Source organism: Rhinolophus ferrumequinum, chromosome 4, assembly GCF_004115265.2.
Source record: "Rhinolophus ferrumequinum isolate MPI-CBG mRhiFer1 chromosome 4, mRhiFer1_v1.p, whole genome shotgun sequence".
Classification (NCBI taxonomy): Eukaryota; Metazoa; Chordata; class Mammalia; order Chiroptera; family Rhinolophidae; genus Rhinolophus; species Rhinolophus ferrumequinum.
Window position 1 is genome coordinate 62,774,802 of NC_046287.1, and position 144,179 is coordinate 62,918,980.

A 144,179-nucleotide genomic window follows, 5' to 3' on the forward strand; every position below is an offset into this window, starting at 1 on the left:
AGCTGATTGATTACCATCTTTGCTGGGTCTACTTAGGGTTTTTGTTTTTTAATTGCAGAATGCCAACCCAGGCTCTGAGCTGGCACATATACAGAGGCCACTTCTAGAAATTGTAACCACGATTTATGTCCTACAATCATGCAAAGGAGACTGGCTGCTTTAGCACCAGGCCCAAACATCCCAAGCACCATCCCTGAAGGCTTGAAGCATTCAGATTCCGCTTCTACATGGAGAGCAATCAGATACCACCAGGGCTTAGCCTAGTTACCATGGAAGTCCAAAGGAAGGAAATTATAATCTGAGTTTCTCAACTGGACTTTTCTCCTTTATTGGTATTTTGTTTGTTTTTGTTTTGTTTTGTTGGCCACCCAGCACCTCCTAACAGTTCCTGGGGTGTTAAATCCTGGTGCTTGCTCTCCCATTACAGAAGCAAAGACAGTTCTTGAAGTCTTCTTGTCCCAACACTCCCTCTCCGTTCTCCTTCAGCCAAGATGTGGCTGATCAGACATTCATTTGGGACTCTTATTTCTCAGAGAAAGGATGGAAGTCTCAGAGCTTGTTTAGGCTACTGGGGAAATTGTGGAGCTCTTCCTGCTACTAGTATTACCTGGAGCTGCCTCGTTCCATTTCTTTCAAGCTTGACTCCGGCAACCCCTTTCAACCTCATGTATTCCCGCTGCCTTTCCTATGGATTCCCTCTTTTTAAAAAAGTTAGCCAGAGCCTGTTTCTCTTGCCTGAGTAATGTACCTTCCCAACTTTCGTTGCCTTCAAGAGGCTGTGTATTACAAAGTTGTATTTGGTGAAATCCAGTTGAGGCTGAACTCTTGACTATAGCTAGGCTGGCCCATGGCATGCCCTGCCGTGGTTATTTGCAATAGAACACACATATCCTCAGTCAGCGACAGCCTGTTCCCTACACAAAATTCTATAGAAAGGGGCACACTTACTGGAAAAATGTTTTGTCTTAAGTTGTATCTATATCTGGCTTACTTCTGAGCTCAGGGACAAACTATTTCCTCCACTCATATGATAAGCCAAGTGTGCAGTGAGACCATTTCAGAAACCAGTGATTCACTGTCAATTTTGGCTTGAAGGTAGCTGATCAGAAACCAGCTCCTTTCTGAGGTTTAGTTTATATTCCTGTGTGTGTGTGTGTGTGTGTGTGTGTGTGTGTGTGTGTGTGAGAGAGAGAGAGAGAGAGAGAGAGAGAGAGAGAGAGAGAGAGAGAGAGAAACCCTAAAAGGAAGCAGAGCTAAGTTGAACAAACCAGCAGTGCTTGTTCAGTTCATTACATCCTTATCCCAAGAGAGTGCTGCTTTGTTTTACTTTCATTTGCTTCTAAACTGGTTTTAAAAGCTTCTGTCTTTCTTATCTAGTCATTCTTTTGCAGTAAGGATCAAATGGCAATCCGAATGGCACTAAGGTTGAAATTTCCCCAGAGCCTTGTATCTTGAGATTTCCCATGTGAAGGGCAATGGCCTTTGTGACCAGGGCAATTCTATTTGTGTCCGCTGGCCCTTATCCACTGCATACCTTCCTCCTGGATTTTTTGTCAGGTAAAATCCTGTTGATGTGGATTGCAGAGGCTGTTTTAGAGAGAAAGAGAAATCATGAAAGGTTAACAGTGCGGAGAGGGTTCTTATTTGCCCTTTGTCATGACCGTGACAGTGATAAAGGATAGATGTGGACAAGTGATTACTCAATAATATTTATAAGAAGCATTACAATATATGCTATATTCATGTGCAGACATATGCAAGCTAAACATATAGTTCCTACTTTATTTCTCACAGCATCCTTATGAAATGGATGCTATTTCAATAATATGAAATATTATTAACCCCAATTTAGAAATAAATAAACCTGATGTCCCCAACGTTTAAGTGACTTGCTTCAGTCACAAGTTAGTAAATCAGAGAGGTAGGTCTCTAGAACCTTGCTAACTAAAGGATGTCAGTGAATCATCATCAGCATCACCTGGGAACATATTAAAACTATAGACTCTCGGGCCCCACCCCAGAGCTGCTGAATCAGAGACTGTATTTTAACAAGACTCCAGGTGATTCTTTTGCACAATGAAGTTTAAAGAGCATTTTTCTAGATCAAGTCTCTGTTATATGTCCCAGAGTCTTTAGTGATTTTTGTCACTGGCTACTTCCTTATTCCTCAAAGCTTCTTACCAGGATCATTTTCTAGGAGTCTGGCCATTAGAGTGTGCAATACAAAGTCTGCGGCTTCAGTTTATCCTTGACTTTCCTTTAGTCTGAGAAATCATTCCTCATCTTTTCCAAAGGTATCACTATTGGAAAACAAAAGTAAGCATAGCTACAAAAGGGCAGGCAGAAAACAAGAAAGAAAAAGAAAGTAGGCTCAGTAGATTACTTCCTGTTCTTTCTAATGTAAAGAGCAGCTCCAAAAAGCACAGACCATTAGGACTAAATTTTGAGTAGAAAGAGAACTGCAAATGGAGTCATTTTGCTGTCTGTTGTTAATGTAATCTACCAAGTAGGCAGACGTGATTTTGCTTCATTTGTCTCGAGGCTCTAGCACACTCTGTCCATTGTGAAATTTTCACAATGAAAAACAGTATGGTTTAAGAACGTGCAAAATTCTCTCTCTCACTGTGAGATCTAGGCTAGCATACTGTATACTTATGTCAGGCCTCGACAAACATGTGAAGTCGCAAAGACTGGCCCAGGAACCTGGAGGAGGCGGAATTCTGCCCTCCCTAGCCCTTACCCAGCCTGCTGCCGACTCCCACAGGGATTCAGAAGTTTTACCTATTACCCCCAAACCAAAACACACAAACAAAAGTAAGGTGAAATAATGTGTCAGTTGCTCTTGTTCTAATCACACTGAGGGTATGGAATTAATTGATGTCTAGTCTATAATCTGATTGCTGAAGCTCAGAGTGCTGCAATGGTTTTAAAGTTTGACAATCTACCCACTCCCACCCAAACCGAGCAATACCTACATACCGAGTCTTTCTGATTTCCCGATTTTATTCCATTTCCAGATATTTCATTCTTCTGATAGCTTTTCCTTGTCTGGTACATATTTTTATTTTAAATCAAAAGATTTGTGATGTTTTCTTTGTTTTCAGTTTGTTCCCCAAAGCTAAAAGGCACAGTGCTGAAATAGGATATGAAGGAGCTGCGTGGCTGAAAATTGGGTCAAACTCATATGGTTCTTCTGGAGATATCTCAAAACCTTCTTCCCAAAGGGAAATAAGATCTAGTTAACAAATGCAGATGTTTTCAAAATTCTTCTTTTTGGTTTTTCTATGAGCTTATGTTCACTGTATTGAACATATGAACATGATGTTGAGGAAGACACATATGATTTTGAGAATTATCTCTTGTGAAAATATGGATCTGATAGACTAGAAGCCAGAAGAGAAAGACTTCATCTCTGGAGGGGAGATTTAAATCAAACACCTTCAAATTTGGGGAAGATCACACGGGCTTTCCCATGTCCACTTATAGAGTGTCACATTGTTTATTAGTGGGTACTCTTTCATCCACCCAGTATTTATGGAGTACCTTTAATGTGCTAAAGACTCCACTTGCCACTAGGTAAAGGGAAAGCAAAGCAGGCAAGGTTCCTGCTCTCTTGGCTCTTACATCCTAATTTTCTTGGTTATTATAATGGCAGAAGGGAGCAGTGACCTGGGAGAGCAATAAGAATGATGCTTTCATATGGAAGGGAATACAAGTTATACTAATTTCTGGGAATATATTTATGGGGGCTGGTTAAGCAGTCAGTTTCTCTGATTTCAAGTGCCAGCATGAATCATGATGTTATAAAGCTTTAAGAGGTGCTGTAAGTCAAAGAGTTTCTGTCTTCACTTTTCCCTTAGTGATCAAATAGGATACTACGATATTGAAGGAGTTCTAGTCCCCAAAACAGATTTCATTTAATTATTAAGGTCATTAAATTACTTAGGTTATCAAAAATAAAACATAAGGGAGCACTGAATGACCAGCCTCTAGAGCTCATGTTTTGCCCACCAAATTGATTCTCCCCAGGTATCTACTTTAAGTGGAATGAATTCGCACATTTACTCTGTCTTCCATGGAATAAGCTGCACTAGCAGGCAACCACAATGGCTGTCATCTGTCAGCAGCTATTACCTGCCATTAAAGCTAAAGGGGAGTGTTAATGACAAATATTGCAGCATGCTTTGTAAAATTCACAAGCTGTTTTAATATTACCCCCTGCCAAACTAAATATAGAGGTTTGCCTCATCACAAAATTTTACCTCTCCCATCTTCTTCCCTACCCTCCTTTTCATATACCCAGCATCCATATAACCTGCAGTAAGAAAGGCTACATTCAATTACTTAAAGCAGAATTTAGTCACATTTTACCAGACATTATTCTCTAAGAGTCTTTTGTGTTTTATCTTTCCATATTCTGAAAAGAGTGTGCATTGAAGGTTGCAGACCATTCTTCCTGAGTTGATAGCTTTACGTGGACTCAGAAACCTCGTTGCAGTGTCTGACGCAGCTGTAGGGATGCTGAAACAATGCTCTTCAATAAATAGGCTTTGTCTGCCTGTGCTGGCAGCAACTGCTTTAGAAGAGTACACAGGCAATATGCTACTGTGTATTCCCCACAGGCACTTAACACTCCTGCACTCAGCTTCCAAATCTGTCATCTTTCTATTCTGCTTTTGCCAAATTCCTATCCTCCCTGGCCAGGGACAAAAGACATAAGCTTTTTTTTCCAGTCTCTGGGGTCCATGATCATTGTAGTCTTGTGAATGTTCACTTTCCAGCGGGGGGATATTATGGGACTAATTCCCCGTGGTTTAAGAAGTAAATTGCACCTCAGTGCCCACAAAGTCATATGCTAGTCAGTGGTTCTAAATACAAAAAAATTAAGGATCTTGGCTGTTGCACAGTAGTCATGGGGATCATGACTACTGTGCAACAGCCAAGATCCTTAATTTTTGCCCCACATCCCATAGGGCATAGCATAAGGAATATAGTCAGTGATATTGTAATAACTATGTATGATGTCAGATGGGTGCTGGATTTATCAGGGTGATAGAAGGGAGGGGGATAAGGGCAGGGTGAAAAAGATGAAGGGATTAAGAAGTACAAATTGGTAGTTACAAAATAGTCAGGGGCGTGAAAAGCACAGAGAATGTAGCCAATAATATGGTAATAACTATGGATAGTGCCAGGTGGGTACTAGACTAGTCAGGGGGATCACTTCTTTAGATATGTGAATGTTGAATAACTATGGTGTATACCTGAAACTAACATAATATTGTTTGTTAACTGTATTTTAATAAAAATCTTAAAAATAAATAAATAAATTGCAGACCAATGTCCTTCTGAGCTCTTGGTCATCTTAATGTCGCCCCACAGTGCCTGTCCTCAGAATCATCTGAAGAAGCACAATACTGAGGAGAGAGACAGAGACCCAATGAAGTTAGGTGGCCTTCCTCGGTACACACAGTTAGTGTCCAAACTGGGATTAGAACACATGCTTCCTGCTCTCCCTTTGACCAACTTCATTTGAGATAAGAAAATACTTCAGAGAGGAGAACTTTGAGCTAGGTCTTGAGAGTAAATATCTATGTGTTAGGAAAAGGAAACTCTGAAAAACTAAAACCATATACGCAAAGGCAGATATGTGCTAAAAGATGGCTTTCTGAGATCTCAGCAAGTAGCCCAGTAAAGTAAAACACCGAGTGCATGAAAGAATAGCCATGAGAGACTGCAGAAATCCTTGGGGCTAGAGATGGAGAGACATTCAAACACCACCAAGGAGTTTCTATTTATCTCATGGGTAATAGGGAGTTGCTAACTGACATGATTAGATTTCAGTTTAGATAAAGCATTACACAGTTTTATTCATATAAAAACAATTGTCTTTGATATGCGAAGTTAAAATATCAAATGTAGGGAGCAGGTCTAGCTATACACCAAAGTGTTAAGAGAAGAATTTGCTAAGAAGTTTAGAACAGAGTTAATAGGGTAGCTAGAACGATAAAGAGACATAAGAGCAGCTCTTTAGAAATATGAATTCAGGGGCCTGCCCGGTGGCTCAGGTGGTTGGAGCGCCATGCTCCCAACCCATGAGTGGCCAGCAGCCATCGTGAGTGGCCAGCTGTGCATGGGCCAGGGAGCTGTGTACTACACAACTAGACTGAGAAACAACGGATTGAACCAGAATGGAGGGGTGAGGCAGAAGAAGGGACAAAAATAAGAAATGTGAGTTCAGAATGTGCCACGATTCAGCATTTATAACAAGCATTGAGATAACATCTAGGCAAGTACAAGTTTAGAGTGGTTAAATAGAGTTTTCGAAAGAAGTGGAATTATGTTTGGGTTTTGATGGATGTGAGAAGGTAGCAATGGAGGGGGAAAGTAAATATTAGAAAAAAGTAAATTATATGTGGGATCCATAGGGCCAAATTATTTGGTTTAATTATTTGGTTAAAAATGATAAGCTATGAAGATGTTAGTGAGAAATGACTATGGGGAAAATTCTAGGGGTGAAAGCAGTTGACTGGGACACTGGATGCCAGGCCAATGGCCTCATAGCTTTAGGAAGTTTATTAACCCCAGGAAGGTTCAAGGAGTCCATCTAGTTTTATCAGATGGCTTGAGCAAAGATTTTTGTCACAGCCAGACTTATTTGTCAAAAACTCCTAAAATTGATACTGGCTAATATAAGCAGAAAAGGGATATTTTGAAAGGATATCAGGTAGCTCACAGATTTGCTGGTAATTCTGAAAAAATAGGCACTGAAAATGAGCAGAAATAAAGTGAGAATATCTGGCTAGACTGTAGCCAAGATAACAGTACAGAAATCGTCCCCTGGGAAGGGGTTCTCAGTGGCTGAACACTAGGCCATGACTCACACCCCCATGGTTGCTGTCACTAGGGCCTGATGACATCACTGCCAGTGCTGCCAGGAAGCATATCTCCTGTCCTGAATCTTGGTTCAAAACCCAGAGCAGATGTGACCAGTACGCTGAGGCTAGGTTATAACCTCAAACACTGAATGGGATTCAAATATAAGGTAATACAAAATAAGTTATATCCACTACAGTTTTTTGTTATTTTTATTGCTGTTGGGGTATACATTCTTGCATTGTTGTTGATTTTATGGGAATTACTGATATGGTCTCTATGTTCGTTAAGTTATCTTCTAAATAATTTAACCGTAGTCCTTATAACAACATCAAAAACAACACCACCTGTAACTTCAAGATTCTTATTTTAACTTGACCAGAACACTTAACTTACAGGAGGCCAGGTTTCTTGTTTTTCCTTTTTTTTAAAAATTTTTATTAATTGGGATAAAATTCACATAACGTAAAATTCACCATTTTAAAGTATACAACTCAGTGGATTTTTAGTATTTCCACAGTGTGGTAAAACTGTCACCACTATCTAATTCCAGAATATTCTGATCACTCCAACAAGAAACTATATACCCATTATCCAGTGACTCCTTAATCTCCCTTCCTCCAAGCTAATCTTGCTAATCTTGCATTAGACAACATGACAAGCAAAGCATGGTAACAAGAAAAAAATACATGGGACTTCACCAAAATTAAAATCTTTTGTGTATCAAAGGACACTATCAAGCAACCACTAATCTACTTTCTGTGTCAACAAGTTTCTTATTCTGGACATTTCCTCTCAATGGTATTATGTAATATGTGACTTTTTGGTGTGTGGCTTCTCTCATTTAGCATAATGTTTTTAAGGTTTATCCATGTTGTAGCACATGCCAGTTATTCATTCCTTTTTAGAGCTGAATAATATTCCTTTGTATGTATATAACACATTTGATTAATTCATTCATCTGTTGATGAACAGTGGGGTTGTTTCTACTTTTTGACTACTGTGAATAATGGTGCTATGAACATTGGAATAAAAATATCTGTGTCTCTATTTTCAGGTCTTTTGGGTATATACCTGAAAGTGAAATTGTTGGGTCATATGATAATTCTATGTTTAACACTTTGAGGAATCATCAAACCAGTTTCCACAGCTGTGCCATTTCACATTCTTATTAGCAATGTACAAGAGTTCCAATTTTTCCACATCTCTGCCAATACTTTTTATTTTCATTATTATTATTATTATTAGTTTTATTGCTGTAGCTATCTTAGTGGGTGTGAAGTGGTATTTAATTATGATTTGCATTTCTCTAATAGTTAGTGATGGTGAACTTATTTTCAGGTGATTATTGGCCATTTGTACATTTTCTTTGGAGAAATGTCTATTCAAGTCCTTTGTTTTTTAATTGTTTGTCTTTTTATTGTAAAAAAATGCAAGATTTTTTTTTTAATATTCTGGTTACGAGGCCCTTATTAGATATACGATTTGCAAATATTTTACCCCATTTTACGGGTTGTCTTTTTACTCTCTTGATAGTGTCCTTTGATACACAAAAGTTTTTAATTTTGGTGAAGTCCAATGTATTTTTTTCTTGTTACCATGCTTTGGTTGTCATATTGTCTAATGCAAGTTCGTGAAGATTTACTCCTATATTTCTAAGAGTTTTATACTTTTAGCTCTTACATTTAGATCTTTGACTCATTTTTAGTTCATTTTTGTATATGGTGTGAGGTATAGTTCCAACTTCATATTTTGCATAGCCAGTGAGTATCTAGTACTTCCAGAATCATTTGTTGAAAAGACCATTCTTACCCTATCAGATGTCCATGACACCCTTGGCAAAAAAGTTTATTGACCTTTTGGTTTATTTCTGGATTTTCAATTCTATTCTGTTGATCTAAATGTCTTGCCTTATGCCAGTATGATACTGTTTCGATAGCTTTTAGTAAATTTAAAATCAACAAATGTGAGTCCTTCAACTTTCTTGTTCTTTTTCAAGATTGTTGCGGCTATTTGTGATCCCTTGCAATTCCAAAACAATTTTAGTATCAGCTTGTCCATTTTTGAAAAAAAAAGAAAAAAAGAAAAGTCTATTGGAATTTTAATAAGGATTATATTTAATCTGTAAATTAATTTGGGCAGTATTGCCATTTTAACAGTATTGCCATTTTAAGTCTTCCCATACATGAATCCAGAATGTTTTTTCATTTGTTTATGTCTCTTTTATTTCAATATTATTTGTTTGTTTGTTTGTTTAATTTGTAGAACACAAGTCTTGCACTTTCTTGGGTGAATTTATTGCTAAGTATGTATTCATTTTATGCAATTATGAATGAAATTGGTTTCTTAGTTTCATTCAGATTGGTCATTGATATTGCATAGAAGTATAAATATTTTTGTATACTGGTTTTGTAGCCTAAAACTTTGCTGAATTAATTTATCTCTCATAGTTGTGTAGGGGGTGGGTAGGAGGGTTCTTTAGGATTTTCTATACATGAGATTATATCATCTGCATTTAAAAATAGTTGCACATCTTTCTTTCCCATCTGTATGCATTTGTTTACGATTCTTGTCTAATTGCCCTGGCTAGAACTTCTACTATGTTGAATGGAGGTGGCAAGAGCAGACATCCTTGTCTTATTCCTGATCTTAGCGGGGAAGCTTTCAGTCTTTCATCATTAATTATGGTGTTAGCTCTGGGGTTTTCAGAGACCTATTTTTAGGTTGAGGAAGTTCCTGTCTGTGTCAGGGATTGCCAAGATTACTGTCAGACTTGATGATTCCCTAGGAGGACAAACAAGACTCAGAAGCTGTTATACTCAGAGTTGTGGTTTATTGATCAGAAGGATACAGATTAAAAACTAACCAAGGGAATAAGTGCGTAGGCAACAGCCAGAAAAAAAGAAAAAAGGTGCAAGCTTCCATTTGTCCTTGCCCTGTAGTATTTCATGGACATGCTTAATTCTCCAACGATGATGCAAAGTGTTGCCAACCAGGGAAGCTCAACCAAGCCTTGGTATCTAAGATTTTTATTGGGGAGCCATTCACAAAGGCATGTAGTACCTACATGACTGACTACAGCTACTCAGGCTCCAGCCCCTCAGAGAAGAATGGGAATTCACCATAAATTCCATTCATTAGCATAAATTATCTCACCAAACTGGTGCCACATGGCCCAAGGCCTCAGCCATGTAGAAGCAAATATTCACTGTAAATCACTTTTGTTAGCCAAGGGCCAGTCCTGAAGATAGTTCTGTTGCTATGAACAATTGTTTTTATAACTGACCCATGATTCAGTTATTTCTGAGTTCTAAGTCAGTTGGGGACAAAACTGACTGGGAATAGACAGGGTTTGATCCATGCTAGCTAAGTGAACCCTTTCCTACACAATCCACACCCTTGGCATTTGGCATAGACTCTTTTATAGCAAAATGGTCATATTTGATATAGTATTTGTATATCTGATACAGCAGTGGTATCTGCATAAATATGCTTAACATTTAGAGGAGAGAGTGTGGAGATAGATTTAAGGAAACAAATAACCAATTCTGTAAAGCCATTATACACATTTTTATGTTTCTGTACTAATTTGATTACCTAACTCTCCATTGATTTACTGTTATTTGTATCTTGCAATAAATTTGTGCTAATTGATGGTTAGCTAAATCCCATTTTTCAGACGATTTATTTTCCAGTAGCATTATATCCTGAGGATGCTTTATCTCAATCTCTCATCAGTGTCAATATTATTAGGTAGCTTATGTACACAAGTTGAATCTTACCAAAATGCAAGTGTTACACCACATCACAATATGGTTATGGTACAATTCAGTTTTAATAAAGAATAAATCAGTAGGAATTACTGAGGTATTTGCCATCCCTTCCCAACAGAATCAGCCTTTGCCCTTATGTCAGATGTTGCTATGAACAATTGTTTTTACAACTGACCCATGATTCAGTTATTTCTGAGTTCTAAATCAGTTGGGGACAAAGCCAGTGGCCCTGTCTCAGTTCACTGGCTTGTAATTAGACTGGTATCAATTGTTTGCTCTTATATACCAGGACTCACTTCCCTCCCAGCAGTAGGACATAAGTGTTATTCAGAATTGTTTCTATCTCTGCTAGTTGTACCTTTGGATATATCTTATTCTGGTATATTCTTGGAGCGAGTGCAGTCATAGTGCATCGATGTAAATTACAAGTACCCTTAGAGATTTTCCCAAAGCATGAAGGTCCATAAGATTTTGACAGGTGTGCCCTTTGGGCTTCAGCAGCCAAACAGGAGAGGCATTACCACACAGCTACTTTGTCCTCCATCTTTATTAACATAATCAAAAGGTCCTATTGGGTCAGGATACAATCCTTTATCCAACACTGCACCTAACATTATACATTAGTTCTTGAATCTGTCTGATCCACTTCACGGAAGCTTCATCATCTTTCCAGGTTTATTCCCATCCTGTCCTCCTTTTTTTTTTTTTTTCATCTTTTAGGGAATTTTATTAAAATTTTAAAAATAAAAACCTCTGTACATAAATATTATGCATATGTTAAAATATTTTCTTAGGATAAGTTGCTTGAAGCAGAACTAACAATACAATGGAGTATTACGCAACCTTTCCTTCCTCTTAAAGGAGAATTCCCTCTAATCAGCTTATTCTAGTTAATAATTATTTTCTTCTGAACGCCACTCCTCACTAAAAGTGAATTCAGCTTGTCCCATAATGCCTAGACTGCACCTACCTCTCCTAAACTTTTTTCTGTCTTGTGGGCCAAAGTTATTTAATTTATCATAAATGTTGTTGCCGTTATATCCTAATGGTCTGAGTACAGTTAGGATCCATGTTCTGTACCTAAAAATATTGAGTCCGTCACACTAGATGAGTGGTAGTCATGCCTAGATATACTGTAGTTGGATATGCCATCAGGCCTCCCATAGCCTTTCTCATCCCAGAGTGGAGAAGTTCCCTTCGGGAATTCATACTCAATATGGTAAACCTACTGCTTTATCCGCGTTGGGAACCCATCATTCCTTTCGTTTATGTTTAATAGCTTTTCATCTACGAGGGTGCTATGTTTTTGTTAACAGCAGTTATGCACGCTGCTGCTATAGTTTTTCTATTATAACCAGGGACCTTTCGAAGCATTTGATCATCAAGGTTTATACTTACAGCTGTCAGTCTGCCGGGAGTTGTATGCTACACAGTCTGATGGTCGATGGGGAGTACTTTCTGGAAATCCCTTCCCAGATGACATCCTTTGTGGTAAATATAACCTGGAAAATAAGAATCAGAAGATACTAGCACATTGCTAGAGCTCCACTCAGTCAAACAACTGGTCCAATTCATGATCGTGTCATATGACAAACGTGTTTCCCAAAGCAATGCTGCTCATGTTTGCAGGCTTCCCTTTGACCATGTCAGGTTCCAAATGCAGGAATGTCTTGGAAGACATATGGCTTTTCTTATTTGAGCATCTTATATAACCGTGCTGAGAGACAATAGCATTCTTTTACTCTGAGCCTCTCTTTAGGTACCAATAATACTGTATTTCCCTCGTTATGTAGCCCATTTATTCATTCCTTTACCCTCAGCTACAATTTCTTCTTCTCTCTCTCCATTTATTACTCACTGAAATCCAAACTCTCCCACCTTTGAAAGGAACATGTGTTCAGTCACTGTGCTCGTCCATATTGCTGGCAGCCATACCTCGCCAGCAAGTGTCTCCTTCTCACCCACTCCTATTCATATAAGGTTGGGTTACACACCTACAGAACTCGTGGACTATCCCAACCACGAGGCAATACAATTGCATTCACTTTAAGTCCCAGTTTTTTCCAGATGGCACAATTCATACCACTAGGTCTTTGGGAATTTTGGCATAAAGGTTTAAAAGTATAGTTAAATTTTCTTATGTAAGAATTACCCCTGTATCTGGTACATGTAGCTATAACCTTGGTCCTAGGACCACTATATCAGGTAAGTAAAAATGAATTTGAAGAGATGTAGGGAAGAATTGTACAGTCACACCAGCATCCTCCCCCAATCACTCTTCCCCAGATCAACCAGAAAAGTGGAGGGATTTGTCAAGTAGGGATCTTTCCTTGGCATCCTTATGTTGAGCACGAGCCCACACTCATTAGCTATGAAAACCAGGCCTTCATACCTTTATCTCTTCCCATTTTAGACAACAAATATTTTAGTTACCCATTCCAATTCTCTATTAAACCACTACTCTGAGGATGATATGCAACATAATATGTAAATTTGATGTGCTCTCTCTCTTTGCCTATTGTTAGACACTCTGAGCTGTAAAGTGTGTTTCTTCACAACACAGTTTAAAGAACTTGGCAGTCCAATCCATACAGTACCTTCAGTTCCAGCCTGTTTATATAATAGCATTTTGAGCATTTGTGTTATGCATTGAATTATACCCCCCCATTCATATGTTGAAGCCCTGATCCCCAACATGACTGTACTTGGATAAAGGATATTTAAGGAGATTATTAATGTTAAAATTAGGTAAGAAGGGCACAGTCCTAATCCAATAGGACTGCTGTCCTTATAAGGAGAGGAAGAGATGCCAGAGATCTTTCTCTCTCTCTTGCATGCCTACAGTAGAAAGTTCATGTGAAGACATAGCAAAACGGCAGCTGTTTGCAAGCCAAAAAAATAAGTCTCACGAGAGACCATCTCTGCTGGCACCTTGATCTTGTACTTCCAGCCTCCAGAACAGTGAGAAGATAAATATATGTTGTTAAAGCCACCCGGTCTGTGGTATTTTGTTGTGGCAGCTTGGGCTAACTAGTAAAATTTTTATCTATCACAGAGTATGCAAATTTCAGTCCAGAACAAATGTCTATTTACTGTGAGGACCCAATTATCGTTTCTCAGGGTTGCTGGTAGTGATCCAATGCCATCTATGTGCCAGCTATGCATAGGGCCTACTCCCTGGGGAATCTGCCTCATAGGCATCTGCAGTTCCCGTCTCTCTTGCCCGTGTTTTGGCCTTAGAAGGTGCAAGAGGCATATATTGAATCAGCCCATCTTGACACTGCTGAAGTTCCTTCATATACACTCATTTCATGGACCCAGGAGGCCACCTGAAGTAAATGCAAGACGATATCCATTTACTGCTTCCAAGCCCCTTTCTGTCCTCGAAGGGGATTCATCTGCTGGCCATCCATATGCTCTACTTTAATGTGTCTCTTAAATTCCCGTCGTGATTTAAATCAGGACTGTTCCCCGACAGGCGTGCCTTTAATAATCCAGTTTTCCATTGCTAATATGCCGGACCCTATGGCCTGATCTTTGGCTACCACCCATAAGTCTGTACACGCCAAAACATTAGGACTTTTATTGTTTTTCAAGTCTTCCATCACTGCAAGGAAAGCAAGATGCAATTTAGTTCACTGAGATGGTTTGTTCTTACCTTCTTCAATCAGAATTTTTCCATCAGTCAGTTGTAGTATGGCAGCCTTCTGAACACAATGCTTTCCATTTACCTTGGAACTGCCATCCATAAACCAAGTAGTTGGTCAATCAAGAGTTGTTAATAGGGCACTGCCCATGTGATAATAGGATCCGAAGTCTCCAAAGTCAGCCTTAGAGGAAAAGAAGCGACCTATTCATGAATGCTATGAATACCACCCTGCATTCTTCCGGCGCCATGCTCCTGTGTAAACCATTTACATTTCATTATGGAACTCTACTTGGCACTGCCTGCATTATTAGAGTGTGTTTGTGACAGTACCCAAGACATTATGGGTATTTTAGGTTTTAAGATTATTTTTGGCCTTTAGTCATATGAGCAGTTTTAATTAAAGCCTGGTGACAAGCCATTGGCTCTCAAATGGTGTGCACCATCATGACACATGTGAAAATGTTCTGGTCCAAAATCTCATTGGTCACTGATGAGCAGCACTCACACACTTTTGCTTTAATCTCTAATTAGCATAATGCAAGTTGCAAATTCTTTCAAAATAATTTGAGTGTGGATCTTAAGGGCCCAAAGGAATTAACTGAACCACCACTTTTGCAATTCTGACATAAGCTTCTGTTATTTAGGTTTTCATTAAAATGTTTCTTTCAAGTAGTTTAATGGATAAAAGGTAACAATATTCTCAGATGTATAACATGGATCCTCCAAAATCTAAACAACCTGACCAAGTGCTGTGCTTTTTCCTTAGTTCCAGGGCAAATAATAATAATAGGTTATTTTTAGCTGCCTCTGTCCTGGATGACTCCTGGTCAGGTTATTCTAAGAATTTCACCATTTGGGCAGGCCCCTGTATCTTTATTAAATTTATCAACCAGCCTCTGTTAGTCATGTGTGTCATCACTTCATTTAAGTCAGTTCTCACTTGTTCTTCAGCTTCTGATATTATGATACCATCAAAATGTTGTGTGTTATCACACTGGGGATCTGCATTAAGTTCAAATCCCTTCTAACCAAATGATAATAGAAGTTGGTGAATTTAAATAACCCTATGGTGACACAGTAAATGCAAATTGGGATCCTTCCCACATGAAGGCAAAGTGCAGTGGCTTTTTACCAAGATTAGAATTGAGAAAATAGCACTTACAAGAAGAATCACTGAGTACCAGTCCCTTTCAGATTTCTGTAGTTTTTGTACTTTTGAAATCATATCCTAGACTCCTGATGCTCTAGGCAGTATGACTTTATTCAAGCCTTGAAAATCGACTGTTAGTCTCCATGAGCCCCCTGCCTTTGTCATGGGCCACATAGGGAAATTGTACAGAAAATGTGTTGGTGCCAGTACTCCAACTTCTAACATCTCCTTTATTAAAGTGGTAATCTCTTTTTGCCCACAAGTTATCCAATACTGTTTCAAATTAACAACCTGTGTGGACTCAGGCAATTCTAAAGCTTCCCATTTAGCATGTCCAATTAATATTGGCCAATGTATTACAGTAATAAGTAGGGGAAGTGTTCACCAGTCAAACATAATATTCATCTCAATAATACGTTCAGATAAATGAGACACATTCACTTCACATAAATTCTGTTCAAAGATTCCAATTTTCATCCCAATTTTTACCTAAATCTCACCAACCACTGCATCCCTATATCCTCCCAATCTAATTGCAGCCCATGAGAAGATTTCACCAACAGTTTTAGAATCACAGTACGTTGTATTTCTGTGTCAAAGAGCGCCAGAAAGTTTCCTACTGCACTCTTGGCCACTTTACCCACACTTGTGCATATGATTTTGTGTCTCCAGCTAGGATTTGTGCCCATCGACCTTGGTCCCTTCATCAGTCTCCATTCTGATTAATTTTGCAGAAAATTGACACTGGCAATTCGAGGTTAGGTTTGGCATTGTTCTTTTCTTGTCCAGATTCGTACATTCCTCCAAACTAAGAAAAAATGGAGTGGATTTATTTAGGGCTCTTCAATGTTGGGAGACTGTCAGAGGCTCCCATCAGTCCACCCAACCTGTGATAGGGTTACATTAAGATCTTTGTATTGACTCCATCGATATTCACATTTTTAGTATCATTCTTTAATAACAGTTGAAGCTCTTTCACTTCACTGGGTCAAGTCTCCTGATATCCACTTTGTGTTACCGCTTCTCTTGTGAATTACTTTAACTTTCTTAGCAGCTGTTATACCAATAAGGGAAAGCTGAGACAATGAAACTGATATGGCTTCTTGGATCATTGTTGATTTTTCAGCAGTAAGATAAGGTGAGATATCTCCATGCAAAGGATTGCCTTAACCAAAGAATTTACCATGACCTTAGGAAGAGGAATATTGGTGGATGAGCGCACTGATTATCCTAGACCCAATCCAGCATGTCTTGCATATGCAACATATTAGCCAGTTCATCCGGGAAGTTCCACTTGGCATTAGAGGAACAGAAAGACAATCGCCCTTCTCAGGGTAAACAACTTACATTAGCTTTTATCTATTCCATCAAGCTAGCTGGCACTTAAGGAAAACCAGCTGTGTGTTTGGATCATAAACAATCATCTGTGATGGCCAATAGTAAATTGTATTACCTGTGTCAATTAACCCAAATATGCTTCTCCATTCTGTTGCATTCAAAACCATGAATACCATTCCTAAGTTAGTCACTCTCACAATCCATTTTGGTAAAGATTATTCAGGAGCTGATATCAAAATAAGACAACCCTATCACACTGTAACTCCTGGTTTTAGTAGTTCCTTGGTTTTGTGTCCCCATGACTTAGACCATGTTTTTTGGTGATCAGAGATTATAGAGGTGTTGTCTACTGATCTGGCATAGTATTTCCTTTGGTAGTGGCCCTGAGGCTAGTGGTCATAGCTTAGACTAGCTGAAATCGGACCTTGGCAGGTGCCAGGATCTGCCCCAACACACTTCTTCACTCTTTTTCACTTTAATTTCAACTGTTACAGATAAAAATAAATAAGACATTGTATATTAAACATGATTTTCATTATTTTGCATTCCCTTATTTATCTAGTGAACAATTTCTTGGGAATTGAGGCTATCATTTCTAACGTCCATTAGTAACTTTTACTCCAGTAACTGATTGCGGTGAGTCTGCTCTCATACTATGGGGGACTCAGTAGCCATCAGGTGTAAGAGGTGGGTAATACTCTACCCCCTCATCTTTCATTTTCCCAACTATGCTTCCCACAACAAATGTTTTAGTGAGTCAGAGTAATGTGAACCCACTTCTGATCTCGATTGTGCCAATATCCCCAAGACCACTCTTATGCAAGGTAATTTGTTAATAAGACTCAGAAGTGTGATATTCACAGCTATAGTTTATTACAGTATTCACTACAGATTCAAATAACCTAAGGAAAAAGTTACATGGGGAAAAATCTAGGAGAGACCTGGCAGAAGCTTCTAAGAGTTCTTTTGTAGTGGTCACAAAGACACAATTAATTTCCCCAACAATGATGTGAAGTATTGTCAACCAGTAAAGTTCAATCGAGATTTTATGTCTAGAGTTTTTATTGGGGGTTAGCTATGTTTGCATACTGACCTCCGCTACTTAAATTCCAGACCCCAGAGCAAAAATAGGCATTCACCATAAATTACATTTGTTAGACAAACTGTCTCATTAAACTGGCACAGCATGACCCAAAGCCTCAGACACATTCTTATCAGACAGAATATTCCAAGGGCTAAAGCTCACCTTCTAGGAGGTGATTAAGAACTAGTCCTAAAGACAGATCTTTCTTGGGAATGTGCAGGGTTTCATCAATCTAAGCTTATATTGATAAACTTTTAATGCATATCTTCAATTCCTAGTTTTTTTGACTAATTTTTATAACAAAATATTGGATGCTGTCAAATGCTTTTTCTGCACTATCTAGGATGCTAATGTGCTTTGTTTCCCTCTATTATATTGACATGGTGGACTATATTGATTGATTTTTATATGTCAAGACACCCTTACATTCCACAGATGAATCCCACTTGGTCATTGTGTATAATTATTTTTAAATGATGTTGGATTTGCTTTTCTATTATTTTGTTGAAGTTTTTGGATGTATGTTCATCTGATAGATAGGTCTATAGATTTCTCTTCTTGTGATGTTTTTGTATAGCTTTAGTATCAGGTTAATACTGGTCTCATGGAAAGACTTAGAAAGTATTCCCACTTTTACTTTTTGGAAGATTTTGAGAAGTATGAGTGTTGAATCTTTTTAAATATTTGGTAAAATTTACCGATAAGCCATCTGGTCCTGGGCTTTTCTTTGACATTTTTTGATTATTGATTCATTTTTTTTCTTGTTAAATGTTTATTTGTATTTTCTATTTCTTCTTCAGTCAATTTTGACAGTTTGTGCTTTTCTAGGAGTTCATCTTTTTTTTTTTTTTAACTTGGATACAATTGTTCAACTATTATCTTGAATTATTATGTTTTTAATTTACATAAGGTCATTAGTAACATCCTTACTTTCATTCCTGGTTTTAGTGATTCAAATTTCTAGTCTTCTCTCTTTTTTCCTTTGGTCATTCTAGCTAAAAGTTTGTCAATTTTGTTGATATTCTCAAATAACCAATTTTCGGTTTTGTTGATTTTTCCTAGTCTCTATTTTAGTTATTTTCTCTCCCAATCTTTATTATTCCCTTTCTTCTCTTTGCTTTGATTGTAGTTGTTCTTTTTCTAGTTTCACAAGGTGAAAGGTTAGATTATTCATCTGTGGTCTTTCTTCTTTTTCAATGTAGGTGTTTATAGTTATAATTTTTTTTGAGCACTAATTTTTCTGCATCCTTATGTTTTGTTATGTTACATTTTTGTTTTTATTTATCTCAAAGTAGTTTCTAAATTATCTTGTGATTTATTCTTTCACCCATTGGTTATTTATATTGAATTGCTTAATTTCCACATTTTTGTGAATTTTCCATATTTCCTTCTGCTACTGATGTCTAATTTCATTCCATAAAGATCAGAGAAGATATTTTGTATGATTTCATCTTTCTAAATTTATCAAGAATTGTTTTGTGGCACAATATATAGTTTTTCCTGGGGAATGCTCCATATGCACTTGAAAAGAATGTGTATTTTTCTGTTATTGAATGAAGCTTTATATGTCTGTTAAGTCTAACTGGTTTATAGTATTATTCTAGTTTTCTATTTCTTTGCTTATTTTCTGTCTAGTTGTTCATATTGAAAGAGGAAAATTCATGCCTCTACCTGTTATTGTTGAGCTGCGTATTTCTCCCCTCAATTCTGTCATTATTTGATTCATATATTTTGGGGCTCTGTTGTCAGGTACATGCATATGTTTATGATCGTTAGATCTTCTAAGTTGATTGACCATTTATGACTATATATTATGCTCTTCTTTTTCTCTTTAACAATTTCTGTCTTTAAGTCTACTTTGTCTGCTATTAGTACAGCCAAACCAGCTCTTTTTTGGTTACTACTTGCTTGAAATATCTCTTTCCATTCTTTCACTTTTAACCTGTTTGTGTCTTAACATATGAAGTGATTCTCTTGTAGACAGTATATAGTTGGACAGTATTTTTAAAATTTATTCTGCCAATCTGTGCCTTTTAATTGTAGAGTTAATTCCATTTACACTTAATGCAATTATCTACAAGGAAGTTCTTCTGCAATTTTTGCTATTTGTTTTTTACGTTTCATAGGTCTTTCCTCCCCCCTCAATTTCTCCATTACTGCCTTCTTTGTGTTAAATAAATATTTTCCTGTGAACTATTTTTGTTTGTTTTTCTTTCACTAAGTATTTCAGTTACTTTCTTAGTGCTTACCCTGCTGATTACAATTTAAATTTTAATCTAGTTCAGATTAATATAAATGTAATTTCAATAGTATACAAAATTTTTGCTCATGTTAGTTCTGCTCCCCATTTATGCTGTTATTGTCACAAATTACAGTTTTATACATTGTACAGCCATCAATGTAAATTTATACTTATTGTTTTATGTAGTTGTCTTTTAAATCACATTTAAAAAGGAGTTACATCCCAAATATATTAATTTTGACTTCTGTTTTTACTTATATTGTTACCTTCTTGTTGCTCCTTATTTTATCATGTGGATTAAAATTACTGTATAGTGTTCTTTAATTTCAATCTGAAGGGTTCTGTTTAGTATTGCTTGTAGAACAGGTCCACTAGGAACAAACTGTCAATTTTTGTTTATCTGGGAATTTCTTAATATTTCTTATTTTTGAAGGATAGTTTTACTTGATATAAAATTCAGGGGGGATGGGATCAGGGTAAATTAAAATGACACAAAGCTCTCTTACTTAAATTTGGCTGTTTTTTTTTCTTAAAGATTTCTCTGCTTGTTTCAAACTTTTGGCTAGGTTCCAGAGTTCAAAAACAAAGTTGATTCTGACAATTTTGCCAATTTATTTTCTGCTTTTGTTGAGGGAGAGACTTCTGGAATTTCCTACTCCACCATTTTTGCTGATGTCACCTTTTATTTTTTCCTTTCTGCTGTGAGACACATTTGTCCAAAGGCTGAGTGATTCCTTCAGTTTCATTTGAAAGCTCATTTTCCACCTGTGTCACCATAGAAGATGATCAGGACTGAACTAAGTGGAGGCTGGCCAACACAGGGTTTGTAGGGCACAGAAGTGTGCTGAAACATAGTTTGCAGTGGGAAAACCTGATCTGTTGACAGAGCCCAAGTCAGGTACAGGCAGTCGATTTAGCAGCTCACAGAGTACAGTGTCAGAGATCATACTGAATATGAATATGGTTCATTCAAATATGGGTTCCAGTAATTGCAATATGGAAGTCCTGCCAAGACAGCAAACAATTCCAGATGGTGGATAATTAGATTTATCTGGGTTACTTAGAAGTAAGTTATATACAGGCAATGAAATAAAGATGTCAGAAGATGGAAGGATATGAAGGAAAAATAGGTCAACTTAAGAAGTTTGAGACTAGATCATAAAATAAATAAGAGTGATAATGGTTTATTCATTTACTTTCAATCATTCATTCATCACTCATCAGTTAATTGAATAAGAACTATTTACCAAACCTATGCTAGATCCTGCCTTAGGCACTGTGGATAGTGTAATAAAAAAATAGTCATATTTTACTAAATCTTTCAGTCTGGTAAGGAAAGCATATTTTAAATAAATAAATATATAAAACTATAAATTATAATAAAATAAGTATAAAAGAACAAGATGCTATGAGAAAGAACCATAGGTGGGTCAAATTTGGACTAAGAGGTACAGAATACTTAGAAAAGAGAAAGCTGATACTTAAGAAAGTTTGGCTAGGTAAAGAGTTGAAGAACATTTCAATCAGAAAGAGTAGTATGAACTATTCTTACATACTTTCAAACTGCTTGATGTGACAGTATGTTTAATGGCTTATAAGAACAGGAAGAAATCATAGCTGAGTTCAAGTAAGTCTGTCTTAGACAGACTTAGCTAAGTAAATCATGTCACAAAGTAAAATAAGAGCCAGATCTGGGTACTAATTAATATTGGGTATTAGGAAAGATATTCCCAAAGGTCTTAGGGCTACTTAGGCATCATTTTTAGTACCTGCAATATGAAATCTCCTCATTCACAAAGCCAATGCCAGTCTTAGTGTCCTTAATATCATTTAACTATCCTTGGGTCATTCTTGTCAATTCCCTCTCCCGTTCTTAGGTCCCATTCTAATTTATTATCACACTTTTCATTGTCCCTATTACCTCTCATATCACTCATAGTTTTTAACAAATTTCCCCTTTATTTTCATCATGCATGAACTCTCTCAAACACACACTTACAAAATTCTTTTACAAACTATTATATCCCATTTCCCAACATTTTCCTCTTTCTTCAAGACTCAAAGAGTAATTAGGTCTCTTTCTATTCAAGACCAACTCTTCCTTTTTATTACATCCCCTACCTTTGTCCTAGGGACTGTGATAAATCAGTTACCCCCTCATCTTACATATGTCATGCTCTCCTTTTCTTCTGAATCTTTCCTCAGCCTAAGAAGTTATCATCAAACCCTTTCTATTTAAGGAAAGTCCACAATTAGTCCTCCCATCCTACCAATTGTCTCTCTCCTTCCCTTCCTAGCCAAATTTCATAGAGTTATTCTGAGTATAGAAGTGATATATATATATATACACATATATGTATATATATATATATATATATATATATATATATATATATATATACACACACATATACACACACATAGACTGAGCATTATAGAATCTATGTAGAATCAAGGTGAAATATTTTTCTGGTTATCTAATATTCTTTCTTTTCTTTCTTGTCTTTCTGGGTCTTGAAATTGATTTTTATGGCTTCAGTTAAACTTAGTGCCCATTCTAAAAGAGCCTAGTATTATTCAAGGGAAGACGATAATTTTGAGATCTAGTTAGTGGTACAGGCAGCAATAAAATCTAACTCACTACCCATGAAAGACTTTGACCTAAATTGTAACGTTTACAAAGGTTGTCCTTTGATCACTTTCCTTTACCTGTTGATACATCTCCCTCCTTGCAGGTCCAATCCTACCCCAGAATTTCGACTTTGATGCAATGTGAACTCTATCTGCTTCAGCTCAGAGAACCATATTTGCTAATGGTGGTGTAGACCTTTCCTTACCTCCTCAGCCCAGTTAATATGTACGAGTATATGTCCCATGATCCGGTACCTTAGCACTCTTTAAGTAAAAGTTATAAACATTTATCAGAAATAAAGAGTAAATATAGTGAATATTTCTTACTGTATTTAATTTGATGCCTTCATCAGATGCCATAATAATCTAATTTAACAATTTGTTCGTGTCTTCCAAAGCTCCCTACGCACATTCACATACATACATACAATCACACACTCACACACACACACACACATTCTGATGACAGAAAATTTTATCTGGAAATTTCTTATCAATGACATTCTTACAGGATGGGTTGCTGTCATATACCTTGAGACAACTAGTTAATAATTAAAAAGAAATGGAGCATTTTATTTGCTCTTGAATATATCACTCTATTACCAAGAGCAGCATTTCATGTGGACGGAGAATGTTTGGGCTAGCTCCGACAAGGGTTTCCAAGTGGGTAGAGTCAATCCCTGATTCGTCACATCAACTGAATGCAGTTCCAATTGCCATATCTACTAAACTCTTGCTGTCTACTTTCTTAGACAGGGTGTCAGTGGGTGTCTATAAGTAGGTACTTCAGGAAAGCCCATACTTATAAAACTTTTCATCCTACCTCTTTTCCAGGAGCCAGTGGATAAACCATTTATAATCTGTCTTTGGGCTAGGTATAGCAAGGCCCCCGGGACTTCCAGCAGAATGGGAAGTGAGTGGGTAAGGCAACTTCTTGAACTAGATCCTGGCACTGTACATGGGGCAGAAACGGGTAAATGCCCCTGGTGAGTGACTCTGATTTGAAAAATATGCATTTAAGTTATGTTCAGACAACCAGGGAGGAGTGTTTTTCAGATGAATGATGATCCAGAGATAGGAAAAAAAAAAAAAAGCAATCCAGGGCAAGTGACTCTGAGAATTAGGATCATTGTCAGCAAATTCTGTGCGTAGGCAGCAGGAACTCAGTCACCAGGTTGGGGTCTGGACCAGGCTTTAGTCGTATGTGGGTGACTGGTAAGAATATGGCAGGTCCTCAGTCTGAAGGCAGGTGACGCAATAGGAAAACCAGAAGTGTGTGCCATGAAGAAGAAAAGCTACCCAACATCTAAAATGCTCCATACAATAAAACCCAATTAAATTAGCACATATACTGAGCCTACTGAGTAGGAGAAATAGATAAGAGTGAGGTTAAAAGAAGGATCACATGGAGTCATTATCTGTTAGATGGTATTAGTCAATTTTGAAAGGCAAGACATAAATAGTAAAAGTGTTGAATAATAATGTGAAAATCTCATTTATAAAGGCAAAGTACTAAGATATGTTAGAAGCTAGGACATAGTTAAAAGATTTGGTTTTGAATCAGATGGAATTTTCAGGCTGAACCATTAATTTGTTTGTTAAAAGTATTATTAATATTAACTAGGAGAAATTATAAATTGATTATGAAAGTGATTTCAGTTTATATTACTGGGTAACTTGACATGTATTTTGTAACATTTTTAAAATCAGATATCTTGGGATGACTTAACAACCCTTCCTAATTCCGCCTTCCTCTTGCACTTATTTTATCCAGAGTTTTTGTGAACTAGAGCACAGTGAGAACTTCTTACCTGTTTGACCATTCCTCAGGGCTGGCTACAGACAGGTGGCATCCAGGGTTTGGCAGCCTGGCTTATTGAGAGATGTTTCCTGCCAGGTGTACTCCAAGTCTCACTTTGGTTGTGTCTCCATGACAACACCCCAGTCTGGTGGATACTCTATCAATTATCTAGTTGCTATATCTCCATAGTGCCCGGTGACTTATGTGAACGACTCCCCTACTTGTTTGATTACAATGATCTCTTTTTTGCTTAAACATAGTCCTTATTTCTGAGTTAAATGAGTTTGTGTCATATCATGACACCGAACTAGTTTTGTTCACCAGTGAATTAGCTGCACTGGCCTTGACTATACCAGTTTTATGAAAATGAAATGGCTATTGTTCTAAAAGACAGCTTAACATGTATGGTTTATTTTCTCTCTATTTTCATTCTTCTCTCATTTTCTTCAAATCTCTGAAGAGAAACTGAGCTAGTAGCCGTGTAACTAGTTATTAACATGTCATGTTCTCAGACACAACTAAACCGTAATAAACACATGTGGGCAACGGATGTGGACGAAGTATTTAATTTCCATCCTGTTTTTCTCCCCATCTATAGTCATGATAAAACATCCCATTTTTGAATAGTGCATTTTAATGAATTTTAATGTGCAGAACCTTTTTGAGAGGTTTTTAAAATCATTATTTTAATTACTGAGATCAACTTGAAGCAAAGGACTTGAAAGCTTTGCCAAACAGAAAAAAAATAGTATTCTAGAAAAATCCAAAGTAAAGTGTTTTGACTTTATTTTTCTTCTGTCACCCTACTGGCAGTATTATGCTGGCAATTATGATCTTTCAAGTAAAAGCTTTAAGAATCACTAAATATCAGCTAATCATGACGACACTGTGCAATTTACTAAGAACCATCTAAATCCCAAGTGAAGGAGAAAAAATTTCAAGGTTTTGATAAACTCCCAAAGATCAACCCTTATCAAAAAAATTTGATGCAGTTAGAGTAGAATGAAATAGCATAACAAACCAGAGCCATTTCTTTACTTGAATCATTTTTCCAGTATTGAACTTAAATAAAACTAATATGGTTTGAAGAGGTCACTGTTTGATTTCTCCAGTAGGATATTTTACCGCTCTACATGAGATTATCTTTCTTAGAATCAAAATTAGGAGCATCTGAACCCCAAATACTAAATGCAGGGTCAGAAACACGTTTTTAAACAAAATTTATTATCTAGTTGAAATGGTCAGGCAATGGGGCTTTCAGTTCATCATAGTACATTTTTTAATTGACATTCATTCCTTTATCTAAGAACAGGTTCACACTGGGACCAGTTAACTCACTGGAAAAATTTTCGTCAATCACTCCTAATAGAAAACATTTCCCTGAAGATGTATTTGCTATTCATTTTCTCCTTGAAGCAAGAAAACAAATGAGAATTCAGAGATGCATAATTGATTGTTTTATTATTAAGTTTAAGGAAAAATACTTCGAGTCACACTCTCATAATGTTTATGTAATTTTCTGACTTCATGACAGGTTCCCTGAAAGGCAAATGCTCAGGATAATAGATCATCAACCCTCTCTTGTTTTGTGTCATTGTGACTAGCGTCTCCTCCACCGCCCTAAGTTGTGACCTTAGAAGTTATTTTGAGTACTGCTTGAATCAAAGTAATCAGTATATGCTGGATTTTAAGTGATTTTCATAATTTATTAATTATTTCCATTTTGGGTGGGGGCTGGGGGTATTAAGTTAACAATTAGCATTAAGAGACTTAGTCGAACTCTGCACATACTAGCCAAGCCGTGTGACCTTAGAAAAGTCATTTAAACCTCCTTGGAGCTCACCATCTTCACCTACAAGATTAGATGGGTGACCATGACAATAATGCAGGAGATATGTGCCTCAAAGTGGTGACTCCCAAAAGGAAATTTGAAACTACAAACGGTGGTACTGTAGGGCAAAATTGTGGGAAAATTTAAGATTGGGGGAAAATAATAAATACCTGGGTAAGCTTAGAAATCAAAAGCCTTTTGGAACTGACAGAAGAGTGAGGACTTTGACTACTAATGCCATTGCATGTAATTTAAAACCCTATGTGTTTTAAGTATGGAGATCCAAGTGCATAGCAGCTCTCTGAACAAAATCCTACCGGAGGTCAGATGCAAGCAGTTGTGGAAAGTCCAGGAAGCCAGGGACTAAGACGTGATTCAAACAGCAAGAATTTTGCTGCCTTTGATGTCACTCTCTGGCTTTTGCCTACAGGCTGGAAAAGAGGGAAAATTTGGAAGAATGGTGAAGCATGGTAGCAACCTGTAGGCCAAGCTGAGGTATAGAATTCGGTTCTATGACTCATAGCACACAGAGCGCCACAGGGAGGGCATGGTGGCTGAAGGCAGCAGTGTGTGCATTGTGCAGCCCAAAGAAGCACACAGGCTTTGAGTCCTTGGGAGCCATGGTTATTGTCTGAGTGGGTGACAGGGCTAAACAAAAAATGGGATTTAGGTGTCAATCCTGCCCATCCTGGATGTTTACAATAAGTGCCCAGTCAGCTGCCCAATGTCTACCTCTCTGTAACCAGTGGAGACCATCCTCGCAGGGTACCCAGGGCTCTCACTTCTAAAATTACTCGTGAAAGTAGTTTCTTTCTTTGTTTTTGATACTCTATTCTGGGAAGCTGAAATTTAAGGTAAATATCAGATATCTTGATATTTCTATGGTAATATTCTATCACAATTTCTTCCTTCTTTTGGCCCAAGGCTCCACCTGGAAAGCCAATCTGTCCTTCTATCCTCCTTCAGTTGTTTCCTGTGGTTTATTCCCATTATATGTGGTGTCTGGTCCCTGAGGAGTCCTTGAACCTGCTCTCTGAGTGGAACATGCAAAATCTGTGTCCCAGCTAATCTCTTGCACCTGGTCAACCTTGTCTTTATTGAATTAACCTGCCAATTTAATCACCCCACATATTTCACTGAGCAAATGCTTTACTACTTTTCTAGAAGCCATCACTAACCCTGGAGTTGGAATTTAGGCGTTAAATGGGAGAAATGCCCAGAACTGCACCATATACTTTATATTGTTTTTCTTGGTTAGTAATTTCCAACTACAAGCCAAAAAATTCCCAATAAAACAAACATTTCTTCTTTCCTCAATCCCTTTTCAGAAACTCCCATTTCTTCTACCCTCTGCATTGCTTTTACTCCTAGAGTCAGCAGTTTTGTTGATGTCCATTAAGAAACCCTGATATAGACAGCACTGGGGTTGGTCGTGGTGGATGGAATCAGAACTTGGGAGATCAGGAAGTAGGAACAAGGCTCTCATGTGAGATGTAATAAATGGGATAAGTCTAGACACAGAGTTACTGGGCAAGGGTGTAGTCATTCAGATGAGGATGGCCTAGGAAGTGGGACACTTAAATGCAACCATCAAAATCTGAATGTCTAATACAACCAAGTAGTCATCTCAGTTTTGCAAACATGTGTTGAGTGAGGATCTATTTGATGCCAGGCACTATGAACAAAGAGATGGCGACAGGGACAGTATTTTTAGGATCAAAATCCAGTCCATTTGAGCATTAACCAAATGTACAGAGCAGAATTAGGAGTCACAATGACTGGTTATGTTGCCCTCTCTATCTGATCCTTAGCCCAAAATGTGGGATAATACACCGTCTTGTCCTAGACTCTGAGCAAACAGGAGAAAAGTATAAATATTGTGTTCTTATAATCACCAAAGCTTGCATGCCTATAACTTAACTAGTTTATAACTTAATTGTACCATGAGAGGAAATTTCTTATTGCTTCCCTGGAATCCATTTCCCATCCCCCTCCCCCCTTTTTTTTTTTTTTTTTGGTACATGTGGTCTCAGAGAATCCGGCTCTGTAGTCCAATCCATGTATAAAACATGTAATCTAGGTTAAGTCATTCAAAACTCTACCCACCTGGTCACAATGATTGGTTCAGAAAAGGGCTTGTAATCTAAGCTAATCTAGTTAGTATGAACCTTAAGGATTTTACTGAGAATAGTGAGAAGAAGCAACTCTCTTTTCTTCCTGAATGTAAACAAGGAGGTATGTAACTCCAGAGTTGCTGGCACCCATTTTTAGAGCCAGAATTAGAATGGAACTGACTCCAGAGGACAAAAATTGAAAACTGGAAAGAGGAAAACCAAGCAGTGCCCTGATCATCCTTGAAATGGTCACTTATATGAGCCAGCGCAGTCTCCCCTACTCCCACAAACTTTTTTTTTCCCTGTTCTTAAACCAGTGTAGATGGAGCTTTCTCTTGTTTACAACCAAGTATGATGTTAATGATGAAATAGCTGTTTTTTCTAACCTGAGCTCCAGGCTCCCTGGTCTGCTATTAACTTGCTGTGATACCTAAGATTTCTCTGTGGAACACCATTTCCTTATATCTAAAACATGGAGATTGAACTAGGATACACTTACAAGCATTTCCATACCTAAAAATCAATGATATCCATGAACATGGTCTCAAACTCACTTCAAAGTCTAACTAATTCTAGATCCTACCTTGAAAGTGAGATGTGCTGAAAGAAAGAACTGATACCTGAAAGCCAAGGGAGAATGAAATGGAACAAAAGCTATCCAGGATACATTTCTCTGGCTTTATTTAGCATTTCAGCTAATTTGTGACCCCTACTTAGGAAATATTTCAATAACAAATGAAAAATATGTTCACAGTAATGTGGAATTGTTGATTATTTAAAGGTATAAGCACAACAATCACTGAGACAATCTGACTGAGATATAAAACAGAGTGGACATCTCTGGTAGAGGAGTTAAAGCAAATATGAAAACAATGAGTATCAAAATAAAGTCAGTCCTCTTCAAAACAGAAGTGGTTTCTTCAACTTATCTATGGTGTCTGATGGAACTAGCACAGCATTCGTGTCAATGCATCTGCACATCAATTCCAGTGAATTATTTTCAGAGAGTATTGCCATTACTTTCTTGTTTCCTTTCCTTGACCATCCCGTCCAGCAGCATTCATGGAAATAGCTAAATCCAGGTCTGATGATCTAATTGTAGTATTATCTCAGTGTAAGTTTGTGTCATGACAAAGTAACATAATTAAAATCATATTTGCATTTTACATGATGCCAAAATGTGTCATCTGAAATCAAATCTTTGGATGGCATCTCTCCCACGTGAATAAGTTTTCATACCTTTTCTGGGGTCCTCAACCCCCGTATCCGCATGAAGACTAGTAACTGTAGGCCTTTCCAGAACCACAGGTGAGTGCCATCTATGCCACCATCTTCTGTGTTCCCTCAGTTTCCTTTGCTTCCATATTTCCCTCATAGCCCTCTATTGAGGACACAGGGGAAACTATAATTGCTTCTCTTTTTGGAGTGTCACCTCTCCTTTCTTCTGCCCATAGTCATCACAGTTTACTCTTTGCGCAGCATTTCCTGGACTGGCCAGAGAATTATTACAAATTCCCATTAGATATCTTTTTCTCAGTGGTCCTCTAATCCCTGTTAGACCTAGAACATCCCCCTATATTTAATCATACCCCTTATATGGTAAAATAAGACATTGTTATTCTTTGATGTCAATTCAAGGTGTTTTAAGAAGACACTTGTGTGTTATATAACCAAGATAATTTTACCCCAAGAACTGACAATCTCAATGTGTCTGTTGGATGCTAAATTGGTTTAATGTATTAATATGCTACAATGGTAACTAAAATCACAGTCATAAGTTGCTTTCTATCTAATTTTTACAAACCAGATAAATTTGATTTAAACTCATTATGAACTTTGTCCCTTAATCTATTTTTGGAATACAAATAACTTGATAATGTGGCAAGTGTTTAGAAAATACAGCTTAATGCACTATGGTGCAAGGTTAGTAGATGACCGATTCCATTATGATGATGATTAAACTTTAAATATCAAATCACAATCATTATTCAATTCAACGGGGCACACTTTAATTGAGCAACTGCTGTGTGCTAAGCACAGGGCTGAGTACTGTAAGAGGAACAGTGATATGTAATCTCTGGTCTTCATCTTCCAGAAGTTTACAGAACAAATCTCACAGTCTTCCAGCAGCTTACAAATACGGAAGAAACTAACATGATTCCAGCTCAACAGAGTAAGACTATGACAGAGATATAAGCAATGTGCTTTGGGTATGTGGAGAAAGGGGTGATGAATTCTTTGAGGGGAAATGGGTACAGGCTTCCCAGGAGCCTAAGAGAATAATGAGTAAGGAAGAAAGGACAGAGCAGGCCAAGGAGCTAAATGAACAAAAGCTATCCACTAGAAATCCGTATTTCCCATTGTTGTGTTTGCCTATACTAATGATGAGAACAATCTATCAGAACACTAAGCTATAAGTGCGCACAAGTTTATTTCATCTTAGGACCTACCCCATCATTGAGATGACACAGATCATGGCAGGAGAATGAAACTGCACATAAAAATTAATAGCATCTCATCAGTTTTTAAGTTTCAACATATCAAGGAAATTGTTTTTAATGCATATGAATGGGAATTTCTTGGAGCTATGAACTGTATTATATCCCCCACCACCACAGCCCTCAAGTCAGGCTAATAAAGTACCTTAATAGCCCTTAAGGTGGTACACAGCCTGTCTGTCTCAGGAATCTCACCGGCAGCCACTTCCCTGTGCAAAGGCTGTTTCCCAAGCCTCCCTGCTCTTCACCTTCATGCTGTAGTTTTTCTTGACCCTGTCTTTGTCTCCGTTGTTCCCTCTTAGCGGAACATGCGCTTCTTTTCCTCCACCCACCTCTAGCTAACAGCTATTTATGATAGCTCCAGATCATCTCTTTCGGAAACTTTCAGTGATACCCTGTTCTGGAATAAGCATGCTAAGAGACATCTGCCCTGATTATTAGGGTACTAAAGAGTAGAGAAGCTCTTGTGACACTTAATTTATTAGTATTTATCTTCCACTAGGCCATGTGATTCTTGAAGATTGGACCTGTGTGTTACTTTTGTTTATTTTTATTTGCTTATTGGTGCTTGTCAGAAATAATAAGTGCATGGCATATTGGCCTTTATTCTCTTTCCTCACTCACTACAGGCAGCGATAATCTGTCACCACATAATATCTTACTGAGCCCTTTCTCAAAATCATTCTCATTCCAATTCTCCAGACAGATACTGCCAGTCATTCAGAGTTGGCACCCCCAAATCCGTGAGGCTCTCTTGCCTTTCGTAGGCTCTAAATCCTCATATAAATAATTAATATGTCAAAGATGGCCTCCTGTTTTCCTATTATCACACCTGGAACTGGTGGAATAAGTATCTACTTTGTTCAAGCCATCTTGCTAGATTATATATATATTACCTGATGTGACACTCACAGGAATATGTTTATGCTAATAATTAATTTCTTTATTTCCCACATATAAAAATATAGACACAGAAGAGTTCAGAGTCTAAGGCTGTGCTAGTAAGGCTGGATTATAAACCACAGATACAAAGTTTCAGTTATGCAAGATGAATTAATTCTAAAGATCTACTGTACAACACAGTGGCTATAGTTGATAATACTATATTGTATACTTAAAATTTGCTGTGAGATTAGATCTTATGTTGTGTTCTTATCACATATATACAAATAATAATAAGAAGAAGAATAAATAAAGAGGGTGGGAGAAAACTTTTGAAGGTGACGAATATATTTATAGCATAGATTGTGATGATGTTTTCATGGATGTATACTTACCTCCAAACTCATCAAGTAGTATATATCAAAAAATATACAGCTTAAGACTATACTTTCGGGGATCATTTCTGTAGTTTGCTACTAGAGAAGTTTCTCTGAACATGTAGAGCCCTCAAAACCATGAGGAGAAGGTGTAGTGTTCTCTCCTGAGTGTGAAGCTGGCTCTTGGTGTTGGTTTGTAACTGCCATTAGCCATTGATGACCGTTTTTCTCTTCCTTTGGGAGAGTAAGAGGGAGAGGACACAGTCTGAGTGGCTTTCGTAAAAAAGAAAAAAAAATTACACACACACACACACACACACAGATTTTTGTATCTCTCAAAATGGCTTAAAAATAAATAAGTAAACCAAAGCTATTTGACTTTCAAGTTTAGGCTTTTTCCATTATCTGAATGAAACTTAGATTTGTTTTGCTGTTTGTTATAATCTGTAGCTTCTAGACACTTACACTCAAAGAATTCCTTGTCAGACATTGGCAGTGGCTGCCTCCTACCTCTTTCCTGGCTTATTCTCTGCCTCCCATGCAACAGTACAGAGACAGGTAGATCTGCTCAGTGTCAATGAGGAGGATAGCAGAGCTGGTCACATACAGAAAGTAGGTTCAAATCAGCTGCATACATGTTCCAGGGTCTTCATAACTCCATGTGGAATTGGCGTTTTCCTCACCTTTTTACAATCATGTTTTCTGCACTGTTCCTTATAATTGCCCTGTGGAGGTCTGAAATGCTAGCTGCTTTTCTTACCACATACACTCTCCTCTTCTGTCTCATACACAAACTGATTTGTTATTTCTGGGTTGTTCTTGAGTACTTGGCTATTGTTGATCATTGATTTTTTTTTTTTTTTCCTATCTCGGAAAAAGGAGCTGCAAGGCATTGACTTTAAAAGAAAAAAAAGAGCTAGGGAGAGAGAAAAACCACACACATCTGAAGGATTCCAAGGACTTTGTAAATAGATTTGTTTCCAAAAGTTCTTATTTTAATCCAATGAAAACATTTGAGCAACCTGAATGGTGACTCTGCCTTTAAAAGAACTCAACTGCAACTTTACAACAGAAACATATTATTCTGAAGCTTAAGTTGATGTGAACGTGCCTTTAGATTTAGTCACGAGGAGTGGGAAAGTATCATGGATAGTGGCAAAATGTGTCTCTAGTCGCTCTTTCCCCTTTTATTCTCAGTGCATGATCTTCTCCCCATGACGGCTTTGAACAGACGTCAGTTCTAAATCAGCTTGGTCACATCTTTCATCTTTCAAATCTCAGATTATATTAATATCCCCAGCTCTACTGGTTTAAATCTCTTCTCCCCAAAAAAAACCTCTGGAGAAGTCACTGTGAAGTAAGGGACTAGGGCTCATAGCACAGATATGTGAAACTCTGTCCCCTCCACCACTGTCCCCATTGCAGCAGCCACTCGTCATCTGAAAAGTCTAGCTAGGTGGTGTGAAAAGAATTTTCTGTTTTTGCTAAGGTGAGAGAATATACGCAGGTGCAAAATAATTATCCCTTACTTTGCTTTATGCATTACTGCGAAGTAAAAACTTAAACATACATTGATTGTTGTATTTATCTTTATAGTTCTCGAGGTGAAGCATCAGACGTTGTTACTCTATTTCAGAGATGATAACAATATGGCTGGGGATTTAAGGGTATTGCCTGTGGTCTGTGGCATTATTGGCTAAATTCCTCACCCCTCCCTGTATCAGTCCCCTTTGCCATGCGATTTTCAGTTCCTCCCACAAAAAGAATGGAGAATATTTGACATGCTTTTGCCTTTATCACTTGCATTGGCCAGTACAACAGGAGGGAAGCCATGGTAAGCCGATTCTGTTTCAGCCCCAAGAGGTCTTGTGGGTTTACATTTACGCTCTGACTCGCCACCAACAATATGAGAACATGCCCAAGATAGCCTATGGGTCCCAGGAGAAAAGCGAGAAGAACGTGGAGCAGAGCCGCTCTGCCTAGCCCAAGCTAGATCAGCTGACCCATGAGAAAAAATAAATAATTGGAGTTTTAAGCCACTTAGTTTTGGCTGAGTTTTGTAGTAATAGCTAACTGATACATTGCCCCAAGCTACAGCTCGTTAGGAGCAGAGTCAGAGATGAGTCATATCTTTCATGCCACAATCATTGATATTCCATTATACCAGACTGTGTACTGAACATATCATTAGAGGCTAGACACCTTTTCAGTTAGGAGTCTAAGAAACTTTCTTTTGGTTAGCTGTATCTTACCTAGTCCAAGTGATGTCTCGTCATCCCCTGATATACATCTGCTACAGGTAGGCTGGTGTTCTTTCCAGCCTGTACATGTACCTTCCTCCATACACAGTCCTAGTGGCTGCTTCTCCCTCTCTGCTCAGCCAAATCTTCTACTTATTTAACACCCCCACTTTTAATACATCCATTTGTGAGTTCTCTCTTTTTTTACCTATTTTCTGCTTACCTGGCATTTAGCATTTATATGCAGTCACAATCCATATAATTATACCATTAATCCCTGCTCTTGATGGCTGTATATCCTGGCTCTGCGCTTCCCACAGGGACCAAGACCTCTGCTTCCCGGGTGCACCTAGAAATAAACAGATGAGTGAATAAATAAATAAAAATTAAACAATACATATAAGCTGTACTATAAAGAGGCTAAATTAGTGCAGCATCTTTTTTACTGCTTGTGTAATTGCTTCTCATCTCTAGAATGCTAAAAAGCAAGTGCAAGGATTCTGTGGCATTACCTTGATCATCTGAAATATTGTTGGAAAAGCAATGAGGATACCTTACCCCGAGAGAAAAATGCTTTCATTCTCCACCAGGTGTCTCCTCAGGTCCAGCCATTTGCAGCCGTATCCCTGTGCAAGATGAGGCTTCGGCTAGGTGTCACGACTCAGCACCGTGCAGAGGAAGCCCACCTACTTTAAAGGCCTGCAGGGCTCATTACACCAGAGCAAAGCAGGCAGAGATACAACTTCAAAATGTTGCTTTCCTGTGTGTATGAGTGATGTGGGTACAACAAGTATTTCAAAGAACACGACTTTTGAAAACAGAGCTCATGGACCATTACTTATAAAAGATGACCAGTTTTTTTTTTTTTTTAAATGTCATTTCCACCTCAGGAAAAAACCTAATTTCTATGCCTATCACACTCATTACTTTTGGTACATAGGTGGCTCATTGGCAGATTTTGTATTCTTAAAGATTGCTCTATCGGAACTTTGGCATTTAAAAGAAAACCAAATCAGCAATAATAACTCGGCATTTGCTCTGCTGTTCTTCTTTCTAATCACTGCACTCCCAGTTGTAGGCATGTAAGAGCTTTGCCCCAAACTGTCAACCTGAAAAGGGTGTCATAACCCCAAGTACTGACCTTGTGGGTCCCACAAACTGAAGAGGTTTCCAAGATGCTCCCAGGGCCCCTCATTAGAACTGTGTAGTTAGTCTGTGGAAAAGGAGGAGGTGAATGTGTGAACTTGTGTGCAAAAGGACATGGGCTTCAGGTATAGAACTTATGTAACTAGGCCCTCCTGGCATGGAGCTTTCCTTTTGTATATAGCATATGTTGTGTGTCACTATTTCTTGCTAGTTCTTTTCAGGGTTGCCCTGGATATTTATTTTAACATAGATTCCCCAGGTGTGTGTGTGTGTGTGTGTGTGTGTGTGTGTGTGTGTAAGGGGCTGTGCATTCCACATGTACAAGACATCAAATACTGCTTTGTCTTAAGCACTATATCTTTTAGGGATGATTTTACCTGGTGAGAGGAAAGGAGAAAGCATTGTTTGCCCCCTTATCTGCCAATCCCTGTTCCCAGAGAAGCCCATGGAATCGAATGATTTCATCTTAATATTCTGCCTCTGACCTAACCTCAGGTAGGTCAGATCAGAATGAGAATGGAGACTGAGCATGGTGGATGCATGGTGTTATGCGTTGAATTTTGTCCCCCTCAAAAAAGATACCTTGACGTCCTAAGCCCAATATCTCACAATGTGACCTTACTTAGAAATAGTTTTTATAGAGGTAATGGAATTAAAACAAGGTCATTCAGATGGTCCTAACCCAATATAAGTGGTGTCCTGATGAAAAGGGAAATGCAGACGCAGACACAGAAGCAGCCACGGGGAGAAGGCCATGTGACCATAACACAGAGATCAGGGTGATGAATCTACAAGCCAAGGGACTTTAAAGATTGCCAGCAAACCACCAGAAGCTAGAGGAAAGGCATGGAATAGATCTCTTTCGCAGCCCCTCCAAAGAGCCAGCCCTGCTGACACCTTGATCTCAGACTGCTGGCCCCCAACTGGGAGAAAATAAATTTCTGTTGTTGAAGCCTCTCAGTGTGTGGTGGTGTGTTACAGCCACTCTAGGAAACTAGTGCAGGTGGGGAGGTAGCAGATATTCAGCACTTTTGGCCTGCTTGATAAAAATAGTGTAAATATTGTTAAGAAATTTTATTTAACTTGGGATGAGTGGAATGGGGGTCAAAGAAGGTGAGGCAGGAAAGGCATTCCTGGTTGACAGCTGTACAGCTCTAATAATACGTGTTAATCAGGTACTCTGACTCCACCAAAACCAGAGTAACCTTCATCTTGTAGTAGAGTTTGTATAGTAGAGTTTTTAGTAACTTACTAGTTATGTGTTGAATTGGCTTCCTATGAGACATAGAATTCTGAACATAAATACTTGACATTTCCTTATTTTATTGGATAATATTTAATCCATTATGATCCTGGCATACAATGTGTCTTCAGGATTGGTCACTAGTTGGTCTACCTGTCCTCAGTTACCCCCCTTTTAGTCATCAAATCCCAAGGAAATGCTGTGGTTAGGATTATCATTATGTTAAGCAAAATTTCCACAAAAACCGAAGGTAAAATGATAACCTCTAGTGTCACTCTTTGTCCTGTATTTTGCCTTGTGCAATGAAGGCTAGTAGCTGTGGAGAATTAGAATCAAATAGACATTATTGAAAGTTCTAGTTCACTCATCATATTTCCCTTAACTCTGTCTCACGCAGGCCTGGTATGTGATCTTGGGGTTATAACAAGGGCCTGGATTGTAGCATTCCTATCCTTTATTACTGATTTCTAGCTCTGATTCCAAGATTTATCATGGATGCATCCCCATTTATATTCTGGCAAGATATGGAGTGAAATATTGGTATGGATATACAGTAATGATATTGGCTACTCAAAGATCTGGTCTTACAACTATGTCATCTGGCCAGAGAAGTTCAAGCGTTAAAGGAGGTATGAGTGAACAGCTCAATATATTTAAGAACATCTAGAAAGAAATGCTTACTTATCAATTAACCAGCTCTACTTACTAGGCGGGGGTATTTCACAGGGCACACAGCACTGCTCAGGTTTTCATTCAGCCCAATTCAATATCTATTATATACCCACCACGCATGGAACATTACATTGGGGGGTATGCGGTGTTTCTCATATTTTCTTTTCTTGCTTTCAAGAAAAAGAGTACTGCCAGATTTTCTCCCCCTTCAGATTTACTTCTTGTTTTTTAAAAAAAATGGTTTTTAAAGTAATAGAGGAAGCTAAATTTCCTTTTGATGAATGTATTGGTAAGTGTCTCTTTCTCCCAAGACCTGAGACCCAGGAATTTGAAGCTGGTTACCACTATTAATGTATGAGAGTTTTAAGTTCCAGGGAGCTTCACCAAGGGTCAAGTGATAGATACCTCTGATTATGATACTCTCCAAAAAAGATAGTTTTGGATGATTACACAAGAAGGCACACAGCTGGAAACTGAGCTGCGATCAAAATAGTGTGTGGACTCTCTGAGGGAGACTCCCCAGAGGCGAGGAGAGCATCTCAGCTACCTTTAATTCCAAGTAACAGACGTATGCGTAATGCCTGGCCCCAAATGCAGTCTCATTGACGAAACTGAGTAACAGTGGTGGGTGCTTGTGACTGGACTTTTAATCATTGGGCTGCATACTCACTTCTGGATTTTGAGATTTTCTACCCTCAAAATATATTGCCTGTGTTACTCTTTCTCACTCAGAGTCAGAGTGAAATTGTTAAATCAACAAATCTCAAATCCTGTATTGCTTCAGACTCAATTCTGTTGGTTTGTTATGTGCTGGCATGGAGGAGCATGGCTGGTGGTATAACACTATACTGTCTATAGTGTTACTATGGACAGTTGGGGAACCTTTCGGAAAAAATCCTACACTGACTGTCAGTTCCCTGTTTCTCCACCCTTGTCCACACATCTCTCCCAACACTGAAATAAAAGGGTTTTCACACCATAGCAATCCAGCTCAGAGCAAGATGAAATAGAGTGAGTCGGGCCAAACCCTGAGAACTATAGCAAATTATGGGTAGAAAGAAGTCATTCTCAGGATAGCAGACTGTGCACAGAAGAAAAGAAATTCAAATTTCAGCTTTCAGCATTGCTTGGATCTGTGTAACAGCCATTAGAAATAGCAGCAGCTGTAGATACAGAAATAGTTGATGTTGTGTGAATTATGAGCAATTGCAGAGACAGATTTCCCTGAAAATGGTCCATAACCTTCAATACGAGGAAACAATTACTTCAGGGCAGGCAAGTTTAGGGCACAGACAAGAATCAGCAGAGAGGCCACGACCAGGATTCTTAAAACATAGGAAGCTCCAAAAAGGCCCAGAGCATAAATACCATTTCTTTATTCATAGGGAGGCAGGATTTGATACTAACACTGGAACCACAAGCATACCGTTTGCAATTGTAAATATATGTTTATTCTTCAGCTTAATTTATAGTTAGCTTAATAGACCTGGTCATTCTTAAGCTACCTTTGAGTGCTTACTATAATATCCCAAATAAAAGATCCTCCCAGTTTTTATAAATTTTTCTCTCTTAGTGGTCTTCAATTGACAATTGCAGCAAAGATTTTAGTTTCTAGGTGAGCAAAACAGGTAAAAAACACTTCTTGGAGAATGCTGGCTTACTGAAGGTGTGCTTTTCACCATATTGCCTCACAAATTCTGAATCCATCTGTGCCGTAATTGCTATTTGGATGGCTAACAATGCAAAATGCCGAGAAAAACATCTGCTTCAGAAAACAAATTCTGGTTTTGAAGCTCTAGGTAGCAGAATTAGCCACAGTAGTCAGTGGTGAAAGCAAGTTATTTTCTTTTAAGTTATGACAAATAATAAATGTATACTTTTAAGTCATTCTTCCCTTCGGAAAATGACTGCCGCAGGCTCTCTGCTGACTAATTCATTTTCCTCTTTAACAATAAAAAATATTTTCCATAAATGGGAGTGAATTTGCTACATTATAACTCAATCAACAACGAGAAGAATTTTTCTTCTGCATCACTTGAAAAACATTTAAACTTTTCTTTATTCTTCACAATATAAGAATCTGTGTACTTTTATATTCCCATTTTTAACCCTAAAAAAAGTGGATCCTTTCATTCTTGAAACCCAGTATGTTCTAGACACTTAAATTAATCAAAGCTCCCCTTATCTTTATAAAGTTGGCATGAGTTACATGCATCTGGGAAGGCACTAACTCTGAAGTTATTAAATTTGTCTAAGTGAATAAATCAGAGATAGAATTGGGAACCAACTGGAAATCAAACTGACATCCAAGCTTTCTGAGAATTCTTCTTTTAATTAATTTATTTTTTCTTATTTGTAAGTATTCATAATCTAGATTGGATACAGTTGGGCTGAGGATGTATCAGAAAATAATGTCCTTTGTTTATAAATAGCTAGGGTACAAGTGGGGCAATATTTTTAAAATGTGTTGTTTTTGTAATGATCATTTAATTTAGGAGACAAAAATCTGTTGTTATGTAATTAAATGTTAGTTGATTGTTGAAAGATTATTTTGGGAGCTATGTGTGGCTAAATCTAGCTGTTGTACTACTATTTCCAAATTACACACATATCAATGTATAATTAGGGTAGAAAATTGAAGGTCTTTGTGCTGCAAAGATATAAAATGGTGATCTGTGACTCTAGTGCCAAAGAAAGCCCCATGCAAAAGAATGAACCATACAACAAAACATCTGTTGTGCTCCGACACAAGAGTGATGTCTATGCAGTCAAGTTGAACTCAAGTGGCATAGAGCAGTCCTCAAGATGTCCAGGCTCATCTTCACTGACATTCATGTCCCCAGAAATAACTCTGTGAAAGGTTTAAAAAGTAGTCTCCAAACTTCGCTACACACTAGAATCCACAGAGCAGATGGATCCACCCCATCTTAATTAAATCAGAATGTCTGGGGGTGGGAACCAGATTCAGTATTTTTAAAGACACCCCCCAGGGAGGGTATTTACTGTGCAGTAAAGTTTGAAAATCACTGAGCTATAGAGGGGAAAAAGGGTTAAAAACCATCCAAATGAAACTAAATGTTTAGGCAAATAGTCATATTTTGACAGGATGGACATAAGTACAGAATCTCAATTTCTTATCTGAAATCCTTGGGATGAATGTGTTTTACCATTCAGGATTTTCCTGATTTTAGAAGTTATATAATACATATATTTACTAGTATAATATGTAACTCTCTGACCGGACTATGGGGTAGAGCACCCTATAACCACAGAACTAATACTTTTGTGGGAAATCATTCACACTAATTAAGAAAATGGAGACTAGATAAAATCACATCTACTAAAGTTAGGTTTTGCCACCAAATAAATTTGTCCACGCTTAGAAAACCATTTTTGGTTTTCAAATCTTTCTTTTATTTCATATTTATTGATAAGGACAGGCGGACCTATACTGAATCCAACTTTCAGAAAAACAAATCAGGACCTAAAGCAACAGAGTCCCCTCCTAATGATCAATAGCAGTGACCCCTGTGAGGCTGGGAGTGATGATAGTGATTAGACCACCCTCTCATTTAGCCTAAATCTGGTTCCCTCACCTCGAAGAACAATTCTCATGCATGAGCTAATAAATTTTCTAAAAACTGAATTCTTTGTTATATGTGTTTATGCACATACTTGTACATACATCATACACACAGGTGTGTGTGTAATTGAAATGCCAACCCATTGGGACCTATACCATAAAGAATCAACTAGGTACATTCCATAAGAATAATCATAGATTCCCTGGTGTGTACCTACCTCGCATGGCTGTCAAACACAAACTTCGCAGTCATTGGCACTACCCTATCATTTAGTATCTGTAAAGCACAGCTGTGGTTCGACAGCTCATGGAGCTCTAGCAGCCAATCTAATCACATCCAAAATAGAGCATGCTGAGTCAGTTATTAGAAGTAGCTTATGGGCTTTGTGTCCTGGGGTGAAGGTGCTCAAATGAAGGGGAGACTCATAGATTTTTACTGGGGAAAGATGTGTATGGTCAATGAGAACAGAACCAACCCAAAGATAGAAGCTTTTAGTCTGGAGGCACCTAGAGAAAATATAGGCTCATGGGGTTGGGCAGAATGTCCAAGCTGATTGTACAGCTTTGATAATATGTAAGTGGAGGACACCCCATAATTAGACTCTACAGGGATCTGATAGTATAATCAAATGACAAGAACTGCGTTATGCTAGAGGAATCATCATTGTGGACTAAGTTCTCAAGACTTCGTTCAGGGACTCATTGAGAAATAGCTTTACCAGATGCTCTGGGTATTCCCCCAATTCCTGGGGATACTAAACCCAAGAATCAAGGAATGAAGAAGGCCTCTCTTTCTAGAATTGTTCCAAACAGCCAAGTACAGGTTTTATCACACTAAGAGAACTACCGAGGATAAGAGCTATCAACTCCATTTGAAAACCACAGTTTGGTCTTCAGAAACCCTCAAATAATCTTTTACTTGTTGCTAGCTACCTGCCTCTAATTTACCATAACATTCAGTACAAGTATCATAACTCTTCTGAAGTTCTCTATCCAACCTCTCTCTCAGGAAATGAACCTACTTGACTGAACAAGTCTGTGATATTTGAAATCCCTCAGCTTCCTCTCCAACACTTACAAATTTATCTGTATTCACACCTACTTTTCTGTTTCCTTCCTTCTCTTTCCAAGATTTTCCCACTGTTTATCCAAGCAGCTCAGGGGCCTTTCTCCTACATCTTGTATGTTCCCATCCCAAATAGATCACTCCTTTATCTATAAGCATCCTAAAATTTTTCCCACCTCAAAAACAGCAAAAAGGGGATAAGACCTTAAGTTTGCCATCGCTTTACTTTCCTTGCTTTTATAGCTTAGCTTCTTGAAAGGGGTGAATTGAAGGTGAGGAAATAAAAACACTTAACTTGGCTCATCCTCCCACTAGGACACTGAATTTGTCAATAAAGGGTCAATTATCCTAGTGGTTAAATTCAATGGACATCTTTCAGTCGTCTCATACCTCACCTCTCTCTAACATTTTTTTATTCTTTCTGAACTAGAATTGGCCTTTTGTGACTCCACTATCTCTGAGTATTTTTTTCAGGCCTCTAGATAGATGCTTTTTCTCAGTTTTCTTTGTGAGTTTTTCTCGTTCCATCCACCGATTAAATGATTGTGATCCTATGGTTCTGTCAATAATTTCAACTATACTCTTAATATCTCCCAAACCCATCCTCTCCTCTTCAGCACCGTTGACAATAACTTATTAGAACTCATTATTTCTACTTTGGATTTTAGCAACAGATCCCTAATTGCTTTTTCCATTGTTCTCTTTGTCTTGCTTCTCTTGCCAGTTCTTTGATGGCAAATATATGGCACATCATCTGCATTTCTCCACCACTGTGCACCTTGACAGCCACAGTTATTTCTGACAATGGAGAAAAATCTTATTTTTCTTGGAAGCTGAATGTTCTCCTGACTTATATTTTTATTAAATCTTTAATATGCCCCACATTTCCTAGATATTGAGGGTGAAGTCGGATATATTTTTTTGGAAGTGATGCAGTGACAGGAGAACTGTCATTTGGAAGTTGTCCCTGGAATAACAGCTGTACCTGAGTATATAATGATGGCCTTTTTCCAGCTTTACCTAAATATAGAGTCAGAATCCTTCTCAACACAGTGGCAATTAGTGGGGGTTCATTGCTAGTTGAAAACTTTTTGTCATTCTTGCTTTGAATATTCTCCACTGTGCTGCAGTGTGGTCTTCTAAAACAAACAAACAAAAATGTGATGCTGTCACCACCCTGTCAAAAAGTTTAAATTGTTCTTCTTTGCCCATAAGATACAGTGTATGATTTTATTCTGACACAGAAGTTCCTCCAGGACCTAGTTTTACCTGTCTTATCAATCTTCCCTCTAGCACTCACAGTCTTTCCTAGTCTAAACTGTGTCTTTCACAAACTACTTACCACAATTGAAAGTTCCATGCACTCTTTTGTTTCTGTAAGATGTTTAAGAATTGCATCTGGTGACCACAGTTAACAATAACTGTTTTGTATATGGGAAAGTTGCTAAAAGAGTGGATCTCAAATGTTCTTACTACCACAACAATCAAAAAGTGGGAATTGTGTGAGGACATAGATGTGTTAACTAATATTATTGTGGTAATCATTTTGCAATATACAAGTGTATCAAATCATCACATTGTACACCTTAAACTTATACAATATATGTTATATGTAAATTATATTTCAATTAAACTTGGGGAAGAGTTCATCTATAAGGGTAGTATAAAGTAACAAAGAAATGAGCATTTAAATAGACAAAAGGACTCAGAAAAAAACTCTGGCAGAAACCTATATTAAAGGGATTGAAGAAAGGAGGAATGCCAGACAAAGAATGAGAAAGAAAAAGAGAATTGTCAGAAACACAAGTAAAGAGTCACAGAAATCAATGGGAGAGCAACAGAAAAAAAAAAATGTGTATGTTTTGTGTCAGCACTGAAAATGCTTGGGGAGGGCTGATGAGTAAGGGACTAAGTAGGTCAGAGGCCAGGAAGGTGATCAGGATTGCAAATACCACAGATAAAGTAAATGAGAATCAAGTGGAAGTTACTCAATGTGGTCCCTATATTCACATAACTTGAAACAGGTGTTTCAGCTGAATAGTGGGGACAAAACTCAGATTGCAGAGGGTTATGGACTGAGTACGTGGTGAGGAACTGAAGTGAAGGAAAGATGGTCTCCTTTCCCATGGGTTAGTCAGCTTCTTGGAGGCAGAAACTAGCATTCTGTATGAAACTTATGCATGGAGTTCTTGGATAAATATAATTTATAAAATATCCAGTTCTGTAAAGCCTGCAAGCCAAGACCTGATTATTGTCATGAAGCAGAAAACACAAGAATGCCTTTGATTGACCTCTATCAGAGCTTGTTGTGGTGAACAGGTAGACATCCTTTGCTCCAGTGGATCAGTGGATGGTCAGTTTTCATATTAAAACAATCAGATACTTCAGAGTCAATGGCCTTTCACTTGAAACCAGTTTAATACATTTGAGCGATCCAAGAAGAGACCATATACCCTCTATTGGGGGAATATTTGAATGACAGAGCATTTAAAGTAATTTTCCTCTCCATTTTTCTGGTTTCTTTTCTTTGTGCTGCTCTATAAACGATATGGAGCTTGTTTTGTTTCTGCCTTCGTCCCCCTAAAACTTGGTCTATGATGTCCTCACAGTTTCAATTATACCATGTCTTAATTTGTTTCTTCCTTTTCGTTTCCGCTGTGCTATTTTATTCAGAACCTCTTTACTTTTCACCTAGATTGATTTACTAGACTTTTTGAAGCTAGCAATTTCATGATTTTTTTGATCCCCATATAATTTTCTTGCTAAAAAGTAATCAGAAGATCATGTGGTAATTCTATTCTTAATTTTTTGAGATACCTCCATACTGTTTTCTATAGCAGCTGTACCAATTTACATCCCCACCAACAGTGTATAAGGGTTCCTTTTTCTCCACAGCCTCTCCAACATTGGTTATTATTTGTCTTGTTGATGATAGCCATTTTAACGGATGTGAAGTGATATCTCATTGTGGTTTTGATTTGCATTTCCCTAATAGCGAGTGAAGTTGAGCATTCTTTCATATACTGTGTTTCCCTGAAGATAAGACCTAGCTGGACCATCAGCTCTAATGTGTCTTTTGGAGCAAAAATTAATATAAGACCCAGTCTTATTTTAATATAACATAAAACCAGGTCTTTAATATAATATAATATAATATAATATAATATAATATAATATAATATAATTAATATATAATATAATATAATATAGGTCTTATATTAATTTTTGCTCCAAAAGACGCATTAGAGGGGCCGGCCTAGTGACTCAGGCGGTTGGAGCTCCATGCTTCTAATGCCGAAGGCTGCCGGTTCAATTCCCACGTGGGCCAGTGGGCCTCAACTACAAGGTTGCTGGTTTGACTCCTCGACTCCCGCAAGGGATGGTGGGCTCCATCCCCTACAACTAAGATTGAACGCAGCACCTTGAGCTGAGCTGCCTCTGAGCTCCTGGATGGCTCACTTGGTTGGAGCACGTCCTCTCAACCACAAGGTTGCCAGTTAGATTCCCACAAGGGATAGTGGGCTGTGCCCCCTGCAACTAGCAATGGCAAGTGGACCTGGAGCTGAGCTGCGCCCTCCACAACTAAGATTGAAAGAACAACAACTTGACTTGGAAAAAGTCCTGGAAGTATACACTCTTCCCCAATAAAGTCCTGTTCCCCTTCCCCAATAAAATCATAAAAAAAAAAAAAAATCCTTTAGAACTGATGGTCCAGCTAGGTCTTATTTTCGGGGAAACACAGTATCTGTTGGCCATTTGGTATGTCTTCTTGGGAGAAGTGTCTGTTCAGGTCCTCTGCCCGCTTTTTATTTGGCTTGTTTGGTTTTTTGTTGTTGAATTGTACAAGTTCTTTTTTTTTTTTTTTTGAGAATAACACTTGAGCTTTAATTGAACTTCCTTCCATGTGGCTTCAGGCTACCAGGACACAGGGCCCTCCAACACCCTTAATCTTCTCCACAGGTCTTCTGCTGAATAATTTGGCCTTCAGGATGACAGGCTGCTTTGGGAGCTTTCCCTTCCCCAGAACTTTGCAGTAGTCCGATTGCACCCGTCAATGATAGGAGCAGCTCAAGTGTTGTTTTTGGCATCATTTACCCATGTCTGCTCACTGAGCAAGATCCACAGTTTAACAAGTTTGATAGTTGGGCAGAAGTTCTGATTCCTCTTTAAGTGGTAATGCCTCTTACCAGCTTTCCCAAAAGAATCTGGGTGATATTTGTCAAAGTTGATCTTGTGGTAGTGCATGCCACAGCATTAGCTCGACATCCTGGGTGTTTCCGGTGCTTGCCGATGCAGCCGTGGCCATGGCTCACATAGCCCCTAAGTTTCTGGGTCTTCCTCAGTCTGGATGGCAAGTTGACAGTCAAGATTAAAGAGCTGTATGAGGTTTTTTTTTTTGTTTGTTTGTTTTTGTATTTTGGATGTTAGCCCCTTATTGGAGGTGTTGTTTGCAAATATCTTCTCCCATTCAGTTGGTTGACTCTGTTTTGTTGATGGTTTCTTTTGCTGTGTAGAAGCTTTTTAGTTTGATGTAGTCACATTCATTTATTTTTGCTTTTATTTCCCTTGCCTTTGAGGTCAAATTTATAGAATCCTCTTTGAACACAATGGAATAATACTCAGCCATAAGAAAAAAATCAAATACTGCCATTTGTGACAACATGGATGGATCTTGAGATTATTATGCTAAGTAAAATAAGTCAGAGAGAGAAAGTCAAGGACCAAATATGTGGGATATAAAACTGAAAGCAACAAAGGAACAAGACAAACAAACAAAGAAACAAAAACTCAATAGAAATAGACAATAGTTCAGTGGTTACTAAAGGGTGAGGGGGCAAGAGGGATGGTAGATGAGGGTAAAGGGGATCAAATATATGGTGATGGAAGAAGAACTGACTCTGGGAGGTAAGCACACAATGTGATACATAGATAATGTATTATAGAAATGTACACTTGAAACCTATATAATTTTACTAACCAATGTCACCCCAATAAATTTAATAAATAAAAAATAAGCAAAAAAATAATTTTTAAAAATTCTTTTGAATTTTGTTCTATTACCATCCAAAGAAAGTTAACCTGATTTTCAAGACTCATTACTCTAAGTGCTCAATTTAAATTTTATCTCCAATTACTTCTCTATATATTGTTCTTCATTCAAACCATTAAGGCCAATTCCTACCTGGGTCTTTTGCTCTGACTTATTCACATAGTTTTGTCTCCTTTTCCTACCTTTTGGATATGTCCACATTCTTTTTCTTTATATGATGGGCAAAGTAATCCACCCCATGGAATTATTCTTAGTCTTCCCCATCTAGAATTTCCTTTTTTTGCATTTTATGAATATTCACAGTCCTCTATGCTTTTCTGGTGAGATGTGTTGTTACCGGGAATGACATTGTACCTCAGCTCTCAAAAAGAGCTGAGAATTGAAGAGAATTCTTTCAAATTACCTTGAAAGAATTTGGTCAAGAGATAGAGTTTGTGCAATAAATAATAGCAAAAAGTTTATTAGTAAAAGCAAGTACACTCCCAGCTATGGAGTGGACTGACCCAAGAAAGAGAAGCATCCCCACCTTATATTGTGTGAGAAGATTTTTTCACTTCTGTGGGTAGAATTGTCTCCCCCCTACCCCCCACAATACCTTTTATTTTCCCCACTCATACTCCCTTCTTGCCCCCAAGGTTACAATGGCCCTCAGAAGAAGGGTGTACATTCTGATAAGCAGGATGGTTTCTCTCTCTCTAGCTTCTACATCCCTTTGATTTAGGGCATGTGTAAGCCTGGAATCCTGCTGGGCTAGTAAGACATTTGTGCCCTATGTGAAGGCAGCTGCAAGAGGTCTTGACCTAAGCTGGAGCTGCAGCAAGGGGCTTTCTAACTGGGCTAGGTCTCTTCTTCTGCTACTCATTTATATCTATCTAGCTACCCTATCGGTACCGTGTTCTGTCTATGCTATGGTTGTTTGCATATGTCTCAATTCTCCCACTAGATTTTCACATAGTTCTTAGCATAGAACTACTTTGCAATTACTCAGTACATATTGGATGCATGCATGAATGAATGAATAAAAATGATATGCAAGAGTAACTGGAATTTAAAACCAATCTTTGGAGATTTGCTAGGCAGTTAATTTCTTTAAAATATGTGGACTTCTAAATTGGCTAAATTTTGCTAACAAAATAACAGAGTATGTCTTAAATTTTGCATTTAGTATTAGGTTCATCTAGATAGCCAAAGTCTCTTCATTTTTGACTGAATTGATACGGTAAGCAACTGAACCAACTAACAAGGATAAAGGATTGTAAAGTTGTTTGAAGTCAAGCTAATCTTTACTAAACAGATTTATGTTTAAAATGTTTATTTCTACACGCAGACCAAAGATTTAGCAACCTTAAGTTAGCGGTGTTTCAACAAACAGTTTTAATGCAAATCTTTTAAAAGCACTTCAACAAATAGCTGTGTTTCTTTTTAAAATATTTTTCCATAAAAGGCCTCAATATGTTTATCCACCAAGCCTTTAAAACATATGTTAGAAGTACTACTGGAAGTAGAATGCCAAAATGAGCCAGGCTAGATTAGGACCAGGCGAATCAATTAGTTGGAACATGATGTTAATAAAGTTGGGGTTACATATTCATTCCCCGTATAGATCAGTTAGCTGGCCTCCATTCAAGTTCCAAAGTGTAAACTTCAGTCCCCAATCAAATGAGAGAATAAAGCTGGATCAGCACACAATGTATCTTCATTTTTAGGAAATAAAGCAAAATACTTTGTTTATGTATTAAGGGGTCAGAATAGCCATAAAGTTATAAAAGATACAGCTCATTAAATTGGGGGCATGTTTGAAGATAGAGGAATGGGGATATCTTGGAAAGCAAAAACAAATTAAAAAATGTTGTTTTCTACACGTGAACAGGGCGCAAGATAGCTATTGTATCCAAAAGAAGTTTGGAAATTGAAAAATTGGAGTAGGATGGTTCAAAATACCTTACTTTAAATAGAAAAAAAAAAATCGAGGGAGATCTATGGAAGACTGAATGCCATGAAAAGCTAGAGGAAAATTTTGTAAATTCTTCTCTGGCACCTTTCTCAATTTTATGTATCATTGCATGCTTGTCATATGAGCTTATTGCATTTTTGAGGGGGTAATTGGAATGAGAACATTATCAAAGGGTTTACCCTCCAGATAGTTATGCTGCTGAAAAACAATTGAGTGCAAACCTCCATTACTTGTAGGATGCAATGAAGCACTCATTTCCTTTTTTCCTCCCCTTTTATTTTAAATTTACTAGGGATTTTGTCCCCGCAGCATATGGTGTGGGTTGCAGTTAAAAGTAAACAATTAGAGGTTGGGAGCTGGACAAGCAGTCAGAAAATGTTACTAGAATTTGAACTTTTCCCACACAAGTAAGCATGATTGTCTATAAAACTGCTTCAAGTGAGAAAAAGAAAGGACATTGATTGAAGCAAAGAAATCCACTGTGAAATGTTCATGTCTCCTTGGTGTGCAGCACATTTCAAAGTAACTAATGTTTCCAAATTACTTCATCCTGGGTGTGTATCCACTTCCTGTCTCTCCCTGCACCATATGTGTTTATAATGACATATTGATTTCAAGTCCAGCTTGAAATGGAATGAAAACCACCCCTCCACCGGAGAGGGGGGCATTTCTCCTGAGTCAGCTTACCCACTGCACATTCTCAATGTACCGTCTGTCTACTGGGTGATTGGTCCTTGGACCAGGTGGAGAAATGAGGTTGAGGAAGTGGGAATGGGGGAGGGACAAGAAAGGAAATGGAACCTTTCTCATTTCAGAGGTGAATTGAGTTCTAGGCCTGGGTTAGTAGTTGTCTATCAAATTCTGTCCAAATCCTTCCCAAAGTCAAACGCTTTAAATCTAACAGCCTTGACAATTTAGGATATACATTTTAAACTGCAGAGCTCACTCAGCATTCTATCTCTGCATTGACAGAATTGCTAGAATTATTATCCTGTCAAAATTTATGTACAGACTCATGAATAAGATACTGACCAAGCAAACAGAAGACCTCAGAGAGTTTCCATTCTAATTTCAGTTAAATGAACCTCTTAATTCTGAATGATTGGTAGCTGATAAAGTACACAGAAAAATATTGCAGCAACAAATCATAGGATATTATACAGAAAATATTAGTCATATAGAGGCCAAAATAAAACGCTTACAAAAAGCCAAAATTACGGATGTTTAAAAAGCAAATACAGTTTTATTACTTTCAGCTGCATACAGTAGCTATTATAGAAGAGTATTTACAGTTAGGGGGATGACTATATCTGCTATAATGAACAGAGAAGATGAATTTGTTCCAATAACCCTCAGTTTTCATAGAAATACAATGGCATTTCTTTTAAAATGCGTTTTGAACTGAAGCAAGGTAAGGAGCAACTACTCATGAAGCTTTACTAAATGGCGAGATCTGTGTTAGATAATTTGCATGTCACCTCCTTTAACTTCACTTTTCAATTTAATTTAATTTAATTCTAAAGAATATTTAATATCTCCTTTTTACAGCTGAGAAAACTGAGGTTTCGGAAGGTTAAATAAGATGCCCAAGTATGTACAACTAGTAAGTGATAGAGCCCAAATTTGAATTCAGTTTGAGCTATTGAGTCCCACAGACCAGATTAAATGTGCCAAAGAATATATTTGTTTCTATTATTAAAATACACCATAGGAGATGTCACCAAAAAAGAAAGACTGGTTTAGCAGATAAGTCATACTATTTGTTTTATTTTACATGTATAGATAGTTATTTAAGTGTTTTACAGAAGTAAATTTGGAAGGTTTTAAACTTCTTCAGCTAATGCCAACAATCATTAAGAATCTTATGTTTTTAGAATTCTTCTTTGGAGCTAGTATGAAACCACATTTATGTTATATTTATTGAGCACCCTCTAAGTCACAGTCACTAAGGTAGGGAGAAATAAAAAATATATAAAAAGTACAATAATGCAATTCCTACTCTCTAGTAATTTGAAATCTAGTTTGATGAATGGGATATTTATAAATATACCCCAACACAAGGCAGGCTAGCAGTACATACACCCTGCGAGTGTCAGTTTTCGACGTTTCATGTGAGAATTGACAGCTACTCTGTAATTAAATTTGAACTACGAAGAATTTCGGCTTTAATTTAGTTTAAATTTTTCCTTGAAAACTATTCTAATAATTAACAGAATGAATCATATATATCAGGAAAAATAGACACCAACGTACAAAGGGAAAAAGTCAGGGAAAGCTTTTTTTTTTTTTCCCTCTAGTCCAACAATGAATAGATTGTGTGTGTGTGTGTGTGTGTGTGTGTGTGTGTGTGTGTGTGTGTGTTGGAAGAGTATAAAAATAAATTCTACGTTAACTGATCATGAACTTCATGATGATGGTATTTTAACAGGTTTAATCAATCATTCTGTTTTATCTACTATAGTAATGGGTCTCGTTACTCTTGGTAAATTTCCAAAACTGGATTGAACTCCCTCCTTAGTTATCAAATTTAAATTTCATCTTTTGATGATGTTTCCTTTTTTTAGAAATTAGCAAAATTGTTTGAGCCATAATGATTGAGAATTTTAAAAATACTCTGTCATAATCTCTGATGACAATTTTTAGAGTCAAAATTGTACATGACTCCTGGGAAAGGGACAACATGCCTTTGTCAGTGTATCAGACCTCAGATGTAGTAAAACCCTTACTCCGAAATGTCAAAATCTTTCAGTTGTTAAAGGCTAAACTAATGAGATTTTATTGTTGCCATTAAGTAAAATGATTTTTGTCAGGGCTTTCCTCACTTTCTGATGAGCATAGGCAGGAAAACTTTTCTTGAGTTCAGAGACCTTCCAAATTGGCCTTTGTATTACCCACAGTGTCTTTTAAGCAACTGTATTGCTAAATATTTCCTCTTATAGTAGTTAATCCAATTCAATAAGTTTATGTATGCTTATGGACAAAAAATTAGTGACATTTAATGATTATCTGCTTGCTGGTTGATGCAGAAATCCATTGCAAATAATTCCATAATTCAGTTGTGTAAGAGGAATTTTGGCCTGAGCAGTTCAACTGAGCTATATATAATAAGCCATGTATAACCACAAGATTTTCTCTTTGTTTAGTGTTGTAAATCAGTGGCAAAATCAAAAGAGTTCTTAGGTGTAGTGTAGATAAAAAGGACACAGAAAGCAATTTTGCTTCTGCATTTTCCTTCTCAAAGCTTTAAAATTTCTGATTATTAATATGCTGTGGGAAGTTTCTATTTGTGCTTCTTTCCAGTTATCTTGAGAGCAGGTATTCTAAGAGACTTGCTCTTTCTAAATCTAACTTTTCAATGGATAAATAAATATTCTAGAGGCTGGGAAATCAACAAAACCAAAAACATGTTTTTCTCCACTAGTCACCAGAAAACAAATATCAATAGCATATTATAGGATGGAAATGGTTCAGGCAACGCTCTTTATGTAGTTGAAACACCCACACACACTATGTCCAGAGCAAGGAGAAAAAGTAACATTTTATTGCTGATTTTCATGGTGCATTGTTGTAAAGATTTGCACAAGATATGCTTAAGAAAGCCAAGTTCATTGTTGGGTCCAGAGCTGAAGAAAAGTAACCTGGGGGATGAGGAGAAATAGTTGGAAACATAATATTGTAAATATTTCAATCTCTCTGCCATTGATTCAGGCAAGAACTAAATCAAATATGAATTCAATCTCTATTCTGTGTCTTTCCCTACCTTCTATACCTATCCTTTCTTTATCAAGCTTCTAGCAGCATGCTTCCTCCCTCTTCTCTTCTTTACCAAAATTGTTCACCCTCACAACCTCCTTGTAGATTTAGAAGCTACAGGTATGAACACTAAGCAGACTTTTGAGGCCCTCACTTTTGCTCTCTTTGTACAGACAGCCTGTTGGCAGAGGGAAGTGATGCTGTTCTCATAGGTCTAATTGGTCAGGAAGAGGGGCCTTCCCATAGTAGAAGAGACACAATGGAAGATATGTGCTTTACTATTCTCCAAACTAAGACACATTCTTATTTTTCGTATAGCCATGGACTTGCAGTAATTTTACCATTTTCACAATATCACTATAATTATTAAAAAAAAATTAATCATGATTTAAAATTGATTAATTACCACTTGTGAACTGAATTCATTTTTTCTCTGTCTCTCTGCCTCTCTCTCTCTCTTTCTCTTTCTCTCTCTCTCTCTCTCTCTCTCTCTCACACACACACACACACACACACACACTCGTGCCAAAATAAGACAAAGAACTGGTCTCTTGATACTTGTTAATGAATCTGAATATTGTTCAAAGGGCACCTGCTGTTCAGGTGAATCAAAAAAGTAGGCTGTTTTCCTAAGGGTAAGATCTTCTTGAAATTTTGGCTTTGGGGGCTGTGTGATGTTCTAATTATCTTCTAGTATCTACAGTGTCATATAACCAAAGGATAATCTTGAACAACCACCTAGTCAATGCATCTTTTTTTATAATCCAACTTCTGGTTGAAGTATCCAAAGGGTTTGAAGTGTACTGCCTTCCATTGCATCTTGAATAGCTCCAAACATTAGAATCTTCTTTCTTTTACTGACATGAAATATCTCTCCTATAAGTACCATACTTTGATCCTGTATTACTCTTTGTCACCATGTAGTTTAATTCCTCCACAGGGGAAAATTATGATAAATGTCACAAATGAAAAAAGTTACCTCTTACTTCTAGAGTTTAGAAGGAAAAGATATGGAAAAGCTACCCACTTGCTGCTTTATGTGTATTTTTATACTATTCTGTTCTAAGTAATTGTCTGTTAAGAACATGTAGTAAGGCCACACACATGGGTGGAAGTTAGGGTTTCCCCAAAAGTGGGAAGACGTTTAGACTGTTGACTTCCCTAAAATGAATCAGAGCGTGGAAAACGGATTTATGACACTGAAGATAAGGAGAAAACTGTATTTTCTCTAGCCCTGAATCCATTGAGGTTAGTCTGCTAGATATATAGAAAAGCTTACGCATACTTCTAGATGGTGGGGAAATCTACAATAAAGCATCCCTCTAGTTGGGCATGGAGGTTACTCTGTAGTTACCTAGAGAGGTCTCCTGTTAGAGAATCAAGGGGATGGGCTTCTGGGTCCTGAGAATAGACACCTCTAGTAGTCAGTTGCAATATTTTTCTGGCTTAAAATATGCTTTAACCTTCAAGTGTCCTTTACTATCTTGATAAGTACGAAGTCAGACAATTAAGTTTGTGAACTCATCCTAGAAAAAGTGCTGCATACCTCATTGTAGAATATCACTATGGTCACCTTCGAAGTACTCCCTTTGGGAAGCTATGCACCAATGCCAGCACCTATTCCACCCTTCAAAGCAATTTTGGAACTCTTTTTCTGGAATGGCCATCAGAGCTGTCGACGTATTTCCCATGATGTCCTGAATATCATCAAAATGTTTTCCTTTCAATATTTTCTCTATCTTCGGGTTAAGTAAGAAGTCATTGGGGGCCAGAGCAGGTGAGTAGGGAGAGTGTTCCAATACAGTTATTTGTTTACTGGCCAAAAACTCCTCACAGATGGTGACATGTGAGCTAGTGCATTGTCGTGAAGAGCCATGAATTGTTGGCGAAAAGTTCAGGTCATCTAACTTTTCACGCAGCCTTTTCAGAGCTTCCAAATAGTAAACTTGGTTAACTGTTTGTCCAGTTGATACAAATTCATAATGAATAATTGAATGAATTCTGATATCAAAAAAGATTCACAACGTTGGTACAACAAGTTCGCAAAATTAATTGTCAGATTTTGTATACAAATTGGTTGAACTAGGCTGAGAGTTGGACTCCCAAGCCCATGTATTAAAGGTAGCAACCTCTAAAGCAGTGGTTCTCAGCCAGGGCAGACCATTCTTGCCTCTCCAACGGATATTTGGCAACATATGAAGACATTTTTATTGTCACATTCGGAGTGCTACTGGCATCTAGTGGGTAAAGCCCAGTGATGATACTAAATATCCTGTAATGCAGAGGAAACCCTCAAAATAAAGAACCTATTGCCCCAACAGCCATCAGTGCTGAGGCTGAGAAACACTGCTGTAAGGATATGCATGCTGCCTCAGACCTATACGAGGTATACACTGTGGCCCATGTGTGAAGGCGAGACTGGGCACTGGAGCGGAGTACAGAGATTGGCAAAGGTGGGGGTTGGGACTGTATCAGAAGCACATGTGTGCTACCCACTGTGAACACAAAGGAGTCTCCTGGAGTGAAAGGGAGATTGCATTTCTTTTATCATTCTGGTAACTCTGAGCCACGGTAAGGTTCTACCAGTTAGCCTCCCAGTCAGCAAAACTCTGCCAAGATTCTTTGAGTCCTAAACCACTCTGAAGCAGGCAGGCATGACTTGGACTTGGAACCAACTGCCTTAGGACTTGATCTGCTGCAACTTTTAAAACAGAAGTCTACCTCATTTACCAGAGCCTCGCTGTTCTCATTGCCCTGTGCATGTGAAATGCATAGCCTTTCTCAATGCTGTAGTGTATGGCTTCACGGTCTGGAACAGGAGAATATTTCAGTCTTCCTTTCCTTGGCCTTATCTAGCTATTCGCTTAGCATTTGTGAGGATTTTTCATCTCTTTCAGCTGAAATATCTGATTTTTAGGCTGATTTTTAACTTGCATTTTGCTGAGTCTTTGAATCCAACTCAGTATATAGATCTACATGTTTTCTGTTCTCTTGGCACAATAAATATTTGCCTGAAAGGAATCACAATGACAGTATCTTTCTTTAGTGTTCTAAGATTGATTCTGAAGTGTGACTGCACCGTTTGGCCAGTTGCATCCTTTCTATATCCTGCATTGTAGTTACTGATCTATTTGTTAACAGGACTATGCCCATTGCAAATTAAAACGCAATAAATATGTTTAGTGTTTAGGATGTATTTTTGCAACAGCACTGAAGTGTCACAAATCATTTGCTTTGTTTCTGAAATAGATGACTTTTCTATAGCAATGTAATTATTTAATATATATTCTTCGTAATTTTTCAGTTTTCTTGAATAACTATCCTACTTGATCTAAACGTTTTGCCTATGTTTTTATATCAATGATCATGCCATAATCATTGTCATTTATTTTTTGAAATCTCCTAGAATACTAGAACTTTATTCATCATTAATCAGAACGGATTAACTGTCCACTATGTCCCTGAGATCTAGAGGAGGGACGTAGTGGACAGTTAATCAGTTGTTACAAACGGTGTGTAAAAATCCACTGTTATTTGAATTTAGGGGAATTATAATTTAGGTTGAAACCAAACCCAGATTCCACATTTCCTGATATCAGTTGTTGCTGTGTAATGATTTTTCTGCAACGTTTTAAGACGAGATCTACCCTTGATTCAGGTTTTCATATTATGACCTCCAAAAGGTCTCCATGAAAACACAGGGAGAATGATGATGCTGAGTCTATGTATCCTTCTCAAGCTTTACAAAGTTATCTTGAGGACTCTGTAAGGTTTGGTAATCCATCCCCCTCCTTTCAGTCTGGTGTGTTGATTTGGTAAACTCAGGGCTCTATGATGCAATTGGAAACAGAAGAAACAAAGAGAATACGGAAGAGTGGTTTATTAGGAATGTATTATATTCCATGCTAATGTCAATATAAATGCAAAATAAAAAGCCTTGGAAAGATTTTGTTATTCTTCAGAATTTCATTAAGCCAGTCACAAATAACGGAGGGCTGGTCTGTCTCCCCACCCCACCTCCATTCCCCCACCTTCAGTCATTGTTCATTTTAAATAGTTTTAATGGCTCTGGAAGTATTCATGAATTCCAGTTGCTTCACTCTCCTAATCATGTTGTCGGCTTAAAATTCACATTTAATTAACCTCTTCACCCAAGGCATAAATCAATAATAAAACTCCAAATGCTTACCATACCAATAGTGATTTTCACTTGGAGGAAAACTGTTGAAAATTAGACATTAGAACGCCTGAAGAAAAGCAGAGAATTAGTGGTGTGGAGCAAAAAGGAGCTAATACATAAACTGTGCTAATGAAAGCCCTGGATCTGAGAGAGAATATCCAATTATTCAGATTTCAGGGACAAGTGTGTTTAAGATGGCTTCGGAAAATGTTTTATCTGGAAAAATTCGAGGAAATCTAACATATAGGAATAATATAGTTCTGAAATTCTTAGGAGAGAAAATGACCAAAGAAGAAGTGTTGTTTAGGGAAAGGAACAAAGCCTTGACAAACTTGGTTCAAATTCTGGCACCAACGTTTTAGGTATATGACCTTTCTGATATATTTTAACATTTCTATGTGTTGATTTCCCCATCTGTGAGATGCAAATATTGACATCTACCTCATAGAATTACCCAAAGAATTAAGATTAAATAGATTAAATAGATGGAGGAGAGATTTTGTGTGTGTGTTTGTGTAATTAAGGGCACATACACAAAACACAAACACATACACACAATATAAAAGAGAGAGCCTGACCTTCTAATCACTATTGATTTTTGATTGACAAAAAGGAACTTTGGAACCCAAAGCAAGACAATTAGTGTTCTCTCTTGGAATTTTTAACCAAGAAGACAATTAGTTACAGCCCCTGTCTACTAAGGATGCTATTAAATATAAGCCAAGGAGCTATGTTTTCTGACATGAAGAGAAAGTGGTATGTAGGAAGTAGAGATCAAACACACACATACATGCACACACACACTCACACTCAAGTCAAGATGAGAGGTATAGAGAGTAATTCATAGTATTCAAGTCAAGGTTTACTGTGGTTCCAAAAATACTAGCTACTATATTCATGTCTCGCTTGTGTTCGATCGACCGGCCTTAACTTTTCATTCTCGTGTTTTAACAGTTTTACTGAGGGATAACTTATATATCATAAAATATGCCCACTTTAGTATACAATTTAATGATTTTTAGTAAATTTTTAGAGCTATACAACTACCAACATATTTCAATTTAGATGATTTCTACCACTCCAAAAAGTTTTCTTGTGCTGGTTTATAGTCAATTCCCATCCCTCCAGTTTCAGGCAACAGCTGATCTACTTTCTGTCTTTTATAGATTTGCTTTTCTATACAAATTTTATACAAATGGTATCATACAGTATCTGGTTTTCTGAGCGTGACTTCTTCGTTCAGTATAATGTTTTTCAGTTTCATTCATACTGAGGCATGTATCAATAGTATGTTCTTTTTAATTGATGAATAATATTCCATTATATGAATATACCACATTTTGTTTATCCTTCCACCAGCTGATAAGCATTTGGATCATTTTCATTTTTTGGCTATTCTGCATAATGTTGCTAAAATTGTTTGCATACAAATCTTTGTGTGGACAGGTTTTCACTTATTTTTCTTGGGTAGGCCTAAGAGTATAATTGTTAGGTTGTATGGTAAGTTTATGTTAAATTTTTAAGAAACAAACTGTTTTTGAAAGTGATTCTATCATTTTACATCCCCATCAACAATGTTTTGCCATATCCTGCACAATGTTTGATATTGTGAAACCTTTAAATTATAGCCATTCTGCTGGGCACATGTGTAGTGGTATTTTATTGTGGTTTAATTGGCATTTTCCTAGTGACTAATGATGCTGAGCTTTGTTTCTTGTGCTTATTAGCCATTCATGTATGTCTTTGGTGTATTGACTACTCAAATATTTTGTCCATATTTTAGTTGGGTTGTTTGCCTTCTTACTGTAAGATTATGTTACATATGCTGGACACAAGTCCTTTACTAAATATATAACTTGCAAACATTTTCTTAGATACTGTGGTTTGTTTTTCCACTATAATAATAATGTTTTTTGAAAAGCAAAATTATTTTGATGAAGTCCAATTTATCAATGTTTTCTTTTATGGTTTTTGTTTGTGGTGCCATATCCGAGAAATCCTTGTTTAATTCAAGGTTACAAAGATTTTTTTTCCCTTTTGTTTTCTTCTAAAATTCTTACAGTTTAGCTTGTGCATTTAGGTCTATGACCCATTTTAATTTTTGTGTATTGTGTGATGTAAGAATCTAAGTTTATTTCTTATGTCTGTGTATGTGTACATCTACATGAGTGCATATGTACATATAGGGAAAATTCTACAAAAAGAAGCTTGCTGGGATTTTGGTAAAGAGTGCACTGAACCTACAGATCAGTTTGGAGAGAATTACCCTCTTAAGAATACTGAGCCATCCAACAGAGAATCACAATCCCCATTTTATCTATGTTTGAATTGGGTTTCTGTTACTTAAAGGTATAAGATTCCTGAGTTATACATGATTGTCTCTCTTTCTCTTTCTAAATTCTTTGGATCAGTGATTTGTAGACAAAATTATCCCATGATCAAATAAGTCATCAAAATTTTCAAACATCTCCAGAAGTGAAGAAAAATCAGAATGGGGAGAGCATAAAACAGAACCCTAATTACTACTGCAGAGGAGGAAATAGAGTATAGACCACATGAGGTAGTAAAACTTTGCTTTCTGTACCATTCTCTGGTGATTGGAAAAATACTACATTAACCTATTATTGTCGACCATGATTTTCTTCTTCCACGAACATTTTGTTTATCAATGCCCCATTTAATGGTGATAGAGCATATTTATAAAAGTGGGTTCTAAGCAGGACAATATAGAATTACATAGTGATAATCATAACACTTTTGATCTGGACACATTTTGATAAAGGCCTTTCCTTTTTTTTTTTCCCAGACTGCATTTGAAAAAATAATCTTCTTGATAAGTCACCCTGCACAGAACTTTTCTAAACTTATCAAAAGCCCTGAGATATTTTCACATAAATGTCTATTAAACCTGAGTTCCCATACCTCACTTCCCTTTCCATTTATTTAATTGATTTAATTTAGCCTAAATGCTGGAATTGATATTAACCCATATGCTTTCTACTTCCTACTTTCATTGTGACAGGATATCCTTGAATACTGATTCTATCGTTCAACATCTTAGCTAGTACTCTTAAATTTTGTAATTTGCACATTAAATGACCACGATTTTCTTGTGTGTCTTCACTTCATTAAAAAAAAAGTTCTCAAGAATAGGCATAATTTTAGACATGAGAAAATAATAGGGACCAAATTCATTCTCACATTTTAAATAACTACAAAAGTGGAAGAGAAAAAAGTGAAACAATGGTTGTCAGACATTGGACAACAAACAGTTTGAAACTGTGGTTCCTGAAAGAAGAGAAACAAATGAGATAAGCTCCAAAATTACCCCAATTTATTGTCTAGACTAAGTTTTCAGGCTGCAGCATAGGGAGGGGATACCTGGTTGAAACACGATGGTTCTCTTGAGTTGAAGAGATTGAGATCAGAGTTTAAAAACAACAACAACAACAACAAACAAACAAGCAAAAACACCCTAGACTTTATGAGCAGTTTACCAGAGAGGAGGAACCTTTCAGAGAGAACTCCAGAGAGCTGCATAGGTGGGGAGGACGCTCCAATCTTTGGCATATGTGAGAAGTAACTATTGGAGGTCATGGAAAGAACCATGGAAAGCAGTAAGATAATTCTCAGGTTTGTATAGATTGGGAATCTTTTACAATCCAACCGGAGTGAAATGATCTCTTAACAAACATGGCTTCAGAGAATATCCTGAGAGAATATCACTTTAGGAATAGGATTAAATTAGCCTAAGACTAAAGACTGAACTGGACCCACTCTAACAAACCTTAAAGCAAGCCTTGAAATGATCAGACTGACTGACACCAATAACTTAGCTGATTGCCTGGAGAAAGTACAATACCATTTCAAGGAGTAAAACAAAACTCAGAACCCCAAAATATACAGTTCACAATGGCTAACTCTTTAGGTTCTGCACCCAGTGTGTGTGTGTGTGTGTGTGTGTGTGTGTGTGTGTGTGTGTGTGTGTGTGTGTGTGTTGGGGGAAGGAAGAGAGGGTGGTCCCAAACCAAGAAGCAAGTTTCCAAACACCAGCTGGGTGTCCTGGAATTTAACTCAATGCTGATACTACCCACCTGGAGATGGCATCTGATTCCGCAGATTAAGGGCTCAGTTCCACAAGACCATCCTCCACTTCAAATGCCAATTGCAAACCCATGTTGTTACTTCTACTTCTGACCTACTGGCTATAAATCCCATGACTCCCTCCTTGGGTTTAATTAATTAGTTAGAGTGGCTCATAGAACTCAGGAGACCCATTTACTCACTAGACTATACTGGTTTATTACAAAGGTTATTAAAAGATACAAATCAACAGCCAGAGGAAGAGTTGCAAAGGGCCAGGTCCCCAACAAAGAAGATTCTGTCCTCATGTAATTTGGGCCTGACATGATGGCACATCGAAGTGTTGTGTTTTCCCAACCTGAAAGCTCTCTGAACCCCAGCTTTTGGGTTTTTATGAAGAGTTCATTACATAGGCATAATTGATTAAATCGTTAACCATTGATGGTTGATTCAACTTCCAGCCCAACTCCCCTGCCCAGAAATAGGGAGTGGGACTGAAAGTTCTACCCCTTTATTTCTGGTTGGTTCCCCTGACAACCAGGCCCCATCCTTAGGTGCTTTCCAAGAATTACCTCATTGACATCAACCCAGTTGTGTGGAAAGGGGCTTGTTATGAAAAACAAGACACCCATTTTACTTTTAAGGCTCGGAAGCATTTTCAGGAACTGAGAAAAAAAGACCAAGTATTATAAGAAAAGATGTTCCTATTGCTCTTATCACTCAGGATATTACAACTGTTTTAGGAGCTGTGATCCAGGAACCATGGATGAAGACCAAATATATATGAGAAATGACCAAATATATATTTCTTATAAATCACACTGACATCCAACAGAGAATTACCAGGTATTTCAACAAGTAGGAAAATATGATATGGTGGAAAAATCAATCAATATAAACTAACTCAGAAATGAGAAAGATGATAAATTTAGGAGACACAGATATTAAAACAGCTATCATATATATATATGATATGCTAAATATTTTCAAGAATGGAACGTGAATATGATTAAGAGAGAAATAAATGATACCCAAAAGACCCAAATTAAACTTCAGAACATGAGAAATACAATAGTTGAAATAGAAAATGCACTGGATAGAATTGACATCAGATCATATACTTAGCATGTTTAACAACAGATCAGATAAAACAAACGATTGGTAATCCTGAAGACACAGCAATGGAAATTGTACAAAATGGAGCACAGAGGAAAAAGAAAAGCATGCTAAATGATGAGAAAGCATCAATGACTTATGGAATAAAACCAAAACGTCTAACATATGTGTGATGTGATTTCCAGGAAGGGAGGGGTAAAGATATTTGCAGATATGACTATTGGAAATATTCCAAATTTAATTAAAAAAACAACAACTATACACTGATAAATCCAAGAAGCTCTTACAAATTCAATGAAAAATAGACATAAGAAAACAACACCAAGGCATATCAATAAAATTGTCAAAAATTAGTGTTAGAGAGATAAATATTAAAAAGTCAGAACAGAAAAAATATTATGTATATATTTTAAAAAGTAAGAATGATGACATACTGCTTAAGAAACTATGCAAGCCAGACAATAGAGAAATTTTTTTAAAAACATTTAAAGAAAAAGAGAAACTGTTAACCAAGAATTCTATAGTCAGTAAAAGTATTTTTTGAAAATGAATGTGAAATACTTTTAAACAAATAAAATTTGAGAACACCTATTGCCAGCAGACTTACTCTACATGAAATTTTAAAGGAAGTTTTTTCTGGCAGAATCATATACACAAAGCAATGAAGAATGCTAGTAACAGAAATGAGCTGAGTAAATATATATACCAGGGGTGCCAAAAATATGTATACACATTTTAAGAGATGTTACCTATGCTCAAGCAGTAGCCCTCTGTAATCAGAAGTGTCTGGATGCTGAAGGTAACCCTTTTGAGTAACTTTTATAATTGCAGAAGTCAAAGGTGACTTGTATTCATCTTTTGTTATTGATATATATCGAGTATTACAATTAATACAGTTTTTTCCTTTCTTACAATGTATATGCATTTTTTGGCACCCACTGTATGTATATGAGATATATATGTATATCTATATAGACATATATATATATCTATATCTATATATATATTAGGTTGGTGCTAAAGTAATTCCCGTTTTGCAATTATTTTTAACCTTTTAAACTGTAATTACTTTTCCACCAACCTAATTTATATATATATATATATATATATATATAAATCTCTTTAAAAAATTGTCTGCTTAGGGTAAGCATAATAAAAAATGTACTTGGTTTATACCACATAGAAGTAAAATGTCTGACAATAGCATAAAGTATAGAAGAGGGGAACGATATACAAGTACTGTTCAAGTACTTTACTATTTGTGTAGTGCTATATCATTTGAAGGTAAGCTGTGTTGGGAGGAAAAACTTCCCCTTTACCAATTTAGGTCTAGTAGTTGGGGGCCTATAAATGAACTGAAAATAGACAGATTAATGGTAGAGAAGACAAGGTTTGTTTACTCATACATGTGAGAGCATTGGGATGAAGAGAGTCACTGAACAGGTAGAAATAGGTAGAGGTTTAATAGACCAACCTCATAGGGAAAAAGGAAGGGGGAGAAAGAGATTCGATAGGAAAACAAGTGGACTTTTAGGAAAGACAAATGGAAGGTAAGACAGAATGTGATAATGTTTATTTATGCAATTTCTCATCCCACGCAAGTGGTCAATCTCCTACCTGGCTCTGAAGCTCCCTCTGAGAGAGGATTTATGGCAACTTCACTCTGAAAGCTCTGCCTTTAGTAAAAGAAGGAAATCTCTGAAAGGACTGCTTTTTGAATTTCTATATCTCAAATGTAGTTCCTTCAACTATAATAAGTTAAAAATGTAAATTGTGAATCATAAAGCAACAATAACAACAAAAATAGTATAGACAATAAAGCAATAGTGGAAATAAAGTGAAATAACACAAAATAATTCTTGTTTCAGCAGAAGACAGAACAGAGGGAAAAGGAAACAAAGGACAACCGGACAAATAGAAAACAAATAACAATATGGTAGCTATGAAAAAAATTATAAATTAGACTTTATCAAAATAAAAAAAATCTTTTCAAAATTGTTAAAAGAATCAAAAGGCAAACCATAGACTAGAGGAAAACATTTATAAAACATATATCTGATAAAGAACATGTATCCAGAACACATAAATAACTTTTACGACTCAGTAATAAGACCGACAACTTAAATTTTAAAATATGCTAAAGATTTGGATAGAGCTATCACCAATGAAGATACACAAATGACATAAAGCACAAAATATGTTCATCATCACTCCTCATTAGGGAACTGAAAGTTAACTCAAAATGTAAAATGATCAAAGTAAAACCAAAATGAGGTCCTACTACACACTGTTTAAAATGGCTAAATACTAATGAGGTATAAGGAGCATCTTGCTGATGGAAATACAAGACAGCAGAGTCATTTTGAAATAGTTCGGTAGTTTCTTACAAATTTAAGGCATATCCATACCATTCAACAGAATAATCACACTCCTAAGAAATTAACCCAGATGAATAAAAGCACATGTCCACATAGACTTATTTGTTCATAGTAGCTTTTTAAAGAAACTGTAAATAATTGAAACACTCATGAGCTGGAAGTGGGGGGAGTCATTGACTGCAAAGGATATTGGGGTATATTTAGAGTTATAGACCTGTTATATATCATGATGGTGGTGATGGTTACACATCTGGAACTCATATAGTACTCACAAAATTGGTAATTTTTACGGTATATAAATTTTATGCACATAAAGCTAATTTTTTAAAAATTATCAAGCCTTTCTTATGATCCAGGCTTTGTAATAAATAAGACACAATCCTTTTTTTGTGGTCTAGTTAGCAAGCTAGATAACAAATTTAGTAATTGCAATATTGTATGATATGTGATATAATAGGAGTATACACAGGGGTCTAAAGGAACAGAATATTAGAGACTCAGGAAAAATTACCAGAGAGGGGCTAAGTGGCAAAACACATATTGCTATTTCAGGAACCTATTCAATTCACATCTCCCACTAATACATATCATATAAAAGCAAAGAAATTGATATATCGGAGTTTTGAAAATTTGGTAAACAAGATGATGTATTTAAATGTAAATTCTTAAGAGAATATTCTATTTTTTGTACATCCCTTTTACTATTATTCTCTTATTTTCCTTCATTTTTGTGAATTATAACATAGATATAATAAGCCACAGAAATCTTAATTATACCACACAGTAAATTTTTACATATATATATATATATATATATATATATATATATATATACATATATATTCTCATAACCACCACCATGATCAAGATTTAGAACATTCTTAAACTCTTGTCTTTTTTGAAGGCCTCTGATTGTCAGTTGATTATTTTTTGGCATTTTGGAATTTACGATAGAGGTCAATGCTATCACTCTATGGAAAAACTGTAGGGGAAGATCAAAATTGTCATTGCTACTTATAGGAATGGTTCAGGATGATCAATTTTAACTCTCTCGGCTTCATTATGAGGTTGACTAATTTAGGTAACATTTGTTAGTAGCCCCAGGGTGAAGCATGTCTTTCTAAGTGAGGTAAATATGGATATTCTGCCCTTGGGAAAGCTATTGGAATTTTTCATTTCACTGCAGGTAGAAAGTTATAATTTTCAATGGGAGCATGTAACACCCTGAGTAAGGGGTGCCTAATAGAGAATCTCCTCTGTTCTTTCGTGCAAGAACAAATACCTTTGTGATTTGACCTTAAAATGCACTTCAATCTATGGCAGTAATCTATGGCTATCCACTTGAAATAATAATTAATGCTAATGAAATTGATAATTAGGAGCCATTCTCAAATTTAATTAGACATACAAGTATTCTAATTAACCAGTTTTGGACTTTGTCTTGAAGTTGAAGGTCTTCTATTCCTTGACAGAGGATGAGGACCTCTCAGGAAAAAGAACAACCGGCACCACAACTTCTCTTATCAGTTCCAAATGTTCCACCTTCAGACTTTTTTTCCAGAACTTTCTGCTACTAGATCTTACCTGCAACTATTTCCGTCTTCAATCCTAAACTCAACAGTGAATGAGAACTGTGTATGTGCTAAGGTCTTAGGGAGTGATGAAATACAACACTGGAATGGTAGATATGGCAAATGAATCATAAATGTCACTAGCTTCAGGTTGTTCTTTTTCCTAATTATCATGAACCAAAAGTGAGTTGAGAGTCTTTCTTAATCTTGCTCTGCTAATGCGCCATTGATGGTTTGCTGATACATTGTTTCAATTAAAGAAACATTTTAAAAGATGCTTTCTAGAATCTATCCTAAACAAAAGGAGTGAGTAATGAGAATTGCAAGCCCTTTTCAGCTTTAGCTGGGCAGTGTTTCTGGACCACCAGGCCTTTTGCTTTCCCTCAGATCACCCTGTGTGGGCAATCACCCATTCTACCCCCATAGAGTGCAGGACTTGCTCTGGAGGCCAGAATGTCTCAGCATTTGGATGGCAAGTAGATGATATTGAGGAGGTCATGTCTCCCAGCTTGTTCAAGCAGTCTCCTCCTGAAAATATCTTTGGACGCCATACCCTGTTTTCTTTGGTGGCTGGGGAAACTGACACAGTATAGGGTAGTGTCTTTCCCTAGAATCTTAATGGCTTTCTCTGAGTTCACTCGCACTCTATCAGGACATGAAGGCTGCCTTGCTGCTTAGGATTCAAGCAGGTTAATTTCTACAGTGCCATCATTCCAGTATCTCTGCCTCATTGACTGGAAGATTATGGTCTTAGTAGCCAGTTCCAAAGGCACAAGCCTGCAGTCACAACCGTCTCAGGCTCTGTGCATCCCCACTGCATTGGCACTCTTGTAAAGCACAGCATTAGAATGAAATAGGTTTGTTTCACTTTCAAACGAAATAAAAGGGCATGGCTTGCTGCCCAGTCCACTCATTCAAGAATCTAACAAATCCCTAAGCATCATCTTGGCAAGACAAGATTTCAAAGTACCCTGGAGCATCAGCACTGAAGGAGATTGTGTAACCACCTCTGGACATTTTTACTATTTTCAATGGAGTATTTATTTGGAATAATTTGAATTTTTTTTTTTTTTTTTAATTTGTGGTGATTTTAGATTTGTAGAAAACTTACAAAGATAGTACATGAAGTTCCTCCTGTAGACCCTTCATCCAGTTTCAGTGTCCACTGGTGTCATCTTACATTACTGCAGTGAATTCGACAAAACAAAGGAAGGAACACTTGATTGATATATTAACCAAACTGCAGACTTTATTTTAATTTTACCAGTTTTTCCATTAATGTCACTTTGTCTCTATTCCAGAATCCAATTCTGGCAGCTTTTTAATCAGTCCTCTTCCCATCTAATGTGAAGTCCTTTCTAGAATTTATCTTCAGATATGAATATTTTTCTATCTAGTAATTTTTTTGGTCTGCCTTCAATCTTAATGGAAACAGTAATTAAGCCCTATACTCCTTATTGCTTGTTGTTTTGTTCTTTTCAACAGCTAACACACCTCCTAACACACACTGCTCTAGATTCACCCAAAAGACTGTTAGAGGGTCATGGATTTCTAAAATGTCCTTCATTCGGTTTTACCAAGGACACAATGGACATAAGCTAGCTTCCTTTCATTCTTTCTTCCTTTCTTTATTTCTTCTGAGTGAAAACATTTTGGTCAAATTTATCTGAACTAAAAAAGCAACTGAATTTTCCCTGGAATCAATAGAATGCTTCCACAGCATCCACATTGAAACAGACAAAAGCACCCTTGATGATCAACATACTGGCATGCCAAGGATTCTCTCCTTTTGGCATCCGAAGGGTCACTCTTATGCTGCAGCCTTTAAAACAGAGTCCTTGAGACCTCAAAGAATGTTTCCTTAGGTCTGGGAAGCAATAATGCATCATAATAGATTCAGTTTGCAAAACCATTCTTGCTAAGACAAGCTCACCAAGTATGCACCTTGGGTGTTATGTCTTTAAAGCTTATATAAGCAGGGACATTTAGATGGTCTTTTTTTAAAAAACCTCTGAACCTGCAGTTTTCCTTCTCTCTGACCAATGTCATTTCACAGTAACTCAGTTTATTGATGCGTGAAAAAAAAAAAAAAAAAAGGAAAGCAATTATTTCTGAGAGTAGCCAAACCTGTGTTCATGGGGTGGGGAGGAAATTGTAATGAGGATTTTAGTACATTTAATTCACTTATTCATCAAGTGAAGGAAAGGGCAAGAGGCAGGAGGAAATTAAATTATAGAGGTTTTTTTGTTTTTTGTTTTGTTTTTCTTTTTTATGTCCTCTGCCTAGAGAATTACAGGTCTATGCTGTTACACTTACATGAACAACACATAGTTAAAATTATCACTTAGAATTTGATAATAAACTATATGGTTTGGTTTGAGTTTGGGTTTTATATTGCTTCACAGTAAATCTTCATGATTTCAGATCCCACTAACAGAAATCCAAAAATTTAAGTATGGGTTGGGTTAAAGCTTCATTGACACCACTGTAAAGGTACAGTGTTTTTTCTTAGTAAGTTAACACTGTGAACAAAGACTTGTGTGCGAAGGTTTAACCCTGTCAATAAGAACAGCTGCTTTCAAATAGTGACAGGTTTCAACTCATTGGGCTAAAACATGAAAATGTTTTGTTTTTCCTCTAACTGCTCTGCTGAACTCCCGTCCCCCTTTCTGAGAGAATAGGTTTTCTTAATTAAAATAAAGTCTGATTTTATAATCTTCAATTACGTTTGATTATTAAAACAGTAATTCTATTAATTTAAACACCATAATTGTCATAACTGATTCAGAAATGTACCACCCTTCTAGCAGGAGAATGAATTGGTGGCACCAATGACTTTCATGGACATATTCTGCACTCCCGTATGCTGTCCCCTCTCTCTCTCTCTCTCTCTCTCTCTCTCTCTCTCTCTCTCTCTCTCTGTCATTCTCCCTCTTTCTCTCTCAGTACATGCACCACACATGCCCGCCACAGCCCCCATCTCATGCTCCCTCTTCCCTATGCTCCATGGCTATCCCATGCCCAATGTAAGATAGTAACAAGCTAGCCAGTGGATGGGCAGATGTCAAAGCATAAACAAAATGTGACTCCCCTTTTGGCAAAACCTCAGGCTACAAAGAGGTTCTCGTCTGGTTTCCCATCTTTGGCTGCTATCTGTAGTAAGTGTATTAGTTAAAAAATACTTATATGTATACTTAGCTGTCAATTCACATGTTAGTTAGAACTTTGAAAAATGACAAATACTTCACAAATGCTTAAATAAAACAAAGAAAAAAAAACACATCACATCATTAATTTCAAAATTTCAGTTGTTATTTTTTTACCTTTTTTTTTTTTTTTGGCTATATCTCATTAATCGTAAAGTGCATACGTTGTTTTTGAGGAGAAAAGTAGATATGTATTCTTCAAATTATTTGTAAAATAAACCAAGAGTCAGTGTTAATGTTCAAATGAGCTATTAGCCTAAATTTTTTAGCTTTGTTTCTTTTCGTTATCTTATCTATAGCAGTTACATAGCAAGGTTGAAATGAATGCACTTTAAACTCAAATGATATTAAGATGATGATGATGACGAGGACGATGATGATATGATGATAAAGCTTTTTGTATTTTATATGATTGATTTAGTCCTATGCTGAATCTCACATTCCCGAGGAGAGAGAAGTAAAATCATCCACTGGGACTTACTCAGGACAATCTAGATGTTTCCCTTCCCCTCATTCCAAAGGGATTTTTATTTCAAGGGGAAAACCAAGAACTCAAATCTGACACCTTGTGACTTGCACTGTTTTTCCCCATTTCTCCGCTCCAATAGATGTTCTCTTCTTCCTTTTCCTGTGCAACCAGACCTCCAGATCTAGTACTGTATTATGTCATCTTCCCTACTTATACACTTTTTAAAATTTATTGTTAGCCGTTTTCCTGGGTTCATAACATAATCCTCATGATCTAGCTTTAATGGTCAAGATACTACAAAGGAAAGAAAAAGACAGATTGCTAACCAATAAAATATTTCCAAAATATTATTCTCACTGCAGAAATATTTGAGAATAAGATCATGGTCAGAGTAATATTCCTGACTTAATTCTCTCTTTAAATCTGTGCTATGATCAATTACTATGCTTTCATTAAATTGGAGCATGTGGATGATATTTTGCACTCCAGGTCTTTTCCAGTGTGGCTGATAAGCTCAATTTTCATGCAAATTCATGATTGTATTTTGGTTCTGATTTATCTGGGAGCCATCCTGCTATGTAAATCAATATTTTCTAGTCTTTATTTCACTTAAAAGGTCATAAAAGAAACCCACTCAGTACACACATAGGACCACAGGGTATATTCTCAGAGCCACTGTAAAACATGGTATGGCTAAACAATTGGGAAAGTAGTTGGTAGCCTGGGCATAAACTTGCATAATATTTGAGTAGAATTTACTTGACCATATTGCAATAATCCTGTGCAATGCTGCCTATTGGGGAAACAATAAATAAAAAAAGGTTGGTGGGTAGTTTAAAGTGTGCTATTACAAAATTAGAGAGTGTATATTTCTAATAGAATTATTTCCATTGCTTCTCAAAGTTTATGCATTTACCACACATAAATGAGAGTTGAGTATATTAATGTAGATCTCAAAAGTTCTCAGCTGTAATTTGTTTCCTATGAACTTCAATAAATGGCATTTAGCTGCTGATGTGGAAGCTTTAAAAAGGAATTGAAACTGCATTTATATTCCTAACTACATATAGTTCTCCTCCATAAGAAAAAAATCCATTATCCTTGACCAAGAGCTCAGCTTTGGTAGGAAAGCACATGGAAAATCAGTGGAAGAAGATAGTGGCTCTTTGGGTGAACTGAGCTGTGCGTTACCTGGGGACATAGCCATAATAGAATACCCCTGAATCCATAGCTTCTTTAGTTTTAAAATCCATATTTTAATGATCAATTTATTCTAAATGAGGGCAATTTAAAGATATCCCTTAAAAACAGGCTTCTTTAGGCACCAACATGCCTTATAATCCAACCTCAGAAATAAAAAGTTCTTCTTAAAATGAGAGATACTTTCCAGACAACAAGAGAGATGTATAAAAGTGACAATTCTCTGGACCTTAGTTTCCTCAGAAGTTAAAATGAAGGAAAGAGAGAAGTGAGGTCTCAATCTTTAGCTTGTCTCATAAAGTAAAAGAGATTTTGATCTTATTATTTTCTGACTGATTTCCTTCAACAAACAAAATGAGGGTAGAGCTCAGTTGAAAACAACAATCTGATATGCATTTGCTTTGATGATTTCTCTCTGGTTTCTGTTCCTGCCTTGAGGATGAAAGAGTTTTGCCAAAGTAGGAGTAGACCCTGAGAGCAACTCCATAGAGGAACCCTCGGGCAGAAAAACCAGGATGACTTTTGCTTGTGTTCAGTCTGGGTGAGAGGTAAACTTAAACTTAAATTAATTTGAGCTTCTTAGTATTAAACAGCAGAACACCTCACTCAATTACAAGACCCCAGAGAGAGGCATTTTCTGAGAGCAACTTTCCCTTGACTGGGACTTTATGAACAGTGACACCATATAATGGGCCTGAGTGGCAAGGAAGAGCCTGCGGAATGGCCTGAGCAGAGTTCGTGAGAAGCATCAACAGCATATGGGGCATGTTTTGGGGAAACCTTGGGTTCAGATGCACCTGCCTAGTGCCCATGGGCTTGGACAAGTCATTTGTGGGTTTTCTTGAGCCCTAGTTTTATCATCAATAAAATGTAGAGGCAAGTGACTATTAAGAACCTTCCCTTCCAGCCTCTGTTATTACAAGTCAATAGACTCGTTGTTACTTTAACCCTTTTGTTGACTAACAAACAATCCATGGATTGTTAAGTGATTACATCATGCATAGTGGGTTCTCAATCAGGAAAAGGATGAGAATCCCATTCATAAAAACAGTTGCTGTTGAAGTAAATCTTCTTTGGCTACCACCACCCAACCATCACAACACAAAACCCTAGGAATGAAAAGGGGCAAAACATAACCATGTGAGTACAGTACCCTAGCATTTAAAATACACACACACACACACACACACACACACACACACACACACACACAAATACAAATATTTTGGGACAAGGTGAATTTGAAGTATTAAAAAGGCTGACTTTTAGGTTATTTTCAAATTGATACAATTTTATTATGCATTAGACTTCTAACAATTTGGATTACAGAGGCAAAATGAAAATCTTTAAAATTTAAACAATTCAAAATAAACTGAAATTGAGACTATTCATAGGAGTTTCAAAAACATTTGATACTTCTTAATACTTTATCCTCTCAAGCAGTTTGGACTATTCATAGGAGTTTCAAAAACATTTGATACTTGTTAATACTTTATCCTCTCAAGCAGTTTGGACCTTTTGGTATCACTTAATAAAGATATAGATTTTTAAAAATCAAATAAAAACGTAGAATTACTATCAAGGTAAATTAGAGCTAGTCTTATTCTATTTGTCACCAACTCTGAATCACTGTAGTGTGATTTAACAAAGTTTACCAAATAAAAGTATTAACTTTAAACAAAACAAAAATTCGATACTAGGAGAACTCATGAAGGAAAGAGTAAGCAAATAATCAAATATGTGCCTTAAATATCCTTTCTATCTTTCCAACTTAATATACTATTACTTTCAAAATCAGTTGGGAAATGCTTTACCTTTTCATACTTTTTCCTTGCTCTCATCTTTTAGTTAAAGCAAGTGTCCTTCTTCATCATATTTCAATCTCTCCTACATGATTGGCAAATATGGCTGCTGCTCTGAGATTTTACCTTTTGTCAACCAGGTGGTGACAATTTCAATAATAACCCCACATTTAAATAAATCGTATCTCACAAGGCCTCTGACAGTTTCTCACTTACTCATCTTTCCAACACTTCAGAGAAGACAGGGTTTGGCTAATCATGCCTTGAAGTAGAGAAATTAGAGATCCATGTGGATAAACAGATGACAGGGAAAGAGCACAATAGAACGTCACAAAGCAAAGACACCATAAGAAATAAAAAAATGCTGAAATATTTCCAAGGTCAAAATTATGCTTCTAAATATATTGCCTCTAAAATCCTATTTCTATTCTTCATCACTTATAGAAAGGGAGATTCACAGTATACCGTTTCTTGTTTGATAGATTGGTTTGCTTAGAGGTATCTTAGAAGCCCTTCACCCTTCTTGAGTTTTTGCCTCGAAGAAAGCAGGGAGATCCCTTTCTGTTTCCACATACCTAGACTGGTTTAATGCTTGAAGTAAATGTTTGTAGAAAGTTTACACCTTACCAACTACTGGTCCTTGGTCTGAGTTACTCAAGTGCCAAAGTATGAGCAGGACTATGAATGAATTTGCTTACTTTCTGACACTACAAGTTACTAATGGTTGTTATGTATAGAGTATTGATAAGCACCTATTGCAATGCAAAGATTTTCATAGACTGATAATGTAGGTGCATGCACTTATTCATTCAAAATTTTGTACTTGCCTTTGGGTATATTGCGGATTAAAAACTGTACTTATGGAAAACAAACAAACAAACAAAAAAACCCAAGAAAAACCCACAACACTGGTTTTCATTCCTGAGTGAGGATTTATTTCTACTTATTTATCAGGTGGAAAGATAATCATGATTTTTTTTTTCCATGTAATCAACATTTATTGCGAATTCTGTGTTTGGTACTAAGAAAACTGATGAAGGCAGTACAGGACACGATATAGTTCAGTGTCCTCTATAATGAAGTATGCTATAAGAAACAGATTTATTCTGGCCCAAACTCACAAAGGAATAATACTACAACACTCAGGTATTAAAGTCATAGAACAATAAAAAGCTAATACGTAAGAACAATAAAAAGCTAATACGTACTAGTTTAACAATGTCATTTTTAAATATTTAAACTTTTTATTTTAGATAGTGTTAAATTTACAGAAAAGATGCACTGATTGTACAGAATGTTCCCGCATACCCCACACCTAATTTCCCCTATTGCTAATATCTTACATTATTATGGTCTATTTGTCACAAATAATGAGCTAATACTGATACATTATTATTCACTAAATTTCATTCTTTATTTAGATTTCATTAATGTTTCCCTAACCTCCTTTTTCTGTTCCAGGATCCCATCTAACATATCATATTAAATTTAGTGGTTATGTCTCCTTCGGCTCCTCTTGGCTATGATGATGTCTTACTTTCCTTGTTTTTCATGACTGTGACTGTTTTAAGAAATACTGGTTAGGTATGTTGTAATATGTCTGTCAATTTGGGTTTTTCTGATGTTTTTCTCATGATCAGACTGAGGTTATGAGTTTGGGGGAGGAAGACTACAAAGGTAAAGTGCCTTCTTATCACATCATATCAAGGGTACATGCTACGAACATGGCTCATCATTAATTATCTTAACTTTGACCTTAACTGTAGTGTTTGCCAGATTTCTCCACTGTAAAGTTATTTTTTTTATTTCACTGTCTGTACTATACCCTCTGGGAGCAAGTCACAACGTGTAGCCCTCATATAAGGGCTGAAGAGTAATGCTCCACCCTTGATGGGGGCAATCTATAAAAATTATTTAGAGTTCTTCTACATGGGAGATTTGTCTCTTACTATTTACTTATTTATTTATATCACTATGAATTCACGGATAGGTATTTTATACTTTGGCTTATACTTTGAGTTTTAATCCAATACAATGTTATGTATTTTTTTTTTTTGCTTAAATTGCTCTAGCTTTAGCCATTGGGGGCTTTTGTAGTTGGCTCCTGTGTCCTATCACATTGTTTTTTGAGTTCTTTCTTACTTTCCGCCACTATAAGATGTTCCTGGCTCATCTGGTGTATTCGCTGTCTCAGTCCTCCTATCAGACATTTTTTCTAAGTAGTCCTGGTTTCTTTTATTGGAGAATGGTATTAGAAACAAAGATCTGAGCACTGGTAACCATATCCTTTTATAGATTACATAACTGAAGCTCAGAGAAGTGAAGGGATTTGCTCAAGGTTCAAGGTGACTAGCTGCCAAGCTAATACTGCGACACAAGTATCTTGATGCCTGGGTCACTAATCTCGCCATTACACCACTCTGCCTTTCTGCTCACATCCCAGGGTATGCAGCCTTCATGGGCGTATAAATGAGAAGGTACATCCTTTGTCCCTGTCGTCTAGATATTCTGAGAGTTCTGCAGTTACATGCATTTTTATTTATGCAGGACTTTGAATGCTTGCCATGAAAGAGAAAATGAAAGCAAGAAAAATACAGTTACCTTAATAATGACAAAGAAAGAGATGAAGGATTGTTTCCCCAAACAGGGTGAGGTTTAGGGTACACAGAGAATATCAGCTGTGTCTTTTTATGGTCAGAAAATCTGCTGTGTCACATATTTATGTACATGCCTTATCACTTTCAATCTCTTCATCGGTTTGTCACATTCCTTTTATACGTGTGTCTTTAAAGTCATGCAGACCCAGAGTATATATACTTGCATATACATCTACAAAGGGCAGAAATGATGCTTATAGCTGGACATATGAAATATGTTGTAGTATAATAAACAGCAATGCTTATCGTTCCTTTTTAAGGGAGATGTAACACATTTCCCTATGGTCTTTGAGATGTGTGGGATTTAGTGACCAATTAGTACATAAAACATTATCAAAAACTGTGACAATGTTCTGTAGTGCCAGAGGGCACTAAATAAAGCATTGTACACATCTCGTATCACCTTATTATATACATTATATAGCCCAATTTTATATTTTAAAGGTCAGTAGATCATCTTAATATTAGCACTTTAGACTTATTTCTTTTTTTTCTATACATGATGTGTTTCCAGTAGATTCTGTGCATTTAATAAATAATAATGCTTATTACTACTGCTAGTTATTACTAAGGCTGTTACAGCCATTCTGGAACAGGGTGATGTAAAAATGAATAAGTCTCAGATCCTATTGATAAAACAGTACCTTGACATATATTTTACTGTTGACCTTCATAGCTTCCTGTACAATATAGGACACACAGGAAGCAGTAAGGAAGCAATCATCGTTTAACAAATGAATAGTCAAACTATAAAGGTTGGTGCACAAGTAATTGCAGTGTTTGCAATTTTTAACCTTTTACATCACAATTACTTTTGTACCAACCTAATAATATTGGGCTTTTGCTGTATTCACTGGTAATTATCTCAAAGTATTTACACTGCAGTTGGTCAACAGTGCAAATTCTGCATGAGAAAAGCTTTTAATAATTATTGTCATATGTCTGCCAATATCTTTGCGTTCTTGATAATAAAGCCTGTAAATTTGCAACAGAGCTCTGGTGATGTGAATGCTTCTTTTCCTATTTATCTCGTAAGTGAAGAAGTAGTGAGATACTTTTGAGGTACCATTTTCTTGAATGCTTACACCTGTTAGTTATCCCAGTTGTCCCCAGCAATGAAAGACATAACCATTTAAGTTTTTCTTATTTTTTGCCTAAAATGGAGACTATATTTTAAATACACATCCTTAAAAGCAATTCCTGTCAATCATTCTAATTTTAGTAGCTGAAAGAATTTGATATACTTTTGAAATTTATGCTCATTGTTCAATTCCAAAATGTGAGGGGTTTTTTTAACCTTTTTATTATTTTTAATTTTATCTTAAATTTATATTTTTATATGTGATTGGGTTAATGCAAATGTATGACATTAACCTATTACTGGTCCTGTAGTAATCAACCAGTTACTAACACTAAATGTTTAATGCAGGCAAAGCCTCTCACTCAGTAGTAAGAATAATCATAATTTTACTTACATTTATCTCAGTTCATCAATATCTGTTTTTTATGTAATTTATTGAAACACTATCTGAAGGAATACAGTCAGAGGTATAGTTAAGACATTTTAATAATGAATCATTTTATATGGGTTTGTACTAAATAAAGCTAATTAGTGTTAAAGGCAGTATTTTTTAAAGAGCTTCTTACGGGATATTTAGACCCCCAAATACATATATTTCTTGTTTAATCCTGATTTGTAGAAATTGAACATATCTATAACCTATTTAAAGCAATTTATCTCCAAACCCAAATGGACAAGGATTGTTGTTACTTCTATAACCCATTTTAGTCTGTCCACAACCTTCATAATGAGTGGCTGAGTTTGGAAAGTAGCAGATGTACATTATGATATTGAAGGTACTTTTCCAGCTAGTCTGTATAAACCTTCAATCATAAATCTGAACTATCTGGTCAGAGTCAATGTACATATTGGCTGGAGGTATTCATGTAAAGGACACAGCATCTTACTATAGGGCCCTTGTGTTCCCTGCTTTCTCCCTTAGAAGAAGAGAGTTTCTCAGGACTAATTTCTCAGTGAAGAAATTAACACGCCTACGAAAAAGTGAGCTATATACTTAACTTTAGTCTTGAATCTTAGCAAATTTCAACACTTTTCTTGCCTCATAATTTTTAAAATCCAAGTAAACTTCTTTGGTGTTAGTTTAATTTCTTTATGAAAGTTAAAGTTGGTCCTGGTTTCTCACTCCTTTTAAAACAACAACAACAACAACAACATTTCTTTAGTAGAACAAACCCAGAACAAAATAAGAGCCCCTAAAATTATCAGACTGAAATTAACATATGAGAAATGGTAAAGACAGTTGGGAAATGAAATTTAAAATCAGTTTCCCCACATTCTAAATCCTGGTGAGTACTCAACACACTGAAAGCTAAGCTCTGGTCTTTGGTTTGGTGCATTATTCTCTGAACTGGCATTTGGACTAACTTCACTGATCTGTAATGATTTCATTTTCCTCTTTAAGGATTAGGTGAAATTTTTCCCAACAAAGGAGCAGGATATTAATACACCTCACAATTGCTTATTTTCCTTTTGGTAAATGATGTGATTTGAAAACAATAACAATCCATAGTTAATGTTGAGATTGCAGCCATATGCTGAATATCTCAATGCTCAGCTCTAGAGAATTTTGAGCATCACCCATATTTTCATGGTGCTAAGAGAAAGATATGAACCGAAATTTTATCTCTTCAGAACATATAAAATAAAATTGGATTTGTACAACGTGATCTTAAAGGAAGGTTGTTTGGCCTCAGTAGATAGAAGCTTTAGAAAAGCAAGTGGGGTTAATAGGTCATTTAGAGAGAATTTGGGGCATAGTAACAGGCCCAATGCCTAGAAAAGAATGCTGTTTGATATAGGATTCCTTCTTCTCCCTTCTGACTCTACAATTCCATCTTAAGCCTCTATTTCATGGCCTATTTATTCAGGGACAAGCTTTTAGTGGAATGTCAATAAAAGAAGGAGATGACAAAATATGGCCCATTAGCCAAATCTGGTCCACCGCCTGTTTTTGTAAATAAAGTTTTATTGGAAAACATCCACTCTTATTCATTTGTACATTACCTATGACTACTTTGGGATTACAACAGCAGAGTTTAGTAGTTCTAACAGAGATTGCATGGCCCGCAATTCCTAAAATATTTCTTATATGGTCCTCTACTGAAAAAATTTGCTAACTCTGAACTTAAGGATCAACTAGTAACTGGATTTGCAAACGTTACAGTATTTGCTAGCTCGAAAAGCCAGCACTGATCATACACATCACATATCTCTTCATTAAGCAATATAACATTTCAAATCTTAGATCATTTTCTCATTTTCACTCTGCAAAGAGAACTATATGCAGCATGTTGGAGAACAAAATAAATAGCCTAGCAGGAATGAAACTTGGAATACTTCATCTGACTTCATTACTTTTCTCCACCTCAGTGACTTGAAAACTCAAAGAATATTGTGGACAACAGCATTTCATGTTTCTTTAGAACTCATCGTTACTGGTGTTGCAAGAATGTAGTCTCCTGGAGACTTCATGGCAGGATTGAGTTCTTTTGTATGCGCGCGCGCGCGCGCGTGCACACACACACACACACACACACACACACACACACACACACATAGTACATACACACATAGCTGGCCTGAATCGCCCCCCAGCTCCTTTCCTCATTTTTTTACGTCCACTCAGGTGCTGACCACCAGCTGGCATAAATGACAGATGATGCTAACTTTCAACAGATGTCTTTCTGACCCCAAAGATAATGGAAATAACAAATAATAACTTTGTAATTACCTTAACTTCAACCAAAGCATAAGCTGAAAAATAACCAGATGAGAACTACAGGGAGCATGTGGGACTGACTTCCCATTTAAGCATGTTTAAGTGTTCCCCGTGCTGTGCAGCTCAGGAACTGTGCCAAGAGAGTGGAGAAAGCAGCTAAACATGCGCTCAACCATAAATCTTTTTGGCCCCATGATAAACAAACAAGATTTCAGCATCTGCATGCACAGCTGACAAGAAATAGAAAAAAAAAATGAAGATTAAATGGGAACTAGGGCAGTCAGAGCGAAAATTTTACAGTGCTTTGGATCAGATAAAAGTCCTCTAATTAAAAATAGATTGTAAATGCTCACATTCTCTTTTCTGTTTGCTGGGTCTGGTCCTTGAGAAGAAATTATAAAAGACAAAACTGGCAACTAGAATTTTGAATTGATGACAAGAGAGTTTGTCTTTTGCCAATATTCTTGGTTTGGGAAATAGGTTAGACCACAATGGTGAAACACAGTGCAACATTTCTACCCTTGACCAATAAATAGCATGGCTGTCTGGGCTTCATGCTTGGAGAAGAACAGAGAGAACTCTGAGCATACTGAGACTTTATTTTGAAGAATCTGGAGCTTGTTTGAGCTAAGTCTTTGAATAAACACCCAGAAGTGAATTTGTTTAGTAGGACTAGAATCTTGACTATGCTCTCTATTCTAGTATGGAGATCAACCAATCCATGGGTAGACACCTTTCTTACTTTTGATGGTTAATTTTATGTGTCAACTTGCCTGAGCCATGGCATGCCCAGATATGCGGTCTACCATTATTCTGGGTATTTCTGTTAGGGTTATTTTGTATGAGATAAACATTTAAATTGGTAGACTGACTGAAGTAGATTGCCTCCCCTAATGTACATGGGCCACATCCAATCAGTTGAAGTCCTGAATAGAACAAAAAGGCTGATCTTTCCCTAAGCAAGAGAGAATTATTTCTGCTTGATGGCTTTCCTGCTTTTAGATTAAAACTGATATATTGGCTCCTCCTGAGTTTTGAACCTGCTGGCCTTCAGTCTAATGCTACACCATTGGCTCTCCTGGGTCTCCAGTTTACTGGCTTACCCTGCAGATTTTGAGACTTGCCAGACTCCATAATTTCAAGATCCAATTCCTTATAATAAATTTCTTTTTATGTATACACACACACACACACACACACACACACACACTCACACACACTTACACTTATGCTATTGATATTGTTTCTCTGAAGAACCTTAACTAGTACATCACTGAATCTGAGTCTGAGTATGTTAAGACATTTATGAAATGGCAACAATCTTATTATTGAAATTCTCTCTGTAGCTTCCTCCCACTGATAGTAATTATTCCCCTTGTAGCTCTAATAGAACTGACTACCATGTTTCCCTGAAAATAAGACCTAGCCGGACCATCAGCTCTGATGCGTCTTTTGGAGCAAAAATTAATATAAGACCCAGTATTATATTATATTATATTATATTATATTATATTATATTATATTATATTATATTATATTATTAAAGACCTGGTCTTACATTATATTAATTTTTGCTCTAGAAGACGCATTAGAGCTGATGGTCTGGCTAGGTCATATTTTCCGGGAGACACGGTATATGAAGACAATTGCCATGATCACCTTCTGCAGGCTAGACATCTCCATTTGATCTAACCATACCTCATTAGACGTAGTTTAAGTCCTTCCACTCACAGTCGCTCTTCTCTAAGTGTCCTACAGTCTGTTTATGTCCCACTTAAGTGTGGTATAAAGCCTTCTTTAGGGACAGAGCAGCATTATCACCACCTCGATTCTAGAGCTATACATAGACTGATGAAGTCGATATTGGAAACTGTGTATGTGTGGTGCATCGTATTTGTTTTGATCCACAGTAGCCTAAATGCTTCTGCTACATTAAATGTTTCTGCTTAAACTATATCTTTTTATTTGTGTACTAAACTGTTTTTAAGTACAGAAACTTAATAAGCCATAGTTTAAACTGTTACCTATAAGCTGTTCTCCGTTGGATCAACATTTCTAGGTCAAATCTCTCATCTAAGCTACAGCACCAATTCAGTCACATCCTGGGATGTCCATAGATGCCCTACTAGAGGTAAGCTCTGTGAAGGCAAGAATTTCTGTTTGTTTTATAAACAGGTGTATGTCCAGTGCCTAGAGTAGTCTCTGGCATCTAACAGGTAGGTTCTCTGCAAATATTTTTAAACAAATATGTAAATGAATCTAAAATCATATTCTAGTACAGTCTTATCACCTTATCCCACTTCTTACATAGCCTCTCAGGAGAATGATAACACCATATATACATGTACCAAAGCCCAAAATTTGAGATTCATCCTGTATTCCACTCTCAATTTCAACTCAGAAATCTAATTAGATCTCAAGGAATAATGACTTCTCTCTGAATGTCTCTCAACTAGATCCTCTTTTCTCTTTTTCACCATCCCTGCCTTAGTTAGGTCTTCACCTTCTCCCTATTGATATTTTCCAATAATCCCCTAAATAAATTATAACTTCATTTTTGCCTTTACTCTTTGTTTTTTATCAAAATGTTTTATATTAGTTTCAGGAGTACAAAACAATGTAATAATTAGACATTTACACCCCTCAAAAAGTGATAACACCCTCCCCCAAGCTACTGCCCCTCGGACATCATACATAGCTGTTACAATTCCATTGACTCTATTCCCTATGCTGTACTCCACATCCTGTGACCATATATATATATACACATAAATATATGTATACATATATTTATGTATATATAAATATATATACATAAATATATGTGTATATATATCTGTATATATATATAAATATATATATATATATATATATATATATATATATATATATATATATAAAATTATAGTTGACATTCAGTATTATTCAGCTTCAGCTTCAGGTGTACAGCACAGTGGTCAGACATCTACACCATCCATGAAGTGGTCTCCCTAATGAGATAAGTGCCCATATGATGCCCTACAGAATCTTTACAACATTATTGATTATATTTCCCAAACTGTCTTTCGTATCCCCGTGGCAATCTTGTGGCTGCTAATGTGTGCTTTCTAATCTCCTTCCCTCCTCCCTCATCCCCACCCACCTCCCATCTAGCAACCCTCAGTTTTTTCTCTATATCTCTGAGACTATTTCTGTTCAGTTTGCTCATTTATTCAGCTCTTTAGATTCCACATGTAAGTGAGATCATATAGTATTTGTCTTTCTTTGTCTGACTTATTTCACTTAGCATAATGATCTCTAGGTCCATCCGTATCATTGCAAATGGTAAGATTTCATTTTATTTTATAGCCGAGTAATACTCCGTTGTATAAAATTTACCATAGTTTCTTAATCCAGTCGTCTACCAATGGGCATTTCTGTTGTTTCCATATTTTGGCTATTGTGAATAGTGCTGCAATAAACATAGGGGTGCATACATTTTTTTGAATTAGCATTTTGGATTTCTGTGAATAGCTACCTAACAGTGGAATTTCTGGGTCATGAGGTAGTTCCATTTCCAGTTTTTTGAGATACCTCCATACTGATTTCCATAGTGGCTGCACCAATCTGCAATCCCACCAATAGTACACAGGGTTCCCTTTTCTCCACATCCTCACGAGCACTTGTTGTTTGTTGATTTATTAATGATAGCCATTCTGACCAGAGTGAATGCCTCCACTCTTTTAATCCACCCATACTTCTGCCAAAGTTATCTTTCTAAAATGCAAATCTAATCAAATTATTGTACTGCTCAAAATCCTTTAGCAGTTTCCCGTGATGATCACAGTAAAATCCAAATTCCTTAGTACGACGTTCATCATTCTAAGCACCTTTATTATCTGACCATTCCTACCTTTCCAGCTTTATTTTTATTCACTTACCCATCAAGTGTCCCCTTGTCCCATTCTTCAGCCATAATGAGTATGTCACATTCTCAACTCTGACCTGTGCGTGTGTTATTGGCTTTGTTTCTTCTCTTTATGTATAGAGTTAACTACAACTCACTAAATCATTCAGAAGGTAGTTGCCGAATATTCCCAGGCTGGGCAAGATACTTTGTGTACACTCACAGAACACCTGTGTCTGCTTCTATTGTAAGCAATCATAATAAAGTGCGATAAGGGCACTCTCTCACACTGGATTCTAAAATTGTGTGAATTTGTATTCTCAGTGCTCATCCCGGTGTTCAGGACATATTAAGTGCTCAGTTGAATGAATTGTGCTCTATTAAGCATATTTCAAAAGGTGGCAGAGGAAAAGTACCATGTGCCTGGGAGACATCCCAGAACAAGTGATGCATGTGAGCAAAGGCACAGGAGCAAGAGAAATCTGCTTGTGCCTCGGAAAGCCAGACACATGGAGTTCAGGAAGGGAAGTGGGGAGCAGAGGGCTGGAAAAAAATGTTCTTTACAAAGAGAATTTCTAAGGTCAGTGAGTTGCCATCTGGCTGTCCTGCTGACCTAGTGTTCCGTTCTAGTCTCCCAGCAAGCAATAAATTATGTACATCACACAGACTTTCTTCTGAGTGTCCCATATCTCACATTTGCACTGCCTACCCTTCATCAGCAATAACAAACAAAGCTGCTGAGTTCAGCACATATTATCTTGTTAGCAAGGTTTTCCCTTCAGTGCTGCCTCTTTGCAACTCAGTCTCTCTAATGCTGACTGCTAAAATGGCTTGATGTCCAGATGTAGATGAAACATCTGAGTCAGGAGCTCTAAAATCTGTGCCAGCATTGTGGAAATGTGCTGGCAGATGTGATAATGATTGATCTCTAGCACATATATTGGAATATTCCAAAGCCCTGAATAAAAATAGCTCACATTTATGGAGTATTTGCCTTGTACTAGGTATCGTTCTAAGTATTCTACATGCATTACCTCACAATATTTCTATAAGAAATATATCATTGTTATTCCCATTTTAAAGATGAGGTCACTGAGTCGCAGACAAGTTAAGAAAACTCTACAAAGTGACACAACTGACAAGGTTTGGAGTTAGAATTTCTTAAACATAGCTTCAAATTCCATAAATTTCATCAATATCCTATGGTACCTCTTTAAAATAGGCAAGAAATATAAAACAAGAAAGAGAACATGGCTTCTAATATGACTTTACTATAAACTATGTGATTTTGGATAAGTTAGAATCTTATGAAAATTTATTTCTCTGTACAATGACAGAATTTATGTAGCAGAGCAGACTTCTAACATTTTTACTTCCACAGCCCCTAACAGAATATAAAAAAAAATGTATTATATCCCCTTGTACAGTTTTTAAAGGACATTTAGATTTTTAATAATATGCTTAAATATTTGCAAAAAAATGGTACTTTCTAGCATTATATAAATATAGATTTTTAAATAAAACTTCCCATTACCTTTTTAATACAGGCATTTTAACACTCTTAAAGAGTTACTGTGTGCATTGTATATCTTTTTCCATCCTTTAACTTTCAACCTGTTTATGTCTTTGAATGTAAATTATGTCTAGTGTCCAGAGCATATAATTAAATCCTACTTTTCTTATCTAGATAATGATTTGTGCCTTTTGATTGGAATCTTTACTGCATCCATATTTAATGTAATTATTGCCATAGTTGAATTTTTGCTTGTCATTTTATTTGTTTTCTACATGTCTGATATATTTTTTGTTGTTAATGTTCCACTGTTTCTCCTCCATTTTCTTTTTTTTTGTATTAAACCAATTTTATTTTATTTTTATTTTTTAGTAAACCATTTTCATTATTCTTAGATTTTGGCTCTGATTTTTTTTGAGTTAACTTTCAAAGTGCTTTACACTATGGATTACAACATGCATCTTTTTTTAAAAAAATAAAATTTGTATATATTTAAAGTGTTCAGCATGTTTTGATGTACATATACATAGTGCGATGATTACTACAGTCAGGCTCATTAACATATTCATGTCCTCACATAGTTATCAATTTTGTATGCGGTGAGAGCACCTGAGATCTACTTTCAGCACATTTCCAGCATTCAATACAATATTATACCGATGAACATTACTGTACATGAGATCTCAAGACTTATTCATCCCACATGATTACAATTTTGTATCCTTTGACCACCTCCCCAGTTTTCCCACCGCTGCACCTTAACTTACCACAATTTACTTCATATTCATACTGAACTAATTCTAGTAAGCCAAAGCTTCATTTGCTCCTCCTTTGTGCTATTATTGTCATACATAGTATATCTATATATGCTGTGAACATGTTAACAGTGTTATAATCATTGCTTTAAACAATCATTTTTATTAGGAGAAAATATATATAGTGGGAGTATTTACATTTACCCTCATATTTATCATTTTCTGCTCTTCAATTTTTCTTGTGTATTTGACTTTACACCTGGTGTCATTTCCTTTCAGCCTAAAGAAAATGTTTGTAGGACAAATGCGCTAGCAAAAAATTTCTCTCAGTTCTTATTTATTGAGGCATACCTTTGTTTTGCCTCATTTTTGAAGGTCAATTTTGCTGGATAAAATATTTTTGACCGTTCGTGAATATTTACAACCCACTAAGTTTACAATCCACTATGTTGAAACATTAGAACTTGGATCAACATTCCCCAAATAACTATATCCTTTGGAATTCAGCTCCTATGGAATAACCTGTGTCTATTATAATTGGAAAACACTGGTTTCTTTGCAATAGGAATTCTTGGAGTATTTCAAGTGCTAATACAAGGTCTGACAATTAAGTTTGAGAACTTGTTGCAACGATATTGCTAACTATTTTTTATATCAGAGGAATTATTCATTATGAATTTATACCAGTTGGACAAACAGTTAACCAACTTTACCATTTGGAAGTGCTGAAAGGCTACATGAAAAAGTTAGAAGACCTGACCTTTTTGCCAACAATTCATAGCTATTGCATCACAACAATGTACCAGCTCACACGGCACTGTCTGTGAAGGAGTTTTTAGCCAGTAAACAAATAACTGTATTGGAACACCCTCCCTACTCGCATGATATGGCCCCAATGACTTCTTTCTTTACCTGAAGATAAAGAAAGTATTGAAAGGAAGACATTTTGATGATATTCAGGACATCAAGGGTAATATAACAACAGCTCTGATGGCCATTTCAGAAAAAGAGTTCCAAAACTGCTTTGAAGGATGGACTAGGTGCTGGCATCAGTGCATAGCTTCCCAAGGGGAGTACTTAGAAGGTGGCCATAGTGATATTCAGCAAAGAGGTATGTAACACTTTTTCTAGGATAAGTTCCTGAACGTAATTGTCTGACCTCGTATATTACACTTAAAACATCCCTCTTTTATAATTACTGATTTTGATTACTGAGGCATTATCAGGGCATCGTGCAAAGCTCAACTAATGAAAACCTAGTTCTTCTTTAATACCAAGCCCAGGGAGAGTTTAACTTGAAAACACTAAGATTTATTTTTGAGCCTGTAGATTATTTTCAATGCTTAGTTGCTAGATTTATGCACTGTATACAGGGAGAAAACAAATAATCAGAAATTTCTATTGTTTCTACTCTTTTGAAGGGGGCAGGGAAAGGCATAATGCTCATAGCAGTCAGCTATGTAGTCTGGAATATGATGTCAGGAAATCTAGAAGATGATTGCAGAGCAAATATTTGTATCATTACATAAAGCATCTAACTACTCAGGTAAGATATATGAGAATAGGACTATGTGTTTTATAGAATTATAATTATTAGTATGGTTAACATTTATTGAGCTCTTGCTATATATAATTTCATCCACGTAACAATCCAGTGAGGTAGCTACTATTATTTTTTTTATAAAGATCAGGAAATGAAGCTACAGAGCTTAAGTAACATGTTCAATATTTACCTTTATGTCTTGTCTGTGACTTTGCATCTATGCTTTGAATCACATTGTGGATAACCATATAGCAGTGGTTCTCAGTGTCATCCCTTGAATGCATCAGCATGGCCTGGGAATTTAATAAAAAGGCAAATACTTGGGTCTACCCCAGACCTACTGAATCAGAAACTTTGGGGATAGGGCTCAGCAATCTGTGTTGTAACCAGCTCTCCCAGTGATTCTGAGACTCTAATTTGAGGGCCACTGCCATTTAGCATGATGTTAGGTAAATGTGTTTTTGGTTGAGGTATATTTTAAGAGCCAATGCAAGGGATTATTTTACTACACATTAGAAATTCATTTCTCAAATTTTCAGTATCAAACTACAGAGCACATTATAGCATATACACTTTAAGTTTTATTTATAAAAAATACAGTGCAAGATTTTTCTTTGCTTTCCTTTGTGTTTTCCCATTATCAGCAAGTCCTCCCAGAGTGACTTCATTATATGGGCCTATGATTCTGTTGCCTTTAAAGAAGCCAGTCCTAACCTGCATTCATCTTCTGAGCTTTAATTTGTTCATGTATCTACTTCATCAGTCTACTAGAATTCATCAGTATCCAGCACAGTCTCTGGCACATAGCAAAATATTAATGATCATTAATTAAATAATTTTTTGAACTGCTATAAGCTCTGGTGCAAATTTTAAATGATTATTCTAGATACTCTTGAACGGTGATTCTTAATTCTTGTTGACTATTTGATTGATTTGGATATAACAAGAGTTTACCAAAGCCAGGCATCATCATATATCAATAAGGTATACATGACAAATGTGGTCATTAGTCTTCAAAGATGGATTCCCCACTAAACTATGCTTCCCAGGAATCATGTCCTGTGTAGTCACATTGTGTTAATTTTAAGACTAGGTCATAAAAAAACATGCATTTTCTGCACTGGTCTCTTAAAATATATATTCAAGGGAAAATCAGTCACCACGTAAGTAGCGTATGCTGAGACCTCCGTGTTATAAGGAAGCTCAAACTATCGAGCCAAGTGGAAAATCTCTATGGATAGAGAGAAATGCCCAGTCGTCTCCAACTGTTCTGGACTTCCCAGGTGAGGCACAAGACTTGTGAGTTAAGAAACTATCAGCTGGGCCTTTCAGTTGATCACCATCTGCCATCTGACTGCAGTTATGTGAATGACCTCAGGCAAGAATAACTCGTGAACTCACTCATTCACAAAACAGTGAGCAAGCAGCAATAAAAAATTGTTGTTTTAAGCCACTATATTTTGGGAGAAGTTTTTATAGTAATAGACAACTAGAAAAATAGATCAGTGTTTAAAAGTATTTCGAATGTTGAAGTATGTCGTGGTGCCTAAATATAATACAATGAGCTAAGGGAGAAGAGTTGGTTTATTCAAAATTCATTTTCTTCTGCTGGCTTTAGGAACACATTAGTGTAGCTTAAATGTAGACTGTAACTGCTCATATAGTAAGTATAAAAACTACATTTACATGGCAGGCATTGTTGCATGTTGCATATTTCAGTTGAGTTAGAAATTTCATTAACAGTTTGGGGAATATTTTTATGAGTGTCCATGAAAAAATGGATAAAATTTGTATCCTGTTTAAAATTTTATAACTTGAGTTACACCGTACATTAAGTAGATCAGTTTCCAATATAACCTAAGAAAAGTGACTGAAGTTGACTGGTACTGCTTCTACAAAGCTATGAAGTCTTGTTTTACATGAAGTAGCACCCAGTTCTCATGTGACCGACTGTTCAGGGAGTCAGGTAGATAGACAAATGTTACACCTTCAACTTTGGGGCTGTCCCTGTGACACCTCATAAGCCCATCCAGTTCTCATAATACAGCCTAATATTTGTCAAATTCTTGACCCTGCAGAAATTTTTATATTAAAATTCTTTCTTCCCTACCTCCCTCCTTCTCTGATATATAATGGACTAAATACATACCTTCCTATACCAACTTATCATTTATTACATAGCATATATGCTAGCTTTATCCTATATACAACTAAATAATGATGTATTTACAGGTAAAGATCATTTATTTTTATTTTCAAGTTTTATTGAGATATAATTGACATATAACATTGTGCAAGTTTAAGATGTACAATGTGCTGCTTTTATACACTCATCTATTGCAAAATGATTACCACCATGGCGTTAGCTGATGCCTCTGTCATGTCACATAATTACCATTTCTTTTTTGTGGTGAGAACATTTAAGATCTACTCTCTCAGCAACTTTTAAGTATGTGATTAAAGTAATAATTACTATAATCACCGTGCTGTACATTAGGTCTCCAGAACTTATTCATTTTATAACTCAAAGTTTATACCGTTTGACCAGCATCTCCCCATTTCCCCCAATTCCCAGGCCCCAGTAACCACCATCTACTCTGTTTCCATGCCTTGGGCTTTTTTAGGTTCCACATATAAGTGAGAACATACAGTATATATCTTTCTCTGTCTTTCATATTTCACTTAGCATAATACCCTTAAGCTTCATCCATGTTGTTGCAAATGGCAGGATTTTCTTCTTTCTCATGGCTGAATAATATTCTTGTATGTGTGTATCATCTTTTTTATCCATTCATCCATTGACAATCACTTAGTTTGTTTCCATATCTTGGCTATTGTGAATAAAACTGCATTGAACATGGGGGCGCAGACATCTCATCAAGATCCTGATTTCAATTGCCTGGGATATATACTCACGTGGATTTTTGGATCATATAGGAGTACTATTTTTAAATTTTTGAGGTGTGTCCATAATGTCTTCCATAGTTTCTGTGCCAATATACACTAAGTGCAAAGTTTCCCTTTTCTCCACATCTTTGCTGACACTTGTTATCTATTGTCTTGTTGATAATAGACATTATAACATGTGTAAGGTGGTATTTCATTGTTGTTTTGATTTGCATTTCCCTGATGATTAGTGATGTCCAGCACCTCTTCGTGTACCTATTGGCCATTTGTATGTCTTCTTTGGAGAAATGTTTATTCAGTTCCTCTGCCTCATCTCTCTCATAGCTCTTCCTATGAGGGTACTAATCCATTTATGAAGGCTCCACCCTCATGACTCAATTACCTCCCAAAGACCCCACTTCCAAATACCTTCAGATTGTGGGTTAGGGCTTTAGTATATAAATGCAAGGGGGTGGTGAGGGAGTGGGGAGACACAAACACTCAGTCCATAGCAGTGGGTTTAGAGGGGTAGACACCAAGGAAATCTGTGAAATGGGGCAGTAAAGTAGAGGGGTATATTTTGCTGTGAGATCTGGGATCCCAGTTTAAAAAAAAAAAAGTGAAATTTTGTATTCATTCTACTCAAATTATTTCCTCTCTCCACTCCATCATCCTCCTCAGAACTGAGTTTTTAAAATTTATATGTGTAAAATTCTCACAATACATATTGATAGCTCTGCCTAAGACTATAAAAGTTATGTTATAATGGTAACAATGCCACTGAAAAAAAATTAAGTCAGCACTTTCTCATTTCCATACAAGTCCCAGGAAAGCAGCACATCTGTGCAGCTGCTTGAAACATCTTTCTGTGCTTTTCAAACCATGAATCTTTAAATCTTTCCCTGAAAATCACTGGTGAAGCTGTTGGAGATGTAAAGTAGCAAAGAAATGCCAACCTTTAGCATCCTTACATTTCAAATTTTTTAGCTGTGAAAGTTACTTCCATTTTTTTAAATAAATGCATGCAGCTCAGACATCCAGATCCAATAGACACTGAAGTTCCAGTGATGATGAGCAGCTGATACAGAGATCTGTGTCCTTCCCACAGTTCAATCACCCATCTTGTTTCATCTCAGTGTACCAAAAAGCCTTCCCCTCCCATCTCAGATGCCAGTGGTTCACGAGCATTTTTCTTCCCCCTCAAATCAGATATGCCCTTTCCCTCCTGCACTTCCATCACTTTCATTTCATCCATTCATTTCATCCTGTCCTTAGATTCTACTTACTAGGATCTGCATCCTAGCTCTCTTTGTACACTGTCTACTCTCGGAAGGTGGGGATTACAGCTTGTTACCCTTAGATGTTAATACACAGTGGGTTTTTGTGATAGGCACTACATTATGCCCTTCAGTGCACTATCTCAATTTTTGAGACGACAATAGTAGCTGTTGATGTCCCACCCATTGGGCCTAGAAATTTTAATGTTCTAGGACTTCCAGCTGCCAGGACCAACATTATTCTGTCAAGAATTTGCTCTGGAATCTATTCTGCCCAAAGCCACCACAGGCAAAAGTGCTGGAGAATTAATGTTTATTTCCTACACCCTCTCCCCAATGGTCCTCAATAATGACTGATGGGTGTTAGTGTAGAAATATCCCAGCTACTTTTCTCCCCATGATGGAATAACTCTGCAAAAGGTGCTCTGCATATTCTCCTAGATTTCTCTAGATCATCAGATCTCAAACTTGAGTGAGCATCAAAGTCACTACAGTGTTTGTTAGACCAGATGGATGGGCCCACATGCAGAGTTTCTGATTCAGGACATCTGGAGTGAGACTCGAGAATCTGCATTCCTAACCAGTGCCCAGGTGATGCTGATGCTGGACAACCATGAACCATATTTTGAGAATCAGTCCTTGCACCGGGTATCACAACGATCTTGTTTCTTGCTTATCCTTCATTAGTTACTTCTCTTCCCTCTATCCCTTGCTCTCTTACCAGTGTTTCTGGGATCATCCTGCAGTTAAACAATTTGTACCCAATCCTAATTTGGGACTCTGCTTCCAGGGAACACAAAATAAGAGAACCACTATTTAGATAGGGATTTTTGCCGTGATACACATGAGAACCTCTTTGTTTAGAGCACTTAGGTTCCTTGTCCCTGGTAACACAAGAGGAAAATCCCAGCTATTAACCACCACATGATGCTGTCTGCTAGGCATAATGTTTTCCCCATATAAAGAGCCCTGTAAATGTTAGTAGAATTAAAATCAATGGTGTTGATCACCATTGTATCACACTTGTGATCTCACAAGTATTAGAATCAGAACCTGCTTACTTGTTGGAAGTCTCAAGGGTATCACTATGAGTATTTCATAATTTAGAGCGGAGCCATGCATCTGGAAAGGCAACCATATTTATTTAAGCAAGTCTCCCAGCACCTAAAGAGTAGCATTGGCTTGGCTCTGCATTGATGCTATGGTCTTTTGGTGAAACTGAGTTCTGCTGTTCCACTCTGAACACACAAATGCTACCCAGGAGAAGTTTACAGCTGCTTGACAGCTGGAGTCTGAACATTATAATGCCCCCCTCTGGAGATAATTAGACCCATTGTCTGCTGTCATTGCTGCACTTTGATTCATCCTTTTATACTAGCCAGGAGCCCGAATCCGTCTCTCTCCATTGTGTATGATCTTTGCCTCAGCTCACCACTCTTAAAGAATTGTTGTTGTTGTGTTTTTTTTTTTTCCTTTTCTCTTTTTGTAGATGTTGGGAGTTGTTTTTCCCACATAGAACAAAGCATGTGTTGCAGTTTTTGACTGGTCTTATTATTCAATCACACCATTCTTTAAACAGACTTGTCAAAAATTTAGAGGTGGTTGAATACTCAAAGCTCAAAATCAGACAGGACTCTGGCTTCACAGATCAATCACTGAGCATTGGGCACCCAGAGAGAATTGTACATAACAGGAAAATAATATGTAATTGTGTGAAAAATTCACTTTATGAGTTTCCTTGGGATTAAACTTGTACTATCTGTAGTAGCTTTGACAGCAAAAGAAGAAAAACAGGAAAAACTATGTGTAATTCTCATAACTTATTCGGTAATTGAATGGAACTTGAATTGAATTGTGTGATAAACTAAAAAAAATACTTAAAGTGAATGTAAGTTCAAGTTGATTTATTTTTAATTAACTTCAGTGATGGTGAAACAAGCCAGATTTCTAGCTTCAGAGTTAGGACAATACCCAGAATAACAGAAAAACGTTAAAAATGAAGGGAGTTTTGCATACTCCACGTAAAATATCAATAGCTCTTCCACCATGAGAAGAAATACTTTAAATCAATGGTTTGGAGTTCTTATAGACAGCCTCATTGAACATGCCTCTCTATCAAGCCTCATTTCTTAAGTACATTCGTACAAAATAAAATGGGTATTTTGAAGTAACTAAGCATTTTGTTTACTAAGTGACTGACGTCCACAAAATACTACTCCTATCACTTAAATAGTGTGTATTGCCAGTGCCAGCTTAATGGGTATGTGATCAGCACGTTTTCACACTCAAAAGGGAGACCTCCCATGAGGTTTCATAGTCTATAGCCACCATCTGAAAATTCTTCATAATCTTACATTTGAATCTGTGTTTCGTAAAAGAAATCCAATGGGACTATGAGCATGTACTGGAGGTTTAGAGTCAGGGCCCATGCTCAGTGCCCCCTCCCAGTGACCCCTTTGTCTCCAGAATGTGTTCTCAACCACCTGCTCTCCCACCCTGTGGCACTTGGGTACCCTGCTGGCCTCCCGCTCCTGCTCCTGCCCAGGGACCATTGCCACCCTCTGTATCCAGCAGGGACCTAGATCTGGATACAAAGGAAGGTTGAGCCCTAGCCCTTACTACTTTGAATATGGTAAGATATCGTGCCAGGGTATTGTGTTATGCTACATGACAAAAAAGATTTTAAGAGGTAATTAATGTTACTAATCAGTTTACTTTGAGCTTATCTAAAGGGAGATTATTAGAGTGGGTTTGATGTAATCACATGGGACTTTTAAATGCAGTAAGTTTCTTTCTGGCTGAGAGTGTAAAGAGAAGTCAGACATTCAAGGTCTAAGAAGGACTTGGTGTATTATTGCTGCACTGAAGATGGGGGCAGGCATGAAAGAAGGAATGTGGGGCCCTCTAGAGGCGAAGAGTAACTTTTGTCAAACAGTCAGCAAAGAAACTAGGACCCCAGACCTACTGGATTGTGAAAACAACCTGGATCTTAGAAAAAGATTATTCCTCACAGTCTCCAGATAAAAACTCAGCCTGACCTTGATTTTGACCTTCTAAGAGCCCAGCCAAGTCAGCCTGGGCACCTGACCTATAGAACTGTGAGATAATTGTGAATATTGTTTAAAGATATTAAGTAGGTGGTAATTTGTTGCACAGCAATGGAAAACCAATACAAACTAAGCCACTTCCATTCTTCCTAAGTGGCCCTTTGGCATTTTCTTTTAAGAGGAAGCCAGTTATTATATGAAGTTAATAGTTAAAGTAGACTCTTAAAGGATAGCTTTTATATGTTTACACATATCTACAAACAGTATTCTTCTTTGAAATAATTTATGACAATTCTGAATAGTTTTTTGAGTGATAGCATTTATAGTCATTTTGAATAAAGGTAATTAAACATGCATTCAAACATAAGAACCCTGTAATGTTCTAAAACAAATTTCTGGTCTCACTCATGTCAAGCCCATGTTTGTGCAGGATATTTTCATTTTGCATTTCTCTGACAGTCATACTTATTCTACAAATTTGTCAGAGAAAAAGCAAGAGAGAATGAGACTGGTGGAGAGGGGTGTATCATATTTCTTTACTTCTGTTTTTCATATTAATCTGGTTATTTTGTCTTCTTGATAAAAATAATTTTACTGTGAAGTAAGAGGGGGCTGCTTAACTTTCAGCTCCTATAAGAAATATGTTGGTGAATAAATAGGGCAAGAAAAAGGAAGGGGGGGTTTTGCTGAAAGGAGCCCATTTGATGTGCAGCCAGGATTCAGGCTTGGACCAATCAGAGTTGGCCTCAGTCACCAACTTGTCTTAATGCTCATCATAACTCAGTTTCTGTGCTCTCTTTGCTCATCAACCTTTCCTCCCCAGACCTCCTCAATGTAGGGCCCTCCAAAGGCTGCCTTTTGAAATGTTCAAGGAGAATGTTTCATCTAATCTTCTGAGCCATGTTAGCTCCTCACCATCCCAACAGCAGATGCTCCTCTCTCTGTGGTAGAGTGTAACCATCACGATTTCTAACTTCTCTTTTGAAGCATCTGGGTCTCCAGCAAAAAAAAAAACCAAAAAAAAAAAAAAACATAGATCAGTGATCCACTATGAATAAATGAAATTTAAGTCAAGACCCATATTATTATTTTACATTTAATCCCCAATAGAGGATCATTGATTGCACTTATTTTATTTATTTTTTCTTTTTTGGTGTCACTCAGCCAGGAGACTCTTAAACACAGTTTGCTGCCAACCATTATTTATGCTCTTTTTCTGAACAGCACCTAATAACTGCTAATTAAGTCTTTTGTAGCCTGACTCTCAACTAATTAGGGTTAATTGAGCCTACTTGTGCATTAGCTATTCTAGCTGTTGTTCTGATAATCAGGATTTTGGAGCATGTTGAATATTTAGTCAGTCTGCTAGCTTAGACTTCTCTCCACTAGGCATTCTGCTGCAGTCCTTTGTCATTTGTTAATGGGCACCAGTGGGCCACTCTCAGCTTGAGTTGCGTCTTGCTTTATCTCTTGTGCGTGTGTGTGTGTGTGTGTGTGTGTGTGTGTGTGTGTGTCAACAGCCAAGGAATGTGATAGATGAATGACTCTCAGAATGGAAAAGCAAAAGAGTTGGTGTAATGCTATTTCAGCTTTGATTTTTAATCGCTAAGGGTTATCTCTTCGTGGAGAATGAGAATGGAGTTTCTGAAGCTCTGTGTAAAAAGTCTAAAGATTTTTTAGTCTTCCTTCCTAGTCGTATACATTGATTAGGTGGCTATATCTTTTAACTGATTCTGGATTGTGTTGTACCTGTTATTGAGGCACCAAAATACATATTTTTATCAGGCTTATTATTATTTTAATCATTGTCAGTTGATTCATATTAATAGCCTCTATGAGAAACTCCATTTCGCATCATTTCAGACCATTGACAATCCATTCTGCTTTTTGAAACTTAAATAAAAAATTTGATCATTTAGCTTGGAATCCCATTCAATTTCAGCCATTTTTATCATAAAAACAATTATATATACATATATATATATATATATATATATATATATATATATATATATATATATAAATTAAACATATTTACTCTTTAGTTTCTCTTGGTCATACTTTCCAAGGCAATTAAGTTGATCAATATGAACTAAAAGATATTTTTTAACATAAAGTAACAACTTTTCTAATCTCACTAAGATGACTAGTTATTCAAAATTTTATGTATGTATGTAATTTGATGAGCTAGAATTCAAAGCAAATAATCTGGCTATAATAAAGGTTAAGATGGTTCTCTTTGATGAACCTCTGATGGAGAGGTAGATAAAAATCATCCTTGAAACAAGGAGCTCATTCTATTTTTCTTTCATATCTAATACATACTTAGCAAGTGTTTGCTAAATAATGAGAGACTGAATGAATGAGAGGGTGAATGATTGTGGATGAATAACATAATAAATAATACAGTTACCGTCTTCATCCCTGTTCATATGTGCAATCTAGATATTTATGTTATACAATTTTCTAATGCTTTATTTTTGTTAGGTTAGCAGTTGAAAAAAACCGAAGAGATTATTAATTCTAATCTCTCCCTTTACAGATGATGAAATTAAGGATTAAGGAAATTATAAAGGTCAAGTAATGGACCCAAGTTCACTCACAATCAAATAATGCAAAGATGAAATCCAAACTTAGGAGTAAAGTTGGCCTGCTACAGGTAGGTTTCAGAGCAGGCCTGTAGCAGGAAATTCTGAGCACTGACCTTGTCTGTGTCTGGTCATCAGCTGGAAGCTCCTTACCTTCAGAAACATGACCAAGCCAGTTAGAAAGGCCTGAATTACAAACCTCCATCTCTGTACTAATGTTCATAGATCATCCTGTAGCAACAGTTTATTTAACAGCAGGCTATTAATGAATATTTATTTTACCTTATAAAATTTGCATAAACATGGTCCAAAGAAAAGTCTTCATTGCAAAGCTTTTAATTTAGAATAGAAATCTTCCTTTAAAAGCATAACCAAATAATATACCTAACTAGATATTTACAAATGTGTCCATACATGTCAAAGGCTCAAAATTTATATATAGAGTATATAACTTTATAAGTAAAGACTGGATAATTTTGGTCCCTTTTTAATTTAATCCAAAATTAATCAATATAATTTATACTTAATATATTGCCATTGAGCTTAAAAACCTTGTTTCATTGGTTTTAAACCAATGATTCTTTTATATGTATTAAAAAAGTACTGCCAACAATTGGCAGTGTGTTGAAATAATATCTAATTACTGTAGTAGGTAGGAGAAATAATAGAATCTATAATTGTGGCCTAAAAAATGCAGTTTAAAGCATGCATACTGCTGTTAAGATTTATGATCGTACTAATCAAGTTGACGTCAGGGTTTATTTTATAATGGGAATTTTATGATTCAGGAAAACAACTGTGATGGCTGAGAACAAGTTAAATGGATTTTGTCTGAAGTACTGTTCCAGAGAATGATGTGAACATATATTGCAGTGTTTCCCAGGGAATTCCTCCATTTCTTTTCCTCATAGCTCCCTGCATTCTAGTGTGATTAATATTACAGTCAATTCCTTGTTTTTCTGGTATGCTTACTATTACAGGCAGTTCTTGGGGGAAAGGGGAATGCAGTACAGTGATAATTAGAATTAATCAAATTCAAGGATTCATTACTAGTCCTTGTATTACCGACATGGAAACATTGTCTTGATTGTACGTGGAATTTAATTCATAGAGACTGACTTTAATTTGTAGAGGTGATGGAACAGAGAGGTTAATGCTATTTAAAGAAGCTTTATTACTCACAGTTCATAAGACAAGACATGCTACACCATGCAGGTTTCCATGGGGAAGCCCCCAGTTTGGACAGGAAGACCAAAGGAGAAAGTGTGGCTCAGAACTTTATTGTGATTTCCTCGAGAAGGAATGGGCAAAGTGGAGTAGGCAAATGTGAACAAGTTTAAGATTGGACAGATTAAATAATTTCATCAGGCTCTGGGCTAAAAGGATGGTTTCTCCTTATCCCATACAAGACCCTGGGATGATTTAGGGTGGTGGTGGTGTTGGGGATATTGACTTGGTGTGTGAGAGCTTGATAAAGGCGGTGGTTGGAGTGAGGGTTTTGGATTGGTTGGTTTGCATGTGAAAGGTGTGCTCACAGGAGAGACATTTTGTTTCTTGGAATTTGCTAGCCCTGGGAGGGGCAGTTTCCCCCCAGCCAGCAAGGCACCAAGATGTCAAAGCATCATAAAATATAGAAAAAAATTTAAATGATTAATACAATCATCCTGTAAGCTTTCTCTCTACTCTTCTTTGTTTTGTATAACTTTAAAAGAAAAGATTGGTCAAGGAAGGTACCAAACTGAAATGAGGGTAAACCAGGGGGTTTATTGGGTGTCATACATAAAATGATTATTTTCACATTTAACTGTGTTATGAGTGTGTTTCCCATCATTTACATAAAACATTAGGGAGGTGGTTGTAGGTATAATAAACGTACCACAGAAGTATGTTACCATTTTCTAGTATTTAAACCTGTTACAGGGTTATATGAAAACCACCACTTAATACATCTTCTGCACCATCTTCTTCTTTTCCTTCAGGAACATACACACACCAAGAAGCTCATCCTAAGAAGAATCTGGAAATAAGGCTTAGATTTAATAGCTGAGAATAGGCATGAATTAACTCCAGATTATTTTGCTGAGTCCCTGGACTCTGCATTTGAGGAACTGAATTCAAATCTTCATATTTCATTACCTAAGTGTCTATTTTGGTTTTCTCTTCTAGCTTTTTTCTTTTTTCCTCTCTTCTTATCTACTTCTTCCCTCTTTCCTCGTTTGTTTCCTGTTATGTTCTTTTAACAAAATATTGAGCTCAAATTATGTAGTAAACTGGGCAAGAACTGGTGATATAAAGATGAAAAGACATCAATATTCTCAAAGAGCTCAAATATAGGTAGAAAAACAGTGCTGAAATATGAATGTTTACTGGACATTCTAGGAACTATTGTAAGAGTTATGTGAGGAGGAAGAGTGGAGAGAGGGGAGATATACGAAGTGTGTTGAAGGAGTCAAGGAGTTATTCACAGAGGAAGAAACTCAAGCTGAGAAGGGGCAAGCCTTTGAAAAGTAGACAAAGGGAAATCTAGTGTCTTTATCAAACTCCAAGTAAATGAAAGTGACTGAAGCTTACGGATTACGGGAAGTGGAAAAACTCAGTAAAACATAAGGCGAGTCCCCGATCATGAAGGGCCTTTTATGGCATGCTATAGAGATTTTATTCCCTCCATTCACAAATATTAATTGAGAACCTTTTCTTAGACACTATTTGAAACATTGGGCATATGTCAGTAAACAATACATCCAAAGTCCTCTTACATTCCATTGCAAACTATAAACAAACAAATGTATAAAATTGTGTCAGATGGTGATACTCAAAAGGAGAAACACTGAAAGTTGGGTGCGATTTTAAATAGGGCAATTATGAAAGCTTCCCAAAGCACAAGTTATTTAAACAAGGGTTGATTGAGTTCTGGGGAAATGGTATTTGAACAGACGAGAAGAAAGTGAGGGGACCCAGAACTGTGAGCATGCTCTAGGCTGAGGCAGGGAGGAACCTGTAATATTTGAGACAACTCGGGACGACCACAAGATATGAGCTGTGTGAGTCAAGGGGTCTCACTGCTAGGGGGAAAGGTTGGAGAGGTGGCAGGGTCTCACCTATGTAATTACCTAGTTAAGAAGGGAAATTGACATTCATTCTGTGATGGGAAGTTTTTGAGATTTATGACTAGTGACACAATATGATATATGTTTTGAAAAGATAACTTTGATGTTTTATTTTTTCATTGGATATTGGTTGACAATTGTATATATGTTACATATATATTTGTCAAAACATAGATGATATCTATGTGCTTTATTATATGTAAATTATGCCTCAAAATTTTTAAGAAGCTAACTTTCCCTGCTATGTGTTCATGTATAGCCAGATAGCGGAACTAGAAACTGGACAGCCAGACTTTTCTCTTACCATCAACTGAGTTACTGAGAATTGGCGAGATTCAGTATACTTTTGAAAATAACCTGGACAATGGAGTGCAGAATGGATTGGAGAACCTGAGAACAGGAAATCTGATTAGGTTTACATGATTGCTGTAGCACAGATAGGAAATGATAAGGGCCAGGTTTAGTGCAGACAAAGAAAAGAGGAATAATCAAAGTATTCAGGAGATAGTACTGACATGATTTGGCCAATTGGATAAAGGAGATAAGAGGGAGAAGAGTCTAAAATGAATGATTCTCAGGTTTCAGGCTTTGGAGGTTGGGGAGGATCTAATACATTCATTATGCCAGAAGTTATAATAGGAGAAAATGATTTGAGGGGTGCAGTTCCATTTGTGACATGTTTAATTTGGGATGTTTAAGTAACTCACAAGTACAAATGACCAGTTTGTAGTTGCAGATAGAGAGGTCCAATAGCTGACAGTGGTCTTATGTGTAAATAAAAATGTATAAGTTGTTAATAAATGAATATTGGTTAAAACTATGAATCTGAATGCCCTGAGGGAGTCCTGAATAATTGTCTACAGTCTTCAAAATGTGAAAGCAATTGCTTAGTGTGAAAGGATGATTTACTTCTCATAGCCCATATTATTTAAACCAATCTTTCATAAGCATATATTATGTACTCAGAGGTGAGCTAGGCCATATGGTTGGTAAAAAGAACTGTATTTACATGGAATTTTTCTCTTAATGAGAATCAGATGCATAAAACAGCTACCAGAATCATCATACCTTTCAAAAACCTATCAAGTCTTCACCCCATTTTATATAATAATTGCCATTTATGATATGCCACGTATTTGCCTGGAGATAGCTGCTTTTCACATAAATCGTGTCACTTTGCAATAGGCTGGATTCTAAGATACCCCCAAGATTTCCTCCAGGGATGTACATGTTTGGCGTAATCGTGGGTCTGTGAATATGATAGATTTTATCCCTGTGATTAGGTTATGTTTTATGGCACAATTGTCCTTAACATAGGGCAATTATCCAGGTGGGTGTGACCTAAACATAAGAGCCAATTAGAGACTTTTTCTCTGGCAAGTGGCAAAAGAGGAAATCAGAGAGATATGTTCTGTCTGACCTAGAAAAATACCAACATGCATCTTGTGAACTGCCCCTGCAGACCACATGGAAGGGAAGTGCAGGCAACTTCTCATTGCTGAGAGCAGCCAAAAAGCTAGCAGGAAAAGGAGGACCTTCATGCTACAAGTGTAAGGAAAGGAATTCTACCCACAGCCTGTGGAGCTTGGAGGAAGATTATAAGTGTCTAGTGAAAACTGAGGTCCTGGTCCTTACGTGTTTCTGTCCCATGAAACCCTGAGCACATACGCCAGCCATTCTGTGCCTGGTCTTAGGATCTACAGAAACTGTGAGATGATAAATGGATTTGAAGTTGGTGGCAATTTGTTATACAGCAGTAGAAAAGTAGTACACACTTGATACCCAGTAATTCTATGTGCCAAGGCGAAGCAACACGCCCGAGCTCCCAGTCCTCTGAAGTGGAGTAGCGAGGACTGCAACCCAGGTTTGCCTAACTCCCAGTCCCCTGCTCTCCTCGTACAGCTCATGCAGAGCAACTCTGAGTCAGCAGTGCTAGGGTTAAGGTGGTGCTGGGGGTGGACCTGAAGCTTAGCATCCTCACCATAAGCCTTTTGTTTTTGCCTCTGACTGCACTACCTCTGCTTATATCTGCCACAGAACCAGCGTGCTCTTCAGCATCCATCTCTCTGACTCCAGGGAGAGCAGCGAACACTCTTCTTGTGTACCAATTAATCTTTGACCACTAGGACTGCCTAACAGAGGCAGAAAGGGTGAAATGGACTCTTGTTTTTAGGAACTGAGCTGAGACCCCTGATTTATTTCACCTTGTTTGTGAAACAGCAGCTAATGATTTTGTTTCACTCCTCACTTGGACGAGATTCAGGGAAAAGCATTTGGATGGAATCACAGGAGAGCACACTTAGGGCATGAGCCAGCACACTTCTGTGTTGTCTCTAATTCATCCTCCCTCAGGCTCAAAAGACTCGGGTAACAGGGAAACATTGACCATGGTCTTATAAAAAGGTGTCATACCTTAATGACTATTTGTGCATGAACCAGTGTATATTTTAGTTCTTACTATATTCCAAGTAAACCCAATGAATATTCCCTTTGTGTCAATAACAATATAATACCAAAAATCTCTGGTCCTTAGATTCCTTATCTTTAGCATGAATAGAGCAACACCATATGGAAATATTGTAAAGATCAAATGTGATAATGTACATGAAAGTACATTAAAAACTACAAAATGCTATCCATACTTAGGATGTTATAAGATTAGGCTCAAGGCAGTTGTCTATGAAAAGCAAAAAATATTTGAAACTTTAAGCATGTAGAAACTACTGAAGATGAATCTTTTTCTCTATGTTAAATCTCTCTCTCTCTCTCTCTCTCTCTCTCTCTCTCCCCCGCCCAGGGGTGCCAAAAAATGTATATATATGACTTGTATTTATTTTTTGTTACCAGTATATATTGAGTATTACAATTTTAATACAGTTTTTTTCCCCTTTCTTAAAATGTGTATTCGTTGTTTTGGCACCTCAAATATATCCCTGAAATAGAATGATCCATTTAAATGTCTTCAATCCATCCTTACATCACCTTGAAGAATGCTCAGGTTATACGTTAAGTGTACTCAGTTACACTCAGGCTTATGTTCCTGACCTCTTAGAGACAAGGGTAGTATTACTTACAGCTAAGTTGGCACTTTTCTTAAAGTTGAGTCCTCCTGCTGGAATTAATGGGGGTTCTATTAGTTCCAGCTACATCAGAACCATATACTAGGATAGGGAAAAATGTCAAATAAGATGCTGAAATTGGTAGGGAAAATAAATAGAATTTTTCAGCTCCTAGAAGGGAATTACCCTCAATGGTGAGTGAGAAAGAAAGAAGAAATATTACTGAGGGAGTATTAGAGAGTTGCTTAAAACATATTTTTATGCATTGGACAACAGCAAGAAATTTGTCAGCATTGGGCAGCATTATGGTTTGCCAGAGCTATAAAAAGGTTATGCAAACAGTAACCCAAAAGGAATAGAAACACATTAGAATTTATAGGCCTAAATTACTCACTATGTAAATGAAGCTTTCAAATATATATGGTTTATGGAAATTAATGTCTTATATTTATTACTCAGCTCCAAGATTAAAATTGGAACCACACTGATTAGGTAACATTATAAATCAATTCCCATAGAAAGAAATAATAATAATACATCAAAGTACAAATGCTCTGATTAAACAAGTTGATATATAAGAAGAAAAAAGATGTGTGCTTTTCTTGACAGCTAATCCTGAATGCTAGTCAGTTTTCTTATTCTTACCAAAATAATGGGCTGGACGTAAACAGACAAGCTGGTTATGACACTTCCTATTTCAGTAAACATACAGGAGGAAAAAAGAGGGAGAGAAAGATATGGGCTCCTTTCTCCCAACTTAAATATCACACTATGTGAAGCTTGTATTGCTGAATGTGGCAACACCTCAAATACTACAATTCATGTAGCTTTTAGCCAAAGAGAAGACAGAAAAGCAATGTATCACTGGATCATCCTTCAATTCAAGTCTCTTAGTTTCCTTTAGTTCTTTCAGACAGGGGAGGAGGTTGATAAGGTAGAAAGGATAATATTAAAGGAAAGAAGCATTAATTAAAAATTCAGTCATATGTACACATGACCTATGGAAACTGTTAGGTTCCGTGATCTCCAAAAACATTGAAACATTTTATTCTAAAGTTGGGAAGAAAGATTTTACTAAAAGATGGCAGAATGAAAGTAAATTTAAATCTCCGTGCCTTTCAGGGTGCTGTGGGAGGAGGCAGAAATTTCTAGAAATGTGTTTCAAAGCCTTCTGTAGGAGGATCCTTGAGCAGAAGCAATGCTAATTGAAGCACATGTAGATGAATGATTTGGGACCAGATCTCCTTTTATGAATAGGCAGAGTGTCCCTGTTAGGGAAAGTACCAGGAGATAAACAAAACAGAAAAATAATGTTGCTTCTGTCCAGACCCACCCTAAGTGTCCCATTTACACAGTAAATCATGATTGCTCACAGGTTTGCCAATGGGGAAGGTTTTCCACCTCATTAGAGAAGAATGTGGTAGACTTTTAAAGCAGCTTCAGTATTTTACAGCAATTCTATTTTTTTCAACATGTTATTCTTTTACTTTGATAAGTATAAAGTCTGTGTTCGTCTCTAGTATTGGAATGACTTAGGTTCATGGAGAATTCTGGCTTCCTGCCAGTTACACCTGAAGCTGTTGGTTGATATGCCAAGAGTAGAACCCCTCAGACTTCACTTAAATATCTGCCAAGGAATACTCATACTCAGAACTGTAAACATAATTATTGGAACTTGCTGTCTAATTAGCATGTGCTGTACTGATAGGTAAGGTCTGGTAGCTTCAGAACATCACCATTTCATCTACATACTGCCAAGTAATACAATCATGTTTATGGCACTAGACCCATTAGTCTGTGAATTTACTGTTTTGTCAATGCTTTAATGGCTTCAACATCATGTGGATATCGATTCCTCAATGTCTCCGTTTTTAAAGTGGGTGGTCTTGGCATTTTGTGCAGGGTACTGTGCCAGGTGCTTTAGAGGAAACCAAGGTGAAAGAGGTGAGAGTCCCAACTTTGATGGGTCTATAATCCATAGTTGAGACAAGAGAGATAAATAATAACCTCATGATTATTAAATTTAGCGTCATAAAAGAGATACAGTGAAAGTGCAACGGCAGTTCAGATAAATCACCAGGAGGTATTGCCAGTAAGTGGAACAACAGCATTGCCCAAGGTTGGAGTTAGAAAGAGCACAGATGTCTGCCAGGATCACAGAATGGACTTGTTACATCCCTTCCTCAAAGCCTGGCCTTACTGCAGAGTATTCCCACCCCAGGCCTTTACTGTTACCACTCTGTCTCTGGTAACCCCTCACTCAGGTCCCATTCACTCACATCCTGATATCTGTTATGACATTGTGACTTCACATCACATGTTTACCTTTATTCCCAAACTAACTTGCCATTCTGTCCTTTTGGTACCAACCATAAACTCATTTCAGCTTTTGGTTTCATTATTACTTTTCCCAAAGGTAGTATTCTCTGAGAATAGGAGAAGGCTTCATAAGAGAACCAGCAAGGCATCTAGCCCTTGAAGAACAGAATGAATTTGGTTATGCAGAAATCTGTATGAAAGGAGGGAATGGACTTTCTTAGGAAAACGACATCATGAACCAAGACAGAAAGTGGGAAACCATGTAAGTTAAGGTATTTTGCAATGTGGCTGTGCAATTTGGCTGTAGGGACATAAAGGAGACACAAGGGAGAGGGAATTTGAACAGTCATGTTAGGGCCAACAGGGAAGATTTCAAGTATTTGAGGTATGAGAGGAATTAATTTCATTCATATTGGGAAACCAAGAAAGATTTTTGAACCAGAGATCACAAGATCTGAGCTACTCTGTGGGAAAAAAAAATTTAATAGCTAGGTATGGAATAGTTAAACTATAAAGAGAGAAAGTAATTATAACAGTTCTTGAATCACTATGCTCATCTAAATTAGGACCAAAGTTATGCAGAGGAGGGGACTCATTATCACTGCCTCAAAAGGAAGGTATGACTGGGACAACAAGCAGAGGCAGCCCATAATCTTGGCTTTTGCTTTCAAGAAGGTCTCCATAGAAGACCTTATAAAGTTTGTAGGAAGTAAATGGAATGGGGAATCTGGTGTGCAAGAAGAAGCAAGAGGGAGAGAGGTAACAGACTGTAAAATGTGTTCCTCTGGGCTACAAGGGAGAAAGAGGTCTCTGGCTGGACCAGGGCTCCAGAGAAGCTTGGCAGCAAGGTCCAAGACAAGCACTTAGGCACCAGAGTCCCCAGCCTGAGAAGATGTTTTCCTCCCATGCATGGCAGGAAGGACCTAAAGGTACCCTGCAGAGGACAGATATATCTCATCCTCACAGATATCTAATAAATGGGGACTCTCTCCAGATAGATGCCTAATCATACATGTCTTGGAATTGTGTATGGCATGACCTATGGAAATAGGATAGGGGGAAACCCCAGACATACTGAGCTTGAATTCCTTGCCAACACAATAGGAATAGGACTCAGAGAGATATTCAATTAATTCAGAGGAAATAAAAAATGCTCTATTTCTTATCCACCTGGATTTGTGTACTGAAATTCATATACTCTAAATATCTTATATATTTTTATATTCTGGGCATGTAGTACAGCACATCCTAAGCTGTCTATACTCAATAAGTAGGGGTACATAAATGTAAGTGGACGAGAGTCAAGATAAATCCAATTTACAAAAAAAAAAAAAAAAAATGCCCCACAATACATAATAATGGAAACATTTGTATGTATTTTTACTACTAATAATTGCCTACTTTTTTCTCCAAATATCTAATTTCTTTGCTTTGAAAATTAAATTATCAGACCGCATACAAATAAAATCCTATTTGCTCCTCTGAAAGTTCCCGAATAGTTTTTCTTTGTTTTATTTTGTTTTCCTTTCCTTTTTTTAACTCAAAGTAAGCCTAATATTGTTCATAGATTGTAAATCCTAAGAGATAACAATTGTTCCATTTACTTACTCATATGACATTAACTGTGAGGAAAATTAAACTATTCTGCAAAACAGAAATTTAATTATGGCTTTAACAGCAACAAATACCTAATATAAAAATATCAGATAATCACTTGTGTTTTTTTGCCACGTTTTACATTTTATGAATTAATGCTTTGCATCAATTTACATTAGAACTGAGTACATTTACTGACAGAACCTGCCCCCAGATTTGTGTTTGTTTACTACCCAGCAATGTCATACAAAAGCCAATCTATTAATTTATTCCTATGTACTGAAAACATCTGGAAAATCTCATAGGGGGGTTCAGCTGAGACCATCCTTTCTCGTATTGTCTGTGGGGCCATTTACATGTGGGGCTACACATTTTTCAATGGAAGGAATACCTCTACTAGAGTCATTGAAACCTCATTATGCTAAATGCTGAACAAGAAACCTTCATATAAAACCTTTTAATTTTCCCCCAAATCCCAATTTGGTTATATATTAGATTAAGGTTCTACTTGTCTTATAATAGAAAAGATTTTCTAAAGAATCTATCAAGTTTTTATGCCAATGATTCTTATCCATGTTTCTGTGAAACTAAGGTTTCAAAGTGTTTGGGGGATCCTTTACCTCATATTTATCTTGATCTCCTGAGGTAAACGACATGCAAAACAATTTGAGAAATATAAAGGGACATATTCAAGGTCATGTAGGTGGCTCAAGGCATAACAAAAATGAGCACATAATTCTTTATACCAGTTCAGTCATGGGTTATTCCACTAAGGCTTCTAAAGAGCCTATTATGTGCCAACTACATTCTAGGCCCTTGGAATAAAAATATAAAAATATAGTTGTCTTCAACAATTTTATGGTATTTTATAGAAGATTGGTCAGAAAAGTGGTCAATTATAAAATAACCTAATAAACAAAGTTTTCAGGCTGATTTTTAGTTTCTGAAGTGAAACATAAGGATTAGAGTTTGACCCAGGTATTCTACCTCTTTTTTTCTTTGCTTTTTGTATTATTAGCACTCATGCTTTTCAGTTCCAGTGCTCCAGGTATATGCAAAGCTACAGAATCTTAGCCAGGTATAATTCGGTCAAGAAATAGATATATCCGTTATTGTTCATCTTCAGCTTCAGGTGTACAGTGCAGTGATCAGGCATCCACATCTTTCCTGAGGTGGAAGCTGAACAATAATGAATGTCAACTACAATTATATATATATATATATATATATATATATATATATATATATATATATATATATATATGGTTACAAGAAGTGGAGTACAGCATTATGAATAGCGACGGGAAATGTAACAGCTGTATGCGATGTCAGAGGGGTAGTAGATGGGGCGAGGGGGGTTATCACTGTGTAAGGATATAAATGATAAATGTCTAGTACATTGTTTTGTACACCTAAAACTAATAAAATAATAATGATAATAATAATAAAAAGAAAAGAGATATCACCATAAACTGGCTCAGGTATCAGGGCATCCATTTGAAAGATAACAGAAGTAAGTCACAGAAGCTCAAAGCAGGAAACACAGAAGGGCCTGATGATAAACTAGGATTGGACTTTGAAAGACTCTGACGGCTACCAAGGACCAAGGGATTTTCTCTCCATATCTTTTTATCTATTTGATGTCACCAGATCACTTACAGATCACTTTTCTCTATGCACATGTTCTATTTTTCTGTGTGAAAGATGAAATGCACTGAATAATGAAGGTGATTTCATTTAGGATATTGCCATAGGGAGAATAGTCATTAATGAGGAACACCTTAAAAAGAGGGAGAAAACTTGGAATTTTATGAAACAAGAGAGTAATCGAGGAAGACTGGAGGTGGATCATACCTCTGATATGCAAGGGTAGGTTGGTTCTTTATGTTTAGCTGTTTATCCTAACACAAAAGGATCCCAAGAGGGTGAGAGGATTTCTCCCTTGCTCTGCAGGACTTCTCTTTGCTGAGAATCTTGCCCTTCTTATTCACCAGCATACATGACCCCAAAATGGCCACCCAGAATCTACCTGATCTCCTATCTCCAAACAGAACCACAAAACAACCCCTGATAAAAATTCTCAGGAGGAAGAGGATTAGAAAGGATCCTTTGGGTCAGATATTTACCCTGAGAACAATTATCTAGCAAAGGTTGGGGTTAGTAAATCATGGCAGCAGAGATCCATCTCTTCTGTTGTGTTGGTGGGGCTGGAGAAGGACAGAGGTCTCTAAGAAGAAATTATGAGCCAAGGAGATACTCCAATAAGTGTCAGCTACTTAGATGATAACTCTGATGTCACTTCTTGGAATGCCAAAACTACTGTATTAGGTAATTTAAGGGGAAAATGTTATTTACATATTAAAACAGCTAGGATACTGATCAAGATAGTAGATTCTATAAATATGCCTAACTTCATTTCTATTGCAAATCTCTAGAAATAGAGATTTTCTCTATTTCCATATCTCTATATAGATAGGGATATAGATATAGATATATGAAAAATAAAAATGTATTTCTATCAGCATTGGAAATCGAGAAAGTATGCCAGTGACAATTTTGAGGACTTTCTGAAAGAAAAAAGCAGATGGCTTTGGAGCAACCTATTAAGAAATAAAACTGATTGACACTTAGAAAAAGTCCTTATCCCAGGAATGTAAAGATGATTTGATATTAGACAATCTATTGCTACATGTCACTAAAAAAACTTAGAAAAACAAGAGAAGCTAAAAATTTTTTTTAAAAAAATTCAAATCCATTTTTTATAAATATACAAAACAAGCTATGAATAGCAGGATTCAACCCTGATTTATTTTAAAGTGTCTTCCAGTAACCAATAGTAAGCATCATTCTTAATATTGAAAACTGATAAAAATCTCCATTGTAGCAGAAGAGCAAATTTCCTCGCATTTTCTTCATTGGTCCAAAACTCCTTTGACCTCTTTCAGCCCCCAACTAATGAGTAGCAGGAGCTGAAAGACTTAGTTCAGTCCCATTTGATTTAAAATATAATATGACCCAATAGTGTAAACAGTTTCTCTAGATCCAACTGTTAGGTACAACAATAATTCTATGAGCTGTTTGCTCAGTCTTTTAGTTTCCTCACCTTCTCCCCACGTCTACAGCTGGCAACTGGCTAATGAGGGAGGCCTTAAGGAGAGTGACATTGGATAGAAGGGGAACTTCTGGCATCTAATAAGCATATGGGTGTGCACTGTCTGCCGTGAGAAGCATGTACCAGTACATTCTGCTACTGTCTGCATTTAACTTCTGTGACTCATAGAAATGTGGTTTCTTCCTCCTTGGCTCTGTGAGGGCCTGATGACCTCTCCCTTCTCATTCAGAACTTCTGTAGGTCTGTTTGGTATAGCATCTCTCTGTGAGCCCTTGTCCCATTTTCCTTTGGACCCTGAATGAGGCCACCCATCACTCAGGAAGCCACTCCACCAAATGAGCCCCCTGGAAAGACTATGGGTCTTAACTCAACATCTAGAACACATTGAAACCAAAATAAGCCCAAAGAATTCCTTGTTCACTCTAACTCTGCCTGCCCCCAACCTATACTTAACTACCTATTATATCCATTGTTGGTGTAAACCCAGCCTGCAGAACAGTAGAAAAAGAATTATTCAGCTAGAGGAATGCCAGCAAGATAGCAGAATAGGAATTTTCAGTGCTCCTCCCCTAGCAGATACATCAATTTGAACAATTATCCTTCACATGAGCTAAGGATTCCAGATGAGAGATTAAGCATCTGGGTAAAGCATAGAAATAAGAAAAGATGCATTTAAGAGGGTGAGAAGGATAGTTTCACTGCTCCCCCAAGCCTGGGAAGTCCATCACAGAGAGAGGCAACTGCCCCATAGGGGAAGGAGAGTGGTATGAGCACCCAACTTCGGTGCAGACCCCAGCACCAGGCCAGCCCCCATGGCCCCAGGCACCTGTGACCCGGCCTCCAGATTTGCCCCAGTGCCAGGGGCTGCCATAGCCCCAGGCTCCAGGTTCACCTCAGCTCCAGCCCAGCCATAGTAGACCCAGTTCCTAGGCCAGCTCCCTTGGCCCCAGGCTCCCACTTTGCCCCAGTGCCAGGTCGGGATCTGGACCACGTCTCCAGATTGGTACCTGCAGCCCCAGGCTCCAGAGCAGTCCTTGTGGTCCCAGGCTCCCAGCCTAGGACCCAGCTCATCCTAACACCAGGTCAGCCCTCAGACTCTATTCCAACACCCATATACCCAGACTCCAGACCCATCCCTGCAGTCTCAGGCTTCAGGCCTGCCCCAACACCAGGTCAGCACTCTGAGACCCAGAAAACAGCCTGGTCCGCACAAACCCAGGCTACCAGTCTACCTCAAAATCTGGCTGGCCCCCATAGCCACAGGCTCTAGGCTAGTACCCACGGAGCCAGGTTTCAGGCCCATTCCAGCCCCAGACTTGTTTCTGTGGCCCCACGTGCCAGTGGAACCAGAGTCCAGGCCTGCCCCTGTGGACATCAATGACAAAGCCAGACCCCCATGGACAAATGGAAGGGAGGGAGGGAGGAAGAATGGGAGGGTGGCATAAAGCCAACAGCTTGGAGTTGCAGTGACCAACTAGTTTATGAAAGTGGCCGGGGCCAGTTTAAAAGGCTATGTATGAACTGAGCAAGTCCTATAAGACAGCAAATCTGAGCCTGAGAGAATGCCTCAAAAATAAGTGTGGTGGTTGAGCCTACTGTTGAAATTTCTGTTTTTCAGAAAGAAAAGTGTTCATAAATATGGTGGAATTCACTTCCCTCATTCTGTTCTCAGCCCAGTGTGTGACTATATTCATTCTAGCCCCTCCCAGACCAATTCAATATCGTGAGTCACTCAGGTAAAACTTCTTCCCTGCCGAACTCCCTACTCCATTTACCCCTGGTGTCACAAAGCTTAAACTGTGATGAGACAGGGTGTCCCATAAGAAGTAGGCTACCTTAGCTAAATCTCTGAGCACAGCTTTCTACTACACCTCAATCAAGGAGTCAGAGTTAGGGAATGACTTGAAGGAAAGGAAGACTTTTAGTAAATACAGATCTCCCATGTGGAAAGGTTAAAAGACAGAGCTTTAACAACAACTTTGTTAAACAGATACATGCCAGAGAAAGAACTCTTGGAGGCTGCAAGAGGGAAAAGTGGATCAGTCAAGTCCTTGAGTCCTTGACAGGATAATGGAGAGAAGTCAAGGCCTTACCAGCTGAATTTCATACTGACTTTGTTGACAGAAGACCAACATGCTCCTGGAGGCGTAGGCTAAGAATATCTCTTTAGAGCTTCTTATTAGGGGAATATATGTGCTTTATACGATATAGAGAACCAAGAAGGAGAAATTGACTACCCCAGAGTCATGCAGAGCTTCTTGCTAGCCTCTTGTCACAAAATTAGGTTTATTGACTATTTCAGTCTTTGTTTCATGTGACTTATCTTGTGTAGGGTCTTAGAATCCCCCACACTCCTCTCCCAATGGAGTGGATTTAGTAAGAGTCATATACCCCCTCTCAGAAGTGTCTTCCAGCCAATCAATAATGCTGAGAAGCTCTGTAAAATAGGCAATAGCCATCACAGCATGTCCGATTTCTCTGTGTTTTCACTTTTACATCTGGTAAAGGTCAAAGACTCTATTTATCACAACCAAACACACATGGATACTGAAAAGATATTTTTGCCCAGTATATTGTTTTGAAATGGGATGGGGTGTGGAAAGTCTTTCTTCTGGTTTCTGAAAAATTCACAGTAAATTAAAGAATGGTGCACTTTTATGTGCTCCTTTCCATCAAAAGATTCTAAAGTACTTAAACAATTTTAATTAAGCTGTTCCAGTATCTCTCAGGAGCAAATCAATATTTTTCATACTCCTTGTTTCAGGCTAGGGAAATAAAGTCCAGCCCCTTCCCTAACCTCAATTCACATTTAACAGTCTTTGCTCGAAATATGGAAAATTTCCCTTGAATATATTTAATTATAAGGGAGTAAAATTTTCTTCTTAGTGTGCCTTACCTCTCTTTCCTCTGTAAGAGATGAGAAGAAAAAAGAGCAAGCCCTAAATAAGAATCTAAGAAACACACAATGTGATATATAGATGATATATTGCAGAATTGTACACTTGAAAACTATGTAATTTCACTAACCATTGTCACCCCGATAAATTTTAATTAAAGTGAATTTTTAAAAAGAAAATGTGAGCTTTTTGAGGCCTGGATATTAAAAGCAAAATATATTTTTCATCTCTCGGGCAATATGGGAGAATATCTAATTTTTTTCAGGCTGTAAACAAAAGAAGTATAGGCATATTTTCAGAGCCCTAAAAGATAATAGATGATAGATCAGATAGATAATAGATAGATAGATAGGTGATAGATAGATATACACATATAGATTCACAAAAGGAGCAGAACTAGCTCTTCACCTCAAGTATCACCAGAATGAATTAGAAATTGTTCCTCTATAAACCTGCGGATAAGGCGGGAGGGTGCTGACTTTTTCTGTTCTCTTTGTAAAATAATTGGGTTTCTCTGTGTCGTTTGATTGAAAATTGACATTCTCTGCTCTCAAAATGTCTAATTGTCGTCCACTGGGGAGAGACTAGGCTTCTACAGCAGCCAATAGATGTTGGGCTGTACTTAGTATGGCAGGAGGACAGGAAAAGGCCACTCTGCCCTCTCTGAGATGGCACCATGGGGACTCAGGAAAAAAAAAATAATCTAGGAGAAAAAAAAGCAAGTGAACTATTCACAGTTCTCCACCTGGGGGCTGCTGTTTGTAGGAAACAAATTGCTGTAATAATAGTTAACACTTCTGGCACCTTCCTAGGTTCACCTTGGAGACGGATTTAAACTCCTGAGATGGAGACTTTTTGCTGTTAAAATGAAAGTGTGAGTGCCTAGTGGCTCCTGAAAATAAAGGCCTTCTGCATTTCCTGCCTCAGAAAACTCTGAATCTGAGAACATCTCAGCTGAGCTGTATCTGTCTAGACTTGTATTTAAGCAGCAGCTTTACTGAACAATGAAACAACCTCTACTTCTCTATTTACAGCATAAAGCAAAGGGAACTGGCAGCCATTGAGCATGATAAATTGAGATTTTTAGGCTTATACCCATTTGCTCTTTGGTGATCTGTTCTGAGACACTTCAATCTAATATTCTCTAAAGTAGTTTTGGTAGATATTGGTGATAACAGGGGATTGACATTCTCCCTTTCTGTTTACACATGCACTGCTAGGAAGAATAACTTTCTGGAAAGAGAACTGTTTTTTGATCTAGGGTACACAAATGTAATGGGATGAGTTAATGGAAAAAGCTAACCAAAGGCAGCATCTTCTTTTCCTCTTGTCACCTCTAGTCGGAAAAAGAAATCAACATGTGTTTCTAAAGACTCACTTAGGAAGTCCTACGCTACAACAGGATAATTATATTCTATGGTTATATTTCCTGATGTAGTTATTAGTAATGCTCCCTTTTACTCTTAGAAGTATCCTGATTTGGATGACATATGGTCATACTACGTGTCAATATCTTCCCCAAAATAAATGAGTAGGGAGAAACACTTGGAGAGTTAAAGATAGAATGGCTGGTCCTAGATAAGGAAAAGAGTTATAAAGACTGGAAAGGAAACAGAGTTTTGGCCAATTCCCTCACAGCACCCTGGACCTGCCAGGTATATCAACTGAGATTGGATGCCAGGTGCTAAAGACCTTAACTACATCGAGACCTCTGTACTCAAGCTGGCCTTGTGACATGTCTGCATAGTGTGGGGGTCATGTGGACTTGAACAGTGTACATACCAGAGACTATCGTAGTAGACTGAACACTAGACAAGATTTCTACAGTTTGTGGACACTCACATAGCCACCTGTTTCCAAAACTGTTACTGAGTTTGAATTACTCCCAACCATGACTGGTCTGGACACCAACTCAGAGCTAATTTGATTTAGAAAAATTAAACAATGTGGTATTTCTTAAAGCCAGCTGCAGAGACAGAAAATCATATGTACTACACAAGCAGCTAGGAACTTCTGTTTACATCACTGAAGTAATTGGCAGACAGGTGGTGGTTGCAGCCAGGGCCAGGTGGTTGAAACAGGAGCTTTTATTTCCTTCAATAAGCACGTGAGGTTAGAGTTCTTAGTGGCCTGGGATTTCCTCAGGGCCTCGTGAGCCAAATGGATAGGAAGGGAGGGAATTGCTCAGAGGCAATGCAGGGTGATTACTTTATTCAGTTGATTCCACAAGTATTTATTAAGCACCACTAACTCTTCCATGGCTGCGATGGAGTGCTTTGTCTCTTGCACATGGAGTCATTGGCTGTGCCCATGTCCCTCCTACAAATATATGTTGTTTCAGATTGAAGAGTCATCTGTGGGAGAGATACTTAAACAGGAGAGGTTTTAGGATATGGGTGACACACAGGAATTCACTACACATGGGTCCAGGGTTGCATATGTGGGATAGAATGGCTGAAACAAAGGAAGAATCAAAGTCATAATAATTAAAAACAAACATATATTTAGATTTAAAAGACTAAACAGAGCTACCGTGTTTCCCCGAAAATAAAACCTAGGCGGACAATCAGCTCTAATGCGCCTTTTGGAGCAAAAATTAATACAATTAATACAATTTTTTGCTCCAAAAGACGCATGAGCTGACTGTCGGGCTAGGTCTTATTTTCGGGGAAACATAATATGATAGAAAAGTGTGTGGGGGAATTACCGATTTAAATATTGTTAATTAGCTAATTAATTGATTAATGTTCTACCCATTTTTCTTAAGTTACATAAGAATTCTAAGGTGTAAACAGGATAAGGTAATTAAGAAGGTAGCCCAAGAGAATGCATACCCACCTGCTTTATATATGCTAGGAGTAAGGATGCAGGCGGCTTGTGGTTGCTATAGGTAACTTCCAGACTTGATATATTAAGGAGGGCCTTAAGGAAGGACTCCTTGGAGAAAACCATGATTGTTCAAATTAGGACACTGTGGACTTATATTAAGCCAAGATTCACGAGTCGATGAATCTATGGCACATTTTAATGTCTTGCCTTCTATTTCCCACATGAGTCTCCAAAATTAGAGTACAAAACAATTTGAAATGATGAATGATAATGAGCCATAAGAGTATCCATAGACATCAGAAGCAATTGGAATTCATGGAACCACATGGGATTACTGATCCTGAACAGCTTTTTTGTGGGCTTGGACTTGAGATGGACTTTGGAGTGTGGTTAGGACATCAGTGGAGTAGGACTAATGAACTTCTTACTTGTTTCTGTATTCACCTCCAGCCATGCTGACAAACAGCAAATGAAGCTCTGTGCTTTTGTTTTTTCCAAATTGGTATTCTGTTAAATGCCTCTGAGTGAGTATATAATAATAATAATAATAATAATAATAATAATAATAATAATAATAATAATTAGAATTAGCCATGGCCAAGACCTTGAGGGGACACAGTGATGAGTGTCTATGACAAGGTTGGTCCTCCCATTTGCAATAAGAACCTTCAGAATTAGTCCTGGGTGGTTGCCCACGAGGAAATTGGGTAAACCCATTATCTCATTTACTGAGGCCACAAAGGAACTATCAAGTGAAGATGACCTTCAGCTACTGTCTACTTTGACTAGACTCAAACTAATGACCTTGAGGTGGGAAGCAGTAGCTACAGACTAACTATCTTCTCTCTCACAGGCTCAAGGGCTCTTGGCACATGGTTGATATAAGCCTTACAGCTGTTGCATTAAAAATTGTGATGTCACTGAAATCCTCTTGCCCCTGCCCCCTTCCCAAAATAATTATCAGTTACAGCACAGATATTAAAATGGCACTTTAAAAAATTAAAATACAGTTCTAAAAAAAAGACCATATAAATGTAGAATTAATTGCTGTATATGCTTCAAATTACCGAGAGAATTTATTTTATTTCTGTCACAGCAGAAAGTGCTTCATCAGGAGGAATTCACGTGGAGATTCAACCATGTCCTAGTTATTTTGTATTTAATATGCTTGAGATGTTTAATTATTTTTGATTAATTCATTTACCATTAAACCACCCAAAGACTTTGACATGTTCTGTAAGGGGTGGCTTTACAGTGTGATAGCTATATAGTCCCAGCCTTAAAGGAGTCAAGGTAAAAGCCCAGCATTGGAGGACAAAACAAATTTGGATTGAAACCTGGCTCCATTATTTACCAGTTGTGTGAATTTTGACAGAAAACATCTCTGAGCTATGGTTTTGTCATTTGTAAAATGGGTAATACAATGAATCTGATTTCATAGGGTGTTATGAGAACTAAATGAGAAAATGAATGCTAAGCATATTGAACTTATGACTAGTTTAGGGAAGCACTCAATAAATGGTAATTATTACTATTATTATCATGATGTAGAAATGCTAGCCATCTATGTACACAGAAGTAAAATACACACAATCATTGCTTGCTTTGCCCTACAGAGGTAGGCAGATTTCTTGGGATGAGACCCAGCCCAACTCAGATAATTGTGAAAGAAATCAAGGCAGGGAGAGGTTTTTAGATGGGCTTGAGTCACCTTTGGACCCCACCACATATTTTTAGTCTTGTCTCTTACTAATACCCCCAAAACATTCGATTTCAGTCAAACTGGTTTTATTAGTGTCCACTAAGCACTCCCATATCCTGCTTATTTCTCATGTTGTCTGAGAAGCCTTCTGTAATCACTATAACCTTCACTATAACTCCCTCTGGCACTTTCTGAGGAACCTCTGATAAAATCAGAGAATTTAGATTATAGAGGAACTCATGGAATGTTAAGGAGAGAAAGGACTTGCAGATCATTTACACTCTTTTAAAACCAAGAAAACTTAGTCCTGGGAGATTAAATAATTTGCTCAAGGTCATACAACTAGGTAACGGAAGAAGCAGAATAAAGACCTGAGAGTCCCAGCACTTCTTTATTGCTCCTACCATCCTTCCTAAGCTGCCTTACCTCGCTGATTTGTTTCAATTTGGCAACTTCTTAGACAAGATTAACTACCTAAAATTCCCTGAAGGGTGGACTTGGGGGTAGCTTAAGTAGCAGAAAAGGAATTAGAGGAAAATGTCTTTGCCTTTGTCTTTACTACCGATGTGAATGCCTATCTCTGGGGAAAAAAAAAATACAAAGAGAAAGGAGGTAACAGTTATTGGGTCATTACTATATAGCTGGCACCAGATTGCCATGTCCTTCCATGGCCTCACATTCTCCAGGCTTTACCAACCTGGATCTAAAACTGGAAAAATAAATGTCCTCACTCACCATGATGGTAAGCACAGATGTCTTCAACATCCCTTCCCCTAAATCAGTTCTGGACATCCTGTGAAGATGTCTCATTTCTACTGTGATGTCTCGCATCATCCCAGCTGCTGAGTGATGCCCACCCTTTTCCTCTTCTCTTAGGTATCGAAAAGTATCTTTTAGTCCCACTAACTCAGCTGATATGGTGAGGACTGTGAAGCCACCACAGTATGACATCTTTTGGGTATTTCTGCATGAATGCACCCCACAAGTCAAGCTGCTATGTTTTTCTTTATCACATTGTGTTACAGTGGGAATTCAAAAAGAGGGAAACGCTGTGCATTGGTACAAGTACAACACATAGTTATAACAAATGAGATCTTTTACTCTAAGTATTCATCTAGTGAAATTAGGCTTTTTTGTTGCTGTTGTAGCCCATCTCTTAAGACTCAGAAATACGTCCACATCGACTCTAATATGCAATGTATGGTCCTAAAATCACATCTCCATTCCAACACTTCTATCATGTCCTTAAATAAAATTTGTCATCTAGGCTTCTTCCTTGCCTTAGAATGAGTTACCTTCCCTGCCCCTCCTAAGTCTCTAACTTCACACAAAAAGTCCTGCAGCACATGTATACCACCAGCCACATCTGAACACTAAACTTCTAGGCTTGTGTTTACACAAACTTTAACTTATTTGATTTTTACAAAACTGTTAGAAGTAGGAAGTAGTGCTTCCATTTTTTAGATGCCAACTCAACATCATAGGACCAGTACCTAAAGCAAGGAATCAAAGTCAAGAATTGACCCTCTGAGCTCATGCTCTTAGCACTGTACCACTATGCCCCTGACAAGGTTGGGAAAGACTCCATTCTCCACCTCCCAACCAAAGTTCTCTACTATGCAACTGTCAGTTCTGCAAGCCTGCTGTCACAGCTTTCCTTGTTTAAGGGCTCTTTGTGATTTTCACATGTTCCTTCTGTGAATGCATTTATTGCAGTGTTTTTATCTTACCTCTATTACCCTTGTTACCTACTTGGAACTATTCTAGAGTCTCTGATGTTCTTTCACAATTCAGTAATTGATTTCAACTGTCTGCTTATTATATGTTAAAGACAAGCATTTTCCAAAGAAAAATACAACTATATCATGTTTCTGATGAAAACTTATGATGGACTAGGTACAAGCAAGAAAAGCTGTTACATATCCTGACAGGGACTAATAGTGGCTTGTGTGTTTATGTATCTTTTAGTGAATTATATATGCTGCACTGTTGATACACAGAAGACAAACAATGTGATTTATCTCCTATTTTCTCTAATGTTCTGGCCCATAGAAATAAGTCAATCATGAAGAAGTCTTTTTGGAATGATAACCTGGAAACAAACTTTCATATAGGCACTCAAATGTAATTCAAAATCCAAAGGGAAGAGTGGACCCCTTAACTCTGATTTAGCCTGAAGTTACTGCAAACATGTACAACTTATTGCGAAGATTCCTATACATTTCCACATCCAGGGGCCATCTATTATCATGAGGATTGCACACAGGTAGGGTTCTGACCTGCTGGTCTCTCAGTATTCATAAATAGAGCTTCCAGGAATTGCTGCCATTCTGAATGATCACTCTGGACAGCAGATAACTGTGAAAGGCAAGTTCAGTCTATGCTCCATGTTGGTAAAGTGCCAGTTTTCTTAACATCCTGGAAGAGGTGCTGTTAGGTTGGCGCAAAAGTAATTGCGGTTTAAAAGGTTAAAAATAATTGTGGTTTTTGCAATTATTTTTAACCTTTTAAACCGCAATTACTTTTGTACCAACCTAATATCATTGATCAATTTAATTTTTATCTCCTTATGTAACTTGGGAAGCTGGAAAGACATCATAAACTGTCCTGTCTCTTTGGGATTAGAAATCCCTATTAGTGCTAAATGGTAGGGAAGGCTGGAATTGATACAGATATCCCTGTTTCTTTGTGGTAGCTGTTATCCCATCGCTCACCTTAGCCTCAGATCATTTTGAGCCATTAGTTTGTTTACCCCTCACTGCATTGTGTAATCGTGTCTTCTCCAACTGTCCTGTCCTCTTAAGCACAAGATTTAAGCACACATTACCCAAAGTTTGCTCTATCGAAAAGAAAAAAAAAGTACCCATCCCTTGTCCTCAATCTAGCCTTGGTTTCTTTTACTAACATTATTTCTGTTCTAGCCTTGCTAACGTTTTCTAAAGGCTCTTTAGAGTAGTCACTAGCCACATGTTATGGCTTAACTTTACTAAAATTAAATATAGTTAAAATTTTAGTTCCTCAGACATACTATCCATATTTCGAGTGCTCAGTACGTCTTGAAATAGTCACACGTCTGCTAATAGTTATTGTAGAGAATAGTGCAGATACAGAATATTGCCATCAACTCAGAAAGTTCTATTGAACAATGTTGCTCTATGGTGAAGAACCAGTTGTTGATGTGGTCATTTCTTTGTTTTTCCAATCTATCACAAATTCTTTTTTTTTTTTAATTTATTTTTTTAATTTATTGGGGTGACAATTGTTAGTAAAATTACATAGATTTCAGGTGTACAATTCTGTAATACATCATCTATAAATCCCATTGTGTGTTCACCACCCAGAGTCAGTTCTTCTTCCATCACCATATATTTGATCCCCCTTACCCTCATCTCCCACCCCCCACCCCCCTTGCCCTCTGATAACCACTAAACTATTGTCTGTGTCTATGAGTTTTTTTTTTTCTTAGATGTTTATCATTTATATCCCTCACACTGTGGACCCCCCGCCCCCCATCCACTATCTCTCTGACATCACACCGAGCCATCCCATTTCCACTATCTCCACTCCCAATGCTGTACTCTGCCTCTTGTAAATGTATACATACCTATATATACATATATATATATATATATATATATATATACACACACACATATATATATATATAATATTATAGTTGGCATTCATTATTGTTCAGCTTCAGGTGTACAGTGCAGTGATCAGGCATCTACATCTTCCCTGAGATGGTCTCCCAAATGGGACACGTGTCTATCGGATACCCTACAAAATCTTTACAACATTATTGGTTACGTTCCCCAGATTAATTTTCAAAACCCCATGGCCATCTTGTGGTTACTAATTGTTTTCTAATCCCCTCACCTTCCCCCTTACCCCCACACCCCCCGCCCATCTAGCAACCCTCAGTTTTTCCTCTTTGTCTCCAAAACTGTTTCTGATTAGTTCATTCACTTATTCTTTTCTTTAGATTCCGCATATAAGTGAGATCATATGGTACTTATCTTTGTCTGACTTATTTCACTTAACATAATGTTCTCTAGGTCCATCCATGTTGTTGCAAATGGTAAGATTTCTTTCTTCTTTATGGCTGCGTAGTACTCCATTGTATAAATGTACCACATTTTCTTAATCCAGTCATCTACCGATGGGCATTTCGGTTGTTTCCATGTCTTGGCTATTGTATCACAAATTCTTTTTGATTGCTACTCTATTCAGGAATTTCTCTTCAAGTTACAGTGGGCTAATAGGGACCATATTTATCCTTTGGTTTTAAACAACTAGAAAAGTGAAAAAAAATATATGAAATCTATTTTGAGTTTTCAGGCATTAGAAAAGAGGCAGCACAGAACTTAACCTCTGAAATAAGTAAAAAGAGAAACAGTACCCAAAGATAGAAGGCCATATGACTGTAAATAATTTATTTAAAGAAGAAAATGCACTGGGATTGATTCCAGCCACACTCTTAGTAGCCATAACCCTAAACCCCTTCTGGAATCTTTATTTAAGATGATGGCCTCCTAACATTGCTCCAAGAGAAATTAGAGCCAAAGCACCTGTCAGCCAATTGGGTCCTGTAAGTGTTGAGGTCACTTCACCTCTGAACACTGTATTCCTACTTCTCCCCTCTCTCTATCCCAGCTCTGTCTCTGGCAGTCTGAATCCTACCTATAATTCAAGGCTTAGTTCAAGTACTGTTTCCTTCAAGAAATGTTCCTATAATTACTATCTAATGATTTCTCATTATCTTCAGGATAAAAATCCAAGCTTCTTGATAAGATGTACTAGGTCCTTCATGATCAGGTCCCAGCTTTCCTGTCAACTTAATCCTTCACCATTACTTCCCCTCACCCCTAGCACTCTTATCTTCCAGCCCTAAGGGAATATCCTACTTTCTCAGACCTCTGGGCTTTGTATACACTGCCCCCCCTCTCCTTAACTCCTCTCATCCTTCAAGGCCAGCGCAGGCCACCTGCACCCCTGTCTGTCTGAACTGTTCCACCTACATATTATTATCACTTGCCTTTATAAACTAATCCCGTTAACTACTATTTATTGAGCATTGATGATGTAGCAAACACCAAAATAGGTATTATATTACTTCTTTTTTTTTAAGTAAAGTTTATTGGGGTGACAATTGTTAGTAAAGTTACATCGGTTTCAGGTGTACAATTCTGTATGACATCATCTATAAATCACATTGTGTGTTCACCACCCAGAGTCAGTTCTCCTTCCATCACCATATATTTGATCCCCTTTACCCTCATCTACCACACCCCTCCCCGTTACCCTCTGGTAACCACTAAACTATTGTCTGTATGTATGAATTTTTGTTTCTCATTTGTTTGTCTTGTTCTTTTGTTGTTTTCGGTTCTTATACCACACATCAGTGAAATCATATGGTTCTCTGCTTTTTCTGTCTGATTTGTTTCGCTTAGCATTATAATCTCAAGATCCATCCATGTTGTCACAAATGGTCCTATATCATCTTTTCTTGCCGCCGAATAGTATTCCATTGTGTATATATACCACAACTTCTTTATCCGTTCATCTATCGAAGGACACTTTGGTTGTTTCCATGTCTTGGCCACCGTAAACAAAGCTGCAGTGAACATTGGAGCACACGTGTCTTTATATATAAATGTTTTCAGATTTTTTGAGTAGATACCCAGGAGAGGGATTGCTGGGTCATACGGTAATTCTATTCCTAATTTTTTGAGGAACCTCCACACTGCCTTCCATAGTGGCTGCACCAGTCTGCATTCCCATTATACTAATTCTTTTAATCACTATAGCACCTCTGTGACATACTATTATACCTATTTTCCAGAAAAGGAAAACAAAGTTTAGAGAGATTTAATAACTTGTCTAGCCTTATAGGTAGCACAATGAAAAACTAAAATTTGAACACAGATTGAATTTACTCCGAAGTCTACCTACAGGTTGTACTTAGCACCCTGAACTCTTCTTAAGAATGAGTACATGATTACAAACTCCATCAGGGCAAGCACCATAATGAGCATCTTAGAATTGTCTTCGTATCATACAGCATAGTACCTGACTTACAGTAAGTACACAATAAACATTTGTTGAAAGTATGAATGGTCTGTTTGTCCAATGCTTTTTCCAACATCTGTGTGTTTCTTGAGGATTAAAACAGTATATTAGCCATCTTTACATCCTGAGATACCAGCACAGTACTTGTTGAAGGAATAAATGAATATATCATATATTCTCTCTCTTTTCCTTTCTCTCTTACACACACACACACACACACACACACACACACACACTCTTACTAGTTTTTGATTACTCATATAGGGCCTTGGAATCATACTCTGCTGGTTTGAGACATGTATTATTACCCAAGCAGATCTTAGACCTTTAAAAGTCAAGAGCTGTGTCTTCCAGTTTGGAATATCTCTGCATTGGTTAGCACAACACTTGGCATATACTTGATGCTCAAAAATGCTTATTTTGTTGCTCCTCTTGCTGCCTCAAGAAGAAAAAGAGATGAATCTATTCAGTGGATTGTACAAAAAGCTTAGGTATTATTTGCTTGAGCAACTCTGGTTTATCCCTTCAAGTGAAACACATGTTTGGCTGTGGAGATTTGAAAGCCATCCGACACGGACTGGCCCAAATGATACACTGGCACTGACAGAAATTCTGCCAGGTTGTAAGCTTGGTGATTTCCTGTGATGAGAGTGTTCCAGAAAAAGCCATACCTGTTTCTCAGAGCCAGTGGGGACCAGGACATGGGTGAAAGAAGAGCATTAACATTTTACGTCTGGAAATTAGAGGTTTGGCATCCATGGGAAAAAAAACGATGTGGCCTTTTAAAGCCTGCAGGAGCTGCTGCCAAATGTCTTTCCCCTTGAAACAAAAACTGTGTTCAAGTCTAGATAATTACCACTGAGCTGTGCCAAGCCCAGAAATCCTTCTCAGCCAAGCAGCCCCACAGGGAGTAGAAATTTACATTTATAATCATTTACTTAAAACACACACACACAAAAAAACACCTTAGTTTTCAAGACCAAGCTTCGCACACATAACCTTGGGGTTAGATCTGATTTAGACCTGAAGCTGGACCTACCCGTATCAACCAAGGAAACCCATGTAAGAAAAATACAGCTTTTTTCTTTCTCTTTAATTTAATGGTGGATGTTTAGAGAGGAAATATCGAAAGAGTAGAACAGCTGAAATATCAGAAGCAAGATTACCTTTGTAGTACCACATAGCCTGTTTTTCTGGAACTTTGTAATCCCAGAAATGAGCAGGCTATTTTTCATCTGATCTCCAGAGGACTCTCATAGATGCAAGAGAGACTCAGTTCTCAAATCCGTCTCATCCCTTTTGCCTATCTGAGCAGAATTGAAACACACAGAGGCCCAAATATTTGGCCAACCAACAGAAGTAGCCAGGCAACAGATATTAAAAAAAAAAAAAGAAAAAGAAAAAAAGAAAAAAAAAATGTTTTCTTCTGATAAAGATCCAGTCTTTATTGTCACTAAAAACATTCATCAATGTTATTTATCTCTGATTAATTCCGAATAAGTCCCAGTTTTATGTTTTTGATACCATTGGTTTATGAATTCAGAATTATTAACAAACAGTGTGTTAATGTTAATGTCTTATAATTTTATCTTCTTCCTCCCTGAGAAAATTAATGTTAGTCCTTGTTGATTTCTCCATATTCCCCACAAAAAATTACCAAAAAAAAAAAAAAAAAAAAGCCAGAAGATTCACAATAGAGATAGGGGTGGGCATTGGTAGTCAGTTATATAATGTGTGGCTGGGAGAAGCATTCAGCTCTCAACATTGTCCTCTACTGGGATTCACCAACAGTGGAAAAATAATTTAATTGCCCCTCTGTCCTCCTTTAAGTGAGGCAAGGGTAATATATTACTGCTAAACCTTGTGAAAACGTTAAGAAAGATCATTCCAGCTGTTAGAGTCAATGAGCAAAGCCATGAGTCTTGTCAAGTCCTTTTGCTACTTCACAGCATAAAACTGTCACTTCATTAATTAGAGGAGCATGTTGCCACACGACTCCAGTATGCTCACTCTTCATCACTGATCTTTGTCAATTTGGGTAATAAAACAGTAATTTAATAATCCCCTCTCACACATTAGTAACTGTTTTATGATGGAATTTCAGTTTCCTGGTACACTTGATTAATCAGTCTGGGGAGGTCTTAAATGGATATATTAGGAGTTTAATTAAAAGGCAGTCTGTAAAGTAACCAACTGGAAGGAAGGCACATTTCATAGAAAACAAGTTCAAGTGACTATGTGACAAAATTAAATATTCTAGGTAATCATTTTATTGTATCAGTCTTAGGCTAAAGGTGGATGAATATACTCATGGGGGTGGGGCACTCTAGAAATCTCATGTTCTGTCTACCCAATTCCACAAAAGTGTTTTCTTTATTGTCTACCACCCCCACCGCAACACCCACCACTGACAATGACTCAATTCAGGTGGCTCAGCAAGCTCCTTTGGAACCCTGTGTATGGCAACTGGTGATAACCCTTCTTGTATCCCTTGGCAACAAGAACTGAGACACCCCTTTCTTTCAGGCTATGAAGAGATTCTGTAGAAGATTTAAAAATAACCTGATACCTCTTCTTTGGAGTGGAATCTCAGGTACTATTAAGAGGGTATACACGGGAAACTTTCAGCTATAAATGGAACAGTAAAAAATTGGTTCCCACTCTTGGGCATACATAGCTGGTGAAGGATAACATGGTGCCGTAAGAAGTGTATTAGTCTAAAGCCAAGAGAAATGGTTCTGGTTCTGGCTCTGCCACTAGCCACAGCAATAGACCTTCAAATTAATCAATTAATCAACTGAGTGATTTGGGGCAACTATTTCCATCTCTCTCTCTACTTCAATTTCCTCATGTATAAGACCTCTAATATCCTTTCCGCCTCGAACACCCCTTGATTCTCTATGGTACTCCTTGCTTCCCCTCCTTTGACCCCTTCCCTTGACTCGTTTCCCCGCCACACACATGTGGCCTTGACAAGAGCTTTAGAGCTCTGAGAGGAAAAGGGGTGGGGTTACATTTTAACTAGGAAAATTAACTTTACTAATAAAATTAACCAGGAAATCCATAAGGCAGTACCATTACATCTCTAAGTTAAATTATGTATCACCATAAAACCAAAACTCTGGTGGGGAGAAATGAGAAGATGAATCTGAGAAACAAGTATTATAATAGCTAGGTTAAAAGAAGAAGTCACATAATTCAAGCACCTATAAAGAAATGCCAGAGACTTTTTAATCATTGGAGTACATGAAATCTAGGATCCATATTGACAGGCAAATTCTGTGAGCCTTTGAATCAGATAATTTTGGCTAAACTTACCCCAACAATGACCAAGAAAGACACATGGAATGTATTTATTCAGGCATCAGTGCATTTCCATGTACTTGTCACTTTTCATCCTTACAAATCTGTTTCCTTAGAAGTCCTGCATAGTAATTCATACCAGCTCATATGCATTCTTGTTATATATGATTTTAAAGAACCTCCAGTTGAATTAATTATAGAATTGAATTAATTATAATCCTCAGTTCATGATAACCTTTACCAGTATCCATGTGTGACATTAATTTATTTAGTTTATTTATTAATTTTAGTAATATAATTAATATTCAAGAATACACAATGCAACCCAATAATTAGAACTCTGACAACTTTTTTCTATTTACATGCTCCTCCCAATCCTGTTGCCCTTGCCTCCCCTTCCACCTCAAAATAAATAAAAATTCCAAATTTTGTATTATTTCCTTTAATAGTTTTGGAAATACATACGTATGGCTATACAATGTATATATTTTTTATTTTGTAAAAGAATATTATACTGTTTACAGTCTTCAGGGGTTTGATTTCTTTCATGTCTATTAAATTACTAAGATTCATCCATGTTGTAGTGATTGTAATGATGAGCAGGGAAAAGGAGGAGGAGGGCCACATGCTAAAATGGGGCTAATTGATTATTTATTTAGCAATATCTAATCAATTTATTTAGCGATATGCAATAACAAAAGACAAAGGCAATTAATAAAATGTACTAATGACGGAAAATAAAGGTGGTTAAGACTAAACTATATGCATTGATACCAATGTCACGTCAAAGGAATACACATAAGTTTAAGAGATCCCAACGTATGTTTACTATTGATCAAAAATCACTTGGCTAAATACGCAAACATTAGTAAGGAGTATCCAAAAGCAGTAATAAGCTCTATAGGATAGTAACTATTACAGTAGATGTCAAAAGCTCACCAAACTGGGGGAGAACAGCACCGAAAAAGTCATAAATCAAAACCTTGCCAGGTCTGTAGCTGAGAGAAACTCAGGCGTCCCCCACACCGCTGCTTGCTAGTTCCCAAGAATGTTGTTGCTATTGCCTTTGTTGTTGTTAGAAGTCACCGCATCTTCTGATGCTATAAGCTGATGCTTCAAGCTGTATATAAGTTTTCAAGGTGTTAACAATCTGAAGAATGTTGCTGTTGTTGTCGTTGCTGTTTTTGTTGTTAGAAGTTAGGACGTCTTCTGATACTGTAAGCTACAAGTTACATAGAAGTTCCCAAAGATGCTAGAATGATGACAATTCACCAACAAAAGAAGTCTCTACTGTCCACTGAGGCAAGTTCTGATCTCTTACTCTGAAACAATCCAATCCTGAAAAGCAGTCCTAAAACAGCAAATCTTCTGAATAGCAATTTCTTGAAACAGCAATCAATCAATCAACCCACCTGAGGTCTGTTTTATATATCTCTTTAGATGCACCCCAGAGTCAAGTTTTATGTTCCTGCCTCCCCTCTCAAGGAATGGCCAGTTCCAGGAGGGTCCGGCAGTTACTGATATGAATGCTGCCCATCTGGCAGAAGGGCCAATTCATCCGGATAAGCAATATCTACTGTTCTTGCTTGGGACCATCAGCCCAAGGTCTTCCAAAGCCTGGCAATATGCCTGTCACATCGACCTGATATAACTTATCTACTTCTTTACTTCATCTGCTGATGTGGGTGAAACAGACAGAACAAAGAGGGAATTCTCTCAACCTCTGATCAAGAATTTCTTTAACCCTAAGCTACCATCACCTCACAACACGGACAGAACAACAAACATTATCTCATATCTCCCCTACTCAAGAGAATGAGACCAAACAGAAAACCTCATCTTATGTATCCCCTGCTTGGGGAATGAGACCGCAGGGGGACAGAAAAACAACCTCATCCCATAATTCCTCTGCTTGGGAGAATGAGACCAAGAAAGCAACATCATGTCATATCTCCCCTGCTCAGGAGAATGAGACCAAAGGGGGAATTTACTCAACCACTGATCACAGCACAGAAATCACCTCACATACAGGAACAGATAAAAGCTAATAGACGAAAGCTCACATCAACCAATGAAGGCAAATTTTCTTCAACATCTTCCCTACAGTGACACATGGGGTTGATTCAGTTCACTTCTATATTCCATTGTTTGAATATATTATAATTTAATTATCCATTCCCTCCAGGTTGTATCCACATTTTTACTGTTATGAACACTGATGATGTGAATGCTGTTGTTCATGTCTTCTGGTGATCCTGTGCAATTATTTATCTTGGGTATATACCAGAAAGTTGAATTGTTGGGTTGTAAGATACGTAACTTCAAATTTCCAAGATAATAACTTTTTTTCTAAAGATGTTATATCAACTTACACTACTACCAGAAATTGATAAGAAATCCTATTGATGTGCATATTCTTTAATACTTGGTATCTTTAGACGTCTATTTTTTTTTAACAATGGAATTAGTAAAATATGTCATTATGGTCTTTTTTTCATTTTCCTCAGCACTGATAGAATTGAATATCTCTAAATGCGGTTATTGGCCGCAGATATCTTTTTTCTGTGAAATAACAATTTTCCATTTTAATATTATGTTGTAGAGGTTCTTTATTAAAGGGATTATATTAAAGAACTATATTAAAGAACCATAAAGAGATAGTGACTCTCTTTTGTCAATTTTAAGTGTGGCACATATATTCTTTCCTATTTGTAGAGTTTGTGCACTTTCTTTGTTTTTTCATTATCAGAGGTTTTCATTTTAATATACACAAATGTATCTATTTCTTTATGGTTAGTAGTTTTGATATCTTGTTGAAGAAAAAGCTTCCTACCCATATGTCGTGTCTATTATCTGCAAAAATTTTACTTATGATATTTGAGTCTTCAATGCATCCAAGGTTATTTGTTTTTATAGTATGAACTAGATATACAATTTCCTAGCCAGTTGACTAAGGTAGGGAAAAGAGTAAGGTATAAGACAGAAAATTTAGAAAGGAAGAAAAAAACTGGCATTATTTGCAGATGATATTATTACAGATGATATGAGGTTGTTTAAATAGAAAACCATAAAGTAGCAAAAGAGAATTATTATAAAAATATATTATAAAATATATAACATTATAATTATTAAAATAATAGAATTGAACAATTTTTAAAAGGGCAAAATATAATATTCTATTGCATTTATCTACATCAGTAGTAAATAAAAATAAAATTTTAAATAAAGATATTAACATAGCAAGTAACACTGTAAAATATTTAGGACTAAACCTAATCAAAGATGTACAAGGCCTGAGAGCAAAAATTATGAGGCTCCATTAAGAGACATTCAAGAAGACCAAAATCATTGGAGAAGTCATGTTTGTGATAGAAACATATCATAGAATTATCAATTCACTACACATTGCTTTATAGACTCAATGAAACTCCAGTCAAAGTCATAACGAGACTTTGAGGCTGATTCTTAAATTTCTATGGAATTGTAAAGGGCTGCTAACAATAATTAGGATGTGTCTAAAGACAGCTAAGAGAAAAGACATGTCCTGTCAGATATCAGAATTAATGATGAAACTACAGCAATTAAGACTGTGCATCAATGCAGAAACAGACAAATTGACAAATGATATAGAGTAGAATAGAGAGCCTATAAAAAGACCAACACACATATGGAATTTTAAATCTGATTCAAGTAGAATAGCAAATCAATGTGAAAAAAAAAGATCATATAAAAATGGAACTGGAAAAATTGTTATTCACGATATCTGCAGGTAGAAAGTGGCTTAATGCCATTTATATAATCAGTTGGTATTCTTTAAAGTGGTATTTCAAAGCTTTCAGGCTTGTCTTCATTAATAACAGTCTCCTAGAAGTCTTTCTTTTTGAGGAGAGTCTGAATGTCTTAAAGATACTGAATTAAGCTCTCTAAGGGACATGGTTGAATAACAACAGGTAGTCCTTATTTCCCCTTCAAGAAGGACCAGGCTGGTTCACTGAAAGCTTTTGGGCTGGTAATTTGGAAGATGCAATTTGAGACCAAAGTTGAACTCCATGAGGCAAAAAGGAGAAGCTGAGTGCAAACTCCAACAATCATCTTTCTAGTTCTCCCCACCCCATAGTATTCACTCTCTTCTTCAAAAATATGTTGAATAAGTTTTAAAAGACTTAAAATATTTAGTTTACCTGAAACACTAATAGATTTTGGTCTGCTTTTGCCTCACAGTTATTAATAAAGTCACAACGCATTTGCGTGGGTCCATATTTTAGTGCATTTCCAAGATAATCACTGACATATGTGTCTCTCTCTTCACCCCTAAACTCTAACTCCCTGTAGTCTCACTATCTGAGAGTCTATGCTCTGTGCATAGACTTTATTCATCCCATCATAGAATTTATTCATCCCATAAGTGTTCTCTTGTAGAAATGTACATGTTGTCTATAGAAGTATTCACTTAATCATTCCTTCACCTACTCCATCAATATTTATTAAAGTGTCAATTCAAGGCTTCCTGGACAATGCTCTGTAATAATACAGTAGTCCACCCATATCCATGGGGAATACTTTCCAAGACCCCCAGTGGACTCTTGAAACCACAGATAGTACCGAACCCTATATATACTACGTTTTTCCTGTAGATGCACACGTATGATAAAGTTTAATTCATAAATTAGGCACAGCAAGAGATTAACAACTAATGATAAAATAGAAAAATTATAACAATATACTGTAATAAAAGTTATGTGAATGTGGTCACTCATTTCAGGGGATCCCTTGTTGAAGTCTTCTGAATGCCTTCTGGTGCAATATGTTACCATCAATCGGAACACGTTTTCGGTTCACGTCTTCTACCCACAAGTTTAATACCTTTTCCATCTTAACTAAGCACGTATCACACACTGTGGCCATAACTTTTGCCGTTTAAGGTGAGACAGAAAATTTAGCACAAATTTATTTTTTTTCTTCACAATTCACAGATAAAAGATTGATACTTGCTGTAGATCTTAACAACCTCAGCATGATTTTTTTTTCCTTTATTAAGTTGGGAACTTTCACCTTTTTTTAAGGCTTCTCTTTGCCATACCTGAACTGCCAGCATTACTACTCTTGCCTTTGGGGCCATTATTACTGGAACATAAGCACCGCCATAGGACCCCAGACAATCTGATAACTGCGAGGGCTGCTAAGTGACTAATGGGCCGGTATTGTACACAGCATGGCTACAGTAGACAAAGAGAAGATTCAGGTGCCAGGTGGGACAGAGCAGGATGACATGAGATTTCATCATGCTAGTTAGAACAATGCAAAATTTAAACCTTATGAATTCTTTATTTCTGGATTTTTTCATTTAATATTTTCGGACCGCAGTTGAACACAGGTAACGAACTACAGAAAGTGAAACCACAGATAAGGGAGGACTACTGTAAGTACTCAGAAGTTTTTTTCTCACTGTATGTGACCTGCATTCTTTTGATTCATTACAACCTGTACTCTACTTACCAATAACGGGGATGCCAAAAAAAAATGTATATGCATGACTTGTATTCATCTTTTGTTATCGGTATATATTGAGTATTACAATTTTAATAGTTTTTATTTCCTTTCTTAAAATGGGTATACATTTTTTTGGCACCCTCTGTATGTTATTGATCTTTTCTTGGCTTAATGCTTTATCACCTATCTGTTGACTCAAATCCTCCTTTTAAATATCGGGCTGATATCACTGCTCAGATACTTGATTCTTTGTGTCAGCTGTAATTGTAATTTCTCTTTGTTTGTATCCTTCATTCCAGGACAACTTTGACTGTATTCCCTAGAAGCAGGGTCAAAGCATCCTTCCCTAATCCAAGTGGCCAGCTTTCCCAACAGGCTTGTTCCATTATCTGATAAAAGACATAAGTCACATAGCAGTATTATAAGCCTTTTTGGAATATGTACAGGCGTGGGGAAGCAAAATATATACATTAAATAATTAGAGAACAATCTCAGGTTAGCCTATGTCTTCTCCCACATCTCTGCTTCTTAAAATACACTCCATGTTTCAACTGCCTGGCTGAATTCTACCTCCTATGGGAAGTCTTCTTTTTACTTAGTTCACAATTTAGATTAGAGCTTTCTCTACCTAGGAAACAAAGAAAAAGTATTCCAAAATCAGATACAAACTTAGAACGGATTTGTTATCTGGAATTCTTTTTTCCACGCTGGAATCCCTATAGTCATTAATGACTGTTTCACTCATTTGACACTTAACAGATACATTAAAGATAATTAACAATAGGTTGTGTATATATGGCTTGTTTCTCCTATTAGCTCCTTGAGAACAGCTCTTCCACCCTTCAAAGTCTTCTTTGTATCCATCAGTGTCTCGGAGGAACCAGATGGAATATTTGAACTGGGATAATTTGAAGAAATTTAGTACAGAGGCTATTCACAACCCCTAAGAGACAGTGCAATGTTCAAAGACTAGTAATTACAGGAGTGATTCCTTGACTAGTCCTAAAAGGCAAAAATAGAGAGCAGTCGTCATAGCCGAGAAAGCTCTGTGGAGCAGCATACTGACTGATCTTTGTTCAAGGGAACCATTTAGGAAAGGAGTAGTGATCTTATAAGGAGAGTACTAGGGGAATTGGTACCCTGGTCACATATAGCTCACCTCCTTCCCTCCAGTCTACTGTCAGTGCTCCCAATTGAAAAATCAAAATCAAAGCAAAGGCAAAAGAGAGCCCATTGTTGTAATCCACACACATAACCTCCCAAGGCACAAATCAAAGTGGAGAGTAAGAAATGGATCTGCAGGGACAAAGGGAAAACATAGAGCACATCCTCTGAGGCTCACGTTTCTTACACACAAAATGGGCCCAATCAAAATGGAATCACTTAGAAATAAATAACCGAAATATATCTGTAAATTCCCCAAACATTTCCCTAATTTCTCTGAAATTAGAAAGCACAACATATCAAAATCTGTGGGATGCATATAAAACAGTACTTAGTAGGAACTTTATAGCTTTACAATATATTTGATAAAAAGAAAGATTTCAACCTAATGACTTCAGCTTCCTCAGTAAACAAGCAAACAAACGAATTTTGAAAAAGAGCAAATTAAACCTTAAATAAACAAAAGAAAGGAAATAATAAGGTATGAGCAAAAAGCAATGTAATAGAAAATAGCAAAGCATTAAAGAAAAACAATGAAACTGAAAGTTGGTTATTTGAGAAGATCAATGAAAATGATAAACCTCTAGCCAAACTGATGAGGAAAAAGAGAAAAGATACAAATTGTCAGTATCAAGAATGAGAAAAGTGACATTACTAGATTCTTCAGCTACTAAGAGGATACTAAGGGAATATTATGAAAAAAACTATATGCCAATAAATTTGACAACTTACATGAAAGAGCAAATGCCTGAAGGACACAAACTGGAAAAACTTGCTCAAGAAGAAACAAATAATTTGAATAGCTCTGTATGTATCAAAGAAATTGAATTAATAGTTAAAAATCTTCTCACCAAGAAAACTCCAGACCCTAGCTTCACTGAGGAATTCTATCAAACATTTAAGAAATAAATAATACCAATTCTACTGAAATCTTACAGGAGAAAATTAAAAGAAAAAAATAATTTCTAATTCATTCTATAGAGCCACCCCTCTCTGATACCAAAACCAAAGAAAAGTATTGCAAGAAAATAACAAAACAAAAAACTGCCTACCAATATTCTTTATAGGCATAAATGCAAAAATGCTTAACAAAAGTTTAGCAAATCAAATTCAACAAAACAATGAAAAGATACTACATTATGTCCAAATGGGGCTTATCTCAGGAATGGAAGATTGCTTAACATTTGAGAACCAAATTGATGTATTCACCATATTAAAATTTAAAGAGCAGCACCATACAATTATCACAATAATTGAATGAAAAGCATTTAACAAAATCTAACACCCTTGAGCAGTGTGAAGAAGAGGCGAGAACTACCCCCGGGATCGACTGCTGCATCCGCGCGTCCAGCGTCTGTGTTTCGCTGCCTTGGCCATCATGCCCAAGAGAAAGGCTGAAGGGATGCTAAAGGAGATAAAGCCAAGCCACAGAGAACATCCACAAGGTTATCTGCTATAGCTGCTCCTCCAAAGCCAGAGCCCAAGCTTAGAAAGGTCCCTGCAAAGAAGGGAGAGAAGGTACCCAAGGGAAAAAAAAGGAAAAGCTGATGCTGGCAAGGACGGGAATAACCCTGCAGAAAATGGAGATGCCAAAACAGACCAGGCCCAGAAAGCTGAAGGTGCTGGAGATGCCAAGTGAAGTGTGTGCATGTTTGATAAATGTGTACTTCTGGTGAATGTACAGTTTGAAATACTAGATTTTATCAAGTTTTATAAAAATACAGATTGTTGTTTTACTTTTTTTTTAAGCTATGTTGTTAAAACACAGAACACTTCATTGTTGTTTTTTGGGGAAGGACATATATTAGTAATAGAATGTCTCCAAAGCTGGATTGACATGGGGAAAAACACCTTTCCCTTCTAGTTTTGAGAGACTTCCTCTTGGTTCCTAGGAGGAGGGATCCCTTGATGTTGACACACATTAGCCACCTTGGCACAAACACCTTGTGTGGAAAAACTCAAACTCGTTTTTATGTTTTTATCTCCCTTTCCTCTCCACTTTAAGCATGGATTTCCTTAAACCCAGAGGCCTCTTGGGACCTGACCCAGAAAAATTGGTTATGAGTACGTCAGGCAATCTGGACTTTCTAGTGTTGATACAGGAGAGTTAGCATGTCCCTAGGTAGACAGGGAGGTCCCTGGTGGAATAAACAAAGACAGCCATATCCTAAAACTTCAGGTTTTGAAATCATTCCTTCGCTTCAGGACATAATGTAACAAGGCCTTGAGGTTAATCATAAAATTCATTTTGGCCTGACAAACAGAGTTGATCTGATAGATAAAGAGTGGGTTACTTTGCTAATTCCTTTAGGATGGGCAAGCAGAACAAACCTGGTAGACAAATTTCATTAGAAGGCCCCAGGTCCCTTCTTCAAACAAGTTACCCTTCAAACAGCTCCCCTTCCCCAAGCAGGCAAAGGAAGGTATAAAAGTAAGAGCTTTTGCCTCAGTCATGGGGCACCCCCCATTCGGGACCCCCTCCCACTCGGGAGCTGCAACTTCTTCTCCTGCCTCTAATAAACTATCCTTTTAAAAAAAACTTTTTGCCTTTCGCTGGTCCGTGTTTCCATTCTTCGGCTTCACGAAACACGACCCAGGCCCACACTCAAAAACTGCTAGGATATCCAACATCACCTACATCAGTGTCACCATTGAGATGGCATCCCTCAAAAGAGCAGCAGTTCCATTTTTAGATTGTGGACCTACAGATTGATAATTCTGCCATTTTCATTTCATTTCCTGAAAGTCCGGGTCTGCTTGTGAAAAGTTGTTAAACAACATGCTTAATGTGAAATGTCAGCCCTCACTCTAAGCTTTACCTGTTCGGAGCATCAAATGAAGACTTCATTGGGTTTTTATAGTGGCTTTCTGATTTTGGTAGTCCATTGAAGAAGGGAGTGTGAAAGTTGTATACTGTTACCGATTGTCTGCCCATGTCCTGCCTGTAATACCATGGTTGTTTATGACAAGTATCTTTAATAAAGCTGGATACAGTTTGGAAAAAAAAAAAATCTAACACCTATCTAAGATCAGATCTCAGCAAACTACTTACAGAAGGGAACTTCCTCAACCTTAAAAGGCAATCTACAAAAACCCTTACAGGTAACATCATACTTAGTGATAAAAGGCTGAGTGCTTTCCAATCCAGGAACAAACAAGGACTTAGATAAACCTAAGACAACTGTCAAAATGCAGATTACCTGACAATGGAGGAAACACTCTAATGTTCCATTTAGGCTTATAAACATAAGTCAGGTTCAAAATTCCTTTTAGTTCCAAGAAACTGTATTCTGTACTCATGTATTCTGAAATTTCTGTTATAACTCTTGCTCATCAATTTCATCATATCCTTCTCTGTCTTACCTCCTTGACTCACTCTCTGTATCCACATACATAGAAACTCCATAAACGCTGCTTAACCTTTTAAGTACTGCTTACTTCTCTGCTCAGAGTTATAGAAAGAAAAAAAAAAAAAGTCCAACAAGTTGTCTGTAGTTACTGTCACCATTTTCTACTCACCCATTTTCTTTTTGTCCTATTCCAATTAGGGCTTTGTGCCAGCACTTAATTAAAACTCCTCTTCGAAGTTCTCTTAACAACCTCCATTTTGCCAATGCAATGTTAATTCCCTGGCTTTATCTTCCTTCACCTGTGAGAAACATTTGACATATTGATTGTTCCTTACTTTTCTTTCTGCTTCTAAGACAGCCTAATTTTAAGTGTTGGTTTTTTTCTCCTACCACTCTGGCTGCTCCTTCCCTGTTTACTCTGCTGGCCTTCCTCTTTCTTGACTATCTAAGGTTGCAGCACACAAGAGTCTTTGTCTCTTTTTTTCTAAGTATACTCACTCCCTATATGATTTTATCTAGTCCTGTGGCTTTAAATGCCTTCTAGATAACCAGCCCTGGTCTTACTCCCCTGTTCTGGATGCAAACATCCAGTGTCCTACTTGATATCTCCACTTGGATGTACAATAGGAGTCACATTTAACATGCCACATGTCTGAAAGAGCCCTTTTTGTTTTCATCTCCTATCCCCATCCTATCTGCTTTTTCTCTGGTCTTTCCCATCTTGTTATCTGGCAATAGCATTCACCCAGGAAATTAGGCCCAAAACCTAGATATCACTCAGGACATTTATCGTTTCCTTACGCTCACATAAAATTCACCAGCAAATGCCATTGGCTTCACCTTCACAATATGTTCTGAATCCTACGATGTCACCCTACCTCTACTGCTACAAGTCTAGTTCTAGCCAGCGTTACATCTCTCCTAGACTGCACTCCCTTCTTTTACTCCTGTCCCCTTAAAATCAGTCCCCCTCCATTAAGCAGCTGAAGTGGCCTTACTCCAGCTCAAACCTAAGGGTATTCAGAACAAAATCCATACATTTGACCATTATCCATATTGTGATCCATAGGGCGCCACGTGATCCACCCCTTCCAACTCTTGTACCTTATCTCCTACCTCTTTCCCTTTTGTCACTTTGTTCTGTTAAGCGTGGTCTTTTTTCTGTTCCTTGAATATACCGAGCTTATTCCTGCCTCTAAAACTTTGAATTTGTCACTTCCTCTGCTTGGAATACTTTCCTCCCAGACTCCCGCATGGCTTATTTTTGCTCAAATGTCACTTACTCTGAGAGGCTTTCCCTGACTATACTATTGAAACAGGCTCCTTTTTTGCATATTGTCACTTTCTATCATATTTCCATATCCTCTTTTATTTCACCTTAAAGCTCATAAACCAATTAAAATTTGTGTTTATTTGCATGTGTATGATCGCTCTCTCTAATAAGAAATTTAAGTTCCTCTAGGGCCAGTTCTTTTCTTGTCATGTTTTTCCCTATATGCCCAGTGCCTAGTAAATACTCAATATGTTCCAAGAATAAAATATTGGGAAAAATAGTGTACCAGATCAATATATTCCATTAAAACTTGACCCTGCTTTGAGATTTAGTTATTCTCTTTTTATATGGCCTTTTGTTAATTCCATTCTATAAGACAAAAAGAAAACCAGCAATTTTAATAAAATAAAAGAAATTCAAGGCAAGTTTAGATTTAAATGTTAAAAGCATCAATCATAATAATGTCCTATGTTTCAATAACACTTAATGGTTTTCGTGGTACTTTCTTATATACTATCCCATTTAATCCGTATAACAATCCTTTATTAGCATCTCCATTTTGCATCTGAGAAACTGAAAACTCAATAGAGCCGAGGGACTTGAATAAGTTCATGCTGCTAAATAATGAGAGACCAGATTAGAAGCTGTGTTTATCAGACTTCTCATCAAGGATGTGTTCACTGTATCACACTCCCAAAGCTAACCTGAATCCTTTCTACTCTGACTGTACCAGGTCCAAGGTAAAAAAAAAAAAAAAATCAAGTTTAAAAATGACATTCCATGGCTCACATTGTGAAAATGTATATCCTCTTGAAAAGCCAAATTCTAATACGAAAAAGGTGTTTTGTTCTTTGTTTGTTTGTTTGTTTTTTCCTGATTCTGGATATCTGAGGATGAGCGAGAAGGGGAGCTTGGCTCCGTGAATGCAATTCACAGTAATGAGCCAGAGGCTATGACTTGGTTGTCAGGACGAGAAGGCCAGCAGGGCGGGGCATGCTAAAACATTGTCTGGTACAAAGAAGAGTAGGTGGGTCAAGAGTCAAGTGATTTAATACAGAGGAGCAACTGGAAATGTGTAGTTATGGGCCATATACAGTCTATGTATTTTAGTTTGGGGTTTTATTTTTATTTGTTTTATATTAGTGTGGTAAAAATAGTTCTTTATTTTAAATTAGTTTTATATACTTCATATTCAAAGGACTTCACATAAAAGTCTGACTTTGTCAGCTTCCTTTTAAAATTTGGAAGATAGAAGGAAAACTAGTTTACCATGAAAATCCATGACAACTCGTCACATGGCATTGCAGCTACCTCTTTCCATGTGGCATGTACTTTCCATTGGGGTGGTGCAAAAGTAATTGTAGTTTAAAAGGTTAAAAATAATTGCAAAAACCACAATTACTTTTGCACCAACCTAATATTTGCCACAATCCCCATTATTTGCTCATGAATTCCACCTTTTTGCTTTGCTTGTTTACATTGTTTATGTGGCCTCTGTGAATATTTGAATTTGTGACCTCTGATTTAGGAATTCCTAGCTATGAAGGAAGCAGGGAGATAGAGATAATCATCTATGAGCTGTGGTGGTATGAATGAGCTGCAGGAACTTGAATCCCCAAACTAAATATTTTTTTTGCCTCTTTGAAAAGAGTGTGTTCATAATAAACATATTGTAGCTGCGCTAGGTAAGGAGCCAAAAGAGCTACTCACCTAGCAGGGAACATTCCCCAATGTAACCTGCTGACTTCGTGTGTGACCTGAGGGCATTTATTATGAATTGCTTCCCCTTAGGCATCTTCCCCAACATTGTCTCATAAAGTCTTGGAGGAAGATCTCCAGAGGTACAATGTAATACTTATTTATTAAGGGTGGAGCACACTACCCAAAATACAGATCAACCATTTTTTGTTGGTAGTATATAGAACAGAGCTGAAAGGGAATGGGAAATAAGAGCAGGAAAAGGGAAGATCGTTAGTTATTTTTAGCAAAGACAGCACTCGATAGGGTGATCTTTTGAAAGTCCCAGTGTTACTTAGGATAACACTTCGGCACTGGGTGTTGTGAAGAGAGGAGAATGGTACCTGCAATAGAAGGGGATTTCTACTACCTAGAAGAGAGAAGTATGGGAAAACCTCTCTCATACCTCCTTCCCCAAAGAGAAGGAGTCACTTATATTTGGGTGTGTTTAGAAGAAGACCTGCAACATGTTCAACTCAGCCTCTTATTGCTGAACTTCAGCCTGCTGCAGAGAAAATACATTTTGGTATGTTCCCTACCATGTGATAAGTTTCCAAGTTCAGGCATTACCTTCAAAAGGCAAAGCCTTTCAATCTAGGGAAGAAATTTAATCCAAAGGTCAGTAATAGGTTGTCCAGTATGACCACACATCTAAAGATATCGTCTCCAATTTGCACTATCATCATTTTTTATCTCCATTTTTTGTTACTTATGTCTCAACACCTTATAAACATGAGAGGGGATAAAAAGGGTTACTTATTATATAAAGGACCATAGAACCCTAGTAATGCTAACAAAGAACTGAAAGAATTGAGAAGTTACCTTTCTTTGCCTTGTGTCTAGAGTTCCTCTTGTTTAACTTGGAGGTTTGCAAACAGATGGGCTTGTGAACAAGGGGACATTTAATGTTCCTTTGAATCCTAATGTTCTATAATGGTATAATAAGATGTACTGTTGGTAATTGATGTTTTCCAGTGAGAAGAGATGGGATCCATCCATAATAACCCATAGAGAGAAGCTAACAACTAGTTGTTACAGACTCATAGAATCTATAAGCTAGGAAGGAGCTTATAAAACCATTTAGTTCTCAACCTGATATCAGTGTGTCCTTTCTTTCCATTCCCAACTAATAAGCCCTCTACTTATAATTGAACATATTCTATGATTGGAAATGTAAATTCATTTGTTGTGAATGACTGATTCTCAGGTTGCAAGCTACAGGGATATAGATTTATTTTTAGCACTACGTCAGTAAAAACATTCGTATAACAGAAATGTGTTGAACTTCCATAATGTGCCAAACACTGTGCAATATCTTGACGATATAAAATCAGTCTTTTAAGTCAAGAACTTCACAAAAAATCAGTTTAAGAGAACACATGTAGACAAATAAATAAATTTTGTTTATGTTAAGTAGAAAGATGCATTTATACCTGACTGAAGGTATAAATGGAATCTCTGAAGTGGGGCTTCCATATCTTCTTTGTAATACACCTTGGGTTTTCTTTTAGCAATACATTCTCAAATTTTTTAAAAAATGCTTTTCATGAATTGAAGGTTCTGTTTCCATTTTCAGTCAATAACTGATAATGAATCATCAATCATTTATTAGATAACAGTCAGAAAGTTATTAGATACTGCACCTATTCTCAAGTGTCCCTTCATATTTGTGATACTATGGTTTGGATTTTCACTAATTTAAATAAATTGCAAGCCTCATTAAAACATTCTGACTAATCACTGAGTTAATGAACTTACCAGATCTCCAATGGCCTTAACATAGCACACTCTGCTTCAGTAGCCCAGTCTAGGGTCACGGTCACAAAATGTAATCATCAGAGCTCATACATCTTTGGAATCTTAAATTTGAAAACCTACTCTCTTATCACTACAACCCTTTCAACTCTTGTCTCTTCACCTACATTATATTTGATTTCAGCCTCCAGGACTAGAGCCCCGAAGAAGTCAATCAGTTTTCTGGCTTCACTTTTTTCTTTGCCTGGTCAAATACCAACAGTCCATTATATTAATCACAACTTCTTTATCCCTTTCCCCTTTTACCAGACTGTGGGCCTGGTCATTGTAGCCTCTGGACTTCTCTGTTCCTACACCAGGGATGCAGAATTATACTTGAGATAATTTCACCATATCTATTGGTGAAATTAAACATTCATACCTCAATTGTCAGCCTCAGTCCCAGAAAATCTTTATTTTTTCCTTTCTCAGGGTTCTCTCTCCCAATATCTTCAATAACTATTTCATTTTAAATAAAAAAACATAATTAAATAAAGTCTGGGTTACAAATACTACAAGAAAATAAATAAGCATCATATATAGTCTCTTCAAAAAACAAAAAAAAATTAACAGGTTGATGTATTCTTTTACGTCTTCCCCCCACCGCACCCCAGTGTATAGGGTACTTTCATATCGTATCATGCAGTACATGCAATTTTTGTATCCTCCTGTTCTAAAAATGCTGTAGCATGAGCAATTTCCCTTGTTATTATAGTACTTAAGCACCATTTAAAATGACTTCACAATGTGAAGCAGTTTGACCATGGTTTTACCATCAAATTTCTTGAAAAAACAGAAGTCACTTACTGCATTCACTTACTCATATACCATGTGCTGAATAATGTAGAGTAATAAGGTTAATGCCTATAATTTCATGAAAAATACTCCAACAAAGTTCATCAGTAAGGACTGGTTCAACAAGTAGCACTAAAACATAAAATAAAAAGGTGTAAGTAACATAGAAATTTATTTCTTACTCAAGATGTATTCTTAACATGGGAAGTCTAGGGACAGTACGGCAGAGCTGCTCTATGAAGTCTTTGGGGACACAGGCTCCCTGGATCTATGACTCTGCTACATGACCACCATTCACAGGACCATACTGCAGTCCAAGATGGCTGTCCCATCTCCAGTAATCAGGTCTCCATTTCAAACAGAGAAAAGAAGGACGGAACAAAGAAAAAGAAGACAAAAGGCCTGCTTCAGCTGCTTTTTAAGAGAATATCCTGGAAATGATGATAGAACAATTGTTCTTATACCTTCTTGGCGAGAACATAGTCATTTGGCCACAGCTAGCAGCACTGAAGGCTAAAACATATAATGTTAATTCTAGGCAGCCACTTATCACCATTGAGAATGGGAGAACAAACATTCTCCTGTAACAAGCAATCTGTGATCTATTTCCCAATTGCCAAACTGTACTTATCTTACTTAATCCCTCAGCATTGTTTGCCCCAATTATCCCTTTATTTAGTATCCACTTCATGTAGTTTTGCGATTTCTATGATCATAAATTTTCAGAAGTTTCTACTATGGTAGCTTCCTTTTTCTGTTCATCACAAAACATTAATATTCCCCAGCACTTAGTCCTTGAACCTCTTTCTTCTTTCATTTTACTTATGATTCCTACGTGTTCTTTTTGTGTTTTTAGCTATTATATATATGCTGATGAGTCGAGCTTTATTGGCACCCAAATCTTCCATCAGAAGCTTAAAACGGATGTTTTTTCATCCTATTTTGCATCTTAATGGACACTCAGTAGAAATCTCAAACTTTCAAGTCTATATCTGAGCTCATTTTTTTCCATACAAATATGTTTCTCCTCATGGAATTTCTGTCATGGTTATTTCCACAATAATGGTAATAAGAACCTAGGTTCATTCTCAACTTTTTATTTTGTTTTCACTACTATTCAGCAAATCATTGACCAAATTTTATAAACTATATCTTTAATATAATCTCTAAAACCCATGTCCTCCTCTACATATTCAGAATTGCATTCTTAGAATGTAATTATGATTGTAATTCTGACTTTAGGATATCCCTTTCCTAAACCATGTTATACACTGCCCAAATGATGTTCTTAAAACATAGTTATTCATGCCACTCTTTTTAATCAAATCTTTCAATGACTATTAATTCATCTTCAGAATAACGTCTGAACTTATTAGCATTGTTTAAAATGTCACTTGAACTCAAATATCTCTTAAACTACTCAAACCCATTCCCCATTTGTACCTTAACTAATACCTGCCGTGTTTCCCCGAAAATAAGACCTAGCCGGACAATCAGCTCTAATGCATCTTTTGGAGCAAAAATTAATATAAGACCTGGTCTTAAATTACTATAATATAAGACTGGGTCTTTATAATAATATAATACAATACAATACAATACAATACAATACAATACAATACAATACAATACAATACAATATAATATAATATAACATAACATAATATAGTACA

General features: G+C 37.1%; 1 non-coding gene and 2 pseudogenes across 1 annotated transcript; 2 read left to right on the forward strand and 1 right to left on the reverse strand.

Moving 5' to 3' along the window:
* Nucleotides 1–32,304: 32,304 nt before the first annotated feature.
* LOC117021828 (small nucleolar RNA U3) lies at nt 32,305–32,517 on the forward strand. Its single transcript, XR_004422920.1, has one exon. It is a non-coding gene; the product is annotated as a small nucleolar RNA U3 (small nucleolar RNA).
* A 13,586-nt stretch (nt 32,518–46,103) lies between these two features.
* Nucleotides 46,104–111,171, reverse strand: LOC117021186 (60S ribosomal protein L27a-like; annotated as a pseudogene).
* Nucleotides 111,172–134,935: 23,764 nt separating this feature from the next.
* On the forward strand, nt 134,936–135,196 carry LOC117021643 (non-histone chromosomal protein HMG-17-like; annotated as a pseudogene).
* The last annotated feature ends 8,983 nt before the right edge of the window (nt 135,197–144,179 follow it).